This window comes from Drosophila subpulchrella, chromosome 2L (genome assembly GCF_014743375.2).
Source record: "Drosophila subpulchrella strain 33 F10 #4 breed RU33 chromosome 2L, RU_Dsub_v1.1 Primary Assembly, whole genome shotgun sequence".
Lineage (NCBI taxonomy): Eukaryota > Metazoa > Arthropoda > Insecta > Diptera > Drosophilidae > Drosophila > Drosophila subpulchrella.
This window is the reverse complement of record NC_050610.1, coordinates 2,618,950-2,733,259: the sequence shown is the minus strand read 5'-3', so window position 1 is coordinate 2,733,259 and position 114,310 is coordinate 2,618,950. Positions and strand designations below refer to the sequence as shown.

Genomic DNA, 114,310 nt, shown 5'->3' with positions numbered 1-114,310 from the left:
CCGGACGTGCGGTAACCACCAATAGGAGCTCAACAGCTACATCCTGCGTCCTGCGTCCTAACTCCCAGGTCCTTAGTGCTTGGTCCAAACCGGACTCGGCATAATCTCGCACGTAATTTGTATGTATGCGACAGAAATGTCCGTTGCACCTGTCGCCCATCCCCCACACCTCCCCCTCGATCCTGCCCCCTCCCATTTTCCATTTTCCGGGTCTGTCTGCCCCAAGCAAAACTATTGTCTGGCCAAGTTGTTGACAGGCACGTTGACGTCATTGTTTCGTAATTTGTATCCTTAGCTGGCGCATTAGAGCTTACTTTATGTGCCCTGTAACCCTCGGAGAAGTTGCCAAGAATTGAGAGATTTTGGCCCCAATTTTTGTTTCTTTTGTTTGCGTCTGGTTTACGACTGGCTGCGTTTAAGCAGCGATAATTGATTAAGATGCCCTCTACACACTGCGTATGAGTTATATTTGCTGCAGGTGCCTGACTATTACTTTTGATGAGGGGATCATTCGCATATTAATGCTTAAATTAAAAATGTGTCACATCATATTTAATAGATTTCCCTGACAAATGGCAAAATGCCTGAATTTGTCTGCCATTTACATACATGCTCAAAGTTGCTCAAAAGCTAAGCGGCTTATGCCAGCCAGGGAGCATAAAAAGCGGGCTCAGTCAGGCAGACAGTCTGGCCGAGGGCTAAGTGCCGGGGAAACAGGACCAGGACATAGGAGCCAGGATCCCGAGCCCCGAGCCCAAGCCCTGGACCACTTTCATCACATTCGTATCGATGGGAGACGCTAAAAAAATGCATCTCGTGTTCATTTGTGGCGGAAATAACTTTTTGAAGCTGTGGAGCCGCATTTTACCTGGCTGCCAACTCTTTTGCCCTTGCTCGGCTTACACTGAAAAAAAGAGCATTTGGCCGGCGAAAAAAGTGAGTGCTCTGAGTGGCAGAGAAGTAAAGTCCATTACTATTAAAAAAGTTTTTTTTAGAGCGACCATGGAAACTTTGTTTGTGGGGCCTAAGCACAAAGATGACATCAAAGTTGGGTGAGCTTAATGTAATGGCAAGTGCGGGGGGCTGGGGCACAAGTGGGGGGAGGGGGACTGAAAGTTGCCTCACATGTTTAGCCGCTGTCGAAAGTTAACTCCGGGCCGCTTCCTTGGACGGCCTTTGGCAACTTTGTTGCACAATCGAGTACAAAATTCACTCGACTGGATTAAAAGATTACCGGGGAGATTATGAATCCTGTGGGCGGGGAAAAAAGCCGAGGTGGAAAAGCCGAACCCTTCAGTTTTAGAGGACGGGTAGCGGCAAGTTTTCCTTTGAAGGGAAAATCTCCAATGTTGCCGGAAAATCTCCACCCTTCTGCCAGTTGCAGATACCCAATTCAATTTCAATTTCACCCTTAACCCTCGCCTTCCGAAAACTCCGCGAATTTCCGACCCTAATTTAACGCGTTGACAATTTTTAATTTTTATTTAAAAACTTTTACCTGGCCAACCCTCAATTCAAATCAAATTTTTTCAGCTTCTCACCTCGCCAAAGTCTGTCCGAAAAAAGTTGTTTTGCTCATTAGAAATTCCAAAAGGTTTTCCCTCTTCCAGCCACCGCAACAAGCAGCAAACTTTGTGCATTAATTTCATTGCTCGGACAGAGACTCACGCTGGGAAAACCTCGGATGACAAACCCTCCAAAGAGTTTTCCAAGGAAAAAAGTTTTCGATTAAGTTGTGCGCCTTACATTTTTTGCCAAATTTCTTTGTAAGCTGTCAGAGATTTTCAGCTTGTAAACTGTGTGTCCAGCTCTTTTTTTGCCGACCAAATGAAGTGCGCAGATTGTTTACTTAGGTCACAGGGCATAAAAGGATTACCAGGGGACGGTTGAGGGTTAAAGGGTTGCGTTGCTAATGCTATAAAAAAGTGTCTGCAGATGAAAAAGCCTATCTTTGAAAGATGGCTGAACAATATAAATTAAATAGGATGCTTGCTTAAAATAGTTAACAAATTATTTTAAGAATTAGTTGATGACTTTTTTTTATTTCAATGTGCTTTAGGCTAGCAAAGGCTTAAAATTTTATTATTATTTATATATATATATTAATTGAGAAACTGTCCGCAAAAAAAAATTCTTACGACACAAAGTCCAATTACAATTTTGAAATTTATTCTCTTATTTCTTACCATATTAGTTAAATCCCTTCCAAGAAAGAGCAATAAATTGTTTGTTGCTTAAATACTTACAATACTTGCATATAAGTGCTAGTCCTTGAAATGAATGCTGAGAAGCTAATCCTAACTTTTATAAGAATGTTATTCCTTAAGTACTACGAGTATACATCAAAAATGTGTATTCAAAAGCAGACCGCCCTAATGTAGATTAGCTTAGGTAGATACTTTATACTTAGGAATGATGTTGGCTTATTTATATTTTATACATTACATGAAGTGCTGCTTAGTTATTTATTAAGTCTTAACACACATGCTTATGTGTGTTAAACCCTACACAATATTTATCAATATTTAATGTATTTAAATTATATTTGTACCTAAATTAAACTTTGTGTTTGGTCATGTGTTAAGTATATTAATTTCTTACGTGAAACTTAAACCCAAAGCTGTGGTATTCCTTTGAGATTGCAGCTAAGGTCATATTGAGTGGCCTTGCATGACTGAGTGACCTCTGTCCAGGGCCTCTATTTCTGATTGAACCCCTGCGTAATCTCCCCTCCTGTTTCTGCTGTCATTTCATGGCCATTGACATGGCCGGCTCCCATCCTTGACCCCCGACTCTGACCATTTGCGACGGCTCTTGGCCAGAAGCGCTTGTGACAGCCACTCGAACGGGAAGTGCGGGAAAAAAACGCTCTGGACAGTCGGCTTAGGGTCCACTCCTTTGGCCCCAATCCTCCACTCCACCGACAACTCTCCGAGGACTCGTCCATCCCAGGATTAGCCAGGCAAAGTAAATTTCAAAGCCGGCATAAGTTGAGTTTTGTCACGCGCCATCCGAAAAAATTCCCAAAACAGAATGGAATCGAATCGAATGGCAAGCGAAAGCAATGAAATGGAAACCGTGTATGCGAAAGGCGTATTATGTTTTCAATAAAGGTATGTGTATGTGCCTGGCACTACAACCACTTTCTCCGGTCCCCTGCCTCTCCTGTCATGCAAATCTCCAGCCTGGAAATTTTAACACTTGAGCGACTCTGATCCGTCGTCCCAAGAAAAGCTCCTGGAGCAAACATGAAATATGCCACAATTTTTTGCTGCCGGCCACAGGAATGTTTGTTAATGCCCCGCCTCAACCCTCGCCCGCCCAACTTTCACCGAAATAGAGAAAGAAACTGCCGGGCCCCAAGGCAAATAAATAACGCAACCCGCTTTCGCAACATTTCAGCAAATAATCGCATAAAGCATTTCGGACTGCCCAGCTGCTGGATCGCATATAATGTGTGGTCGTAAGGGGTATTTTTGGATATGCGGGCGGGGATGGAGGACTCCGCCATTGTTTGCTAAGCGATTTGGTTTCGGGTCGCTTTTGTTGCCGGCATTAACTGCGGTTTCCCGCCCAAAGTGGCGAAGGACCCAGCCCTCCTTTGAAGTGAACGGACACAGGCTTATGTTTTGTAGAGAGCGAGTCTGCATAAAAAGCATCGCTTCAGTCCATAGAATTGATGGAAAATGTTTACACTAATGAATTAAGTAAGGGCTGTTGGCCAAGATATTGAGTGTATACTATCATTTCGTTTAATTTTTGTTTTTGTACTGATATAAATTAAAAGGAACATACAAAAACTGAATAGCGAATAGAAGTTGTCCACATTACCTTGTTAAATGTATAAGGATAATATCAGATACCCGTTACTCAGCTAAGTGGAGTGCGTGAGAGATGGAGATATGCAAGCAGCAAAGCGACTGTTCTCAAGACTGCACACCAAGCCACTGCGCCACCTAGCGTCAATTCCTTTATTCGCTTATAACTTTTCAAGAGATGGTCCAATTTAAACAAGCTTGTAGATGGATATTTATCTTCAAAACAAAACACTTACAAAATCGTCAATAATATAGACTCTAGACTAGGACTGCGCAAGAACCTTTAGAATCTTCATGCGTAATCCCTAGCCTATATAGTTTATACAGCCGGACGGATAAAAGGACTTTGCTAGTTTAACTCGGATAGTGATCCTGATCAAGAATATATATATTTTATAGGGTCGGATACGATTCCTTAATACTTTCCTACGAATCTAATATACCCTCTGCTCTACGATAGCCGCACTATTTCTTCAAATGTACTAAGACTTTGAAGAGGATATCTCATACTCTTGTACAAAATGTAAATGTTTCTAGTCTCTTATTATAAACTTGGTTTTGCGTTTTCTGCAGCCTCCATTCAGTTTATAATCGATTAGGCAAACTGAGCGCACAGGAGCTTTTCCCGGCTGGCCTCAAGGGGCTTTCCCCGCCCCAACTCATTTTCACTCGTGTAAGTGTGGAGGAACTCAACACGTAAAAGTCCAATTAATTCCGCTTAGCTAAATAAATCGTTTCAACGCAAAACACAAACTGATCATAAAACTTAATAACCAAAGGCACTCGAAGACAAATACTGGCACGCACACATGAGCTCTGGGATAATTGGCCATGTATGCGTTGTGTAAACAGTTTTTTGGGCTATTTGCTTATCGGCTGAATTGCAAGTTGGTGCGGAAAACTTTTTGTGCTGATTAATAAGAAAGTCTTTTGTAGCGGACGGGGGTTATGAGGCTTGTAGCCAGAGAAATTGAGACATTAGCCAGCTGGGCACGCGATTCCGATTCCGATTCGCATCTTTGGGCACATCGCAAACGCATAAATCCAATTGAAAGTGCTTAGCTTTGATTTTCGCTCTCGAGCCCACTGCCGGACCCACTCCCCTGTGCATACATAGTATATATCTGATATGGACTGGACTGGCTTACCCCAGCTAGCCGAGGGATATATGGTATGGGAGCTCGGATCGGTGCGTACGTGTTAGTTTTTATGCACGGCTTTTTCAACACTTGGACACTTGAGTGTCGAACGCTACGTGCCGCAATTCCCATCGACAGAGTTATCAGGACATGTCCATATATTGATAAATGCTCAAAGTGAAACATACACAGGAAGAAGAAAATGGTTCAAGATGTTATTCGAAATATTTCAAAGCCCCATTAAAATAGGCAGTCAGGGATTGTCTTGGAAAAAAATTTAATTTAACCACATGTTCATCATCAAAAGTAAATTGCATGATTTTTTATAATAAGTTCTTTAAAACTCGAATGCGTGCTCTATATTTTTGAATAAACTATCTAACAACAAAATATAAAAGTAGAATTTTTTAAAAATTATTTTTAATTACTATTAGTATTTAGATTAACGAATAATTATTTCGTAATTATATATAAATTTAAAAACTTTAAGATATCATCATCGTTTTTCCATATTCTATAAAAATAAATAGCTTACTGGTCTTAAGCAGCTTTTCTCGCATTGTAAGACTCTAACTAACCCCTGCCCAAAACCCCCTCCCCCTTCGAATAGAACAAATATTTAGCCGTATGCCTGCCGGCGGTGGAAATTAAGTCACGTCGCGGCAATCGCGCACAGCAGTTGAAAGTTTTTCCAAGCCGCCGACAGAGAGAGCGAGCGGGATGGACGATAATCGGAGTGAGCGGGACGGGTAGCTCGGAGCTTGGAGCTTGAATGAGGGTTATTTGGCTGCGCGGAAAATGGTTTTGGCAATCTTGAAAGCGAAGCGAATATTGAAATGCCATTTTCAATGCAAATGCAGAATGGCAAAATTAATGATGTTCATTTCCTGCAGCCAGGAAAGAGCCCCTCCCCATCGCCCTCCCCGCCCCTGCAAAACCCTTCAACCGACGGCTTACAGGAGAATTATGATTGTGAAACAATAGACTTTTCGCCATGGTCTGGAGGCCGAATCGTTGGCTGCAGGCGGTGTGCAACAAGATTTTCGCATTAAGCTGAAACATTGAAACGCCCTCCCCCCACTCCCGCCACCAGACCCCCTTTCCCGCCGCCCATGGAAGGCCATTACCATTTTCGGTTAGCTGCAGTTTTGCGTTGCAGCTGACGGCGTCGTTTTTGTTTCTTTTGTTCCCCTATGCTTGGCAATTTTGTATGCACTTTTTACCACCACCCGGGAAAACCCAACCACCCAAAGCCACCCACTCGACCCCCTCAACCCCCTCAATCCCCTCATCCAGTCACCAGTTCTTTCCGCTGTTGTTTACATTGTCACAGTTGCCGCTTTTCTTCGCATTCGAAGTTTGGTCTGCTCTGAGCCGAGTTGCTGGCCGGGCTTAATGTTTTTGCATTTTATTCGCATCCCCCCTTTGCACCACCCCCTCCCTGTATTTGCCTTTTCAATTCCCCAGCAGTAAAAGACATTCGCCGCATTTGCTTAATTGCCTGAGAAGGAACCCTTGGAAGGCCCTAAATGGAGCTCTTATCAGGCGAAGCGATTGCAACATTGTTAAAGAAGTTTCGCATGATTTTCTAAAAATTAGATAAGGTAAGTATTATAAAACTAAAGTCAATATGAACCAAAAGCAAATCTATCTAACATTGAATCAGATGGTACCCTTAAAAATTTAGAACGGGAAGGAATTTTTCTTTGTAAAATTGCAAGAAACCATAGCCACATACCTGGCTCTATGCTTTTCGAATATCATTGAGCACTTTTTACTAAAAATTCCAAAACTGAGTCAGTAAATAAGGTCGCAAGTCTGTTGCGAGTTATCGCAACTCATAAAATAAGAATTATGCTGTGACCTCCATAACTAACTCTGTTGCAACCTTGCCTATCCCACTTAAAACTTTACTGCCTGTCAGCTGAACATAACTCATGATATTTGGTAGCACCAATGAGCTTTATAAAGCCTGCAATCCGCAGTTGAGCCAAGCAGTTGTCTAAAAGAAGCCATGGAAATCGTAGTCCTAGCAGCGATTCTTCTCATGTCTCAGGGGATCCAAAGCCAGGAGAACGTCTCCTGGGATCAACTAAGAAAGCTTAACGATGTCGTCACGTCCCGTTTAAAGGAAAGTCTTCAAAAAGCTAGGCTTGCAGAGTGTTCTTCGACTCTCATGATGCTTCAGCAAGCAGTCGAGCTACCGATATCCCAACTGGCCAATAAAATTGAGGCATTTAATATCTTCAATCGATCTGGCTCTCCAGCGAGTCTAAATGGTACTCTATCCAAGGAAGAACCTGGCCTTCGACAGGGAAACAAAGGCAAGGACAAGAACTTCGAAAAGAGAGTCTTGAAGCTGCTCCGGAAGCTCGGTATCTACGATAACTTTACTACGCGCGTTTTTAATGCGATTTTTAGCGATGAAAAGCAGCTAAAAAAACTCAAAAAGAAGCTCGACGAATTGGGAAAGCAGGATAAAGCCGCAGACCAAGACGACTTATGGAGTTTTGTTCACGAACTTTTTTGAACCTGAACTTTATTGAACTTATAATATTTCAGATATAAATAAATTTAAGGCTTTTAATGTATTGTGCACATTTTAATAAATACAAATTAATTACTTTTGAATGTGGCTAAGGGTCGCCTTAAATTTTAAATTGGTTCAAAGGCAACACAATTGTTAATATTATTTATATCCAATGCCATCATACAGTTTAATTTAAGGGATAACAGGGGGTTTATTATAGCTTAATCATTCTCGAATATAGTCATCGTAGTCGACATAGCCATAGCCATTTTCCTCTTGCTTACCTCCGTAGTCCTTGGATTTATTATTCTGAAAAATATAAATTGCAGTAACCCTTAACTGAATACGAGCTACTTACAATAACGTCGTCGACTTTTTTCTTTAGATGGGCATGCAGGACTGTAAAAATCTTATTAATTTTTTTGAAAACCACCACCACGATATTTTGACCCTTCTCCCAAATCTTGTGACGAAGCTGAGCCAACCACAACTCGTAGGTAGGATGATGGCCCACTGAGTTTACCATCTCGTTTAGCCTTGATATGGGGTGGCTGAGGGCATCAATGCCAAGGTCAGCCCACAATTTAATGTGTGATTTCCATTTCACAGATGCAATTTTGTCGTACACCTTCTTCCGGAGAGCCTCGACTATTTGATCATCGGGGATTTCCCTATCCCTCACTGTGATAGCCATTCTATTATCTCGGTCAGTGTGAGGTTTGCGCAATACGCCCATGACGATAGCTATCAAAAACAGAATCACTTTTTTTTTACCGAAAAACAACTTTGTGAACTCACTGTAACCAAACAATGCCACAAGCATCAAGGCAAACAACTTCATCTTGCTTGAAGGACTTTTAAATGCAACTGATTTTTGGTGTCGGTCTAGTATCTAGAATTTCTTAGTATACCTAATTAATTTGACAAGGTATAATCACTGAATAATCTTGTTAGTGATACATAGCAAGGTGGAACTTTACTAAGTGACGCAGTTTCAGTCAGAATAAAATACGTAAAACACATCATACTATTTCGTATGTCCATCGCTGCAAAAAAGTATTTTTCCTGAAGGTGTAATCTCAGTCTGCTCTAAAATTATGCAATTAAATAGTGAACCATTTCGGACGCAAACTTTGCCTGAGCTTCGTCGCTCAAACTCCCACTTCTTTTTCCACTATATTTTTTTCCAGAAAACTCACTCAACACTCACTTAGCAGCATGAATAAAATTAAACTCACGGCGCAAGTTTTATTTTTGGCAGCAACAAAAAAACAGGCAAAAAATAGAAGAAACGAAAAAAGGCGAAACACACGAAACTTATAGCAAGTTTGGAATATTTCAAATACTGAATGAATTTTGCACATATTTCAAACCTGATTCTTTTTTCCCTGCTCCCTGCTGCACGTTGGAAAAGTTTGCGTGGCGAGGCAAGTTTTCCCCGTTTAGTTGTTGTTGGTGTTGATGTTTCACTTCTCAATTCTACTTTTAATTTCTGGCAAAGAGCAGCGGCTGCAAGGAAAAGAACGAAGTATAAAATACTTTGATGGCAAAGTTGCTTATGGCGCTACTTTTTAAGAGAGCGGCCGAGGGGAGTGTGTGTCAAAATTAATTAATTTCATGATTTATGCACGAAAACTTCCCAGGGCAGAAAACACTGCACTGCGGGTTAAGTGGTGCTAATGCTGCCCCATTGACCACTGGCACTCTACCAACAAAAAAGACCCACACCCAATAAAAAACTTAAAACTAAACCGAAATAGAGCAACTCCTTGCTAAAACTAAACAGGTCACGTCGCCGACCACCGAAATATTCCCCCAGCCAGCGAACCTCTCCACAACTTTGCCACCTCCTTCGGTCAAAAGTTCGAGTCCCCAAAAAACTGGACTAGCCAGCAGTTGTTACCAGCACTTCGAGAAAAAATGATGAACAGATATAAACGTTTTTCCGTTACTTGAAGTTCTGTATTGATAAGCTGATAAGTAAAGTATATTTATATATATTTATTTTTTAATTTTCTTCCATTTGATAATAAAAAATGTTTTTAAATAAAAAAAATACCCCTATTAACAGTTGAGTTGACTCAATTCTGGCCCTAATAAATTAGTAGTTTTACGGTCTTAAGTAATTTCTCCAAGTGTGCAGCTTATGCCCTTGCACTTCTGGCTCCTATTGTAGGTGTGAACATTTATTTCAACACCATTCTTCTGATTAGAGCTCCTTCGGCCGCCTCACTCCCTCTTCTATCTTGATTGGCAAAGTTGAGTTTTGGGTTTTCATTTCCATTTGGCCTTCCCAGCCGCCCGCAACCCGCGCCCCCTGCCTTGCTGTGGAAATCCTTTCGGCTGCTTATCGTTTTTGCATTCATTTGTTTTCAATTGTAATTAATCTTGGCCAGAAAAGTTTCTTCTGACATTTTGTGGCTCCCAGGGCGCTCCTTGACTTCGGCCCTAGTTTGCCTGGCTTTTGTATTGTCCTGACAAACTTGTCCGTGTTGTTCTTGCTTTTTTGGGCTGGGTGGCGATGGCAACAACGTGTTACTGTCACAATTAAAATAAACTTTCTTTACTAATTGAAAAGTGTCAAGTATAATTTCTTTAAAGCGTCCCAAAAAATGAAATTTCCGGTAGGGAATGGCTTCACTTTTTATCTTAGTAATTTGAGGTGTGGGACAAACTTACTAATGATAATTGTTATTTCCTTTTGTGTTCGGATTGCTTGAAAAAATTATTACAAATAATATAAAACGACCAGCTTTAAGAAGTAACATGGCAATATAAATTGATTTAAATAGCCACAAGATACCATTCAGAACTAATATTATTTAGAAAATATGTTTATATTAAGTATGCATTTTCAATTGAGCAAATAAGTTAAAAGTTGGCCCTTAGTCACCAAAAACCAGCAAGCCACATGATTTAAATAAATTTTTCGACAAGGACATGCACTAGAAAGTTTAATATTTTATAGACCCACCTCTAGGCTGCTTAATCAAGCATTATCAAATACATTAGTTCTGGATTTTACGCAATCTTTGCTCGCGGCACATGAGCGATTTTCATAATCCTTGGACTAGAAGTAGGGCAGGGGAGCTTGAAAGTATTTTGCATTGCATTAATTGAAATTTTTGCCACATCAAAGGGCATGAAAAAGCCGCAAAAACAGGGAAGCCCGAACCACCCATCCCAAAGCCAAAGATACTTTCCCGCAAAGCTGCAACCGCACGAGAACTAATTACACTAAAGTGTCAAGCGAGAGAGAGTGAGCCGAACTGCAGGAAAAGTGTGCAAAGTAAAGCAAAGTTTGCTGTCGAAGCCAGTCAGCCATAAGTAATGCCGAACTTTGATATAATAATTTATAAGAATATTTGCAAATTCCAATAGCGGCAGGCAAATACTTTCGCCCGAGATGCCCGAAAGTATGCAATGGCAAATGCACTCGCAGCTGCTCGACACTGGGCGGCAAAAGTATGCAGCCATGGCGATAACACAGATCCACTGGGGGTGGGCTCAAGAAGGAATACGAAACTTTACCCGGCGAGCAAACTTAATCCTAGGCCCCAGAGCCCAAAGTCAGACAAACAAACAAATGCCGTGGGCCGGGAGTCGAAGTTGGGGGAGCTCTGGATCCCGAATCTTAAGCTGCCATTCATCAGTTCAGCTTCGACTGGCCAAGTATTTAAGCCATTTGCTCTAATGAATGCGGTCGCGCATTTTTAAACGCCCGCAGAACTATCCAAGGGGTAAATGGTGGTCGTATTGGTGGTGGCTCACAAAGTTTGCCAAACGAAAGTTTCCACTTATTCGAAACACGTGCAAAATTATGCTTGCTGTTTTCGGATTTGCGTACCCTGTATAGCATTTTGGTTGAGTCTCTTAGAAAATACTTCCTTCAAATATAAGTTTAAATTATTTAAGAAGTGATTTTGGAACAGTGGAAGAAGTAACAGACTGCATTAACAATGTGGCTTAAATTAATTGTATAGACCTCGCTAATACTAGTATGTAGCTAAAAGTCAAAACAATATTTTGAATTTAATAGCTACCTTACATATATTTGTAAGATATAAACGAGGTATTTTCGTTGTCGTAACTTTTCCGTATTGGTTGCTTAAGTTGTTGGTTTCCCCGCTAATAATTATTTGACCAGAAATGCAGAGAAGGGCCAAATGCTTCCAGAAAACTTAAGTGTCTTGAAGATGGCCAACTGCTATTTTTCCCTTTCCTTGTTTTCCGCAATTTTCAGGCTCTTATTTTCTCTGTGCTCTATTTCCTTAATTTCAACTGAATGTTAAAACGCAATAACAAGCGGATTATGGAACTTGCAACCATTGACATTGAAAGCCAAGCGAGGCCTTGAATAATTCGCGATATTCATTTAATTTTAGCCTTTTTCGGACCCCTTACAATGCCACTGGCTGCGCGATAAAATAAGATCTTTTGTTCTGATTTATGGGAATGGGAAGAAGGAATGAACTTGACAATGTTGTGAGATGAATGATCGATGAATGGCATGAGGGAATTCTCCCAGGGATGTATGGGAAACTTTTCACGTGGGAGGAAAATCACACGGCAACACATTGAAACCCGTTGTTATTTACTATCAGGGGTGGATATAAGGGGAACTTCTTGGAGGGGAACCTCTTTGATGTATTTATTAAATTTGATAGATTTACATTGAAATAGATTTATTATGGGGGAAGAAATATCAATATCCTAATGCTAAAAATAGAGTATTATATTAAGCTATGCTTATACTGCAAGCTTATGAATTGCTTGTGAGCTTTTAGTATATATTTTTTTTTTAAATGGTTCAAAACATTGAATTATAATATTTTAAATAACATTTTTCTCAACTTGCTCTTAAACGCCAACATAATTTACTTTGGCACTTGACACAGTTTTAAAAACGTAAAAAAGCTAAGAAAAATTTTTAAGATTTTTATGGAAGTTACAGCATTTTCTTCGATATACAAGTATTGGCAGCGATCATCTGTGGTCGTTTAATTTATAGAGTGCAACCCAAATGGGTCATATCCACACCCATTAATCCCCCGAGCAATATTCAAATTGTTCGAGCAGCGCAGCCAAATTAGATTGCCACCCACTTGAGTGTCTACTTATAGAGCCTGTCAAACTAACGGCCAAACTAATCCGCCTGACAACATGTCACGGGAAAATAAAAATAATAGAGGAAAATCACCTATATGGCGGGGAAACACCGATCTGGCATTGTTGGACCATCGGAAGAAATTAGGAAGAGTCGTAAATAAAAGAAAAACAGATGCTCCATTCCATGGTTGCGTTTGGTTCTGCTCGGACAGCTCGTAAAAGCTGCAAATCGATCGGAGATTGCTGGGGCTGCGATCCGAAGAGATGCGACTTTTTACTCTGTTTTTTCGATGACGCCCACGACTTTCTCCTCTCTCTCTGTCCGGTGGACATTGGCTGACAGTTTTCCGCGGAATCTTGAGAAATTAAACAGAGCAGCAAGTGCAGTGAGAGAGGAGCGACAAATTAATTTGTGTTTTGATTTAAATTATGGTCAACAGGACCGGTCCCCGAACGCCGCCGACTGCCCCCGGAAAATTCAATTAAATTCTAAATAAATACAACATGCATAATTTTTATTTCGCGAAATATTATTTATACCTTTAATTTATATTCCGGAATAAATAACGACGGGTCCGCTGGGCGGCTCCATGGACTGTCAAGTCGATCGGCGTGGATCGCCCGGCAGTGCCATCTTGAACGTTCCGCCAGCCCCACGCGAGAAAATCGCGCGCATCGTCGTCGCCGGTTCGTCGCCGCCCACTCGCATTTTCACTTTTACACGCCCGAAAAGAAAAACTCACGGCTATAAAGTGCAATATATATAAAATAATATTTTTGTGGCCCAGTGCAGTTTTTTGGAAATCATGTCACTTGCAGTGCCAGCTCAGATGTGCACGAAATTCTAGCCATAAAGTGTAAAGAAGTGATCTCAAAAGTTCATAATATTTTAAAAATAATGTAGTTCTAGCCTTAAATATTTTATTGCATTGAAAATAAAACAAGGAAATATTAATTTTCATATATTATAAATTTATAAAATTAAAAAACAAAGCTTCAAGGTAAAATAAAATTCTTATCTAGAAATGCTGTTCTTAAATAATACAAAAGTAAAGAAAGAATGTGAAACTGCGTTTTAAAAATGAATTTACTTCTTGTTAGTATATAAAAAATAGCTAAATCAAACGAAAGGTGTACTCGAATCGTTTCTATGAGTATTGAAAAAAAAATCTCAAATAAAAGCTCACATAAAAAATCAAGAAAATTATAAGGTCGTGCGCCAAAATCTATAAATCTAATAAAAAATCGAAACAAAAAGAAATTTAAATAGTATTAAAGTAAAAAACTAAAACTGTTAAAGTGCGTTTCAAATGTCATACAAACCAGTGAGTTCTTAATGTGTTGCTAATTTGCCTCGCTTATTGGTTGTTGATTGTATCTGCAGCGTGTTTCGTGTGCGTATCTGTATCTTTATCTGTGAATTGTGCTTCAGCGAGTGCGTTCGTTCTGCGGCATCCAAGAGAGATTTGACCTCGCACTTCACCCATCAAGTGAATTCATTTGTCGTTCAACTCACGCGATCAACGATCTCCTCCGCGTCATCGGTCGTGTGTCTCCTGGCATCTTGGATCTTCGCAAACACAATCACCCGGCCAATTTGTCACACAAAAGAAATCGTTCTAGTCTACGGAAGTTCCCCCACATAACTAGAGCCAATTGCCATTGAAGTAAGTAGTTTAGTACAGAGAAAGCTTGAAGAAATTCCAGCTGATTTTTTGGGAATAGCTCTCTAGATACTCTGCCGGTCGCATTCAATATTTATTACCCCCCGAACGCCCAACATGTGGGCCGCATTGCAACAAAAATAGCCGGCATTGAAATGAGTTCGGCAAAAACACACAAAAAATCGGAAAATAGATCGCGGAAAATAGGAAAAACACAGAAAGCAAAGAGAGCTATCCAAAAATAAGCGATAGAAAATTATTAATTGGTTTTTGGACAAACTCTCGGGCTGTGTTGTGTTCGACAGCTCCGTTCCATTAATATCGCTATATATAGGCCAGTGGTCCATAAATCTTGCGCATCAAGTGCAAATAAAATGAAATGGATCTAAGTTATGGTTCACAATTCGCTTGTTTATAGTTCGATGGCGGTGACAATTTTTATTTGTTTAGAGGTGGGCTTGTCAGAATTTATGCCGATCCCAAAATCAGCTGATGTCCATCACGGTATCCAATTAGCAGACCCAAACACACTCACACAATCCACCAGCAGATGACCCTAAAAACTAAAGCAATTTGTCAGGGTTTCGGGATTGGTTGGGGTTTGGTTGGGACTACCCATTTGCCGGATTCGTATACGGTTTTGTCATTACGGTCAATAATTACCGCAAGCATGTCAACCGAAATTATTGCCCAGATAGATTTTCCAACCCCGTTTGCCACACTCCGGTTTAAGTGTCCGGCCATGTGTTGCAGTCAAACCGCAAGGACTCTCCTCCAGGACCTGCCTTTCCCTGGGCTGCCCGCTCTGCCGGAAATAATTACTCAGCTTGCTTTTCTTTCGAGTGGGCGAGGGCCATGTGGGGGGGGGGGAGGGGGGATTTCCCCACATTTAATTTATATTATTTGTGCTTCCTTTTGTCTGCCTTGGCCGACGTCCCTGGCCTCCACCTGCGTTCACCTGGCTTTATTAGTAGTCCACTGTCTGTCGGTCGGCCGGTCGGTTGGCCCGTCGGTCTGCCGACCCCCCCACAGCCGGCCCAGGACTACGACCATGTCCTGGCTTCTGCCGTTGTCGTTACTCAACCACTAAACTGTGTTTTGGCTTTTGTTGCATTTTCAACCGCATTCCTGTGGTTTCTTCAACTTCGATTTTCCAGTTGAGTTTCTAATAATATTATTGGAATTGAAGGGTTCTCGCAGCGAATACTTGGGGTGAATGGTGGCTGCCAGAGGGAGGTGTTGCGTTTAATATTTCGACTCCGCAAATGTTTTTCTGTTACCGAAACGCTCCGGTGTAAATTATTAAATAACATTTTCCGTTTAACCAGCGAGCTGGCCCGCAGACAGACCAAAGTCTGTCCGAGGACGCCGCCGAATCGTGGCTATAACCATTGGTCAAATTCGATTCAATATTGATCGCTATTCGGGGCCGCCGAAACAGAAGGGGCGGTCATTGAGGGCACAAAAAATCGAATTGCAAGAAAGAAAAGGGTTACTAGTTGCCATACATGCACACTCCGAGAAAATAAATAATAATAATTTAACATTTATAATTCCTTTTGATTTACACAGATTGGCTTTATATACGACCTTTTTTGTTATAGAGAAGTTTGGACCACAAATTAGGGATTTCGTTTTCTGTCGAAAAGAAAACCATATTGTGGGATATTTTAATGTGTTTTATTAGAACAACAATCTTTATTGGTATTTTTTCTGAATTATTCCTTAGTGCCTAAATAAATCTTTTCATTTAAACCTTTCAACCCTTTTAAGGATCATTATATCTATTCGCTTTCTAGTTTATTCTCCCTGTGTAAAAGGGGGCAACGAATGGGGCAGAAGTAACTATCCATATACGGAAACACAAGCATATATCTTGGATTTCAATGGCTGACTTTTTATGGCGGCCATTTACTTGCACCCACTGTACCTGTGGGTGGCTAGAAGCAGACGTGACCCACTGTGTCTGTCGCAGCCCGTGAGTTGTGGGTAGATTTGGAGCGGCTGTGGGGGAGGGGAGCACCTGGCATCGGAGGAAGTGCGGAGTAATTGCTCGAGATAAGAATCTCAGATTAGATAAATCGGTAAGCAGTTAGGTACAGACGCTAGCTCCCGATAAGCAGCAGATTGGTATCAGAACATTTTGGTATACTGCGTTAATTTATATTTGGCCAAAAGTCGCTGTGGTGGGGGTTATATATAGCCTGAATGCAGTGTGTATATCTTTTTTATATAACTACTCTAATGGGTGGCTTTTAATGGTTTTCTGTCCTAACACGGGCTGTGGTGCTCGTTTTATGTAATGATTCACTAATCTGGTTAAATAGTATTTCACATTGTTGGTAAATTCTTAAAAAATACGGCACGCAATTCTTGTCGGCTGATAGTTAGCTGAAGTTTGTGAATGAATGTCTAGAAATTACATCTATAAAATTACCTTAATTATACGAAGGGTATTGATTAATATTAATTGAATGTGCTTTTATCAGAATATCCACATAAATGGGCAGCACATGATTGGTCAGCCCAGTAATAGAGCCAAGTTATAACTCAAGCCATGAATATGTAATTGAATTTTCGATTTTTCCGTTTTCGATTCCGGTCGAGGCAGGTCGAAACGAATTGTCCACCTCCCAAACCCCATAATTATATCCTTGGGGAGGGGGCAGAAAGGGATAGCAACAGAGAGTGATCGAAAGAGATAGATATAGAAAAGGCCGTATGTAAAGTGACACACATTTACCACTAAATAGTCGCTTATTATAATTTGATGGCACAATGACAAACAAACCCACAAAACCCAGGTTCCTTCGCCGACACGTATCGGTTATTTACCGGTTCTACATAGGATATATATGGTATATAGAGGACCGGGACCGGCGAGAGAGTCCATGTTATGGCCACGGCTGAGAACGGCTGTCCGGTCGCACGACCCCACAAGTCACCCACTCGAAACTCATCGATACTTTGGCTTTGGCTTTGGCTACGTGGCAAGCTCATTGGTTCTCCCACGCCGGTAGCACTGGTATTTCGTATTTCGTATTTGTGTAATGGCCCTGCAGACAGACACTCCGACTGATGGACGGACCGACCCGGACCGAGGGATATATCCGTATATATAAATTCAGAGCGGCCACTCGCATGAGTTTAGTTTATATTTATGAGCATTATAGTGCGGATATATGGAGCGCGAAGTCGAGAGTTGGAAAGTAATTGCAGTGACGGCATAGACTCCTTTATGACATTTCCAGGGACTGCGATTCGGACTCGGTTTCGGTTTCGTCATGAGTTTTGGATAGGGAGTTTCTCCGAATGTATACTGCACCAGGGCCGCTCTGACGGATGACACTTCCCCTTTTCCAGTCGATGCACTCCGTGGACTTGATAAGATAGTCAATTAAAGAGCTCGACAACCTGTGCTATACGACAGCGATAGGAAACCCAAACAAAGCCCAAAACATTTCGACTCGACGGTAGCGGGAGAACTCCTCTCCGGCCGGAGCAAATGTTTGGCCAGAGAAAACTCTGGAGCGTGAGAGCTGGCAAAGTGAAATTTACCTGACGGCAATTAAGCGATAAGCCCTTATCAGACAGCAGATAACGCTTTTCCGAGCGGGAGGCGGTACGTTTTGTGGCCGAGAGTTATGAAATCGGAACTGGAATTTTGGCTCCGTTAGTTGGTCTCCATTGGCGTCTACGTGCGGTCGTCTCCTTCGTCGATTTCGATCAGTGCAGCTCGCGAGTGCTTTTCGAGTGATTTACTTGATTGACTTACCCGATATCTGTAGATAAACGCACTTGATATCTGCCCTAGATAAGGGTCTGGTGGCATAAGGTGTGTGAAAAACCGAAATAGAACCGTAATGCAGTTCTATCTGCAGGATAACTGACAAATATTGGACCTTAAATGTGAGTATGGTTTTCCTCATACAAGTTAGATAAATCAGAAGCAGGTCGATTACATTTTTTTATTGTTTGAGGCTTTTTTACCAATAATTAATTATTAAGTAAATGCCCACTGGAATAATTCTTATACAAACATAAACTGCTTCACATTGTATTGGCTAAGCTTTTAATCTCAAAAGTGCCACACAGCTCCACTCTACATGTTTTAACCACCTATCTTCACCTGTCTCTCCGCAAATTTCTCGGGATTAGTCATACTTCTGCTGAAACTAAGACACTATCTGCAGTTTGTCTGCAACTATAGATAAAGACCTGTTCATCCCCGGATCCCAGCAACTCCAGTTACTTGGATATGCGTATGAATGTGTACCATATTGTCCCCAAAAAGCAGGGAAAAAAGCAAAACCACAATAAAGCAAACGTAAAAAACTCGAGATAAGATAAGGAAACTCGCTCAACAAGTGAATGGGGAACAGAGCGAGCGGGTCGGAATGTGAATCGGACATATGGGGATTTGCGAACGAGGCATGTGTTGCTACTCCCACTACGAGATATATAGTGCATGTTTCGACTATAGCTACAGTTCACAATGCAGCCCTGGACATGTGACATCTTTACGAAATGTCAACTGTCAGAATGGAAAGACGCTGACAGGGAAAACACCGAGAATCGGGGTCACAGTGGCCCTGGGACCAAGAACACGACCAAGACTCCGTTGCCCACATTTGCATACAATGGGCAAAGTTTGATTATCTCTCGGTTCCGGTGGGTTGGTGGGTGCTTTGGCTGGCTGCTGCCTGGTGCGTTTCCCCAGCTCAAAGGCAGCTGGGCAAAATATTGTCACTAAAGTTAATTAAAAAACAGCCAGGGGCCCAACTTGTATTCACATACAGCCCCACACACGGGCGGATTGGAATCTGGTTTAATAAAAATGCCAAAGGGTGCCAGGGGTTGAGGTTGAGGCACTGGGGGTTGAGCCCTGCCTTTGGGGGTAGCTCTCTGTCAACGCTGCGTGGGCAAACAAAGGCAAATAAATAGAAAAGAGATACTCAATAATCAATAGATAAATAAAATTACAAGGTGACAGCAGCAGCGATGAGGATGGCACAGCTGGCTGCCGTCCCCCTCCGACCTCCGCCCATATCTATATCCCTGGGCTCTATGTGCGTTAAAGCTGCAGGAGCCGATGTGGCAGTACGAAAAGCAACAGCGGCCATAACTGCTCATAATGCAGCAGCCAGGGGTAATCAGGTGGAGGGTTAGCTCGAAAGGTAGATGCTCTATTGTTATTTGTAATAAGTAAAAATGATTAAAATTGTGAAAAATAGTTTATTTTAATTTAACTGGTTCTGAGGCCACTGGCTGTAGAAATATGTAGATTGCTGCTGACTTAGAGTATTTCAAATTAAATTATCAATGTGTATTATAACACATTATTTTATTTTGGTTGTTGTTATTGGCATGAAATGATATTTAACCAAAGATAAAACTCTAAAGGAACTTATGATGATCACTGTTAATTTACAAAGGTTTTTGAGGATATACAAAATCTACTGGGCTCTTAAAAACGTTTGATAATATAGCCAAAATATCCCTGAAATACCTCGCATACCCTCACTCTAACGACGTTGGCGTCGAGGTTGTTGTCGTCGACATCGTTTGATGGCGCTGGGATAAGCGCGTGGCAAGTGGCAAGGATCCGCAGGAGCCAGGAGGTGGGCGGTAGGGGGCGTGGCAGGGGCAGTGGCAGGAGCAGGGGCAGGAGCACGCCGCTGGCGAACCGATGACTGCCTTCCCAACACGCTTGCCTCAGCTCGGGGGGGAATTCAGGGGATGCAACAAGCGCCTCATGGCACGAAAACGATGCGGATGCGGATGATGACGACGACAGTTGCCACAGCCCGGCCAAGAGGAGCGGACGGAGCCAAAAAATAAAACAGAGCACTGGAGCGCGCTGCGAAAACAAATAAGCGGAGAACGTTAAGGAAAAGCGCGAAAATATGCAAGCGTCGAAATTTATTAAAAAATAATAGAAAAACCGGCGAATTTCGTGGCGATTATCTGGAAAACGGGAGAATTTTTGGCCAAAGTGAGGGTGGATTCAAAGTGTGTGCCTTAAGTGAACCTTAAATTTAGACAAATGGATCTTGCAACATGAACCGACGCACGTAAATATTTTAAGCACAGTTATCAAAGTACTCGAATCAATTTAAAAGGCGAAACAAGAAGATGCAAAGTCTTAAAGTGACCTTTACATCAATAAAGAATATGTTCTACAACTAATTTAATTTATTAGGTACTTAAAACGTTCTAACATTACAAAGAACTCAAACAACTTTTTCCAGAAACTAGCTAATAGATGTACAAATTGTATATAATATGTATTAAGAAAATATTTTAAAAGTTTAAAGTGCCTACAAATTCAGCCTTTAATGCGGCTGTTCAGGACGAAAGCAATAAGGCTAGCAGTAATCGCCTTGCGCGTGCACCATGTGTATATGCTCTTCCCCGAACCACCCACCATTCAGTCCACATATACCTACATCTATCTATATCTACTGAAATCGGTGTATGTGCAGGCGCGTTAATTAAGGCGCCCATGCCTGTGGCCAGTCAAGTGCGACAACAAATAATTTGATTTCAATTTAACTAATTAGCTGGAGCCTTCAACATTATGCGGCCAACTGAGCTCTCGCTCTTCACTATGTGAGCACTCGAAATGCTTATCTGTTTAGCGGCAGATGCCAACATCTACACGGAGAAAAAATGTGTGCTTAAATATGAAATGGATCTATCTTCTTTCGAATTTCTGAGTAAAATCCAATTTTTCATTCCTTAAAGGTGTTAAGCTTGGAGCTCAGAAATTAAAAGCTTACTGATCTTCAAAGATCTTCATATATCTTTAAGAGTCGTTATTTCTTATTGAAATTCTTCACACTGAAATCAGAATAAACTTTGTTTAATTAAGTGACTTTAGTTTTAGTGAACACAATCTATGTATATTGATTGCCTTACATCTTAACTTTATTATTCCCAGTGCACTTGCATAAGTGTGTATCTATATGCCGAGTGTATGTAGTGATGTACTCCGTGTGCGAGTCAAAGCGGACCCTTGAATGCAGACAGTCGAGTGGCCCAAGTACTGCGGTCAGTCTGTCAGTCAATATGCTTCCATTCAAATGCGCTTAGCTATGCAGTTAGGCTCCATGGGCGGTGGGATTAGCTAAAGTGGGCGTGGTTCGGCGGCGAAGGGGAGGATCTGGCAGCCATTTTGACTGCGGTTAAACCTATAGGATACTTAAAACATTAATAAATATTTGCGTACATTTTAATTAAATATATTTAGGTATGCTTATTATTAAACTAGATGATACCATGGTACTTCGTTTATTTTCTTTTGCGGCTTATATCTTTTTCACTTATTTTTTAACTACTTACCGCTCTCAATAGTACAACATAAAACCCCTAATACATGTATTTTAATCAGCAAACACTTTGTTCTCCATTTAATTACAGCTGCAACTCAAGCTCAACCCTTTTTAAAAGCTACAAAACAGAGTAAAACGCAGAGGCTAATTGTAAAGCGAAAAAACTGTGATAAAGAAAGGATAAACAAAGGGGTACAAAACTAAACACAGAAAGAGGACCCTCCTGCCAGCAGCAAAATAATATACAATTTTAATAAAACTAAAACCCGAAGCAAATTAAAAAGCAAGCGACGCCAAATGCGGCACTAAAAGTAATTAGCGACAGGAGCTGCAGGAGTTGGCAATAAAAACAAAGCAAAGGTGTAATAAATGATGTTGCAATCCTTGAGTCTGCACGCGGATAAACTGAGCGGCAATCCTCCAGCAACAGCAACAGCAACAGCAACAGCAACAGCAACAGCGGCAGCAGCAACATCAGAGGCAACTTGCGACTCGACAGCAACTGCAGCAACAACAATGCTTACAACGGCACCTGTTGCCCATGTTGCTAATGGCAGCAACAGCAATTCGAGTGGCGAGTGCAGCAGCAACAGCCATAGTCTTTACAGCAATAACAATTTAAATACCGGCAACAATAGCCAGCAGCAGCAGCAACAGCAACATCAGCAGGTACTGCCGGTCAAGTACGACTATTTAGAGAATCTAACGAGCTCGGGAGCAACTTCAGGTGCCATCGCAGCGACAACAACTTTTACGGGGGCTGCAAAAAGTTTCCATCCCTATTTGCGGCCCACCGGCAACAACAGCAATATCGCAGCATTATCTACAACAACGGCACCGGCAGCAACAGCGGCAAAAATGTCGACAACATTGTTTGAAACACTCTTGCACAACCAAATAAATTCCAGCCCAACGGCACTGCCGGCAGCAACGGCAATCGCAGCAACAGCAATCGCAGCAATATCTGCAGCAGCAGCAGCAGCAACACCAGGCACCGCAGCAACCACAGCAGCAGCGGCAGCACCGTCAACCCAGCTGAATTCCAGCATTAATTCCAGAACTTCATTAGGCGACCAGGGCGGTGCGATTGTTGTTGCCCCCGCCCCACCCGTTGTTGCCCCACCGCCCAGCAGCGGCCCAAATCGGTGAGTGCTTTCCCCGTGTTCGAATCCGAATTCTTGCCCCCGGTTTTTTTGCATCATTGCTGGCTAATGACTGCTAATTACACTCAAATGATTTGCCGCTGCAGCCGGTAATTTTCCACGGAAAATCGAGGAAATGCAGATAGCTGCTTCCATTTTCAGTGCGCTCTACGAAGTATGCAATGGTTTATTTGCAAATACAGCAGAAATCTCGTATATTAAATTTATTGAAAAGGGACTTTGACAGAGTTGAATGTGTCACACACCTGCAAGAACATATCTTAAATAAATGTACCTAAGGTTCGCTTAGAATAAAAGCATACCAATCTAAGCAAAAGCCAAGTTTCAAGGGTTGAATAATACATGATGAAGAGGTTTTCCTAACCTCCCCTTTATTAACTATATCAATCTTGACCCATCATAACAGTTTTAAAACTTATTTAAAGTATTGAAAAATAAGAACATATTTACTGTATTTAATAACATTCAATTTTCTTTTAACGTTTTCCCCGGAAAAGAGCCTGACTCGCTTCGTCCCCACATCTTCGCTGCTTATCACTTTGCATATTACCTTGCCGTTATGGAACATTTCAATTTCCTATAGCTTCCCAGGACGTCACCTGCCACCCCCAGACAACTTTGGCTATCACATTTCAAATGGTTATTTCTCGGACGTGCGCCACATTTTCTATTTGAGAGCTTCCTTCGCCCGGAAATTATAAAAAATTCCCACCGAATGTTGAATCCGTTGGCGGCCCACTTCCCAGCCTTATTTAATTAAAATAAGTGACAATGTGCATTGGCCAGTGGGCTGGGTGGGCGGTATATTGGGTGGATTAAGGGGGTGGAAGGTCGTGGATGCCATCAAGTAGCTAATGATAATTGCCATTGCATTAATGTTATTAATTGGCAAGAGCCATCAAGGCGACAATTTTCACATAGCCCAAGTCATCAGCGGTAATGGCGAATGATTATTGACAGGACATTGTAATTATAATATCATAGCATCTTCGTAATGATCACATTAAGAAATCGTTGGAAACTGGACTCTTCTGCGCAGAACTCAACTACCATCCATCCGGCTTTCTCTGCTGTCGTGCTGGGCCATTAAATAATAAAGCAGGAATTATTAAATTTATGTTGGGTCATTTTTATACGGCCTGTGTCCAACGCAGGGGGCTGCTGCCTTATCCATCCCCAACTTCTTGTAAATATGTATTTTCTGCTTCCTCTATCTCTGAGCTGTTTGTTTTTGTTGTGACAGGCGCGGCATAACAAACTGCCATCATAAATTAAGTGCCACGTCATGGCCATATCGCCGCAGTGCACAGTGGTTGACAATAGAGTTATAAAGGTGACGAGAGTAAAGTCTGGTTAAAGGAACTTTATAAGTATCAATAAGGGGCTTCTTTTTAGCGATTATAGAGCTTTAAAACCCTTTTTATATAGATTGTAATCAGAGTTTGGTTTTACAAAGTTTTGTTAAACCTCGGAAGTCATAATCAATTTTATGTTGCTCTAATTATTTTAAGCAAAAATCGTTAGTATTAGATTCCAAATTTAAGACCAATATATTTGTTCTTAAATAAATTAAGTAGAATTATATAGATTTATTTCAGGGACCAAAATTACTAATTGTTTGTGAGCTTTATTTAATAGCACACATCTTACCCCAATTCGCCTGAGGTGTACAAAACAGCCAAATTGAAAATGTGTTAGCAAATAAGCCAAATTGAAAGTTTAAGTACAACAAAATCTCAGTTGGCTATAAAATAAAAATTGCGAGCAATCGAAGGTGTCATAAAGTATGCAATCATTTGTTTTTTACAACGAATTTACTCAGAAACAAGACTATCCTTTCTTTATTATAAGAGTTGATTCAAAACCCTAGTGTATGGCACCCCCACTGCTTATTTCGGTCCCTGATCTATTAACATGTAAATTTTAAATTAGTTTCAAAACACACCATTTCTAATTTAAGGTAGTAAAGTTAAAATATATGTCTGACTCACTGTTCGGAGACATTTTATGCCCCTCGACGAGGCTTCAAGCTGTTGATTCGCGCATTGAGCTGCGATACCAACATCGTCATCAGCATCATCATCAAGCTCATTGGCGGCGGAGCTGGAAAACACCTGCTGTCCTGGCCCAAATCCCCATTTCCCCGGGCCCACCTCCCCTCTCCCTTTTCACTTTCCGACGCGCTTCAGCTCCCACCGCAGGCGATTTTCTCATTAAGCCTGGTCGCATTTAAATGAAACTGAATTATTAATGCAGAGGAGCAGCCCCGAGAGACCTGGGAGGAGAACTTCGCAGAGAATCCGGGAGAATGGGCAGAAAGATAGTTACTGGGAGCTGGCACTCGGGGAGCGCTCACCTGACTCCCCAATGGATTCGCGCCCGGCTGAAATAATTGCCTACCCGACTCCAGGGGCAACACACCTGTCGCTGCTCATTTTTTATTTTATTTGGTTTTGTGTTTAGATTTTATTTTTCAAATTTATGCTAACGCACTCGAGAAATTGGCTGATACGTAAATGCCTCCCGTTTGGAGATTTATGCTGCAGGCACAAGAATCGCGATGGATTACCTTGGCGCCCCTGCTTTTCTAGGCCTTCCCAGGTTCCGGATTCGAAGCCCCCATCTTGGCTTATTCACCTGCAGGCAGGCCTGAATTTATCACCTTGACATAGACAATTTGGCTCGTCCTCGTTTCGGCTCTAATAGATTAATTTCGTTTTGTCATTCGATGGCCCGCGGCAGCCGTACCGCTTTTCAGGGGCTTTTCACTGAGTGTCGTGGGGTTTTCATCTGGGGGATGGAGGCAGTTCATAACTGGCTGAGGGAGGAAGGGTAGATGGATGGCGGCTGCAAGCGCTGGAATTACTTACGCAGGAAATTGGAAAATGAAGAAATTTAAAAGTAAATTGGAAGTAATTTCCTAAATGGCATCGTTTCAGATGACTCCGTGCGATAGCTTGAGTTAATAATGTACCGAAACAGGGGAGAAGTTTGTCTCTGCCAAGATACATGGCGACTTCAATTGTCAGCCTGAAAGTATGCAATGCTGAAATTGTTTTCCATTAAATATTTGGATTTTAAATGAGCATGGTCGAAAATGAACTCATTGAAACTTTGTTTAAGCTTTGTTATTCATAAAAGACCCTACAAATATGACTCAAAAGAATTTAAAGATTCTTTAAAGAACCATAGGTAATAATTTATAATACCCACGTAATACTTATCTTTGTATTCGTTTAAAAAAACTCTCTTAGGCTTTATACAAATAAACAAACAAACAGTCTTAAAGATTTTTTAAGGAACCATAGGTATTTATTTAATTTGACCACTGTATTTGTTTTTTAAAAACCCTTTGGAGATTGTTACCAGCACACAAAAAAAAAGTATTAAGGATTTTTTAAAGAACCATAGTTACTTATTTACCTCATTGACCTCATAAACGTTTTTTCTTTATCTGTCATATATCTCTGTATTTTTTTTTAAGAGCCCTTTAGGCATTTTACAACCAAAAATCTTGTTGTTTTTGCCCATTGGGATTTTATTTATTACATATAACATTTATGCTTAGTTTTAAATTTAATTGTTATAATCCTATTTATGACAGTTTTTCCATTATTTAAGTTTGAAATGCGTTTTCACAATACTTATACCAGTTTCAGAATATTGAAATAAATGAAATCAAATAATAGAACAAACACTTTACTAGAACATCAAATACATATTTTGTGCAGTTTGACTTTGTAAAATAAGGGAGCAATCTCAACCACACCCGGAATATCCATCTAAGTACCCCACTGTCTGTCCGCTACCCAACTAACTGGCTTAGCCAATTAAGTGCTGAAATTTATTGGCCCAACTGCTTGACAACTTCTGCTTACGGCGAATCGGCTCCGTAACCGAGACCCCCGAGCAAATTGACAGCCAACCAAAAGTCAATTTCGTACACCATCAAGAGCACCCAATAAACCCCCATTAGGAGAGCAACAACATCGGCTGGGAAAAGGGAAAACTTTTTCGGCAGCACACAAAAACCAGCTGAAAGTGACCTCAAAGTGGAGCGTTCAATGCGTTGCCAGTCACTCAAAGACCGACCTCCCGAAATGATCCCCTGGAAAACCCAAACCCCCTTCCTCAAATCCAGAGTCGGAGACTGGTCAGCCACAAAACAAAAGTAACTGCGTTTACAACTTTTTAGATTAGATTAGTTTGCTAATAACAATTAGTATTTGTATTTTATGCTGTTAGCCAACTTGGTATCGCATCAGACAGGGATGGCGATTACAAATGGTCCTGCTTGTTGTTATCCCCCTCCCCTTTTTATGGTCATTAGCAAATGGAGTTAGCAACCGGAGGGACGGCAAAACAATATGTTGTCCATGAAAGTTCAATGAAAAAGTTGGGAACTTCCATTTGAGATTTGCAATCGCTTTATTTGCGAGTGATGGAAATACATTTTTTAATTGAGAAATAGAAGCAGTTAGCATCTTCCTTTAGGCTCAATGCTAAATTAATTGATTTGAAAAGTTTTTGTTTACGGATTAGAGTTATTTATTCCACACAGGACAGAAAAATAACAATGTCAAGTATTGTAACAAATATTTATAAGATTACATGTTGTTACACTTCAGAAATGTAGCTATTTCCTAAAGCCAAATTCTCAATAAAATATTGTTCAAAATTGTGGGCCTACGCCGGCCTTTAAATGGGAAAGTCGCTGGATGTGGTGGTCTTTGGGTCGGCAAACATCGAATACATAACGTAAGTCTCCCCCAAGACAGTAAAATCAGTGGTTAGCCGCATAAACCCCTCAGATATGTCGCGGAATTGCCGAAACCCGGAGAGCTGGTCGCCGGAACCTATATGGAGACCTGTTTCGGCGGCAAGGGGGCCAATCAGTGTGTGGCGGCTGCCAAACTGGGCGGCTCCACCGCCCTGGTGGCCAAACTGGGCAAGGACGAGTCCGGCGACGACTACCTGAGCCACTTGCAGCAGCACGAGGTGGATGTGCAGCACGTCGAGCAGGTGAAGAACAATACCACGGGCATGAGCGAGATCGCGGTGTCCGACGAGGGGGAGCAGTACAAGATCAACGTGGCGGGGGCCAATGCCCTTCTCACCGGGAAGGATGTGAACCGCGCCAAGAAGACCTTCCAGGCGGCCAAGGTGCTCCTCTGCCAACTGGAAGCGGACATGAATGCCACCATGTGCGCGCTACGGCAGTTCAAGGGGGTTTCCATACTGCACATGTCGCCCATGAAAAAGGACATTCCCGGCGCCATGATCGTTTTGCCCAGTATTTTAGTGGTCAACCAGGAGGCGGCAGCTCGTCTAACCGAGGTGGAGGAGGTCAAAACTCTCGAACAGGCCCGAGAAGCAGCCGACAATCTCATAGAGCAGGGAGCCAAGAACGTGATCATCACCATGGGCGACCAGGGAGCGGTCTTCATGTCCAGGAAGAACAGGGATACGTGCACTCATGTGCCCGCCTCCGATGTGCCACACCTGGCCGATTCCTCGGGGGCGGGAGATGCCTTTCTGGGCAGCTTGGCCTATCACATTGCTCGGTTTCCCAAGCTGACCACAGAGCATCACATCAGTGCGGCCAACTCCTGCGCCGCTTATTCCTTGGGTCGCCGAGGCACCCAGCCCAGTTTTCCGGGCAGGGAAAGCGCCAAAAATGATCTGTGCTATATGACGCCCACTTTCAATGTCATCCCTCCTCCCAATCCGGAAACTGATAAAGAACCAGAGGAAGATGCCACTGCCGCAGCTCCAGTACCTCCGGTACCTCCACCTGAAGAGGCCCCGGAACCCGTGGCTGAAGAAGCACCACCACCACCACCTCCTCCGCCACCCGAGGAACCCGTCGCAGAAGCAGCCCCACCACCACCACCTCCTCCACCTCCCGAGGAACCTGTTGCAGAAGCAGCACCACCACCTCCTCCACCTGAAGAACCTCCAAAAGCTGTGGAGACCGCCGAAGAGCCTTCAAAAGCAGAGGAGACTTCTAAGGAACCCGCCAAGCCCGTGGAGACAGCTAATGAGCCACCTGCGAATAAAACATGAACAATATTTCTAATCTCAAGAAATGTCCTTTAAAAATATTAAATCATTTTTTAGGGAGCCAAAGCGATTGTTTTGTTTATTTGATAAATCGAGGTTTATTTTTTACCTTAAACTTTACTTGGTTTTTACCCAAGCTTGAAGATGTGAGCTGAACACACACAATATTTACATACTTATAGGCTTGTGGCATAAGTTAAAGCTTAATCGTTAAGCTATGAGTACCTTGAAAATCATGATGAAAATAGATACCAATAATCATTATGTACAGTCCCTGGTATATTATTATGTAAGTTATGTTATTTCACTTTTACATTGTAAATACGTAAAAATAAGAATGGGTTTGAATTTAAAACAAAGAATGATAGATGGAATTCGATCAGTATTTCAAATGTCTAGGGTTTAGTTTGAATAGGTGTTCTAAATTTGTAACAACTTAGTTCTTCATTTTGCATAAACTCGTAAACTTATTTGATTGTTCCTAAACAGACGCACTAAATTTTTCAAGATTTAAAAAGTACAATAACCTCGAATATTTTTTCTTCTTTGCAGCAACCAAAGTCCGATGGGTGTTGGCTGCGTCAAAATGGAACTTATGGAATCAAACAGTCCGGACTTGATCAAGGATCAGCCGGATGCGGACAACATCAAGATGTTCGTGGGCCAAATACCAAAGACCTGGGACGAGACCAGGCTCCGGCAAATGTTCGAGCAGTTCGGACCCGTGCACACACTGAATGTGCTTCGGGACAAGGTCACATCGATTAGCAGAGGTGAGTCCCTCAAGATGGAAGCCCTAGCTCCGGGGCATACAAATGGGCGCATTATTTGGGGAGGGATCAATGAAATTTTACAATGTCCATCAATTTTGGGTCCCCGGGCTATGCCGATAAACATCAAGTAATATGATTATGCTGATGGCGAACCCATCAACATTATAACCTGCCCCCAGCACAGGTGTTGAGGGCAGGAATGCGGTGTTGGCCAAAGTTTCAGCCGGGGTAATTGGCCATAATTGTGCGTGTATAAACGGGAAAAACTTCCGCACACTCACAAACTGGCAGGATGCAGGACATGAGCATGTTGCTCTGGTTAATTTTTGGCTGTATTAGAATAATATGCGCATTTGCTTGCAAACTTTCCTCGAAAGCGAAAGGTAAATTCCATTATGCATATTTATGGTCTAGAGGGGTTGATCCTGGCCAAAAGTGTGCATATGGGTGGATTAATCCTCAGAGCAAGGTGTTCGAGCACGGCTAACTCGATGATATCCACCGAGGGAGCCGTGTGGCTTATGTGGCTGCCAGGCGGAGGAGGATTATAATTTAATCTTCGTAATGGAGCAGTGGATAGTTTAGATGGGTCAGAAGAGCCGGGTTGTGTACTAACTTTCAGGAAGTTCCGTAAGTAATCCGATAAAAGTATAAAGAAGACTTTTGTAGCCGAACAAATATTTAGGGAAGGTTTAACGTTTAATGAACAATAGAATTATAGGTGACTACAGTTATTTATATATCGGAAATAAATATACGTTTAAAAGAAGAAGTAAAAATATTCGAAGGAAGAGGGAAAGTATGTAGAAATATTTAGGCTTTTGGTAAAAGCAACACGGATTGAACCCGACCACCTGCAAAGAAAATTAGTAGTAGTTATAATGGATAATACTCCTAAAAAAAACTTTTTTTAAATAGAATAGTATTTTTATTTTCCCTTGACCATGTCCATGACCATTTTTGTCCATGTCCCATTCGCTCCGCATGGCTTGCATGAAGCGCTCGTCTCGTGTCCAAAATTCTGCATGTCGATATAGGTCTGTATCTATCTAGCTTTAAGTCCCGATCAACCAGTCCCTGATGCATGATAAAATAGCTAAAACTATAGTTATCGAAATAAGAGCTTAACTTTGTAATGGTCCCCAGTAAATAATATCTAATGCATCCGATAAATTTATATATATATTCCAGTATATATATAATGTTCGTTCTGTACCATATGTTCTGTGCTACTGTCTATCGACTCGTTTGATTTGTATTCGATTTGTATTGTTTCATTTTCGTTTGCAGGGTGCTGTTTTGTCACCTACTATACAAGAAAGGCCGCCCTGCGCGCCCAGGATGCGTTGCACAATATCAAGACCTTGGATGGGGTAAGTACCTCCCGACACAGTACACCCTACACCCTACAACACCCACTCACACACAAACCAATAAATACACCCCCTATACCATCTATGTAGCTTTGAGTTCTGCCCGTTTTCCTGTTCTCTGTGTCCATGTATGTGTGCATTTCTTTTCGTATTTGCGTATGTATGTGTGCGCGTGTGTGTGCCTCTTCTTCGTAGCTCACATACACATACGTATACCCAGTACAGTCACTGTTTGTGCGCCCTTTTGAATAATACAGCTTGAGAAAGTCAACCGCTTGCTACCCGATCGATCGATGACATACTTTCAGCGCATGGTTTTTGGAGGAGCGGAGGAATCGGAATTGGGGGGATTCAGAAACATTGGAGGACTATTGGTGTATGGCCAACACAAAATGTAATCATCAGTCAATTAGTGGATTCAATTATTGAGGACAATCTCATTGTTAACGTATTAAATGAAGCGTTCCACGCACAGGCAAACACACTAAGATTGCAGGGCGGATTGGATCACCAGGGGCATATATGGGGTGGGGGGAAGTCACGGAGTGGATGTGAACCTGCACAGTGGTTCAACAATCAGTATAAAGTATTCCTTCTCGGTATTAGCAAAGTATCAGCGATTTCCAAGAAAAACTTTTATTTAAATAAAAAATCTATGAAAGGCTGCTTTTCACATAATTAAGCTTCGCAAATATGCAGTAAAAATGATAAAAGTTGTAGTCTTGATGATATAAGATATAAGATATATTTTAAATCAGACAAAAACAGTGATAGAAGTGAGCTTTTTAATAACTAATTTTAAAATTTTTTTTAAACCAAATTAAATCATAAGGTTTTGTAATTTAATTTAAATGTAATTTTAGGTGTCTAAAAGTTTGCAACAACATATTTTATGCTCATAACACAATGAATTCATTCAGATAGACTACTACCCCTTTGTCACTGCATACTTTTAGACACCTAAAATGATATTTAAAAGTGATTTTGAAATAAAATCTAAGATATAACAATTTAAGCGACGATTATTTTGAAAAATGTTCATATAATTCGAAACCACAGTTGGCACTCGCTCCATCATTTACATATTCAAATCGTTAATGGAAAATCCATATAGGAACGTTCGGCTAGCACTAAAACAAAGACCCCAACTCACACACTCAGGCCCTGAATTTAGGAGGGGGCGAGAAGGACCTGGCCAAATGGCGCCACGTGTGTAATTGTCAAAATAATGACCACATGTGTGTGTGTGTAAGGTGGATCTTTGTTTGTATAAGTAAGTGCCTGGCTGTCCAGCTATGCGTGCATGTGTGGGTATGTGCCCGAGTGGGTGTGAGTGTGTCTGATCCTTTAATGCATTTGGCAGGCTGCCCTCAACGGAAAGGACATCGATGTGGACATGGACGTGGACGTGGAGGTCCTCGTCAGCTCCGAAGCTACTTAATTTACCTGAAATAATCGATAGGTAAACAGACGTTAAAATGTCCACATTTCCACACACACAAGCACAGGGGAAAGCTCAGCTTGTCATCGGCCACAATAAATATTTTGCTTTGAACTGCCCACTTTTCTCTGCCCTTTCTCCTCTTTCTTCTATATATATGTGAAAGTGTTAAGTGTCCTGGCCAGGGGTTGTCCTTTTTCTCGCTCTTCCATTTTTTACTGACACGTGTGAAAAGATACAGTTGGATGTCGGGCCAAGAAAAAGCGGAGACAGTATTTTACGGTGTTTTATTGAGAGCCTGAAAGTATGCTAATTATTTTTTATTTCCCAATTTTGGTACACTTACTTATAAAGGATAAATTTTAAATATGTGCAGGTTTGATTAGCCGTTTTAATTTAATTTAAAAAGCTATCTTATTGGAAACTCAATGATACCATTAATTTTAAATGTTTTTTTGTCGGGACTATTGTAATCCTTCACAATAAAAACAATTTATTATTATAAACCCAAGCTGTTTTGCAGTGTTCCAACCCTTTATTTGTGTAATCTGTTCTCGTTTTTTTACAAAAGCCAAAAAACTAGCCACAATGTTTTGACAGCTAATTGACAATCAGAGTAGGACTAAAAAGTAACTTGCTGCAAATCGCATTATAGCCTCTACGCTATTAAATTGAAAAGGGTTTTCCAGGCAGGAACTGGCCAACACAAACAGACACATACATCCACACTAGCTCGATTCTGCGAGACGGACAGTTAAATGAAATGCCAGAAAAGAGCAATTCAGATTGAGGCAGACGGCCATTTTACTCATTCAACTGTCAATTTTGAATAATAGAGCAGCAGAATGGCGCAACAATAAGAGTGGAAAGGGTTTCTGAGGGGGCAGTCGGTGGCTGGACGAGGACCAAGGACCAAGTACCAAGTACCAGAGGCGGTGACATTTTCTCGTAATTTGTGCAGAAACCTTCTGGCTTCCCCCATCCGTTCGGTTCGGTTTTATTTGGTTGGAAACGAGATGTGGGGAGGCCTCAACCCGTAAGCATTTCATTTCAATTTGCTGAACATCATTCAGTCATTCAGTCACTTTGTCCGGACTTGGCCCCACACGCCCCACCGCTCCCCCTTTCGTACTGCCAATGGGAAAAGTTTCCTGCAATTGAAGCTCCGTTTTCTAATATCGTTGTAAGTATTATTATTATCATTTCCGCTGCTCGAACCGTTTGAATGAAAAGTTAATTGAAATCAAAGTAATGGCCACTGCCTGACAGGACCCGGTATCAAGGACCCGGGACCTTATCAGTTCGCACGACGAATGTAAAATAAATGGGAAATTTGTTAAAAGCATCTCGCATTAAATTGCATTTCTCAAGTGCTAATGGCCACGTTAATGAAATGGGCTCTCTGGTTCCTTTTTGTTTCGCCCACTCCTTTTATCCGGCTTCCTTTTCCGAGCTATTTCATTAGCGCTTTTCATTTGCATTGGGCCAAAATCAAATCAAATGAGATCGAACAACACTTCAATAAACTAATGAAATCATTGTTGATCTAACAAGAGTTCGGGTCAGTTTTTGGTTTAGTCCATTGATGGTAGAGTGAATACAGCGAAAGTTGAAACTTCTCTACAAAATGGTTTCAAGCTGAATGCAAACAACAATTTCAATGATAGCTGAGAATAGGGATATAAGTAACAGGAAACCATTTAAGTCTCTTATTTTTGGTTTATTTAAAATTTCTGAGAAATATTGCTTTTACAGACATATAGGAAATGGTTTCGCCTTGAATCAAACCTTTAAAGTTGAAAAGCACTCGGTAGAGAAAGTGACGTGCATTCCATTCACATATCCCAAAAATATTACCCATTTTTTTAACGATTTCCCATTTTTTCTCTTTCTTTGACAGATGCACCATCCCATTCAGATGAAGCCGGCGGATAGTGAGAACAGAAATGGTAAGTCCCTCTTTAGACGTCCCTTCGGGGTATATTTGTCCCTCCTCCGTCCCTTGTCCCTCTCTACGTTCAGTTGATTGCTAGTTCCCGCTTTTTTTATCAGTGTATATCAGCCTTTTGGGCTTAATCACAAGCAAGGATAAGGGGATGTAGTGTCTGTATTTGATTACACAAAACAACACATGGAAAAGAATTCGAACAGAGAATACGGCAATGGAAATGAATAATGCTCAAACTGACAGGACGGGTCGGAAAAAAGGCGGAGGAAGAAGGCTAACTGGCTACAATCGTGTATTAGTTGGATTGTGTGAGACCAATAAATCGATTAGGATATGTGCTGAAAAGAAAAGGGAAAAAGCATGGAAGTCATTCGTTGAAAAAATTCCAGCAAAAAGTTGATGCCCAAACCCGGGAGCGATGAAATATTACTCTTAGGAAAAAGGTAGCTAAGGCGTGGCACTCTTTCAGAAAATTCGTAAAGCTTTGCGGCATTTATTTTTTTTAAGGTTCTGAAACTCTTTTAAACTTCCTTTAAAAACTAATATTAAGCTGAAAATGTATATTAAAAAGCCAATTATATGAATGTTCTCTCAAGAAGGGGATCAAAATTTAAATTCAAAGGAATTACTTTTCTTTGAAAGTTCTATTTTTCTTTTAAATTTCATATAAGTTCGCTTCTACATCTTTCAGTCCGCAATTCAAATCGGAAAATCTTTATGTCGTCTTTGGCCTATCGCACAAATTGGACGGCGATTGGCCCTTGTGTCCTCCTTGTGTCTCCTTCTGGCACTCCGCTTATGCGCTGCATTTCCGCTTCCGTTTTAGAACGAGTGTGTGTGTGTGAGGGCAGCAGTGCGTGCTTGTGTAGTAGGAAATATACTGACATGGCCCACTGTACGACATATGATGTAATATATTCATACGACACCCACTGTACTATAGAATAAGCGGGAAACCTAGTTTAAGTTAACTGTAAACGTTATATTGTCATCCCTTTCTACCGAGTACTGCAGCATAAGAGATCGCAGATAAGTATACCTGTCTCGCTCACTCAGATGAGCGAGAATAAGGAAGAGGGAGAATCGTTGCGGCACTCGGTGTTATGCGTTCAAGGAAAGCGGTTGTGAAATTATAAAATAAAGAAGTTAAACCGAAACTATCGCCGGAGTACATTTATTTGCCTATTACAATATCAGAAGTGGTTCTTACTCAAAATGCCTGACATCGATCTAAACCAATTCACGGTAGTTCAGTTAAAAAACTGGTTAAATGTGCTCGGGCTGCAAACCTCGGGCTCGAAAGCAGAGTTGATGGCGCGTCTGCAGGCCCTATCATCAGAGGCACGGGGTGATCCACCAATTGGAGCTCCATTTAACAGCCAGCAGCCGCCAGAAACCGAAGTAGAGGGAGCCGCATCATTGCCGCTGCAACAACATTTGGAAGGCGCACAGGAAGCTTTGTTCGACTCTGGTACGATGACGTCACAGGCAGTGGACGGTATACGCACGGAGAACGTTTCTCTGGTAGATATCGAAAGGGTGAAGCTGCAGAAAATTCTCGACGAAATCGACGCAAAAAAGGCCATATTGCAACAGCTTCAAGCGGAGATCGCTGACGTCACCAGGGACAAGCCAAATCATGCTCAGCAAGTCCATGACGTCATCGAAAGCAACATCGAAACTTCTGGAAACCTTAACAGTTTCGCTTGCATCGACGCTGTTAACGCTAACAGCGCCAGGGTTAACAGCGCCAGGGATAGCTTCGATATCGATAATTTTAGTGTTGGAAAGCACGCCACAGACAGTGCTGATCAATGCCAGCTTACAAATGTAAACAAATTGTTAGAATCTCCAGCAACAGCACTCGCACTGGCAAAGGACGTAACAATGGACTACGACGGCAACTCGTGTGCCCGTAACTGGGTCACACAACTGCAAAACATTGCGCAGGTGTACAATTTGGACTCGTTCGTGGTGCGTATGCTCCTCATTGCCAAACTAAAAGGAAAGGCCCAAATTTGGCTGCACGCAAACGCAACACGCATTTTGGAGCCAACCGACCGCCTTTGTGAGCAGCTGATCCTAGCATTTGCATCTAAGATGTCAAAGGGGGAGCTAAGGAACGCGTTCCAAAGTCGACAGTGGCGTTCAGGAGAAAGGTTCGCTTCTTATTTCGAGGAGAAAATTATGCTGGCCAACGATATAAACATCGACAAGGAGGAGCTCATCGAAAACATCATCGAAGGAATTCCGGCACCAGGGCTACGCGACCAAGCTCGCATACAATGTTTCGCCGAACCTGGGCAGATTTTGGAAGCTTTCTCAGGAATCCGTTTACCTGAACGAAAGCAGGAAGTCAATTCTTCGCAGCGCTCTTCCGGAAAGGTTGCAGACACAAAGGACTTCCGTTGCGCCAATTGCAACTCAAAAGGCCACTACGCCAAGGACTGCCAGAAACCGAAACGAGAGCCCGGATCGTGCTACGCATGTGGCAAATTTGGACACTTTGTGGGTCAGTGCCCTGAGCGCAAGAGCGCAAATACAAACAAATACGTAAGATACATACAAATATTTTTTTACAACAGTCCTAAAACCCCATTAATTGCAGCATGCCTCATAGACACTGGCAGCCCAATATCATTCGCCAAAACAGGTGTTATATCCTCTAAAATTAAGATGGAGTTCGTTTCTGAAGACTACTTTGGGCTGAATAAAAGCCAACTGAAAATCTATGGAAGAATACTTTGTTACATAATTAAAGAACGATTAAAATGTCATTTTTACCTGTATATTGTGCCCAATGAGTCTATGAGTCATGAGGTTGTTCTTGGGCGGAATTTTATGGATGCTTGCAATTTAGAATTAGATTTAAGCACCTTAAAAATGATCACGATTGAGCCTGCGAATGCCGATTGCAATGGAAATATATGCAATGCTTGGGAATTTAAACTAACACATAATTTAGATGTTAGCAAGAAACCGGAAAGTGCTATCGAAATTCTGAAGGATACAATTAGTGATACAGTTAGAGAAACAGTTAGTGATACAGTTAGAGAAACAGTTAATGATACAGTTAGTGATACAGTTAGAGAAACAGTTAGTGATACAGTTAGAGAAACAGTTAGTGATACAGTTAGTGATACAGTTAGAGATACAGTTAGTGATACAGTTAGCGAAACAGTTAGTGATAAAGTTAGCAAACCAATTAGTGATAAGGCTAGAGAAACAGTAAAGGATTCAGTTAGTGATAGAATTAGAGAAACAATTAGTAATACATTTAGTAATTCGATTAATGATTTTTTAAGCAAAGCAGTGCATGATACAGTTATACAAGAAATTGGTGATACAGGTACTGAAAAAGTTAGTTTTAAAGACTTTGAAACAATAAATGTTTCGATCGGGGATACAGACAACCCTATAATTAGTAAGGCAACCTGTCCGGCTGCCATCGACGAAGTTAGTAAGGGCGATGTAGTCAATAACAAAAATGAAAGCAATATGTCTATAACGATTCGGGAAATGCTAAGCATAAACTATATGGATGACGAAGACACTGATTACATATGCGGTACAATTGATAATCAAGATCTTTTACCTCAATTAAAAGAGATAATTGAACACAATTACATTAGGGTAGAAAAACCAAAGGAACCGGTTATTAAAAGTGAGATAAAACTTAATTTAGAAAACTCGAAACCGTTTAGTTGTGCTCCGCGGCGGCTTGCCTATGCGGAAAAAGAAAAACTGCAAAAACTATTGGACGATTATTTAGAAAACGGGATCATTCAACCAAGCCAGTCTGAATATGCTTCTCCTATAGTTTTAGTGAAGAAAAAAACCGGAGACATACGACTTTGCATAGATTTTAGAAAACTTAACAAGGTTTTAATCAAAGACAATTACCCTATACCGCTTATCGATGACCTGTTAGACAAGTTAGCTAATAAAAAAGTATTTTCAAAACTTGATCTAAAAAACGGTTACTTTCACGTTTTTGTCAATAAAGAATCAATTAAGTATACTTCTTTTGTAACACCGTTAGGCCAATTTGAATTTCTTAGAATGCCAATGGGTCTGAAAACGGCTTCAGCAGTTTTTCAAAGGTTTATAAATAAAATCTTCGATGACCTTATTAGAAAGAATCAAGTAATCGTGTACATGGACGACATTATGATCGCCAGCAAAGATGTTAATGAACATTTTCAGATTTTAAAGGAGGTGTTTCTCAGACTTGCTAAGAATAAGTTGGAACTACGTATGGATAAATGTGAGTTCCTACAACAGAGTATTAAATATTTGGGTTTCATTATAAACGGCCAGGGCATCAAAGCTGATGATAAAGGAATAGAGGCAATCCAAAATTTTCCGATACCAGACAAAACGCAACATGTTCAAAGTTTTTTGGGCTTATGTTCTTATTTCCGTAGATTCATTAAAGATTTTTCGACTCTAGCCAAACCTTTATATGATCTCTTGAGAAAAGACGAGAAATTCCATTTTGGAGAAAAGGAAATGAGCTGCTTTATGATGCTTAAAAATAAGTTAGTTGAAGCACCAGTGTTAGCCTTATACAACCACAAAGACGAGGTAGAGCTACATTGCGATGCCAGCTCTCTTGGTTTCGGAGCCGTACTACTCCAAAAGAAAGAAGATGGAAAATTGCACCCCATCTTTTATTTTTCCAAACGCACAAGCATTGCTGAATCGAAATACCATAGTTTTGAGCTTGAAACCATGGCCATTATTCACGCATTGCGTAGATTTAGGATATATTTATTTGGTAGACATTTCAAGATTATTACTGACTGTAACTCGCTAACGTTAACACTTAATAAAGTCGAACTGAATCCGCGTATAGCTAGATGGGCATTAGAGCTACAAAATTATGACTACGATCTAATACATAGGGAAGGAAACAGAATGCAACACGTTGACGCCCTTAGCAGATGTACAAACATTTTAATAGTGGAAACAAATTCATTTGAAGACAATCTGGTTATTTGCCAAGCCAAGGACCCAAAAGTTCAGAAGATAAAGAAACAGTTAGAGGAACATGAGCACAAATTATTCGAAATGAGAAACGGAATAGTCTATAGAAAGAGCAACGATGACAGATTGTTATTTTACGTACCTATTGATATGGAAGAGCATATACTCTTCAAATACCACAATGAAATCGGTCATATAGGGAGAGACAAAATGTTAGATATTATTGCAAAGAGTTATTGGTTTCCAAACGCCAAGGAGAAGTGTGTAAGCCATATAAACAATTGCCTAAAATGTGTAGCATTTTCCCCCAATACAGGTAAAGAAGGATTTTTACATTCAATTCCAAAAGGTAGTAAGCCCTTTGAACTTATCCACATTGACCATTATGGTCCAGTCGATTCGGGAAGATCAAAGAAACATATATTTGTCGTCGTTGACGGTTTTACTAAGTTTGTACGTTTATATACCACAAAGACAACAAATACCCGAGAAGTTATCATAGCCCTTAAGGATTATTTTAGAGCATACAGCAAGCCCAAATGTATTATTTCGGATAGAGGAAGCTGTTTCACTTCCAAAGAGTTTGACGACTTTATGTTAGAATTTGATATTAAGCACATGAAAATAGCTACAGGATCACCTCAAGCAAATGGCCAGGTAGAAAGAATAAACAGAAGTCTAGGACCAATGATAGCCAAACTGGTTGAGCCAGAGAAAGGTATATACTGGGACTTAGTAATAGATAAAGTAGAACATGTGCTAAATAACACCCAACATCGCAGTATTAAACAAAGTCCAAGCAAAATGTTATTCGGTTTAGAGCAAAGAGGAAAAGTAGTAGACGAATTAAAAGAAAAGCTTGAAGAATTAGAGAATGCACCAGAAGACAGAGACCTGGAAAACGTTAGAATCAAAGCAGAAAAATGTCAGGGAAAAGCACAAGCATACAATAAACTGCAATATGATAAGAAAGCTAGAAAACCGTCACAGTATAAAAAAGGAGATTATGTAATGGTCAAGAATTTCGATAGCACAACTGGCGTCTCTAGAAAGTTAATTCCAAAGAATAAGGGCCCGTATGTAATTGCAAAAGTACTAAGAAATGACAGATTTTTGTTAAAAGATGTTGAAGGATTCCAGGTATCACGCAACCCTTACCAAGGTGTATGGAGCATTAATAATATTAAACACTGGGTAGGTTCCAAAAAGAAATAGAAAAAAAAAACCATTGTAAAATATGTTATATATAATAATCATTACTTATAAGAAAAATTTATAAGAATTGCAACACATTTTGTAAATGAATAAATAAACTTTAATTAATGTTCACAGTGATCAGGGGATCATACAGTCAGGATGGCCGAGTTGTAGTAGGAAATATACTGACATGGCCCACTGTACGACATATGATGTAATATATTCATACGACACCCACTGTACTATAGAATAAGCGGGAAACCTAGTTTAAGTTAACTGTAAACGTTATATTGTCATCCCTTTCTACCGAGTACTGCAGCATAAGAGATCGCAGATAAGTATACCTGTCTCGCTCACTCAGATGAGCGAGAATAAGGAAGAGGGAGAATCGTTGCGGCACTCGGTGTTATGCGTTCAAGGAAAGCGGTTGTGAAATTATAAAATAAAGAAGTTAAACCGAAACTATCGCCGGAGTACATTTATTTGCCTATTACACTTGTGACTTCGGAATTTCTTGTTGTTTTCGGCATTGCTCGAGTGCAACGGAAATGTTTAGGGCACCGCTCGCATTCACCTCGATGTCCATCGATTGTTGTTTCCCTTTGAGTTTTCCTATTTTCCCCCTTGCATAATTGCCTTCCTTCGCTTTCGATAGCGTACAAGTGGCTCAAGGGCCAACTACCTCGCAGAGAGCACTTTTCTGCCCCATCCACCATATATCCAACTGATCCGAAAGCCATTTGGGCGTATTCTTGCCGCTGCTTTTGTTTCTCCTCGATTGCGTCAAGTGTGTACGCGTGACAAAAATAAATCACAAAATTAAAAATACGTAACACGGAAATTTTATGCTAAATTAACGAAAAATTGGCACTCATCTGAGCGAGAATCTCTCTCAGTTTCTCTTGGTTTTGACTTAGCTCTCGGTTTCGCCGTTTAATAAACGAAATGTTAACAAAAAGCGTCACTAAAATTAAGATTAACGGTCAAGTGTGCGAATGCAACAAAAAATTGGCCAACATTTAATTTGGCGGGCAGTGTTCGGTACACCAAAAATGTTCAAAATGCACTCAAAATCTATTTTGCCTTAGATTGACAGGAAGTTAGTTGTGAATGAGAACATAGAAGGCTTCTGATCTAATAAGTTAAAGATAAATACTCTTTGTAAGTTAAAGACGGTTTAAGCACTTACAAAAATGGAATATATCGTTTAAACTTAATTTAATAAAATATCTTTAAAGCCCTAAAACAAGATACATATTTAACATTAACCTCAAATAAATAAATTAAAAGTAATTTTCTAGAATATATCCAAAAGCTATTTAATTTGTCAAAGCCAAATATAAGCCAGTAGTGCAAGACATATTACCTGCTTTCCATAGTGTATTAGCCAAAAACAAATGCCAAACATTTTCAAATGCCACACAAATTTTGGGAAATGCAACAAGTGCAAGATTCGCCTAGTACACACAAGTATTCCCTCTCTCTCACTCTCTTTCTCCCTATCTCTTTCACTCCGTATATCCCTCACTCTCTCTAGAACCGTGCGTGTTGTGCGAAATGTTTTGGCGACACTTGACAAAATGCCAGAAATTCTAAATACTTTTAGCTGCCGTTTGTCGTCGTCTGTGTAGCTGTCCGCCTTTTTAGCCTGCCCTTTTGGCTTGGCTTAGTTGCCGAGTTGTTCAGGATGCCTTATTTTGTTGCTGGTGCTGCCGGCATCTTCTGGCCATCGATTGTCCCCCTCCCTTTTAGACTTTTTGGCCAACTAGCCACATGCAAAATCATCCCAAACTAATGAGATGCAAGTAGATACTCTCAGGCACCATTTTATTTATGAACACACTTTTATTGCTATGCCTCTTGGCTTTCGAATTAATGGGCTCAATAATTTGCGAATTGTCAGACGTCGACAACAAAGAATCAATTTTCATTTTACCACTAGAATGGGATGTCGAGAAAATACAGATATTGAGACAATTCAATAAAGTACTACAAAGGTCAAAATTTTCTAGTTATAATTAATTCATAACTCAATACATATATTAATAATAATAAATTATATTTTAGGGCGAATATTTTTTTTTGTGTCAGCCCCATAATTAAAACTAAAATAAGACTTAAGACCGATATAAAAAAAACGTAATTAATCTTTTCTGACACTTTAGGATTCGTAAGATTCTTCAGCGAGTAAATTAATGTTTCTGTGGCGGTATCTTCAGATCTGAGAATGCATTTTCATGTTTGCAGTTTCAGCCCACAGATGTGTGTGACCCGATATCCGCGAGATACTCAGAAACTCAACTGCCGGTCGCATTAGCACACTTTTCGATTCAATTATTAAGCGTTCTGCGGGCCTGGCTGCGAAAACAAAGCGCTTTTCTATGTTCACTGAGTTTTCTGGCCCCGAACAGCTCTTCAATTGATTTTCGAGCTCCCCGCCTGACGTGATCGCTCGTTTAGCCAGATACAAAGATACAGATACATCTGCAAGATACACAGATATACGGCCAGTAATTTTGTAGCTCTGATGTTAATTGCCCGCGTCTCGAAACCTTTTAGGTCGTCGCGATCTTGTCAAGTGAGCACACAACTTTGACTTGGCATTAAATGTGTTAGAAGAGGCGGTTGCTGTTGCTTTTGCTGGTAAATCTCGGGATGGGTTTGCACATGAGGCGTGAAAGGGGGCGGGGCTGGGGGAAAGCGGGTGGTGCCAACTCGTTTGGGAAGACGTGTGAAAGAGGTTTCAGCAAAATGTGCAATGATTTATGTAATGTCATTTTAGCTAAAGCTGCTGTAAATCGTTAAACTTATATGCGGTATTTATGAATTGACAATGTATTGTTCACTTGACAACTATTCAAAGCCAAATGAGCTAAAGAGAAATACTACACCCAGAAAAAAAATGTAAGGACCAAGCCCTCCCGTGATCAAAAAGTGCGTAAGCTCAATTGTGAGTAATTCATAAGAGCTCTTTAAAAAATGCAACTAAAATTTTAGGTTTGATTTTCAGACGTAAAAAAAATGTGTTGAACATAATCTAAGAACAAAAAATGTGTTCATTACTTGATGTCGTCGCTGAACTGCACCAAATAAGAACTCCCACATGTTTCCCAATTTTTTGTATTATAGCTTACTATTCTCCACATTATTTCTGGGTTGCAACATACGGTTTAACAGATGGCATACTAGGCGCACTTGTTTTTATGACCGACTATCAACACTTCAGAACAGAGATCGTTCAAAACTATAAAGTTTTTAAAACGTTCAAATTGCAGAAAATTATCAAAGCTATAACCATTGTGGTTTAAATCTTGTTTTTTACGTTATATTTTTATGTGTGTTTTCAAATGGCGCACTTCATATAAAAATACAATTTTTTAAAAAGTTGTATCTATCTAAAGACTTTGAGCTGTTGATAAATACAAATTGAAAATTCTGAAATTATTTATATAAATTTTGTTCAGGTATTTTATATGTACATAATTGATTATATTTTTAAATATAATAACTTACAAATTATTAAAAAAAACTTTGAAAATGTAATTGCTAACACACTTAAACTTTGTATCACCATTTGAACAGAAATAGGTTAATAAAACATATAATGATCATATCCATTTAAAAAATTCTTGGAAACGAAGCGATTAATATCTATTTTCAACCTATGTATATTGATTATACCACTTTATAATATGGTGCTTATCCCGATGTATCCCATGATACGCAGTTAGTTAACTTAGAAAAACCGCGTATCCGCTCCACGACACGAGTAGGAAAACCGCTGAGTCAACCCGGCGTTGATCCGAAAGAGAGGGCAATACGTCAGGAGAGAGAGACGGGGAGAGAGAGCGGGAGCCAGAGCCAGAGCGGGAGAGCGCTACTCATATGTACTGAAAACTGTCAACTGACGATGACTCCCCAGCAAACATAAATAAACAAACAGCCAAAGGCAACGAGCGTGGCTAATTGGCTTTCATGTGAGCGAGCCACAAGTGTCCGCAACAGCTGTTTAGAGAGAGAGCTACGGAGGTGGATAGAGAGAGACGGAGAGAGAGCCGGCAAGAGCGGCGTTGCCAGCGGCAAAAGTATCTGTATCTCAAAGTGCAGCGCAATTAATCGCGGGGCAAAGTGAAGTGCCCGCGGGCTTTTCAGTCGATCGGTGATCGTCGATCGGGAACCATTATTCGTTATTCGCCAGTCGATAGTCGCGCTCAGCTATCCGAAAGATACGTGCCGTAGTTTGTCATTCATTCGCGGCACGATCTCCCTATCTTCGTATCTTCACCGCACTTTGTGGTTGGTCAACTGTAAATGAAATTCTTTAAATTAAATCTACGCCAGCCGCAAGACTTAATTGAAAAACGAAACGCTCGTCCAGTGTATCTTGAAGATATTGATAAACTATTGGCACAGCCAATTGATTGAATCGTTCCCCGTATGACTCGATATACGTTTATACGTGTGGATTGTACTTAATCATCGTTGATTTGGTTATTAAGAAAACGATTTAGAAATTGACAACTGTGCGGTGCGCTAACAAATTGTTAATTTACTCAAAACGAGCAACTATAAAGTGTTATAAAGAATATTAAATAATTAAACATGTGGAAAGAATTTCATAGAATTTTTGTATTGTTTTAAGGAAAACAAATCTCTATTTCTATATTATAGTAGAATGCTTTTAAAGCTTACATTTTTTTTAACACGGTTCCTAAATGGCTAGTCTATAGATGTCTTAAAAAGATCTTTAGTAATTATTGAAATTATGAAACATTTCATGAAAAAATTAAAAAAAGGGAAATCAGATCGTTCCATTTGTGTATATAGACAGACATTTTCACTTAACACAGCATTTTTAGGGGCTGTTAAAAAGCGAATTTAAATCCAAAATAAACACAAGTTTCTAAAAAAAAGTATTATAAGCATTGAAAGAATGTTTGCAAATGTCTTCAAAATGTCACATTCCTTTTGTATTTCCTTGGTCCAATTAGATAATTTCCATTTACCCATAATTCAAAATTTAGCCACATTAAGTTAATAGCCTTGCTAAATCTACCGAAAATATCGGGCAAGCATACCTCGGACATATTTCAATTTCGATTTCTTGGGGGTGCCCGAAATAAATGCCATTAAAACATTAATTTCCTATGCCAGAACGGCACAAGCGGTCGCAGCTCATTCGATTGGATTTGTCATCCCGTTTGGCAATTGCCAAAAAGTAAACACGGCAGAAATGACAACAGAAAAACGATGAAATCGAAAACGAAAACAATATGCAAAGCACTTCCCAAACGAATAATTAAGCGAAAAGGAGCAAAAAGCCAGCTAAATAAATTATAATCTCGGCTGCAGTTTGAGTCATTCTGCGCCGGCTTCTCCCAGATTCTCTTCATAGTTTCTCAACTTCTCTCTGGCGAACCGGCTGCGGTCTTAACCAGTTTTATTTTCATTTCAATTTCATTATTATTATTTTTGCGCAAAGAAATTAGCCTTTCCTCCATGCTTCTGTTTATATAAGCCAAGTCAGCTGTTTGGTGTTTTGTTTGCAGTTTGTTTTGCTTAGGCCATCTCGTATCTGTATCTCTACAAGGGGGCTATAGATTCTAGGCGCAGATTGCGTGCCGTTTGCGATCGAGTGGTATGCGAAGAATGCCTGCCACTCAAATTGGAGAAATTTCGCTGGTTGCGTGTTGAAAGTGCGTTGCATTCTGTGTTGCAATTGCAGTTGCATTTGCAGCTGCAGTTTGTCATGTGTGGCACAAGACATTTCTTACGCTTGACGAGCGGTAATTGAAATATGTGAATAATTGCTAGATTTGTGAGCCAAAATGGCAAACCGCATGAAGAAAGATGCATGGGAAAGCCGGGAAAGATGACAAATGGCCGGGGAAATCTCTCCACATGGAGTTGGTTTATACATACTGGGGATACTTAGGCAATGGAGCTTAAAGATTGATATAGCGCTGGTTTATTTCGGGGAATCGTTCGGAGAAGCGCTCGTTAGTATGCAATTTTCATGGGAGCAAAACCTGTTAGCTATTTTAAATCATTTTGATTTTATTTTCATACGCTAGATATTTATTAAGCCATTAAGTCATCTCTAACACGGCAAAATAAATACTTCACAAATTAATAACACTAATTCGAATGCTTTTAAATCACTTTCCAAGGTCGATACTAGATAATTCAGTTGATATTCAAGATACATTTGGATAAGGATTTTTAAACGAGTAAGTTATAGGTAAAAGTAATTACAGAAGTTTCTACTTAAATAAATGAACCGTATCTCTTAAATTGAACCTAGACTGAAGCTCAAGATTAATTCTTAATTCCTCTGTTGTAATGCTTGCATTCATTCATTATTGCTAAGTTCCTCGTCCAAACATTTATCATATTTCTTAAGCAATCCATATTGCACAAATCTCTCTGCAGCATGAATTGCAATACCTTGGCAATTGTCATTGTTTGAGTTAGAATTATGCATATTTTCATGGACCTTTGTGGCGGCGAGCACAATGGACCGTCTAGTTCTTCTCGGACCTCCAATTAGGTGTAGACAATGATGGGAAAAAGTGCTGTCAAGAACGACATTGTGCAGTGTTCAAAGTGCTTGGAGACAACAATTAATTGAAGAAATCACGCACGCCCATGGGGCCGAAGGGGCTATAAATTCTATGGAAATAGGGTCTGGGGAGGGGGCGGGGCCCCCAGAACAAAGCAGAGGCGCAAAGTGAATGACAACCAATTCCATGATGACTTCTGATGGACAAATACGGCTAACGGGCTCTATGACCCAAAAGAATGGAGGAACACTGTGACATGTTTTGCATACTAACAGATACCAATTTTATTATGTATGCCCTGCAGTTGTTGCCGTCTTTATGGGATTCTTTCACTCCAATTGTGGACGTCAGGGCAGGGTCCTTCTCGTTTTTGCCCTCCCTTCAATCAGGGAATTTTAATTATTATTTTCAATTATCGAAAATGGCCTGTGCGTCTGTTCTTTTCAAGTGTTTTTGCATTGTATCTCTGCAGCACTAGCTGTATCTGTATTCGTATCCATATCTCTGTCTGTAATTAGGGGGCGTATTGTTTTATAATTCCACCGCCCCTACGCCCCATATTCCAGCACTTGTTTGCGGCATATGGTTTGCCTTTGTTTTCCGTTTGATATTAATTAAATTTTGAATTTCATTCAGAGATAAGAACGAAAAGGCACTCTGGTCTGGTAGTTCCTAAAGCTGCATTCGCCCAAAAAATTGCCCTTCAGCAGTCAGCTGACAAAATTGTTTAAAATTGTCTGCTGAATTATGATCTAGCTACCAAATATTTTAGCTCTGAGCTGTTAACTGGTAAACAAACAACTACGGTGAATAAGACGATCTGTAGCTGACTGCTGAAATGCGAAACGAAAATAAACATAATGGGTAAGACGGCACCCCAAAGTTGGGGCCTCTCTCAAGTAGAAGTTCCGATTCAGGAATATGAGTAATTATGGAAATATATAAGCAATATGTCTGAAACGTGTAACAGATGCAATGGCGGATTTTATAGGAAAATGGGAAACTGGGAAACGCTTCATGAAAATTAAATATTAGAAGGGTGTATCTGTATGTACGTGTCAAAAATGTATCACAAAAGTATTTACCTTAAATATTGCGTTTGTTTAGTAAAACAATTAAAGTAAATAGTTAAACAATACAATAAAAATGTTATTGCCTGAAACCAATATACATTTATTAAAAGATATTGCTTTTTTATGACTCCAGTTATATTTATTAAATACATTTTAGATTTCTTTCCAACAGGAGTATTGATATTTTTCTTATTGAGTAAACTTAACTGCCAGCAATTCGAGCATTTATTGCCACGTTCTGCCGATTCCCTCAAAGTGTACTTTAAAACTCATTTAATCTATAGAATTTTCGCGTTTTCCCAAGCACATTTCCCCCAGCACGCTTTTCTTATTGCCAGTTTGACACAAGCCCGAAAGGCAATGGCATTAACGATAATATTTTTTGTATTCGAACTGTTTGCCGCTGTTGCTGTTGCTTTTGCTTTGACGTCGCCATGCGGCTCATCGTGAACTGAGTACACAATGGCTAAAGTACATACCAGATACAACTACAACTACAAAAATCAAGTAAAATAAACCGCAGAACGAAGCGCAAAAACGGCAGCGAAAAAATAAGCGTCGCCAGCAGTTTGTCACTCAATCGCCCAGACATCAGTCGCGTTTTCGGATCGACTGCGAAAAAAACCCAGCGCCGAAAAATAAATAGCAGAAGCAAATCGCTTAAATTCTCGACGAGTATCTAACAGATACTCTCAAATCGGAGACGTGTCGCCGTAATCGGAGAGAAAAAGAGCGATTTGTGAGCCAAACAGAAATTACAATTGCCGCGCACGCGCGTGTCAAAGTTTAAGTTCAAGACGTGCGATCAATTCCAGGTATCTTTCGGATCGAGATACGCTACGATCTACAATTTGCAGTCTGTCAGTGAAAATCGTTAGGAATACGCAAATTAAGCGCAGTTTTGAGTGTGTAAATAAGACTTTGAAATGCACATAGCATTTGCATAATTAGTGGACGATAAGAACTTTGCTTGGCTCAGTCGAAAGTACAGTGAGCACTGCTTAGGGGTTATGACATTTATGAAGTGGGTTAAGTCTGGCTAAGTCCAGAAACAGAATATAATATCTTGCTGTTTCAGACTTTGCAATTCATTAAAATTTAATATTAATAAGTTTTTCCATAACTAAAGCCATTGTAGCCATTAACCACTATCAATATATATCGTGAACTTGTTGCCTAACTCTATTTACCTGTGAAAAGCAGCCTCAGTAATCGAAAATAATTGAATTCACACTGAATACAGAACAACTGATGGGCTTTTGCACAAAATTGGATGGAGAGATGGGTGGTGGTGGGGGTAAGACCGAGTAAGCTGGCAAATTTAACAGACAAAAAAGCGATTTCCGATCCAATTGGCGTTCCGGTCGAGTGATTCGAGTGTGTGAGCTTGGAGCTGGGTGTGTCGGGCCATAAATAGCCTCGGATGAAGGCTGTCGATGAGCTCTGCCCCTTGAGCACCCTTCGTCACCTTGCCGCGACACACTCTCACCTACAAGGTCAACCTTTAGACCCGAACTCATCATCCATCTAGCCGATTAAAATATATTAACTCCATAACAAACAGAAAGCCGAAAAACGCTTACAAAACCTCAAGTACAAAATTCCACTAATTGTAATCCGATGTTCCTTCACGTAACACTTTTTGAAACGAAAATGAATCATTGGACTCGGAAAAACTGTCCCTCAGAAAATAATCACTGAAAGCGAAGTCAACAAACGGAAATTGTCACTTGTCAAATTTTCTTTCGGCTTTCATTTTTGAGGAGCCTCACACGAGGCAAACGCCACAGAAAAGAAAACCTGAGTGCAGGCCGTATTAAATACAACATGTCAACGGCTCGTCAAGACCTCAAGAAGTCAAATAGGTTTTTCGGGAATCTTGAAAATATTTTAAAATTTGCACAACAAAATTGGGAATGCAGAGTTTAAACAAGAGAGAAATGTCAATTTCAATATTACAAAAATTTGTCACAAATTGTCTTATATATAAAGAGTTGCTTTAAAAAATAATTGATAACATAACTACATTATTATTACATAATAAATACATTTTCTTGACGATTTCATTTGGTTACATATTTCAATTTAGAAAAGGAGACTGCATTCAGATATTCTATTTGATTGATTTGACTAAAATTCTCTCAATGATTGTTATGAGTTGAAAATTCTCAAATATTAAAAGCCTTTTATAGAAATTACATAATTGTGCTGAAATATTTGCTTCCGCCTTGTATGTGTCTTACTCCGAACCTCAAACTCACTTTTGATATTCCCCTAAACCGAAACCTCCACATTAGATTTGATCATGCTTCGAATGGCCCGCTTATAATGGAAAAGCGTAACTTTCCGCTCTGAATATTTTCATTTAGCTGCAATAATAACAACAACCACAAAGGAAACAACAGCCAACAACAAGCCACATGAGGTGCTGTGGCAGAAGCAAAGTTCAGAGTGTAAATGCGAAGTTTATGTGATAATTGCGAGCGAGTTTGTTGCCAAGTAAATTGCACCTCGAAGCGCATGGGACAGCCAGATAATAACACAAAGTTTACGCAAAAGTGGGTTAGAAAATTTTAAAATTCAAAACTCCAAGCCGTCTAATCAGCTCACTTGGAATAAAATTACTCCACAATTTAAAATCGTCTGGTGCGCAGCGAAGCGTTAACAAAATGATTACGAAAATGTCACAGAGGAACACATGTATATATAGTAATAGCCATTCGGGCCACGAATCAATTGGTTTCGCATATGTCGCAACCATCAACAGAAAACTGTTCCACTTTGGGCCACCTGCAAAATGGAAACTCTCGTCAATATTTGCACTTTCTTCTGAGTTACATTCCAAGAAGAGAGAAGATGCCGAGCGGCGGGGAAACTTGTCTATTTACGCATATTTATGTCTATATGCTGGCCATGTACAAACAAGAAGCCATCAGCTTCGACATCAGCCGCAGCATCATCTTCTTTAGGCAGTCTGTCAATAGACAGAAACGTCAATTTCAGTTGGGTCAGAAGAAATTGAAAATAGACAGTCGAGGCAGGTGGCGAGGGGCAATGTGGGGCGGGGAAAACTACAAATTAGAAAATAGGAGCACTCCCAGGAATTATTCATATTTCACAGAACTGTGAAGCCGCAAAATCAAATCAAACCAATGTTCAACAAATTGGAATTCGTTTTGAACCAATTTCAACATTTTTTTTACTCATGTGTTTAAACTATTTTTCTTCTATTAGCAATTTTTTATTTAACTTTTGTGAAACGAACAAAAAATTTGTATTGTAAAAACAATAATCGTAACTAGTTTGAAAGTCAATTAATAATAATTACCTTTTAGTTTGAGTATTATAAGATAATCTAGGACAACCAAAGCATTTGCTTTTATACACAGGAGCTATAATAATGTTCGAAAGCCAAGTTATTGAAAATAAATAACAAAACATGGTACAAGTGGTAAAATGTGACTAAGTTTCTAAAAATTTCTTTTCCTAACCTGACATTTGAATGTTAATTGTTGAGCAGAATAACTAAATTCAACCAATATTTGATCTATTCGATACCTTCTGGGGGAACTTGCCAAGGAAAGAAACCGAAACTTCAGTGTCAAACAAATGTCGTTGTCGTATCTGGATAAATAAGCTTGAAATTTCACAATCATATTGTTCGTATATGTTTAGGTGTCGAACAGTTGTCGGTTTGTTTAGTTTTTCAGCTTGAAACTCCCCACATGAGTCTGCAGTTACCTATTTACCCTGAGTTTCCTTCTCATTTATTGTATCAACACAGACATCCGTCTCTTTAAACTCTGCTCGGGCTGATTAGAGCTTCACACAGGTGCTATATATACAGATAGGTAGAAAGCCCAGCAGATGGGAGTGGCTTAGTGCTAAGTTGCGACAATTGTGCATATTTTGACACAGAGAGAAATTCCTGAAAAACGTTCATACGCAAGGCAAATAATAGTTTTACGCTTTTAAGAGCTTTCCACAGTTTAATTACATTTTAAAAAGTTGATTTTATGGAACAAAGTAAATATTAAAAGATGCCATAATGCTTTTACACAAAATGATACCACTCAGAGAGTCATATGAACGGCTATAAAAATTGTTTAAGCGAAAGCTGGATGGATTAAAATTTTTTGTTTATTTACTTTGGATTTTTCAATGATTTTAATATCGATGGTGAGGCTCCTTAACGGACATTAAATGCAAAATCAAACAACTGCGCTGTGTGATCGCCATAATAATCGTAACAATAAAAACAAATATGGTCCATCTGTATGGCCAACCCGTACGGGCGGGTCATGTCCGTCCCATTAGCGCTCGGTGCGTTGATGGGGGATGTGCAACAAATTGAAAGTAAATAACACAGAACGACAATAAAAAATACTGCGTTATTGCGAAAGGCAAACTGCACTCGCCGGACAATATGGCAAATTAATTAGTTATACAAAAATGGTAGACCATAAAACGTTGTGCTAAAAAAGAGTGAAACGCGTGTGTGTGTGTTGCAAATAAAATTCAAATTATGCACAAGTGAATAATTGTGGCATTTTAATGGCAGCCCTTGCTAATACAGCTACAAATAAAATATTGCTTTTCGTTTTTAATTTAGCCCAGGAGGCCCATAAAAAAGCAAAGCAAAGTTTCAGCTAGACAAAAATATTTGAACCCTTCGACCTTTTTTTTCGTGTGTGTGGTGGCGCCATCTAGCGGCCAATAAATAACATGAAAAACCCAAATATCATGGAATGCAGCAATTCCTTAAACAACAATGGCGGCAATATCAACGGAAACGGAAGTGGAAATGGAAATGGCGGAGCTAGCGAGCAGCGCCCCCTATCGGCCAAACTCCATGCAGCATCTCCACCGCCCGTTGGCAGCAACAACAACAATAACATGATCGTCCGCTACAACAGCAAACTGAGCTCGGGCAGCTCCTCCGCGGACTCATCGCCGCCACATCATCAGCAGCACTCTCCACCACCGCTGCACCACCCCAGCCACCCAAGCCACCCACTCCACCCATCAGCCATGTCCACAAACATGGCCACAAATGGCCATCAGTTGTATCCGGCGATAACGGCAACGTATTGGCTACCGCCACCGAATCCGGCGCCATATTTAGTTCCAGGTAATTAGTGTTACTTGCACGGACCCCCGTTCAGCTAAGCCCGCGTACAGTGGGGCCTCCATAAGGTGGATCCTTTAAAAATCGTACACTTTTTTAGGGCAAACATTAATTTAATTGCTTAATCAGAAATGGTGCCCATTAGGCAAACATTACGCTTGAGCAGTTTAAATTTGCCATTTACACAATAATTTAAGAGGTAATTATATTTAACCAAAATTTTGGATGAAATATTAGAAAACAATAGGAAGCGCATTTTTTAAAATTTAATTATTTTTCCAGAAAATACTATTGGTGCTTAATATTGAAAAATATTGCCTTTTCTCAGAAATCAGGAATTAAAATTATACTATGCTTAAATAATCTTTTGGGTTCAAAGGATTAATTTTTGTTGTGGAGTTAGAATTCTCATATGTTTGGTAGAATTACCCAACTTATACAACTGCAATTTGTAATTAAAACAAAGCGATTTTTAATCAGATGAACAGAATAGATAATTGTCGATGATATTTTTGTCGTACGTATGTGACAGCTTATTTAACAAGTCAATTGACTAAGATAAATAATGTATAAAGCTTGCAAAGGTTATATTTACGGAACAACTCCATTAGTTTTTGCAACTTTTTGTAAGCAAATGATAAGTTGCGAATCTCCCCTCATCAAATTGCTCTTAGTGACCGTTTACTGTGGCATCTATTGTCTAAAACTCATTGCATTTCTGCTCTTTGGCAGCGGAAGCGCGTCGCCTGCAAAAACGTTGCAAATTATATTTTCGTGTTTATTGTGAAGCTCGCGAGGATTACAAAGCCAAGCGGGTGGGCGGACTGCCCGCCAGGGGGCGCCAGCAGAGCAATTTTCCGGAGAAAACAGGGGCGGCGGAAAAGGGGCGAGTGTTTCATGTTTCGATGCAAGTTTCGTGTTTTTTTCCTGCTCTTTTGTTGGATTGTCGTGTATTTTATTTCCTTTTCGCGCCAAGTGGCTAAATGTTAAACCAATGTGTGTGTGGTGGTGGAGGGGGTTTAGGGGATATATGTATGTGGAGCTTGCATTTCGCTCCCTTTGTGTGCGTGCCTCTGTGTGAATGTGTTTGTGTAATTTCATTTGCAAACGCCACTTGCTGGGCGGCTAATTAAATTTTAGCTTTGTCAAGGGACTTTTGAACTCCCTTACAAGAGCGGATAAAAAAACGGTGGGAGGGGCGGGAAAAATCCTGGGTGGATGCTACCATTGAATTCTCGGTTTGCCAGCGTTTTTTTCGCGCTTGGTTCGTGCAAAGAAATAAATAATATAAAGTGATAACATTAACTACACTTTTTATATCGAGCTCAAAAGAGTTCTTAATTTTCAAACGAACAAAAAAACAACGCATTAAAATTATATAATTCCTTTTGAAAATATTAAATATTTTCTGGAAAAATATAATCAGAACAGAAAAGGTTTTTTAAAAAATATTAAGTTTGTCAGTTAGGAACTATCAATTGGTATTAAAAATAAAATCTTAAAATAATTGAAAGACGTATTTTTATACCCGTTACTCGTAGAGTAAAAGGGTATACTAGATTCGTCAGAAAGTATGTAACAGGCAAAAGGAAGCGTTTCCGACCCCATAAAGTATACACACCTGATCATATTAATAGGTACACACCGGAATTTTTTAATTATAAATGGTTTTTTGGTACTTTTAGTGTTGACAACTTTTTAATTTTTGGTTTTTTGTTGTTGTCAATGTCTGGCCACACTGTGACAAAGAGTTGAAAGAGGGGCTGCCCCGTATATCAAAGCTTTTCTATTAATTGCGAGTCCACCACACATTTCGCCTGATCATAATAATAGGTACAGTCTCCGTTTCTCACAAGTATCGAGTGATTTATTTTGTAATCAGTGATATTTTGGTAACTAAAGGTAAATTAAGTATAGCTTTTGTCAATACCGAGAATTAAAAATGTATTTTTTTTTAGAAAAAATGGGTCGAAATTCTCATTGTACTAAAGAAGAAGCTCGATTGGTTCTTAGTCTAAAAAAAGAAGGCAAATCTTTACGAGCCATCGCCAAATTAATGAACAGGTCTCATAATTTTGTTAAAAATGCATTAAAAAGAAAACCAAGACAGGAAACCCGTGGAAGGCCACTAAAAACAACAAAAACCCTTGACCACTACATAGAAACTTTGAGCAAAAAGGACCCGTTTAAGTCATCGAAGGCTATTGCAGCCGAAATTGGGAATTCAGTTAGTGCTCCAACTATCCGAAGACGACTACAAGATGCCAACCTACCAGGAAGAATTGCCAGAAAAGTCCCACTTATGCGCAAAAAAAATATCACCATGAGGCAAACTTTTGCAAGGGACCACAAAGACTGGGTAGGATGCACCGGGGAGAAAAAATGGAGAAACATATTATGGAGCGATGAAACCAAGATAAATTTGTTTGGAAATGACTGTGAAAGGAATGTTCGACGCCCTAACGGAAAGGAATTCCATCCACGGTTTACAAAAAAAACTGTCAAACATGGAGGTGGCAATATAATGGTATGGGGTTGCTTCTCCTGGTACGGCGTAGGTCCAATTTATCAGACTACGAACAAAATGAATGCTGAGGAGTACAAATCCATATTGGAAACAGTTATGGTACCGTATGCTGAGGAAAATATGCCATTACGTTGGGTATTTCAGCAAGATAATGATCCAAAGCACACATCAAGGCTATTATCAAAATTTTTCGAGGACCAAAAAGTTGAAACTATATATGACTGGTTGGATAACTTTGGAAATAGTTTTTTAACTACAATCCATGGATTGGATCCACTCTACTCTTTATACCCGTTACTCGTAGAGTAAAAGGGTATACTAGACTCGTCGGAAAGTATGTAACAGGCAGAAGGAAGCGTTTCCGACCCCATAAAGTATATATATTCTTGATCAGGATCACTAGCCGAGTCGATCTAGCCATTTCCGTCTGTCCGTCTGTCCGTCCGGATGAACGCTGAGATCTCGGAAACTATGAGAGCTAGGCTATTGAGATTTGGCGTGCAGATTCCTGAGCTTCTTACGCAGCGCAAGTTTGTTTCAGTAGAGTGCCACGCCCACTCCAACGCCCACAAACCGCCCAATACTGTGGCTCCTACAGTTTTAATGCTAGATAAAAAATGTTAACTGAAATGTATTAGTCTTGTCAATACCTATCGATTGACCCAAAAAAAGTTTGCCACGCCCACTTTAACGCCCACAAACCACCCACAAACTTCAAAAAATCGTAAGTATGAACGTGGATATCTCGGAAACTATCAAGGATAGATAATCGGGATCTCAGATTTAGATTCCGTAGCTTTGTACGCAGCGCAATTTTGTCACGGGAATACGCCACGCCCACTATAACGCCCACAAGCTGCCCAAATCTGTGGCGCCCACAATTGTTGTGCTAGATGAAAAATTTTAACTGAAATGTATTGATCTCGACAATACCTATCGATTGATCCAAAAACAAATTTGCCACGCCCACTCTAACGCCCAGAGCGCTTAAATCTGTCTACCGCCGGTAGGTGGCGTATTTAAATCTCACTTTGCTGCTTGCATATCTCCATTTCCCTTTGGTCCCTTAAGCTGAGTAACGGGTATCTGATAGTCGAGGTACTCGACTATAGCGTTCTTCCTTGTCGAGACTATTCTTTCCACGTGTTTTTTCACTTTTCTGTTTTCATCTTTTTTCTTCTCGACATCTCCAGCAATTCAAGTTCGTTTATATATTGCATAACTCGACAACAATTTCGTGACTAGTTGATTAGCACAACATTGCTAAAAATGTAATCAACTAGCAACTGAAGCTTTAATCATTTTGAAGTGGTCTACGGCCTATGTTTCTGGCTTCTGCTACAGCGTTGTATATAATTTAGAATATTTTGCAAGGTCTGACAAGGAAAGTGACTTTGCCGTCTGATTCTGCGCTCCTCCTCTTCCTCTTGCCACTGGTTTCCTGTCTGGTGGCTGAGATGTGACAGTTTCTTGGGTTGCCTCGGGTCACACGACTTTTGGGCTCTTTGGGGTTCTCGGCTCTGTCGCTGGCATGCAAAAGCTACGTGACATGTGGATAGTTGCTGTTGCAGTTGTTGTTACCACAGCGAAACGTGTTACATTTATGTTAACGCATTTGCACACGTTAAAATAGTAGGAGAGGGGGAGAGAGTGTAGGGCGAAAATACATTTATAATGCCTTGCCACAAATTCTGAAACCAGCAACCTTATGTAACACTCACACACATCCATCCAGCTGTTTCACTTCACTTTTGACTGACAGCCATTTTGACGTACACCCCCTTTTCTGGGTACCGCCCCCAAAGTCACTTGATCTCGCCATAAAATTATTATTTTCCGTTCGACGCTGGCCTGCATCGAATTGCTTTCCAAATACATGCACTTTATTTATTTATAGTTTTTTTCCAACGTTTGTTCTTTATTTTTCCTTCGTGTCTGCTTATTTATCAACGCTTTGACTTTGACTGCTTTTGGTCACAGTCAAAGTCGGACGCAAAGTCGAAGTCAACAATTCATTTCGCATGTATCGCATAAATATGCAAGTCATGCGCCGAGTTAGACGGCAGACAATTGATGGATTAACATTGGCATCGTGGGGTTTTTCTGGAGTTTGGAGTTACTAGGACGAAGAAGCAGAACTTCTGTTGGCGATTCCCCAAACGCTGAGGTAAAGTCTGGTTTCTTCTAGCTTCCAAAAGCTGTCAGAGAGATTAATGCAAATATGGGATATATGATGAGAACGAGGAAAGGGAATACAGAATATGAGCAGTTGGTTGTGCAGTGGTTGAATATTCAGGGATTATCCGTATGCCTTTGGCATATAAATGTTACTGAAATGGGTCAGGTGGAATAGTATTATCCAAAGTAAATAAGATGGTCATGAGAAATGGGAACATACATAAGCTATTATAATCTTTATTAAAAGCAATGAGAGCTAACAATTAATTAAAAATATGTCGATTTTTGTACCTTCGTAACTAAAACTATTTCTTAATAATAACCGATGTGTGTTTGTTCAGTGAACATTGTTAAAGTTTAAAAGAAGACTTTAAGAATATTTTATCAACTAAACATGTTCTAACATGTTTATCTACGTTTAATATTTTTAAGAGCTGTATTGGTTTGGTTTTTGAAATAATAAAATCATAAGGAGCTAATAATATATTCTCTTTGAACATTTTTGCCCTGTAACTCCCTTCCTTCTTCGAACAACTCAATTGGTATGCAGCTAATTTCCGGCGAACTCTTAGCCATTTGACAACTGGGCCGGCGAGGCCCAGTTCCGCCCCTTAAGCCCTTGGTAACCCCAGCTCCATTCGGGGAAATCAAACGTCGAGTGCCGGGAGACAAGTGACCAAAAAGTTGAACAACGAGCGAGTTCAACGAACACCGCAGAATGAGCAGCAGCCACAATTTTGCATAGACAATACACGAAAGCAACAAATGCTGAATGCGTTACAGTTCAATAGCGATAGACAGGGGTGGGACGGAGGGGGTTCTAAGGGGTCTAAGGGGTTCGAGGGGTTCAATGGGTCGCTTGATCGACTGAATGTCCCATAAGAACGAAATGAAATTCTGTCGCGACAAATACACAACAATGCGGAATACGTAATCAATTGATTCGGATGTGGCAAGGGGGCAACTCAAACAGATACATACGTATCTGGGTTTCGTATCTGTGAGTCGTATCTGCATATATTTACATGTGCACCGAAACAAAGCGAGCTCGAAACAATCGAGAAGTGCCGATAAGCAAACTAGCTGGCAAATTCGCACTTATTGCCTATTTATCTGAGCAATCGGGCTTGGAAGCATCTTAATGTATATATTTACACACACATTTATGTGTATGCATCTCGAGGTAGGTTATCCATCGCCTGCAGCTTGGAAGTCCATCCGCCTGCAGCTTACGCATATGGAGGATGAATTCCGCTTCAGGAATTTTAAGCTAATTAGGTCTGGAAGCCTAGAATGTGGCAGGAATGCTTTATAAGCCCGAGTCGGGAGCAATTGGATATATGTGCAGAGGGCGCTGAACACGCCTTGGAGAGGATGGTGAAGACACCATTTGCATTAGTGGTCAAGGAGCTTCGCAAAAGCCTTCGCTTGAATTTTTTGTAACGTGTTATGCAGTTGATAATTGTACATCTATATATATACTTCCAAATTTTATGGTATACCTCCAAAAATTGGTTTACCTAAAACATTTTATGAATTCTAACCGCATTTCAATGCAGGTAAATGCACTTTTCTATATCATTATCAGAAGTGTATACTTATAATTGACGACACTATTGCTTATAAACACTCCCCCACTCAAAATTTCCCTCAAGGTAATCACCTAAAGCAATCCCATTGCTCCACCAAAGATCCCAGGCTGATTACTATGCAAAGCACATTTTGAGGCAAGTGAAAAAAATATAAAAAACAAAAAGCAGCCCAAGGAACGCGGGACAAGTTGAGGTATTTTACGAGTGTCGGGTAGAAGATTTGAGCAAGTTGCTGGAAAGATGCTGACTGACTGACTGGCAATCAAAATTACCTTTGACGTGACATCTCACAGCCGCAAATATGCAGAAACACCTGGAGTTGGGGAGTGGAGAGAATCTACGAGATTAAATGTGCAGCAAGGCATGAGCTATAAAATGACATAAGATACGACGTCAAAATGTATCTTATGAATGTCTGAACGCCCCTCCCGCGAAAACAAAATCGTTTATTGTCTCCGGAGCACGTGCGTCATAGAACCAGTTTGCCAGAGACCGAAACAGACCTGCCAAATAATGAGATAGCGAAAAACGTAATTTAATTTTGAATTCGAAATTTAAATTAATCATGGAGATGCAGCCAGGGTGGCTCAAGCTGTCAGTTATTTTGATATTTCGTCTTTGACCTGACCGAATTGCAGTGCCAAACGATGCCTTTCTGCGTTTAGCCGATGTTTTAGTTCTTGATTATGTTGTCAATTAGTAAGCCGAATCAAGATGTGGTGCTTTTAGAGGGAAAATCCAACGCCAAGTGCACATTTTGCTGATTGATATTGGTCAAGTGGTTTTTCATTAAGTCATTTCCATGTTCCACTTGAGACTGCAACTTCTTTGTAGTTCCATTTCAGCAATCTCCAAGTGGTGGCTCTTGCCAAGAACTTAAGAAAAATGTTGATACATAAAAAAATAATATAGAAGCAATAGGAAAAATTAGGAAAAATATGTTTATGGACTGGGTAGAACCCCCCTTTCGCCATTGCACTTTCAGCTTTGTTCTGCTCTCAACGCTTGATCCTCCGCTCCCCTTTCTCTATTTGCCCCAGGCATTTCTCATCTTCAGGGCAAGTTGCCAGTGAAGCACTTGAGAACATCATCAGGGGACAGGGAAAGTTCGGGCGGGGGGAAATGGGATGGAAAACATTAGAATAGGAATAGCCGCTGGCAGCGGTAATTGAATGAAGAGCACAAAGGCAGCCAGAAGCGGTCATCGAATGGCTACAAAAATAAGAAAACAAAACAGCTACGAAAAATATTTGTAAAAAGGTCCCAAGTCTGGATAATGGGGCTCTGAAATACCCTAACCTCTGAGGAAATTAACAACTGTACTGCAAACTAGCGCAGATAAAAAAACCAATTTTATGAATAGTACTTTTTAAAAGTAGTTATACCTTTAGGAAAATTAAATAAAAATATCTTTGTCCTTTTCAATTTTAGAGAAAAATATTTAAATATTGTAAACATTTTGAGCTTTGAGAAAAATTATAAATACTTATGGTTTTTTTTTAACCAACCGTTAAAGGTGGTATTTTGTCTTAGATAACTGAATCTTGAAAAACGGAATTTTTCAGTAATTTCAAAAATGTTCGTAAAAAAGGAATACCCCTTTAAAAGAGGAAAAAGAGCACGAAATATTGCTCGCATAACACACAAATGAACCCTTCAAGCGAATGGTAAAAATGAGCAACTCCCCCCGACTGCCTTCCAAATCTCCTTTTGGCTGCTGGCAGTTTGCCTATTGCAACATCCCCCCTCTCCCCGCCCTGCTCCTGCCACATCATCTTCGGGGTACTTCCCCTTTTTTGCTGCTGCTGCAGCGGAAATTGTGGCGCTCGCGGGCCGGAAGTGTTGCCAACGTAATCGAAACGTGCCCGGGCTCCCAGCTCCTGTCAACGGAGTGGATCGTGGTCAGCGGGATGGGAGGCAGAAGGCGGGGAGTCCTCAGGGATTGGGACTCGTACCAGGCCAGGATGATTATAATGATTTCGTTCATTTGTCGCTGCGGTTGGCACAGCGAATGGCATTAGCTTTTATGACGGTTAATTGTATTTTGCGGCCAGGAAAAGTAGTGTGGCTAAGTTGAGGGAAATACTATTGGCACTCGCTAAAGTGTTTACGATTAAGTACTTCAGTTCCCATTGGAATCTTAGAAACCTAAATATTTTTTTATTTTGGCAATTAAATTTTTTAATTTGTAAGTACTTATTTCTAATTTAAATTGCACAAAATAAGTTACTTAATATTTGACATTACCAACAGTATCTTTCACCATTAAAAGCATTGAAATAGCTATGAACCCTTATATTTTTTTCTAATTTAAATCGCATAAAATAAGTTATTTAATAGTTTACATTACCAAGAGCTTCCTTCACCTTAAAAACCTCTGAGATAGTTATGAACCCCCAAAACATATTAATGTAAAATAGCTAGCGATCTTCTTACCAACTCGTTGCACATGCATTTGGGGTCTTCCCTTCTTGCTATAAATTAATTACATGCACATAATTATTCCTTGCAAAACGTCACCGGGTGGCAAAACGTTGGCTCACGAAAGAAAAAAGCTTAGTTGAAAATTCCATTTTAATTTCCGTTTCCGCATCAACATTTTCCGCTTGTCAATTATTGCAAAATTATGCAAATATGGTGCGCAGAGCGCCAAAAGGGCGAGCGGGAAAGAAATGTCGAAAATTTGTGCGCATTAAATGCGTCGCCCACAGAGGTTTTCCCGACCTTTCCACCCGTCTGGGATCCTTCCTCTAGTCCTCTTGGAACCGCCAGGGAGCTTAATTGAATTAAAACATAAAAATTTCTGCACCGCAATAAGTTTGTCTGCCCCTTTGGGCCGGGCCATAAACTCTGCCGGCGGGGAATATGAACAATTGGGGCGGACAGCCCCATATATGTAATTCCCATTTTAGTGCATTTTGATGGCCAGAAATGAGCATCATAATTTCAGCAGTTTACAACATTTTTTCTCGATTGGCGGGCTTTAAATTAATTATGAAGCCCGTCCAAAAGTATGCAATGTGAATTGGCGCGCCTTCCACGGCACACATGAATTTTCTGCAATAAATATTTATGCAGCTGAGACTGCGAGTTGGAAACGCCCAAACTACTTAACAACACAAACAGATACAAATATGTGAAAAGTTGGCTTCAACTCGTGCAGCACTTCAAAATTGCTGCTGCGCCATGGCCGATGTTGCTGCTGCTGCTGTTGCTGGTGGGTTGTTGCTGCTGTTGCTGTTGCTGTTGCTGCTGCTGTTGCACATGTGTGCATGCCATTTTCATTTATCAGCCTCGTGTGCGCTCAGCGCTTAATCTGTACAGTACACACACAGTAACAACAACAGCAGGAACTACAACTCATGCCACTTACAGTAGGAAAAATAACAATTCTTTTAAAATCCTGCAAACAATTCGTAATGCTGCTTTTACACAAAATGTTATTTTAAAGTTAAATATAAAATCAAACTGGATGGTAGATTTTGTCATTTATTTTCTATCCGTAAGTAATAATTATATTGTATTGTAATAATCTTATCTGAACTTAAGTATACTTTTCTATACTTTTAAAATTACGAACTAAACACATCCTCAAATTAAATAGGCTTTCTGCTATGAACCACTAGATTTCTGCCTAGTGTAACGCGTTAAGAGTTGGTTTCCCATTGTTGTATGCACAGTGTTGTTGGAGTGTTTATGTTATAATTGAAAACGTTAACTGTTTTTAGAGATGGCGGATCGGGAGCGAAACATCCTACTTCCCGAGTCCTTCACTTATCCCCTCCGTGTTCCTGCTCACGGCTGTTCTTGTCTTATGCAAAATTTTAATTGAAACCTGATAGACGAGGAGCTGAGACGAAGCCTAAGTAGCTTAAAATGTGATTAGATGCTGTCTGGGACAAGCTCTATTATAATGTGCCTTGATTAATTCAAGATTCAATTCAAGTTCTAGGATTAAACATACTCAGGTGCAGCAAACCAAGTGTATTTCCTTTGGCTAAACTATTAGAAGTAAAACCCATTAAATAGCCCAGGGATATTAAAGGTACAACATCTCCGACAGACCGAAACCATAAGCCAAATGAATAATAAAACAAATAATATTTCAGAATACCCAGCTTTAAAGTCATTTAATGGTCGTGGTGGTGGGTAAAGTCATAGCCATTAGCTAACTTGTTCACATCTGTTTTTACATATGTATTACTTTACAGCTCCTCCTTAGCCCCTGGCCAAAATGCTCTGAATAATGCTCCATTCCTCGAATTCGAATACCACATCTCGTATTTCCGAGTGTGATTTGAATGTGTGTTTCGTATAAATCTGGCTGGCGTGTTTAACATTTATCCTTTCGGCTCTGCCCCACTCCGCCTGTCCTCGTTTTAATGTTCTTCACATTAGTAGCAAATTCAGCTCCATCCATACTGCGATATATGCAAATCTCGGATGACAACCCTCGGGTGGAATTCTACCCACTTTCAGTGGGTTCGGTAAAAGTTTTATGCGCTTCATTCGTTTGCACGGATGCCGTTGTTCTGGTTAATGCGTTTGACTTTTGTTTGGGGTTTACTCTACATAAATAAGTGTGACTTTGGGGAGATCAGCTAGGAATTAAGCCATTTTTATTGTAAGAAAAAGCACATACTTATTTCGGTACCCCCTCATTTGACTGCTGAAATGTATTAATCCAATTTAAGCCAATGGGTTTCATACTAATGATTATTAATTCATTTGGTCTTCAGTGCTTATACAGACATTAAATTCTTTATAATCATCAAACTGTTATTTATTTAGTGCTATTATTCTCCAAATTTAATGAAAGAGCATCTAGATGCTTTAACACCACAGCTTTGTTAACCATTATCTTAGCACGCTTAAGTGCGTATCATGACTACATATTCGCATTCCCAGAAAGTATGCCAGGACTTTGGAATCGAGCGGCTTAGCTTGTAAACATTTGCACAAGTCGCTTAATTTGTTTATGCCAAACAAACAGAACTGGGGAAATAATTAAGAGCTGTCGAAGGATTTTTCCAAGAGCGAGCAATTTAATTGCGATGCAAATTGAATGCAATCTAATGCATGGCTGACTCCACAGAAAAACTCTAATAAGATAAAAGATACGAAATTCGTGTGTGGAAGAAGTAAATTATGCACATGACAAACTTTGCCCGGGGCCGACAAATTTTTGGGGCCAGAACCCGACTTGACACAAAAGTTGATGTCTCAAGTGTGAAGTGAAATATATGAGGACCCAGTAGATATGGGGGCGCCCCCTGCCCCACACATAAGTGCAGTTTCCGCTTTTGACTGTGCATATAAATCTTAAGACAGTTAACGACATCATATGGCAGAGTTGGCTCCCAAGGATGAACTTACAATGCATATGCCACAGGCGGAAGTCCCCCTCATCCTGAAAAATCCCCCAGGGGGTGCAACTTTGCTGCATAATTGTGAGGCGGAAGGCACGAAGAAGGACGGCCAAAACGAAACGAAACGAAAATGTTCGCCCAGCCAGTTGAGGAAACCAATTTGTGGTAATTGTCGTGAAATTGCAATTTCTGCAACTGTAATGGCCCACAGGAATGACAGGGAGATGCACCGAAAGTGTGGGCCAAAAGGAAAAAGGAGGCAGGCCGTGACTTCACTTGAGCGGGATTCCTGCCATTTGGCGACACTTCCAGGACCTGGTTGCTTGGCCGCCGCCGAAAAAGGTGAAAATGATAAACCGCCTAAAGCCGAATTAATGCGGAGATTGCACCGGCAGTGGCAGATCCAATGGAAATGAGCCATAACTTGGCAGAAATGAGGAGATTCCCTATTAAAATTCCACAGAAATCATCATGGCTTGAACATCATTTGCACTGGTGTCTAAAAGTATGCAACAAAGTATGTTGAGTTCGCCCTTCCGATAGATGCCTTCATAAGGACTACGTTGACTTTTCACCTTTTCAGTGCTTTAAAAACCCCATTAGTTTCTTTGGCACCCTTTGATATATTTCTTTTAACAGTATAAAAAGCCAAATTTAAAACTCCCTTCCATTGCCAAGCAATTTAACGCACATCAGTTGCGAGAATAAAAGCAAATTCTTGAGGGCCTTATTTTTCGCTGCCCTGGACTTTCCCCAGCACGCTTTTATCAGCGCTGAAAAAATCACGTGCGCATAAAACTTTCCAATCAGCGATGCCAAATACAAAAGAGGTCCTTAACAAGCTCTCTCTGCTCGAGAGGGGAAAAGAGGACTCAGGTGCCTGCAATAAGTTTTAACCTCCTTTTGTCATAGCCCTTCTCCTTCGTGCCACTCGTATCTTCGCTGGCAAAGTTTCAACTTAAAATGGCAAATCCATACAATAAATATATAAAATGTTACTTCTTGTGTCACACCTGAACTAACCTCAAATAAATTTTGCACATGTGCCGGACAGAGACCAAAAGTGGGCGGGGGTGCATGCATGGGCATGGCAAACAAAACCTGGCGAAGAACTACTATAACTTCGTATGTATTTAGCACACAGGAATGCCTCGCACCCTGTTTCGAAAAAACTTTTATCCCCACCCACAGATAAGACCCATTTCCCCCGCGCTCTTGGGCAGGTTGAGTGCGTTCTGAGTGCCTTGGCCGGGGGTCTCCGTGGATCACCATCCCCTCCTGGTGCCAACTCCAGGCGAAAGCAACAATTTCCAATCACTTCTCTTGCAGCGACACAATTTTCTATATTTATACTTTACGACACCCCTGCCCGAAGGGGGGATTCCAAGTGGGTTGTGCAAGAACTCGCTTCGCCCTCAAATAAAATATGATTACCCAGAAACCCTCGAAATAACCTGCCATTTAAAGGTTGTCAGACAAATTTGTGACTGCTTTCAACGTTCCTTTTAATTTCGAGGAAATAAAAGACCTAATTTTTAAACTAAATTGCTATTAATTAATGCGAAGAAGTTAGAGATACCACTTTTAATTAAGAACTCATAATGCTAGGATAAGTTGCCATATTCGATTAAACTTCAATTAAAACTTACACCACATTTTTAATCAAAGATTGTAACAAACCGCCATTTACTAAGGCAACCGCAAAAGAATATATTTAAAAAATTAATTCCAAATGTTTTAGAAATTAGCATTGTCTGGAACATTTAACTCGGCAAACTGCAATTTCAAGCAACCTTCTTTCTGAGTTACGGTATCAAAAAGTGGTTTGAACGCATGCTTAGTTTGTTTTTAAGAGAATGCCTGAATCCCCTAGTCCCGAGTTCTTATATGTATAGTATGTGTTGTCTCTGGGAAACTTTAAGCCAAGATAGGGCAGTTGGTGGAATGCGGAGTGTGTGCTCGAAAGTGTTGCAGAATGAAAAGTTCCTCTTTCTTTGCAGTTCGCCAGTTCTTGTTGCATTGATTCGATTTGTTGCGATTGCGTTTTTAGTCTTTTGCATGTGCGCTCCCAAAAACTTCAAAGCACACCCCCTCTTCACATGGGGACCGAGATAAAGCATAACAATTGCCATGCACAAAAACTTTTCCCTTACAAATGTTCTCGTTTCGATGAGGGGAGACATCTCAAATCTGCAGGAAGACCAAAGGCGAGGGCGATTTATTGGAGCAGTTTAAAGTTGTTTTGCCTTACAGGTCCCAGCTGCTTACAAAGTTGTTCTCTGATTAATTGCAAGTCCCTCGTACCGAGGCCCCCAAAAGAAATAGCCCAAAATATCACTCATACGCCGTGTGGCTTACGATTTGGGTTAAATGCCCGCTGACCGATCGTTAAATGGAGCCAACACGCACACTCATTAACAAATTTAAGCGTCAGCTAAGAGTGCATAAAAGAAAATCCATCAAACATGTGTTCTCCGGCTGTAGGTTAAAGAAAAGTCAGTGCTGTCAGACTTATAGCAACTCACGAAATTAAATCTCATGAAATCAATCAACTCTCATGAAATTAAATCTATGGGATATTATAATAAGTCCTGTCAAAAAGTGGCCGAACCCGCCAATAAATTAAATTTACGACGAAATTTCTTCCTTACATTTTTTAGTTCAACTCATACTTTTTCAACAACTTATTTGTCTTTGAAATTTGGCTTGAAAAGAGCTGTGCTTCCATTCATATGTCACCTTGGCTACCCATAAGCTTTAAAGCCGTTAAGCCACACAGACATGGTATCGTTTCGCGTTTTTTAATGCTATTTTTATGGTGACCATTTCGTTTGCAACTCTCGTCAGTCAGCCAGTCAGTCCTTTAGTCAATCAGTCAGCAGCCTCAGTTGGGGCAACATTTTTACAGCCCTGAATGAAGTACCGTGCAGGCCATAATAATAGTTCCCGCTGCATTGGCAACTCATTAAGTTGGGGCCTTTAAGCCAAATGTTTGCAGTTGTACGACCTCTTGACCCGCTCCCGTCCAACCACAATGGTTATTTACGTTTATTTTACCACACTACTTCAGCCCGTATTTATTTTATGTTTATTTCTGTAAGCATTCGCTGAAAACATTCTTTCATTTTGCATTTTCCGCTGATGTATTTGCAGAGCGTAAACTTTTCGTTGGCATGCTGAACAAAAAGTACACGGAGGCCGATGTGAGGCAGCTTTTCACGGGCCACGGAACCATCGAGGAGTGCACGGTGCTCCGGGATCAGGCCGGCCAGAGCAAGGGCTGCGCCTTCGTCACATTCGCCACCAAGCAGAACGCCATTGGAGCCATCAAGGTGAGTTTAAAACTTTGTTGGGCCTTAGAAACTAAATACAGTTTATTATACATGGTCCTGACGACTAGTACTTTTGAAATCACTTAAAAATCTGCCTAGAAGTATGCCATAAAGAATAAAACTGCGTTGTGTGGCATTTATCGTTCGGAATTTCGGTTTCATCATACATATTTGCATACTTTTACACACCTAAGTAAGTGATTTTTAAATCTCCCTACCTTTATCTGCCAGATTCAGCCGATTCAAACAAAGTATTTTTCATTTTATACGTTGTAAAAATTAAAAAACATGTACATTGTACATTTTACATACATTATATGACAAACTATCCGTCCATCAAATTTTTAGAATAATCCTTTGCTAACCAAGGGATAGTCGGACTTAAAGGGACTTATAAAGTTCCCTAAAAAAGCAGTTGAAAAATTAACTTACATATATCATTTTTTAAATTTTTTGATTCCACCCAAAGCCGATTAAGTCGTCAAAAAAAGATCATCGTGTGGCAAAACGATCACCTTAAAGTCAGCCATCCGCTTTAAGCGCATTATTGTCTCTTGGTCCTGTGGCGAGTGTGGGAAAAACTGTCGCAATGATTAATTGCAGCGGCGGCAAGAGTCGCGCATACAAAACACGTTTCGCCCAGGCACACACACCAAGGCAGAGTCAGCCACACATGCACGCATGCACACACACATAGACCACCTTCATTCCACAATGGCGGCGGCAACAACAAAAACCGCATGCAACTGCAAACAGGAAGCTGGAACGCAAGCAAGACGCCGCCTCTGGCAGCGGAAGAAGTCAACGGTAATCCTGGCAACCAAGTAACCCCATCCTCCGCCCGCCACGCCCACTTTTGAGCAAACACACACACCCACACTCGCACACTAACAGAGACTAATGCAAGTTTTGTGCCGGAAACAGGCAAAATTACAAACTTCCGACAGCCAAACACAAACACATGCAAGGAGTGGGCAGAAGAGAGAGGGAGAGGACGGGAGAGCAGGGCAGTCCGAGCATGCTGTCTCTCTTCTGTGTATATTGCACATAATTTGTCGCCTTTTGCAAGATGAATGTTGTTGTGGGCGGGCGGCCATTATAAAGCCATACATGCATACTACAGCACACAGAAACACAGATACAGAGCACACTCACAAACAACAAGAAAGAACGGTGCGAACAGGCTACAGAGATCCTTGAGTTAGTTTACTTAGCCCTAATTAAACTTTATAGGCTGGGATACCGCTCAAAAACTAAACTAAATCATTTTCCTAATGGTTTCAATATACTAATTCAATTCAATAAATTTTACGACTATGTTTCGGTTATCAATCTTAAAGGAACCAAGTCTACATAGAACTTGCCCTTAATTTATATTGGTTTAATATAAAATTCCAATGACTTGAAACTATAACATATTGACTTCAACATGAAAACTGTATGCATATTTAGTTTTATTTTATATTAAGAGCTCAAGTTCTTTGAGTTAGTTTACTTTGCCTTAACTACACCGGCTGGAATACATGTGCAACACTAAACTATATAATTTTCCTAATTATTGCAATATTTAAATTCAATTAAATCAATTTTACTACTAGGTTTTCGGCTATACATCTAAAAGTAACCAAATCTCCATAGAATAACCCCTTGGCTTGTATATGTGTGTTATAAATTTATTTTTTTAATATTATGTTCATTATAAAAGTGCCACTTTTATATTAGGAATAAATTTAATTTTTGAAAATGGTACTCCAGAGTTTTACACTAAATCAAACTAATTCCTTAAAAAAGTATAATCGTTACACTAGGCCCTTCACATATTACCTCAAAACGAGTGCTTACTGTACCATTATCTGTGTGTGCCAGCGATTTTAATGCATTTGAAGTCAAATTACGGGATGCTAGGCACGCACGAGCCAGCAATGAGCTGGGGCCACGAGGTCCAGGGATCCCAGAGATATTAAACTGGAAATGGTATGGTATGGGACCAAATGATTTGGATCGAGGCAGTGAAGCAAGGGTTGCAAAGTCATGGCAGTCTATTGACGCCTGAAAGTATGCAGCGCCATCAAATGCAATCCGAAAGCGGTGCAAGTCGCCCATCGAAAAACGAGACCCCAAGCCAAAGACGCTCGAGCTGAAGCTGCTGGCAAAGTGCATTTAATATTAATGTGCCATGTTTATAGCCCAGCAATTTGTTCTCGGCTTCTGCTCCCCCATTAAGTCTCTTTTTCTTTACACTGGAGCCCGAATGAGGGCAAAAAATGAGGGGAGGAGTGGCGGGTGGGTGGCCAAATGATGATAGCATTTTTCAACGCATGCAGATTTTATTTTTCGCATTCGTCTCGCTAATTTGTCAAGTGGTTGGCGCTGCGTCCAGGCCAAGTTGGGAATGTGGTCGAGTCCCCAGTGCTCACTGTTGCCCAACGGGTCATTTAACCCGTTTTTTGCTGCCCCGCGGGAAGTGAGATGTCGGGCCGAGCTGTGAAAAATGACTGAGGATTAGTAGGTGACTTGGGAATGCTGCAAGTAAAAGAGTAAAAACTCAAGAGCTCTTAACTGTCAAGAAGGGGTGTCGGGAAAAATATAAAAAGATATTGATTGCATAATGCGAAATAAACTATAAAGCAATGTATTTCTACCAATTAAGCATATAATTATAATAATTAGAAATATTTACAAAATCAGAATGAGTGAGATCGAAACAAAAATATGAAGCTCCCATGAAAACATCCCTAAAGTGTCCTTAACTGAGGCTTTCCCTTTGCACAGCCACAAAAACTTCTATACAGACACCATCCACAAATTCGCGGCATTTAGAGGTCGAAAACAGTTTTGATAAGTTTTATGGCAACGGGAAGGCGGCTTACAGCATCAGAATAATGACGCGCACTTAAGCCGCCTCCGCATGTCCACCCGACCAACAAACCACCGAACCACCCACTTTAACCCACGTTAACCGACCATCCCCAGATAGTTCCCCCGCACAGCTATTTGTCCGCTTAGGCGACTTAATTTACACCTTTCTGCTAAGCCCGAAAACAAACAAAAACGGGGTCGAGAATCGAGGAGGCTGGCAACTCTGGGCGCGTCACGAAAACCAGGCCAAACATTTAGCAAAGGCATTTAGGCTGCGGTCCGTTGAGGGGCTCACGGGCATCAGAGGGGTTTGGCAAGCCACTTTACTTATTTTCCGGTTTATGTAGACTTTATCATTGAAACTCAGCCGGGGCTATGGCGACCCGGGCCGAAACTTCCGGTCAATTGTGGCGGCGGTGGCAACCCTGGCCTGCATCCTATCCTGCCCGCCTGTATCGTGGCAGCCACCAGAAGTGCTCTTTAATTACATTGACTATAATTCTTGCGGCTCTGGCGCGACTTTTATGGCCGGCGCATTGTTTTGCCCCTCCCCATCCCCGCCACTGCGGGCCCCCCTTTCCACCCATGGCGACACCCATGCTGCTCTTGGCTACAAAGTAATTAGGGAAATTTCCGAGTTTTTAAACAGGTCGCCATGGCTGCACAGTTGAAACACAGTTTTCCGCGGAGTGAGGCGACTGGGATGCAACGCATTTTTAGTTTTGAGTTTAAGAGAAGTATTTCAACTTTTCCTTGGAAATGGAAGTATCGAAGAGATGTATTTTGATTTAAAACTATAATGAAAAGCAATTAACTTAAACGTGAATTCCAAGTCAAGCAGTAAATCAAATGTCATAAGTGATAAAGTGAGTTCTAATTTAACATTGTAATATAAGGGCAAACCTAAGCATGAGTAATAAACTAAATATATTTAAAAAGCCATCAAAATTCTATAAGAAGAAACGCTATAAAGGAACCCATACAACGTAACTGCTGTTGTGCAATACCAACGCTGCGTATGAGTAATTAAAATAAATAGTCACTATTTTATTTAAACGATTCTGTGAAAACAACAAACTACTTTCTTCCCTTTCAATACAATATATTGTTGATTTAGTTTAATTTATAATGATTTAAATTTTCTCCACTTTTCAGTCCCTGCACCAAAGTCAGACCATGGAGGGTTGTTCGGCTCCGCTGGTCGTGAAGTTCGCAGACACGCAGAAGGAAAAAGACCAAAAGAAGATGCAGCAGATTCACGCCTTCTGCGGCATCAGCACGCCGAGCGGAGCGTCTGCAGGAGCGGCCACGCCCGCCATCACTGCGGCCACCGCGCTAATAGCCGCTCCGCCCTCGGCGGGACGCCCCAATCCGTCGATGGCGGCCGCCTTGGCCGCAGTGCCTCAGGTGCAGCAGGCTGGAACTGCTGCCTCGGCACAAACGGCCCTCGTTCCACTGGGCTCCTCCGCCCTCAGTGCGTCCTTGGCGCCCAATCTGCTGGCCAGCAACGCCCACCAGGGGGCGGCAGCAGCGGCCGCCTATTTGGGGGCGGACCCCGCGACGGCGGCCCATCTGCAGCTCTACCAACAATTTCACGGATACGGACTGAGTCCGGCGCACTATCTGCCAGGTGAGTGGGCTCCGCGGAATAAGTTCCAGCCTAGGTTTATCTGTCAGGCCTCGCCCCCTAGTCACCCTTCGATTTTCCCCCACCCAAGCCCCCTAAAAACCAAACCAATTTGATCAGTTTTAGTCACTCTTTGTTTACCCCAATTTTCCAATCGCGCACTCTATATGTGTTTTTCTTGCAACCCAACGGATACGTGTTTCAAAATATTTTAGTTTTACGTACATTTAACTTTCTTGTTGTTTTCTTTCATTTCGATTTTTGACCAAGTTCAATAGCAGTTACTCAATGTGTGTCTCTTAAGCATATATTAACTTAAATTAGATTTTCAGGCTGCCTAACAAAACTTGAATGAGCTGTTGATCATTATTAATTTTGGTTTTCTATGTGTGTGTAATGTATCGTAACATGGATTAGAAATGTAACTTAATATTTTGAATAGGGTTTTTTTAGGAAGAGATTAAATATGTTTGCCAAGCGCTAAGAAACTGTTTGTTTTCATCTAAAAAAGCTTTAATGTTAGTTCCTTTCATTGCCGTTGATGATAACTTAAGTGTTGCAAAGCGTAATCAGCCTAATAAAGCAACACGGACTTAAAATCGGATACAAATCACAAGATGAACGACATCTACAGTCCCTCAGCTTAACTCGCTCCAGCCATTTGTTGTGACAGTTTACAAAAAAGTCTAAAATCATTCCCCTTTTTCGTGTAACTTCATTTATAACCTGCAGATTTGTGCCAGGCAAAAATAAAAAAAAAAGGAAGGCTGGCAAAGGATAGCCCAGCGACAACTGTCAAATAATTAATTTCAATTTAAGCAACAAAATTTGCATAAATGCAGGCGAAGAGATGGATGGCAAAGTAAGCCGGAAAAGTTGGGGATAAGAAAGGAAGCGCGGCCCAGCTCTTCAGTCGCCTGATGAATAAAACAAAAACATTGTAATAGGATTAAAAGGTGGACAACGACAATGACGAGATGACACGATGATGGGGATGATGGCCCAGACGGGCTCCCAGATTTCTGGCCGACACTCACACAGTCGAAGGGGCGACATGGTAAACGTGTTGCATATGCAACGCCGCTTCATTAGAATGACCGACGTGCCACGCCCACCCGCCCCTGGCCAGTCTCGACGGGAACGTGGACATTTTGCGCATAACAAATCAAGCTCGAGAGCTTGAACAAACAGCAAAAGCCAGTGGCGAGGGGAAAAAACGAAATAAAAGGGGAATCAGAATCACAGACAACCAAATGTTGAGCGGCGCGTGATGTAATCGCACAAAGCGCAAAAAATCTGCCACTGAAATTGTGATTTCGAGGTAGATGAGATTCTCTAACAAAAACAGGACTGGGTTGTCATGTACAGAGTAGGTTTTTACTTCCGAAAAAACGATTAAAACAAATTTATCTCTATCGCCCATTAAACGATTCAAAACAAATTCTATTAACTAAATAAAATGTTTAACTCTCTATTTAAACATTAACAAGTCCAGTTTTTACTTCTTTAAGTCATTTTTTTAACCCATAGTGGTTCCAAAAAATTTAATGATCACATCTTGTAGCTAGCTAGGCCAGTCAAAGTCCATCATAAGGCTGACACATCCGACCAAGAAACAGGATATGCGGAAGGGCATCGGTCTGGGGAAAAGTGACGACCACCGACTGACGGCAGTAACTGTAAACGGACAGTGAGGGCCACTGTTGGGCAGTTAGGGGAACTTAGAGCGACGACGTATGCCACTTGAATAACAAATGACGTTTTTAAATGCCAGATCCAGGAGGTAGACGTTGACCGAGGGGTCAGAAGGACTCAACGACTCCGAACTGTGATGGCCAGCAAATGTATGGTACGTGTCCTCTGCGCTCCTTCGTTTCCTTTATTTTTTCTACGTTTAAGTGCGGAATGAAACCGTTAAGTGGATGCGGCAGACCTGTAAACGTTAGCTGATTTGACCAATTTTGGAATGCCAGAAAGCACAGAAAAGCATTTTTTAATTGTGGCTTTCTAAGGATATACAAGGGAGTTAATACTGAAGCTAAAGTTTTGAAAAGGAATAAATACAAAATGCAGAAACTATAAACATAAGTTATAATTTTCAACTAGAGATATATACTTACTTGAGAGTAAAAGCCAAGCGAAATCAGCAAAGGAACATTCAAAACGAAGCGTCTTTGTCTATCGTTTTCCCTGCTTTTCTTCGGCCATTTTCCGACTTGAAATTTTTATAAGTCTTGCCAAAGGCCCCAAGGGCAAACGGCACCATCAAAGGTGGCCGAAAAGAAGGCCCCACATACATAGGGTGTATGGCTGCCCCAATAGCCGGAGGCCTGGCAAGTAAACAAATGCAATTCCAATGTGGCAACAGCAACGAACCTGAAGTTGTCCGCAGGTGAGAACACTTAAAGTTTTATTATGCCCACAAAGGGGGCTCCGGAGGATGGCCAAACTATACAAAAGCACACATAGAATATAAAACCATCTACAGGCAGCTCATTCAAAGCGAGGAAGCAATTTGAAAAATATTCCTTAAATATGCTAGACAATGCCCGGCTCCTTATGTGAATGTCTGAGCTCATACCTCTCCCTCGCACACATACCACACCTGCCTGCTCTCTCTCTTTCTCTTTCTGTCTCTGTGTGTGTTTTTAGGATTCTTGTTTTGTGTAGAACAGCTTTCAATCTTTGCCAGCGCCGCCAAGTATGCAATATAAAAGAATAACCTCAGCCGGAAATGGGAAACGGAGAACTTTTCATTTCCTTTTTCCTTCCCCCAGCGTTCTTAGATTTTTAATTACATTACGCAATTAATTTCCATGATTTGATATAGCTTATGTCTAACTGCATTCGATTGATCTGATTTTATGTCTTTGCATTTGTATGTTTAATTTTGTCAACTTTTTATTTATACCTACGTATTTTTTGCATCCCCGTTTTCTTATTTTGAGTTTTTATTTTGTTTACATCTTAAGTTTTTAAGTTTTGATTTTTCTTTTTATTTTGTTGCAACTTTTAACTCCATTTTAAACTTTTTAACCATTATTATTTAATAGATTGATTTTATTTCATTATTTTAAAAAAAGTCATATATTTTGAAATTTTATATTTTTTAGTTTTCATAATTTGATACCTAAATTTTTTTTTTTACCGATTAGGGCTGTTTTTATTTTTAGTTAAATTTATTTTACTTCATTTTATGTATCCCATTTTCATTTTGTTTATGTTTTTTCCCTCCCCTTTTGTTTATTTTCATGTTTCGTTGTTTTTCAAATTTTTATTTGTTTTGATTTGTATGTATTTAAATGAAATTTTCCAAATCGAAACATAAACCAAAAAATTAAATCGAAATTAATTTTTTATAATTTTTTTGTATATGTAAATAATCCAATTGGGTGTGTGTTTTCTTCTATGTTTTTTATATATAAATATTCGTTGAACATTATTTGGTATGTCTATGATTGACTCTGTGGTCATGTACAAAAAACAAAACAATCAATCAACTCAATCAACCAACTCAACCAAAACCTTAAACCATAAACCAACCAACTCAAACTGTACAAAACAAAACAAAAAAAAATAACTATGGAAAATCAGGACTAAATTTCCACCACCCACCGGAAAACAGTGCCCACCACAGCCAGCACAGTCCCACCGTCGGCGCCGCATCAGCAGCATCTCTATCGGCTGCAGCAGCATCAGCAGCATCTCACCCACTTGGCGGCGCACCACCCGCACCCGCACCACCCACCGGCGGGCTCCATTCCGCCGGGCATGCTGCTGGCGCTGGACTGCTCGCCGCTCCATCCCTGTCTATGCAGAATCTGGTAACCCTACTAGCCACGCCCTCCGCCCACCACCAGCTGACCCTCCACCACAGCAGCAGCGGCCACAGCAGCAGCTCCGCCAGCAGCCTCCACAACCACCAGCGACTGGCCTACTCCGCCGCCCCACCACCCCCGGCGACCACCTACAACATGTCGCAGCTGATCGGTCACACGGCCACGCCCACCCAGCAAGGGGGCGGCGGCCAGACGCTGACCTTGAATGCGCTGTGTAAGTAGATCATGAAAAGTATCTCTTCTCAGTGAAGAAATATGATTTAACTCAGAAGCTTACATTTCTAATGTCAAGAAAATATTTAAAATTTTTGAACTCAATCGACTTTAACTTTTCATAAATATATTTACCTTTTTGAACCAGTAACAACAAATTAAAATATAAATTTAAGCAAATGCATTGTCAACTTTGTTTACTACTTTGTTTTAATAATTACCGCCCATTGGAATAATTGTTTTTAATTGTTTTTATTAAATTTCTAATGTTAAAATTATAGGCTAAAAAAAGAATAGATAGGAGCATTATTCCCAGTTCCAGGGATTAAAATGAGTGTGAATATATATCAATATGTATGTCTGTTTGGGTATTTGGGTGAGGGTAGTTGTGTTCCACTTTTGTATATGTATTTTGTACTTCTGTTTGTGTTCCTTTGTTTCGTTCTGTATTGTAATCAAAGCTGAGTTTTACCTCTGGCACTTAATAACACTAACTCTTAACAATATAATCCTAACTAACGTAACACCTTTGCCAACAGCATGAGCCTACTACATCGCCCTGCCAAGCCCTATCCCATTTAATCTACAGTACTAATGCTAAACAAAACTCTTCAATAGGTTGTTATGGAGAAGGTAATCTTTAAATTTTAGTTGAGGTATGGGTATTCCGAAGCCATATAAGTGAAATATTCAACATACTTTATTATAATATACAATATAGGTTTTTTATTTCAAATCACTTAAAATATATCGGTAAAATATATATATTTCCTATTATTGAACGCTTCAACTTTCCAGCAGTTGATTAAAATTTGCTGCTGGCATAACCGAGTTGCATCTCTGTGTGAACATTTCTAATTTCACATAGTCGTTTTACTTTTTGATGTTTTATTTTCACATCCTGCCCATCTCTGTCAATAAAAAATACACTTTTTTGAACAAACAAACCGAAGTTAAATTGATAAAAACAGGAAAATGGTAGCGAACGGGGAAAAAGAATCAAATTCGTGTTACTGACAACAATAAATAAATGGCATTCCATACAATACGTTCTTGATTGCATTGGAAGAAAAAAGAAATTTTAATAAAACAACATGAAAGCGGAAAATATGGTAAAAATATGAAGGGGAAAATTTTGAAGCGTCAAGAAGATATTGGATGGAATAGGAGTTAGCCTAAAAGTACTTCGAGCTCGGTCTTTGTATATTAAATAACACATTCAAAGGATTTTTTTAGATGTGGCGACTGTGAAGCTTATTCGAAATTCGATATAAGAAAATATCAGAGCAATGGGATTTTATTCAATATTGTTACGAGAGAGAAAGGGAATGTTTAGGTCCTGTTTGGTCCGGATAGAACTTTATCGGAATTTGTAGCCCCAATCCTAGTGTTTAAATTAGCAAATGCATAATTTCTCCACATAACATTGAAAGTTCTTAAAATATTCAAGTAAAACCAAATAAATCATCAAAAGCTGGGAAATTTGCAAACATTTTTGCATATCCCCGATTACAATTAGCTTTTCAATTAGTAACTTTTATGGATTCCGCGAGCATTAAAATTAAATTTGTTCTAAAACTTACACATGCAAAATGGCAAACACTAAATTTTGGCAATATACTTTTCGGGGCATACAAAAAATGCCCGCACAAATGCAATAAAAGAAAATTAAAAACTAAAAGAAAGTAATAAATTTATAGTAGATTATGCAAAAAGAACAACAATTTTGGGCAATTCACAAAGCGAACTGCAGGGGCGCCAGGAAAATGTTGGGTTCAGGGCTGGCAGGCTCAATTAAAAAACTGGCGCCACGCGGGGAAACCCGAACAACAAAGGCTAACAAATTTTTTCGTGATATACAAACAAAAGGGAAAAAATCAAAATAAAATGTAATAATGAAAGGACGAGAGCCACAAAAAAGTCATAAAAGGGAGCATAAAATGGATGAGCACAAAGTGTGAAGAGGAAGACTAAAAATAATCATAAATAAAGGGGCGAAATCTCATATGCGTTAACTCAACTTGGTTTCGTTTATTGTTCAGATATGGGGCTCGAGTTTGTTTGAATATAAGTATGTTTCTCTGCGTGTATCTCTGTGTCCCACTGTGTGTATGTGTGTACTTGTCCTTGTCCCTTCTTGTGAGTGTTAGTTCTTGGTAATTGTTCAATGGAAAATACAAATTTAAGATAGAGTGTATTAATACTTTACATTTTTTTAATTTGGTTAAAATGTATCTTTAGTCAATAATTTTAAATAACACCTCCAAAATTTTAGGGCCTCAAAATGCTGCTGACCCCTATTCATCCTCCCTGAGTGGACTGACAAATGGAGCCGCCTACGGAGCCGCATCCCAACCCCTGACTGCCAGCGCCCTTCAAGCGGCCGCTGCGGGTGTGGCTGGCAAACAGATTGAGGGTAAGTCTAAATTAATTTTAAAAAATATTTCCTAGTCTATTTATATTTTTAAACTAAATAATAATTAATTTAAAAAACACATACCTTATATTTAGGATAATTATAAGTCAAACAAATCTTTGAACAGTCTATGAAACTCTTCAAGACTTATATTATTTCAAAACACAAAAGCCTAGAGTCAGTATTTTTATTGATATTTTTTTCGACTTCATAGTTATAACTATTATTATATAGAATATTCTATAGAATATTTTAAATCTGTTTATTTAATAAAGCATTGAAATTGTACTGCCTTATATTTTTTTGTCTTTGTATATTCCTAAAATAAATAATAATAAAAATTAAAGATAGCATACCTTGCATTAACGATGACTATAAGTCAAACAACAAATCTTTTAACAATTTACGAAACTTTCCAAGACTTGTTATATTACAAAATAATACAATTCAAAAGTCAGTATTTTTCTTGGTTTCGACTGATATAGTTAGGATATTTAAAATCTGTTTTGAAGCATTAAATGTTTACTGTCTATGTCTAAGGTAAATATTGCCCAACATTATTAACGACCACGTTATAACTTACTTAAAACCTATTTTTTATATTTTGTGTTTCTATTTTCAAATGATGTATAAAACAAAATATTTATTTATATTTTCGACCTTTAAATATTAATATTTAATATAAATAAAATATGGTTCCCATTAAATATTTTGTCATTTCCCTATTTAGGTCCAGATGGCAGCAATCTGTTCATTTATCACCTACCTCAGGAGTTCATTGACACAGATCTCGCGTCGACATTTCTCCCCTTTGGCAACGTCCTTTCGGCCAAGGTGTTCATCGATAAGCAGACCAATCTGTCGAAGTGCTTCGGCTTTGTGTCCTACGACAACCCACATTCGGCCAACGCGGCCATCCAGGCGATGCATGGCTTTCAGATCGGCACCAAGCGGCTGAAGGTCCAACTGAAACGTTCCAAGGATGCGGCGAAGCCGTACTAGGCAGCTAAACGGGCTGGTATGGCCTAAATGGGCGTGGCCAAGGCACCCGGCAAACAACAATTCACAATCAATGGATGAAACTAGTTTAATCAATTGTGCCTTTTAAGCAACGTTCTGAAACCAAAGGACCAATTACAAAAATGTATCTGATAAGTGAACACAAAACTAAAGATAAATAGAAAGCTTACAAATAAAGTTCTCGAGTGCACAAAAAACTAACCGCAAAAATCAACCCTACCAAAGAAGTAGCTTAAAAGTTGCATCCTTCTTGTAATCACATTTGCTGAAAACCATCAACCATTTTCATGAAATCTATCTAACTATTCAACGTGGTCGGCAAACACATCCTACAAACAAAATACAACCAAAACAGAATACAGAAATTGTAAGCTGCGCTGCAGCGCCAAAGTATTTTTCAAAGCCAAATAGTTAAGCAAATATAAAGAAAAACAAAAACCAATACAGAAGAGGAAATCTAATTTTTGCACTATCAAACGATACAACTTAGAAAATTATATCTAGGTACAAGTTAAGGAAATAAGTATATAAATACAATACAGTAGGGCAGAAACAAACGAAAAACATTCGAAATTCCGTTCGTAGGGAGAAACATTCAAAGGGAAAGCTAAGAATAAAATAACTAATACATAACAAAACTGTTGAAATCCCAGGTGAAAAACAATGAACTTATTTATCTAGCTAAAAGAAAATAAAGCTGATTAAATATCAGAAATTGTTTCAATTTTGGTTTGGCTTCTTACTTCAAATCGAGTATCTATTCATTAATTTAAACTATGTGCATAAGAAGCAAGCATAAAGCAAATTAAAATGTTGTCCAATTTGTACTTAAATTGCACTTGCTGTTAGAGGGCAATACTAAATTAAATAAAAGTCAGACAAATTAAAATATAAACCATTTAGCCAGTAATTTAATTAATGTTTTATCGAAAGGCTTAAACAAATGAAGCAAATCAAGTGGTTTCAAAGATTTACAAAAAATATATTAAACATTTAAACAATTAAATCGTGTTGTTTTCGTAATTCTGGGAAGGGTTATAGATGGAAGTAATATTGAAATCGATATCAACACGATTCCCTTAACGTTCAATAATAAGAACTCTATTAAATTAAGTATCACCAAGTGAAATAATTACAAAGCGGTTTTAAGTAAAACGGTAGGTACAATTTTTTTTAAACTTAAATATTTTAATTACTTTTTTGGTAACAATTCACTTTATTTAAAACTTTTGCTAAGAAAAATTAGTTGTTATATTATTTTTACAGACTAGTATTCCTGCCTAGAAAACGTTTGAAATTTTAAAGTTGTAAACATATTTTAAGTTTAAAATGTGGCCTCAGGAAAAAGTATCAAAAGAGTATAAATTGTAAAGGAATGACTTCCATTTGAAGGCCTGCAGGACGTTTGGAAGGGAATTGGTATCTGGCTTAAAATGCAGCATTCGGCTAAGCCTCTGAAATCGCCTTAAAGAAAGTCACTATGCATCCCGCAGCTCGTTCCGTCCTCCCAGGAACCCGAGATGTGTTCGTTGAGAGGGATCTTATCACATTTGTGCTATTGTACATGCATTCTTTATGCGCCAACTGACAACTCAACTGGCGCTGATAGCTGCGGACCAGGAGGCAGGCCAGGATGTGGGAGTGCCAGTGGGGCGGGAATCCAACAACGACTGCCATAAATCAAAAGCATCCTGCGCTGGCTGGGAGTCCTTGCACTCCATTCCTTCCCCTGCTGCAATTCAAATGTTGGCGTTAACGCATGAAATATGCATATGCTTGGAATCGCCGAATGTGCAGCTGTTGTCTGGATCTTCTTTTTTCACCGTGCTACCTGGAACAGAACTGCCAGCTAAGATTAAATAAAACTAGCTATAACTACTTTTAAAATAAAATGAAAGATTGAACGTACAAATAGTTTGTATAAATATATATATTCTTAATAAAAATGCGCACTAAGCTTTCAATCAAAGCTATATTATTTTATTTTTAGTGCATTTTGGACTTAAGTCGCCGAACCGAAGTAATACAAAATTTACAAAAACTATTAAATATTAGCTAAATCATTAATTTATGCATTATTTTTCTAATTTATAACAATAAATATTTTTTTAAAGAGAGTATTAAACTGTCCACTACTAAAAGCATCCAGGTTCGGCTAGGAAAATTAGAGCTAGCTATCCTGTACCTGAACTTTGGTCCAAGTAAGCATTCTTTAAACTTCAAGATACGTGCCTGTCGTTGGGGTCAGCTCACAACATTATTCAGTCTGCGCTAGAACGTGAAACTTGAAACATTAATTTTTTTCAACGTTAAAAACTTGCAAGCAAATACAAACTAACATTGAAAATGGCCCAGCAGGGCCAGGGAGGAAGGCCCGGGGGAGGACCGCCAGGACCTCCTCCGCCCCGCCCACCGAAAACGCCGCCGAGTACATCGCCGCGTGGAACGCCAGTGGTTGTCACTCCGGGCGATGTGACTCCTGCTCGAGGACCTCCGCCCCCACCGGCGACAAAACGCGTCTCTATAGGTATGGGAACGGAAAAGCCGGCTTCCAGCAGAGCTGCCCGTACGGCCCCAGCAGATTCGTCATTATCACCCTCGACAACTCCCGGGCAACCGACAAGAGACTCCGCCCCATCGTCATCGCCTAGGACAAGTGTTCGCGATCCTGGCCCATCGTCATCCCCTGAAAAACCGGTAAAGGAAACTCCCCGCACAAGTCTTCAGGGTTCCGGTGCGGCGACATCGGCCAAGACAACTCGCGATGCAGGTCCATCCTCATCTCCTCGGGTAAGTTTCCAAGATTCTGGTGCAGCGACCCTTCGTCGAGGTAGTACTCAGGATCCCGGAACAAGACGGTCTAGCGTTGATGCTGCTACTCGGATAACTTTTCAGGAATCTGCCAAAGCCGGACCATCGGCAGCTGCCAAAGCTGGACCATCGGCAGCTGCCAAAGCTGGACCATCAGCAGCTGCCATGGCTGGAACATCGGCAGCGGCCAAGGCTGCCAAGCCAGCAGGCACCGAACCCGAGCCAGCAAAACCTTCTCTGAGGGATAGACTGAACATATTTAAGAGGAAGAAGAACAACGAGAGCCCGGAAACGTCGTCGCCAGCAACCCGTGATCACAGGTCTCCTTCAATATCGGGCCCCTCGGGACTACAGAACAGGGCCAAAACGAACCGCATCCTCTACACCACCGATGAAGAGGTGCGCGAAGCCCTCATCGAATTTTCCGTCTTCATCATTTTTCTGATCCTAACATCACTAGGTAAGTTCAGCCGATAATCCCAAAAGTTTTAGGAATTACTTTCGCATTAATTTTAACCATATGTAGATACGTACAATCTCTATCAACTCAGCAAATTTTTTATCCACATCTTAAGGGAGACTTATTTAGGCTCTTTCTGTCCACTTTTGAACTCTAATTTAATACCGATTGCATCCACAGTCGTTTTGTCTGTCCGTCACTCATATATGTTCTACTTCAACGACACGATGAAGAAACTCTTTACGACACGAGAATTGGTTGTGGCACCTTCGGTCACCGTTTGTTTTGAAAAGCTGATAACAGTGCCGGATTGGTGGGACTACCTGATATATAACTTTCTGATAACACTGCACGGCGATATGACATTTTTGGACGGCCAACCAACGGTTAACGGTTCGCAAAAGGAGCCACCAACGAAACCACCGGACGAGGAATCGCCAGAGGAGTTCCCAGAAGAATCGCCAGAGGAGTTGCCAGAGGAATCGCCTGAGGTCGGAAGGTTGCAAGAGGGCTTCCAATATCGAGGGAGTCCGAACGAAGATTGGGAGGCGCGCAGCAGAGTTATACGGCAGGCCGAACCAGAACAGAGCGTTGAGGACGGCAGTGAAGATGTCGACAGCCAAGCAGAACATTTGGATGAAGGACCCGCATTCAGCAATACGACTTCACATCATTTGGAGGTAAGTTAAACAATGGATTTTGGGTTACATATAAGGAATAAGCTGGCATTCAGGACTTAAGAGAGGGAAAAGGTTTGGTAATACTCTAATAGCTTTGTAGATTTTCGGGCTTGAACCATGTGATTACAGAACACTCATTTTCCAGGGACGCGTCTTCCTATACGAGAACTTACTCTTGGGCCCGCCTCGTCTTCGGCAGATTCGTGTGCGGAAGGAGAGCTGTTACGTGAACGACGCCTTTATCCGGTACTTCAACACCTGCTATGCGGCTTATTCCTCCGGAGCGGAGGAGCGCAAGGCGATGTACAAGGGCTCGCCGTACCGGACCATGAACGACCTTGATTCTACGCCCATCTGGACAGTACTTGCTTTTTACCGCACCGGCGGATACACGGTGAACTTGGACTACGACAAAGACAGAAACCTGAAGACCATCAGCGATCTAAAGGACATTCACTGGCTCGACAGAGGCTCGCGACTTTGTCTGGTTGAGTTTAATTTGTTTAACGAAAACACGGACATTTTTCAGAGTGTCAAGTGGGTTGAGAGTTTTACTCTATCCGACCATATACTTTATAGTAATTTATCCTTAGGTTGATAGCGGAAATTCCACCCACTGGTGGTGTTATACCCCAGGCCCACTTGCAAACGGTAAAGATGTATTCTTTCTTCACGGATCGCAGCATGGTTATGACTGTTATATATATCTTCTGGTATATTATGATCATTTACTACACTATTTATGAAATCACTGAAATGCGCAAGTCAGGAGTCAAAATTTACTTCTTTTCCATGTTAAACATTCTTGATTGTGTTATATTGCTGGTAAGGGCTTACGCGATTCGCATTTATTTATAATATTAGATTTTAGTAACCTTTGTAAAAATTTCATAATTGCTTAACGGAAATATTTTGTTTATACTTAACATTTTTCAGGGTTGTTATCTTGCTTTAGTGTACAATATCTGGCACACTTTTAAAGTAATATCCGTCACATCCAAAGCCCAAGTCGAATTGACCTATCAAAGTCTGGATGTTCTTTGCTTCTGGAATATAATTTATGTGGATATGATGGCCATCTTGGCCTTTCTCGTGTGGATTAAAATATTTAAGTTCATCAGTTTTAACAAGACACTCGTTCAGTTTACAACAACACTGAAAAGGGTTTGTTATTTAAGAAAAAGGAATAGATAATTTTTAAATTTTAATCTTTAACCTTAGTGCTCCAAAGACTTGGCCGGCTTCAGTTTAATGTTTGGCATCGTATTTCTGGCCTATGCCCAGTTGGGTCTTCTTTTGTTTGGCACTAAGCACCCGGACTTCCGAAATTTCATAACCTCCATTTTGACCATGATAAGGATGATTCTGGGAGATTTTCAGTACAATCTCATTGAGCAAGCAAATCGAGTTCTGGGTCCCATTTATTTCCTCACCTACATCCTGCTGGTGTTTTTCATTTTGTTGGTAATTTTTTTGGGATGTGTTCTTGAATGTTTTTTTAAACGTTTTAATGCTTTTGTTATTTAGAATATGTTCCTGGCCATTATTATGGAGACCTACAATACGGTGAAAGGTGAAATCACCCAGGGACGCAGTCACTTGGGCTCCTACATCTATAGGAAACTGGCGGGAATGCTGTACTGGATCACCCACTGCGGGCGAAAGAGGCGACCACAACCCCAGAGAACCGACGAAGACGATAAGGAGGCGGAACAGGATGCTAACGCCGCCCAGGAAGAGCCCCAGGAGATGAGAAAGAACATGACACCTGCAGAGTAATTCAGATTTCATTCTTATACTATTTCAAAACTTTTCTAATAACCTTGTTTTAGACAACGATACTTTCAGGATATTCCACCAGGAGAAAACCATGATATGGTTCGGTAAGATTTCGGAATTTATGTATCAAGAGCCTTGTTAACTATTTTCCCTTTTAGCCTGAATAATCGCGTCGGTCTGTTGGAGGAAATTCTCGAGAGATTGATCACCAATATGGATGATATTCTAAAACGCGTGGAGAAAGAGCGTCATACGAAGAAGAAATAGGGAACCTATATTTCAAATAACTTATTCATTCACATTCACATTAATTCAATTTTTTTGAGTTCTTATTCTGTTGGAATTTTCATAACTCCAGTTCATAACATTAAATCTATTAGACAAGCATTAAAACTGAGCTGGAATTTCTAACATTTTATAATGGAGCACACACATTACCTGGCAAACAATCAAATACCCGAAAATTAATTAACTTCAACTCGGCCAACACGAAACTAAAGCAAACCGACAAAACCACAAGAACCGAGCGCTAATCTCTGCCAAATCCGTGCCTGCTTTGTACCCTTAACCCTCTATTCCCCACATTCCTCCCACTACACACCCCCATCCATTTCTACATTTGGCAACAAAGGCATAAGGAAATTAAAAATACAAGCGGATGAAGCAACTGTAAAACAAGGAAAAACGCTATAGTCGAGTACCTCGACTATCAGATACCCGTTACTCAGCTAAAGGGACCAAAGGGAAATGGAGATATGCAAGCAGAAAAGCGAGATTTAAATGAGCCACCTACCGGCAGAAGACAGATTTAAGCAATGTGGGCGTTAGGGTAGGCGTGGCAAATTTTTTTTTTTGGATCAATCGATAGGTATTGACGAGACCAATACATTTCAGTTAAAATTTTTTATCTAGCATAAAAATTGTGGGCGCCACAGGCTTAGGCGGTTTGTGGGCGTTAGAGTGGGCGTGGCATATTCGCATAACAAACTTGCGCTGCGTACAAGGCTACGGAATCTAAATATGAAATCCCAATACTCTATCTTTGATAGTTTCCGAGATATCCGCGTTCATATTTACGATTTTTTGAAGTTTGTGGGCGGTTTGTGGGCGTTAAAGTGGGCGTGGCAAACTTTTTTTTGGGTCAATCGATAGGTATTGATGAGAACAATACATTTCAGTTTAAATTTTTACTCTAGCATCAAAACTGTAGAAGCCACAGTTTTGGGCGGTTTGTGGGCGTTAGAGTGGGCGTGGCACTCTACTGAAACAAACTTGCGCTGCGTAAGAAGCTCAGGAATCTTTTCGCCAAATCTCAATAGCCTAGCTCTCATAGTTTCCAAGATCTCAGCGTTCATCCGGACAGACAGACAGACGGACAGACGGACAGACGGACATGGCTAGATCGACTCGGCTAGTGATCCTGATCAAGAATATATATACTTTATGGGGTCGTAAACGCTTCCTTCTGCCTGTTACATACTTTCCGACGAATCTAGTATACCCTTTTACTCTACGAGTAACGGGTATAAAAAAGGAACGGGGCACGTGTTTAACTATGTAGTTGGTTATAAACAGGGTTCGTAACTGTTATAAGTTTTATTTTTAAAATCACTTTATAATAGTTATGTCACGATTTTTATTTAAAACTCATGAAATAATTGTTATTCTCTCAGTTTTATATTAAACTTGACAAATAAAACTTATTCTCCGAGTTTTATTTTCCGCTTGAAAAATAACAGTTATTCTTTGAGTTTTATATAAAAATCAAATAATACAACTTATTCTCTGAGTTTTATTATTTCGATCAAAAATAAAACTCAATATCATATTGTGGCGGTTCCGTAGTTCATAGAAATGTAATTCAAAATTTAGAAATAGCCAACCGCGCATTTAGTATTTTAAATTTTTAATCACATTTCTACGAACCACGGAACCGCCACAATATGATTTTGAGTTTTATGTTTGATTTAAATAATAAAACTCAGAGAATAAGTTTTATTATTTGATTTTTATATAAAACTCAAAGAATAACTGTTATTTTTCAAGCGAAAAGTAAAACTCAAAAAATAAGTTTTATTTGTCAAGTTTTATATAAAACTCACAATATAACGATTATTTCATGAGTTTTAAATAAAACTCTGAAAAATAAAAATCATTGCGGTTATGTAAAATACAATGTTTAATAACGTCAGTGGTGTAGTTGGATTTTTTTCAGGATTTTCCCTTGTTAGTGATTTTTTTGTTTGAAAAAACAAAAATAACAGTTATTTTCGAACCCTGGTTATAAACGAACAATATAAATACCCTTTAATACAAGTGCGAGCGATCCAACTATTTATATATAGATGTCTAATAGTAATATGAACTACAAAGTCAATTGATATTAATTAATAAAATCATTGTTGCATATATCCTGGTAGATTATATTTTTGGTTGTTTTTTTTTCAGTCCTACATTAGAAAAAGGTCCTTAGAATGGAATTAAGTTGGTTGCATAGCAATTATAAAGTGTTTCATATGGCAGAACAGTGATTAAAAGCAAGTGTAAACAAATATGAAAATATTAAACGCTTTTCTGGCACTTAAAACTAATGAAGGGTTGTTTGACTTTTCTGATTTCCCACAAAAACCAAACCACCATAATATAGACAAATTGAATTTTCGGAATCAACCAAAGCTTGGCTTAAGTGATTTAAAACAACGAAGAAGGCAGAGATATTCCATTTTGTTTACAGCTCAAATTTAATAAACGAGCATACGATACAGGCACATAAAGCTCAATTTATACAGGCAGCCACATTTATATGCCTCGCATTGTTTCGCTTTTGTAAATACAAATTGAAAAGTTGCAATCATTGCACCGGGCAAAGCAAATACACAAAGGCTGTCCATAAAAATGGGGAAGAGAAAATAAACCATTCAACAGACAGGTGAGGAGAAGCACTTGAATGGACCAAAAACCCCTCCCATCCAGACCAGAAGAATCACGGATTGAGAGCACAGGAGCCATAATTACTGATATGCTTTTTACTCACACCCCGATGAGCTCAAAAACAGTTTAAATCCTTTATTCGCAAAATGGCCCTGATGATGATGGGGATGGCAACTCGGAATTTTATGTTCAAATATGTCGGCCACTTATGTATTCAACGTGTTTGAAAGTCCATCAGTAAGGAAATTTTATAGTAAATCATTAAAATATTTACTAACAGATTTATTATAAAATTAAAAACAGTAAAATGAGTTTACTTTTTAAGTTTTCACTGTAGTGAAACAATAAACAGACTAAACATAAATCCTGAAACACGTGATTTACAAACAATCGCAATGTTGGTAAAAAATGACACTCAAAAGACAATTGCAAACAGACTTAGTTCTGTATTTTGTATTTTAAGTGTATGAACTTTTTTTCTGAGACGTTTGAATCATTTTTGCGTCCTATACTCTGATTTACTTTCACATATAACTTGTTTAGTTAAGATTTAGTACAAAGCAAAGTTTATCCCATGAAATTAATTTAAAAGTTACTTTCCATATTCGCTTTTCTGCTGGTAGAATATAATTCATCAATTAATAAGCTCTTATGGCCCATGGTTTTGTTTGACAAAAGAATAACAGGCAATTAAGTTAACCATAAGTTGACCACAATTAATTACCCTGATGCAAAGTATGGAAAAAATAATTAACTAGTAGTTTTTTTAAATACAGAGAACTAATGAGGCATATAATGCCTATCAAGCATTTTATGCCCATATTCAATTTAAATCTGTTGAATCTCTATAAATAAGCCTGAAAATATGCTGCATTTTTGTTAAGGCTTTAAAAGCTCTCGGTGGTTAATCAATTCATTTATTCAGAGTAAATCAAGGCGCCATCAAGATGGACAATATTGGTCGACCAGAGTTGTTTGGAATATTATTTATATTAAGCGTGTTCGTTCGCGCTTTTTAAGCCGGAATGAAGCGGCTTATTGATAATTACCCATTTTTATTTCAAGTAAATATTACTATCAAAAATCCATTATAAACTAAAAATATATTTAAAAATATATTTTACTATTTTATTGATAGTCGAAATAATTTTACTTATTGTTATTAGAATACTTAAATTTTTCATTTGATGTATTTTAGCAATAAATAATTTTCGATGCACTTAATACTCTTTTCTGTCGAAATAAATACGATAAATTAGGGTTAAAGAGAATGCCGATTTCTTTGGATCTCTCAGAGATGTCCTCGATGAATTCTTACATACTAAGGACTTAAGATTAAAGACAATGCCAAGACTAGAGGGAAAAACATAGTCCTCATTTCGAAGGCTCTCCCAGGGAAAGCTTTTCAAACATGGGCATAGTTCTTATTACAGATGGGTCCACAATAAATTCAGCGTCGGGATTATGCGGAAAATTAGGATCTGCTGCAGCAATGTCGTTGACAGCTATATCGTTGGAAAGGTCAACAGGCACAAAGTTCTCCTCGATATCGATTTCGTTATTCAGATCGTTGTCGAATTCGTGATCTTGACCCTCATCCTGATCCTGATCCTGGTCAAATTCAGCCCACTCATCGTTGAAAGTTTCGCTCATTACGACAGGGGTTGTAGCTTCGCCATCTTCGTCATCAGAGGATTCCAATTCTTCACGCTCCCTCTTCTCCTTCTTCTCCAAATACTCTTTGTCCTCGTGATCCTGCTCCAAATCTTCTTCATGTTTAATCTCTTGTTGCACGGATGCCATCATTTCTTTCAGCTGATCCATCGTCTTTTTTTGTTCTTCCGAGAGAGTCTCCGCTATATCCTCGCTGATACCAGAAGCTTCGAATTCTGAGTCTGCGGGTGAGCTGGTGTCAAGTCTTGTTGTATAACTTGTGGTTGTTGGTGTAGTGGACTGTGCATCGATTTTGTGAGTTTAGTGGTGTAAATGTGCAAAATGTGGGCATGTGTGCGAAAAAAATTAAATAAAAGATCGAAATTAATGTTTGATTGTTTATAAGGGCCAATCTTTTGTGTTAAATATTGGTTAACGTTAGACATGCCGCTTTTGGAGTGCATTAAAATTTATTTTATTATTTAAAGACAATCGGAATTCATTTTAATTCTCTTTATATTTAGTGAAAAATATGGAAACAAATTTACAATTCGAAAAAGCTGATATATCTTCATGCAATGTGTCCTAGCAATTTATAACTTTCAGTTAAGTGGTTTTTATAAAAATTATTTCATTTTTGAATCCCTTGTAGTATGTATCAGTCCGTCTGGATACCAACGTTTTTCTATAAAGAACCGTTTGAAATATTCTCTTCATAACATAAATGTTGTTAGAAGTAGAAATTTTCACTATTTATTTGAACAATTTTATTACTGCTTTCAAAAATGAATGTCCACTGTTATATTTTTAATGTCATTTAAAACTCACAATTATCACACCAGTTTCTTAGTTGCCTTCCAATCTTTAACTGAGCTGCTGGCAAGTCGAGCTTAAACTTTTATAAGAATCTCTATGGTCAACAAGCTTGAGGGAAAGGGAGAGGCAGACTGACAGAAGCTTACCCTACATCGAGAGTTGGAGAGGGACAAAAGATTTCTCTTATCAGACTGTATTCTCTCTTTTTTAGATATTTTTCTCTCAATAATGTATTCATTCCTTATTTTTGGTTGTTATTCATTGCTCAACATGTGATTCACCTTCCTTTGATGATAAATTAGCAGTCAGATCAATCCCTCTCACCCACTCTTGTCTTGTGACGTCATACACAATTCTTCCGCTTTAGATCTGTTCAATTTTGCTACTAGCTTTTTCTTAGAAATGTATATTAATAATACCTGCAACTTTTAACACATTTGTTTATTTTTGTTCTGAGGGATCACTAAAATATTTCGTATTTCGGAAGAGTTAACAGATATGTAGATGACTTAAAGTACGAAAAAACGAAGGCAGTGGCATTGTAACTTTTATGCAGATTAACTGCGACTTAGTCACCTCTGTTTCTTGTTAATTTCTCGGGAATTCAAATTGATTGAAAGAATTATTTCTGTGGCTTGTTGCAATAAAAAAGATATGGTGATTTACAAACCGTTTGAATTTTTAAAGCAATCAAATGGAACTGGTTCTCACAGAAATATTTTTCTAAATTCTTGTCAACATTTTAGATGTACTTTTTTTAACAAAAAAAAATATAAACAATAAAATAAACAGAAATGGCTAGACTGTTTTGACGGTTGATGTTGATGATTTCTATTCTATTTAATTATATTGTTGTACTCCTATGATGAAAACTTAAGCGCCTTCAATTTACATATTCTTTAAGACGGCATCAGGACTTACATTCCTTATATTTGAAAAACGTAACTGCTGAAAAGTTATCACAGCCTCGTAAATACACAACTGTAAATTATGTGCACTTCAATTTTCCAATACTAAATATATAAAAACCCTCAGTCGTTTCTGTGTTTGTGATTATGGCACATGCTTTTTGCAAAAGCTTCAATCGCCAAATTGTTTAACAGGCTTCAACAATTTTTCAATATTTCAATGCAGCTGGAAAGGAGTTATTGCCATTCCCCGGCCCCCCCTCACAAACTCCCTTCCGTGTGTATTAATATTTATAACCATGAATATTAAATTCAAATAAACGCATGAGAAGCCAGGCCTCCCACTCCACCTACACCCTACACAAACCACAACTTTCAATATCCGCGCGAGATGAAAAATAAAGTTGAACACACAAAAAATTAAAATGAAAATATAAAAACAAATCGAATGCAATTCGCAACTTGTGCGAATAGTTTTTATTTTTCATTCCTCTTGCTTCCGTTGCGGGCACGAAAATGTCACCGCTGGCATTATTTAAATTTAAAATTGCGTATTTAAACGTTGACATGTCACTTACAACTTTAAAGTTGTTAATAATTGCGCTTTACGCCGCATTGCAATTTTTTTACGGTCATTTATTAATTTCTCGCTGATTTATGCCGGCTCGCAGAAGGCAACAAAAAATTTATCCAACCGGCACTCGTCGATTTCGCCACAATAAATTCTCATAAATGCAGCCCTCTCCGCCCACCTGCCACGCCCACCGCGAAATGGTGGGCCACCGCCCAAGACAAGGATTTATGCGAGCGGAGCGCATGACTTTTAATAAAAATTAATTTTTATTATGGCCTAAAAGTAATTAATGGACTTGCAGCAAAAGCGTCAAGAAAAATGGTCGCATATGATGCATGCACCGCCAAAGAAACGGTAACGTGTGTGACCAATTGCCGAGGGGTGGGAATTGTTGTGGGTGGCGAAAATGTACATATTTTACAAAGCCCTTTATGGAATGGGCACACGAGGAGTGCCGAAAATGTTTAATTACTTAAAGTCGAAAATCGACCATGGCTTAAAGTAAAAGTGTAAATCAGTAGTCTTTTTTAAACCCCTAAAAGGAAATTAGATTTGAGCAACTAAAGAGCATCCAAAAATTACTAGCTCAAAACCTTTTTGATTAAAAATCAAGCCCGTCAGTGATTCAGTGAACATCAAAATATCCCATCTTTTCCATTTTAATGATTAATCTATTTTAAAAATAAAAAAAAGCCATAAGCTGTACAAAAATCACAGCTAAATCCCCTACTTATCGTGCATTAACTTTGATATGACTCAACTCATAATTCTATCTGTCAGTTACACGATCCAGGTAAATTTTTCCCTCTCATCACATTACAATTTTTTCTTATCTGCACATTTGCATAATATTTTGTTACATCCCTTTTTACGAGCTGTGGCCACAAACTATAATTTGTTTGCATTATTAATTTAGACGCAATGCTGTCGAAAAAAAGGATGCAACTACTCACAAATCCAATGAACCAATATGCATATTATATGAGTGCAGAAATTAAATAGGAAGAAAAAACCGTCTAATTGTACAATTAAACATTTTGTCGGGTTAATAAAATATTTACGATTGCGGTTTGAACAGATTATTGGCCTGACAAATTAGCAAAACTTAATTATAGAGCGAACGGAACTAAAAAATTGATTAAAATAAAAATAAACAGCATAGAAACTAGCAAACGAAAGCTTTAAATAAACAGGAGTAAATAAAAACGAAAAGCACACCACAACCAAACCAAATCACCAATAAGGTTTTATTCCAGTTGCATTATACGATGTTATAAATTTTAGTAAACTAAAGTAAACGCAGGCAATTTATATAGTATTTACAATAGGTATTGCTTAGTTTTATGGAAAACTTTATTTAAAAAAGAATAGAAATATGTATATAGATATATTACAAGTTTATAGAAAGATCTCAATATACAATTCGCTTTTTTATTGGTTAGTAGAGCGCTTGCGAAGCATTTCCAGGTTAAATGTTCTTCAAAGAAGTGTGTTTCTTTGTCGTAAATAAGTTTATACCTTGGGCTCATCAATGTCGCGCACCTCGTTGTCCTGCGGCTGCTTCTCCAGGGGCTCGCGGCGATCGTCCTCGTCCTCCTCGTCGTCGAACTCCCCGACCTTGGTGGAAGGGGCAGAGGTGCTGGGAGACACCGCCGGCTTGAAGTCGCCCCCACTGGTGTGCACCCCCTGGGCCACCTCCTCGCCACTTTCCAGAGGACGCACGTTCACCAAACGAACCTTGAAAACGCTGTTGCTGTCCCCGTAAACCGTCTCGTTGATCTCGACCTTGTGACCATCGACGATCTAAAAAATGGTTATAATTTACCTTTAAATTATTTAAATATATTATATAATTACAATGTTGACACTAGTCAATATACTCAGTTAGTAAAATAATTAATATTGTAAAACTACTGAATTTTAATACACCCCTTTTGGGTCTAAATCTTTACGTTTTCAAATCCGCTTTACTTTTTTGGCTGTCCCTTAACCACTTACCTTAACAGTTGAAGTGGTATTGGCATTCTTGGGATCCAGTGGAATCAGGGGTCGCAGTCCAAACGAAAAGCCAGAACCGCTGTCATCGCTGGAATCATCAGAGTCGCCTTTCAGGGTAGCTCCATCCTCACCGGACTCGCTGCCAACCACGGGCCAAAGACGGGTGCGCAGACGACGGAACAGATCTGTGGAAAGTATTTATCTTATAAATAATTATAGTATTACTTAAAAAAAATTGTTTTCCGACTATCCATTAAGATAGATTAAAGAACTGGCCTTTTTTAATACAACATTTTTAAGTCAGTTTAAATTCTTAAATTATACGTAGGGTTGAGAACCAATGTAACGCACTCTCGTACATAAATTAAAACCAGAAAATATAAAAAGGCGCTCAAAGGATTTGATGGGAAAACAGCAGGTGTCCTTGGTCTAGACTAGTCCATGGTATTGCTTTCCTTGAGAAGGGAAAGACATTCCGTTGTCGTCTCTGTCTCATGCTAATGTATTTTTCAGTTTGAAAATCCCTAATCCGTAAACGCACTAAAAAGCGTTTTCTGTGTCGCCGGCGTCTCTGTCATTTTCTTGTCTGCACTTTTGTAATCCTCAACCCCTGACTGCAGCCCCTTCTATTTCGCCTATACGTCTATCTTCGCCTTAGTTCTTTGGCCTTTCCTAGTCGATTTTTTTGCATTCTCTTCAACCTTGTCATAAATTCTTGACCGCATTGTTTGCACGACTTTGTTTTGGCCCGGTTGCTGATTGCCATTTGTCGACAAATTCATTTGCTGGCTGCATTTTAATGCGTTTAAATAGCTAGGCAAAATATGTATGCAGGTCGGAAAAAGTTTTCCACAGCGTTTACGGTTGAAAAATGTTTAAAAATCTTGGAGCTCTATATATAAAAAAAAACTTATGTAATGCATTTTAAGGAGTATTTATTGTTTGGTTTAATCCGTGCATCTCTATATGAACCCACAGCGGGTATATCGAAAATAGTTCGCTGACAAGAAACTTCGCAGGCCACCGCATCGTACAACTTTCTATTTGTCTATATGCCATTTTCTACGCTTCGTTATCGTTGACCCCATACATTCTACGAGTACAAACCCCCAACCTAAAAATAAGAAAACAAAGAATATAACAACTTTTATGCATATACAATGCCCTGGGCTTTGGCAAGTTTTTATCCTACCCCTCGAACTCGAACGTATTAGGATAAGATTTATGAAGTTTCAGCTTCATCGTCGTCATCTGCGACGTCTTACGGTCTTAGTTAAGCAGAAATTGGCAAGAAGAGGCGCAAAACTTTTCACTTTTAATGGTCAACAGACTGGTTTGACCTACTCCACGCCACTCTCTTCGGCCCACCATAAATATAGAAATAAATGCAAGGGAATAAATAAACTTTGTCTGGCAACAAGAACTTGACATAATATTTTGATAAATTGTTTTTCATTTCACTTCCATGGAACCGGGGTGGGCAGAAAAAGAGATGGAAAAGTTTAAAAGTCCCCGAAGGACAGTTGGCTAATTGACCTGACCCAGGGGATGTGCTTTTAAGCCATGGCATTGCACCAAATAATAAAATATAAATTCGAAAACTTTAATGCTCTATATGCTGATTGTAAAACCCTGGAGATATGGAAGTGTAAAGGATCTAAACATTTTGTTTTGACTCCTAATAAGGACCGGCATTTTTAAAGCATTTCATTAAATAAATCTTAGCTATATAAAAACTACTTTTAAATATTTATATATGTTGTTTCGCTGCAAACACTGCCTGAATACCGCATTACTCCGCTGGTGTACTCTAATATTGAGTATACGTAATATGTCAACCGTTCGATCATCGTTAAGCAGAATAATAATGACGCATTAAATGCATTCGAGACATGTAATTGCGTTGCATGCAGTTTTTGAGGCCACATTAAAAATTGTTTAATTAAAATATCATTATAAATGCTCAAGCCGATTAAGCAGCGCATCACGCATACGCCGCATGTGACGCGCGGCACTCACCATCGAAGGAGTCGAAGAAGCCCAGATTGAAGCTCGAAGGATTCGGCTGGAGGAAGGGATATCCGGAACCCGTATCGATGACGCCGCGGAAGTTATGGAAATCCGACTCGGGCTGAGGGCGCGATGGCACTTTAATCACCTCCGCATCGTCCTGCGGGTCGTTGCGAGCTGAAAGAAAGAAGAAAAGGTTGTTTCAGTGGGAATTAAGCGCTGTTAGTCATCATTAAGAGCCAAATTGGCTGGCGAAAATGGGATTGAATTAGCCAAATCAGCGGGAAACGACCCCTTTTTCCTGCCTCATTAACGCTGATTACGCAATCTTTGCTCTGCATAATTTTTCCTTCTCTCTTTTGGTCGCAGGATTATGATAATGCAAGACCTCTTTTCCCTTGACCTCTGCCTGACTTCTGACATTTGATAAATTCCAAGGCGAGCTTAAGGGAGCGCAAAACTTTGATTTAAAAACCAATTCTCGCTACTTCACAAACTGGGACAAGGTTTATCTGAGAGCCCCTAAATAACGAGTCCTTCGGCGGGATTCAGCATAGAGGGAGTGCAGTCAGGTTGCAGGCGTAGATAAATTCGGCCCTCCTCCTTCCCCGCCGCCGCTCAATCTTTTTGTCCCTCAATCCTTAGTCCTGGCATGTTGCACTTCATAAATCTCAGCAGCTGACACTGACAGCGACAACAGGCAAAACAACGCAACACAACCATCATACAACAAGTGGCCAGAGGGGCACAGATCGGGGAGGAGAAAGAAAGGCGACCGGGGGTTACCCAGTATTACGATGGCCTTGCATAATACAAGATCATGGCAATATAGTCTTAATAAAATAATTAACTGTAATAATTTTACGTAATGTACATAAAAAAATCAGATTGAACAGCAGCCTAAAAAGTTTAGTACAGCTTATGAAACACATCGGCATAGAATTTTACTTTCTTAAACCGTGAAGCGATCTTTTATCTCCTTAGCGGCCGTGTTCTCAATGTCATGTTATGGTTCCAGTAAGTTTTCTGTCAAAGAATGTTAACATTAACTTTAATGGTTCGGAAAACCAATTTCGTTTGATCAATGTTTATTTAGCAAACGACAAATCTGTTATCATACGATTCAGAGGGAAGTTTGATGTGACAGACCTGACAAAGAGTATTCCATTTTACACAAAACAAAAAAGTTTCATTAAATATTAGCCAAGTGATATCGAGATATTACAATTATCCAACGGCAAAAGTTAATCTCAATGGTAGATTATTATAGAGAAGATGGCTAGGAAGCTCTGCACTACACTTGAGCTTGAATCCGTAAATTACCTTGGCGACACAACCTTCTTCTTGAAACCAGTATACCCTTTGCTGTCGGACCTTTTCAACGCAACTAACAACGTTAAAAATAAGTCAAGCCGGGTTGACTCCTCTCCTCGACTCACCTCTTCTCCGGGCAACTCAGTTCGCCTCCAGTCGGAATGAAATGTGAAATATGAAAAGCTTTATGTGCTGCGTAAAATTGCTTACGCAAAAGGCGAATGTATGTGACCCCAGGGGTCATGGGGACCACGAGATACGATATGATGTCTGATTCAGGGTGCACAAAACAAATGCACTTTTGCGGGTCCCTTTTTACGTTCGCTTTTTAAGCCGATTTATGAGAAATGTACACGACGCCCGCAATATGTTTGGGTTTTTGTGAAAAAATGTCACTGCCACCCCTGCCACTGAGGCACCCCTTAAGTCCCGCAGAGCTCAAACATAAAGTGGATCAATTGAAGAAACAAAAACAAAGACCGAATGTGGGCCAGAGGCGCCCGGTGACAAGGGGTAGATTGGCAGACGTGAATGTCATTTACAAGTGCAAATATTTACCTTTGGTGGGCCATATGAAAGTGGGCTACCTGCCTGCAAATATGCACCATGGATATATTTATTCGTATACACAAATGTACAGCCAACGTATCCAAACTTATTGAATACGAGCTTAAGGTATTGTTTAAAAAACATCCGAAATATTAAAATAAACATTTTTAAAACATGTAACAGGTTGCCTAACTGTTTTACGATTACTAAATCTTTGGAGTTATTAATTAAGAATTTATATAATTGATTCATGCTTTAAGCACATTGTAACTAAATAGTAGTCCCTTTGTGTTGAATTAAAGGTTTATTATAACTTGATTAAATATCTTAAATACATATTTATACTAAATGTCCCAATTAACCATTTTTTGACATACCATTTCTTTTCATTTTGCCGTGTAGGTAAGAACAAATATTCAGTATACAAACTTTAATATTTCGAAGTTGTCACATTTCTTACTTTAAATGAAATAACTGGTATCAACTCTTAAATGTTGGACTTTTTTAAAGACTATTAGCATAATGAAAAATACGAAAGATAACCCCATCGTTCACTCCACCAACCCAACCACTCATTCATTTTTTAAGGCTATTAATCATGCGAAACGTGGAGAGCACAGGAAATATGAAAACATCTAACATGGCAGTTTCATTAATTTTCCAATAATTAAGCCCAGACAGGGGACTACGGCTTTTCTCCCGACTTTTCGCATTACAGCCGCTCTGCCTCTGCTGAATTATGGAATTAATAAAGCCAGTTGGCAGATTTTTGGGAAGCCAAAAGGGACTGCGAAAATTTCTGCAATGCGCTGCGCTTTTGTTCTAAACACAACGAACATTTTTGTTGCTAATTATGTAAGGTTAACAAGCGACTGGGCGTGCCACTCATATATATTTTTTTTTTGGGGCTTTCCACTTTTGTTGCTTTCCTGGGAGGCCAAAATAAAATCCCTGGCAATCGCTTGGCCTGCGTTTTATGGCGCTAATTGGCCAAGGGGCAGCAGTGGGAGTGCCTGGCTGGCTGCGTCAATTAATTAACATAATTGTACAATTTTGCATAATTTAGTGAGCAGCAATGATGGTTTTGTGCACCGGACTTCTTTGCCTTGGCTCTGGGAATATCCCGGGCTCTGTGGTGGAAGTTGGTTTCTTTAGAAGGTGTTTCGCTGCCAGAAATAATATCTGAGATTGGTGAAGTTCAATTTCAATTGTGTATGGAATCTTAAAGAAATTAAAACATAAGATATTTATAAGCCTAGCTGCTTCTCTAAGGGCTAAAACCAAAGATTTTTGACAGGGAATTTCAAGTAACCAACCATAATTTTATCTGTACCGTTTGTCCAAACTACGGTTTTCCCGAAAAATGTGTTCGTTGAACTTGTAATTAAACGCACACAAAGGAAAAATATTTCTGAGCATTCAATAGCAAAGACAATTTCCAAAATTATTTAATTGATTTAATAACATTTTACCTTTCTGCCTGGCCGAGAATTGGAGTGAAATATGATATACACATCTATGTGAGTTGGAATAGGAATAAATGCGGAAAGATAATTGCCAACTGCCATGACTATTTCTTCGTTGGCTTTGGAAAATTGCCGGAAAATATCAAATGCTCTTCGCATTTCCCCACTCGGAGCGCCCAAAATGGTAATTAAACTGCTGGCCAAATGCATTGGGTTGGCCGGGATTCCATTGCGTTTCGGTATCCAGGGGATGAGGCTGTACTGGCCATCAAATTTATATTGCGGCTGTCCGGGGCAACATAGATGAGTGGCCCCAATATGGTTTTGGCCAACATACAAAATTGCAATTCGCTTTTTGGCCATCATCGATGCATGCGTTTTCAATTACTTGACGTTCAAATTGTTGATGAAATATGTGTAATACTCGCTCGTTTATTGCCGAGACAAGTTTACCACTTTTTCACTATTCATTTTCCATTTTCCGGTCTCCCCATTCAAAATTGCAAATTTAATTCTCAAAAAATTGATTTGCCGCTACTGTGGTAAAACTTTTCTAATTATTATAGAAATGGTGGCGAACAAAATATGAAAAAATGATGTTGAAAATAAATACAACTTTTCAACTTTCACTGCAGGGCATTCTCATTAAGGTTTGCCTCCTTGATCAGCCTCTCGACCATCTATCAATTATTTTACCATTTTGGCGCTCACAAATCAATTAAACTTTTCCAGCGAATTTTTGCCTCGACTTTGTTGCTCGTTTTGCAGTTGCATGCAATTAATGAATTTTTAATAGCCGCACTTCGGTTAATGTAAAAAGTTTTTCCCCTAATGCCTCAGGGGAAGACGAAAGGAAGGGGCTTAGGCCACTTGTAGTAATTATGATTTTAGTTGCAAAAAGTTAGTTTACTATGTAAATCTTCGGAGAATCTCCTTTTTATGCCAGCCTTCGAGCCATTACTAAAAGCGAAAAGGTAAAAGAAAGAGGCTTAAAGTGTGTTAAGCCTTTGCCCAAGTAAAGTAATAGCACAATTAATGAAGTATATTCGTTTTTTCTCACTTCTTTTTAATCTTTTTGACTCAGTTCTGTTCCAACACATTCCCAGCTCCAAGTGCTTTCGCTTTTAAATTCATATATCCAACCCTAATCCATTAGCCTAATACCCTCACAAATTAGATTCGAACCACCCAGATCTGGAGGCACTGCATCTGCAAGGATGGACCATCATCGCCATTGGAACGCAGCAGAGCCAAACCCAATCCCAAACCAAAACCTAGCCCAGAGAAAGGCATTTCAATCACATACAAACATTTGTGCTCCCTCCAGCCGGAGTGTGTGGAAGGGACGTCGGGATTCCGCCTCCTGGCAAACTCGATTGTATGCAATTTGGGTTAAAATGATTTCAAATCAGTTGAAAACCACTGGCCAGAGACAGTCGACAGTCGAAGGAGGCCTGTCGAAGCCAAGGCAACGGTAGTGGCCCAAAGGGGCGGCACATGTGGCCGGAGTGGGCGTGGTGGTCCGGGCCCAAGTGCAGACTTGTGTCACGTTCAAGAACTCTAAACAGGGGAAAATTAGTTTGATGCCCCACACAGACGCATATCTACGACACTTGAGGGTCCGAAGAGAGGGTTCATGGGGCAAATGTCAACAGCAGTCGAGGCGAAAGTGAAATCAAAGCCAGCTCTTGAGCTGGCCACCCACTGTCCACCGCCCAACGCACACCTCCCACCGCCACCCACCGCCACCCACCGACAGCCCCAATCGAGAGAAAGTGCAGACTGAAGCTTAGTTGCTGTCATTCTCCAAGTGAAATGCCATTCAATTGACCTGCGTGATTGTGTGTGCTGCTGTTTTGCTACCAAGCATGTATAGCACACTAAAAAAATATTTTCATTAAGGAATCATCATACAAATATAATCAACATTATTACAAGATATAAAATATCATTTTACAAGTCTAAACGAATAAAAATAACATTTTATTACTTACTATTCCCATAGAAATCTGTACGTTATAATACATTATCAAAAGGTAATATCAAATTTCCTTTAAAAAATGTATTGTAAAATGTATATTTGAGCCTAATTTGTATTATTAATTTAGGATTTAAAGTATATCTATTATCTTATTAAGTTTTCAGATTCCCAGTTTCCCAAGTAATCCTCATTATTTTTTCTCACTTTAATAGTTCCTAAATTTGTTCCAGTGCGAATCGCACGCACATGTTATCATCTCCTTCCAATCACAGTTCTGTTCGGCAAAAAAGTTTAACAAATGATGGACGTGCAGAACCCCTTCGCAAAGTGCACATATCGCTCCGGCTCGAGCTTTGGAAAAACGAAAACGAAATTAGTTTAACGTCTGAACCCCTAGCTAACCGACCCAAGTCCCCACCCCGGTAAACCCCTTTTTAGGGGCGGCTGTCTGTCTGCTGCTATCAATTCTAATTACAAATGTCAACAATGATTTTTCGGCCATCCCCTTGATGGGCGAGATGTGCGATGACGTTAGCTTTGAGAATGGGGGCCTGACACCCAATCCCGACTAAACCGAAGGGGGTGTACGGGGGGAGGGGCCAATGGGTGCCTTGATTAATGTGACGCGTTGCAACAACAGCTGGGGCCACACAGGGGTCTCGTTTCACGGCTGTCTCCGTTCTATTGCCCACTCTTTGGGGTCGAGTACACTTAAATATCACTTTTAAGAATTACAAAAATTCATTAACAAAAAAACTTTAACTAATAAATACATAAAATATAAAAATGTTATAGCATATTTAGATAATTGTTTATAGTTATGGATAGATTAGCGATCCCAACTAAGTAGTTAGATCTTTGAAATTGCATTGGAAAAATTATAAAAAAATATATAAAATATAACCCGTTAATTTCATAATTAAATTTTAATTCCTCAGGCTTATAGCTTTTATAAACTTTTTAATGAAATATGAAACTTAAAGAATTAAGTTTCTGCAAAAACTTTTTAATTTTCGCATTTCGTACAGTCCGCTTAAAATAGATTAAGTGATTTGTTGGTACTTAACAGAAGTGCCACAATCATCTTTTAAAGAAAATTGAGCTAAATCTTTTTTTCCAGTGCATGATGCAAAGTGTGGCGGATGCGCTGCCTATTAGAGGATGCGGTGGAGTTCTAGTTATCTGCATGGTTATTTCCCTCTGTCTACAATTGATTGGCAGTCGCGCTGAGTGGCGACTCCATATGAGGCTGTGATAAGTTGGGGAACGGCCTGAAGAATGGGTTGTGACAGATTCGAGTTATATGGCCGAGTGGAGGCTTCAGTGGGCTTGCTGGCCAATGCAGGAATGGCTGGACTGGGATGTTAATGACTTGAGCGGAGATAACAAATTCGATTTAGTGGAAAGCTCAATGTGGAATTACGAAACAAAGTGTCGAGATTACATTTAAGAATTTAAGGCTAGATAGTCGAACTAGAAAGTATAGTAACTTAAGTTTAACTTCTGACTCAATTTTCACTAAATCGAAGTCTCTATATATAAGTCGAATTAGTTTTATTGGGAATATTACTATAAATACTCATAAAACATACATTATAGACGTATGATATAACACAAATTTTATTTGGTGCCAGATTGTGGTTCGGGTTAGTTTATATGGAATATATATATTAATAAATGTAATTTAATATTGCAACACCAAAGTATCCCATATTTAAAAAGCATTATAAAATTCTTCAATATTTCTTCCCCTGCCGTCATTGGCGCACAATAACACTTCATTAACCAAACAAACAAATAACTTCATGAATGAATCTTTCAACAACCCCATTTCTTGTGCTCCATAATAAGGTTGCAATAAAATCAAGATTTGCATGACAAACCAACTTTACGTGCCCACAGATGGCAATAAGGAAGTCGGGAAAGAACCGCTACCAAAACAAAGCGAAATAAATATAAAATCAAATTTAATTCAATTAATTTTGGGTCGCTAGGTCAGGCTGTAACGCCCCTGCCCCAGTTCCTTGCCCACCTCCAACTTATCCTACAAGTCAAGTCAGGTGCTGCGTTCATTTTTCATTTCTCTCTCCACTTCATTTGCATTTTGGCAAAACAAAAACAAAACGCGAGCTGAGCCTAAACCAAACAGAAGGAAAAAACTTTGGTTGTGACTATGAAGGGAGGCACTGAGAGAAAAATGTATATTTAGCTAGGCATTTTAAAAATGAATTACTTTGGGGAGCAGTAAGCAATGTGTTCAAAATTATTCTATGTTACATGTGGAATATACATATTCAAAGATATTAAACATTTACTTTTGGTTAAAATATTTGAATATGTTTTTCTTAAATATTCTTAATATCTTTCACCAGTGGCGAATCAAGAATTTCGTTGTGCCGGGGATATACAAAAATTGTTGAGTATAAATCAAACAATTTGGAATACATACATATGACATATACTTTTTAACCCGGGCGGGGTCTATTCCTTATATCTACAGTGGTCGGCATAAGTATTTTGACAAAATAAAAGTTAAGTATACTCATAACTTGAATTTACTTCTTGTAAACTATAGGCATCAATGGAAAGGTAATTTCAATGCCGTTTGAATGATACAATACATTTCTTTACCCATTCAGTACTTATTGAAAAGGACGAATTTGTGTAAATCAACTTTGAAATTTAAAAAAAAAACTTTTTTCCTCGTCTTGAAAACTTAAATTTTTTGATGCAAAAAGTTTCTTCAAACAAAAATAATAGTAACTGCAAAAAGAATTTTTCAAAAATCATTTTTCTTATATTTTTTATGAATTTTTGAAAATGCTTAAAAACAGGCATTTGAGCCATATTTTTGTCTTTTTCATACAAATTTTTTCCGACATTGTCACCTTCAAAAAATCATAAAAAATATAAGCAAAATGATATTTGAAAAATTCTTTTTGCAGTTACTATTATTTTTGTTTGAAGAAACTTTTTGCATCAAAAAATTTAAGTTTTCAAGACGAGGAAAAAAGTTTTTTTTTTAAATTTCAAAGTTGATTTACACAAATTCGTCCTTTTCAATAAGTACTGAATGGGTAAAGAAATGTATTGTATCATTCAAACGGCATTGAAATTACCTTTCCATTGATGCCTATAGTTTACAAGAAGTAAATTCAAGTTATGAGTATACTTAACTTTTATTTTGTCAAAATACATATGCCGACCAGTGTATATATATTTCACTGATTAATTAATTTGATAGTATTATTTTCTAAGTGCTCCTTATATAAATAATCTATACATTTTAAGTACAATTTAAGAAGTGGAGGTTATTTAAAAAAAACGTATAAGATACGATTTAAGAAACAAGACTATCAGGTTCTTTCTTTCCGTGTAGTCTTTCTCTCTCGCTCTGTCCCTCAGAAACTCTATCCCCGTTGCCAAATGTGACAATCGTGTCACGTACTCAATGTTCTGGAAGATTGAACGTTACGTTTGTCGCGTTTAAAATGAGTTTTTTCATCTGAATTTGATTTTGATTGTTTGGTCCCGGACACGAAGCGCTCCGCCCCTTTCCCACACCCCCGGAAATTGTTGTTGTCATATCGTCGCCACATGCAACAAATTATTCTGCAAAGCAGCAAAAATGAAATGGCCAAAGAGTAAAATTGTTTAATTTTAGGCTTTCCCCGGCCATTGTCTGCCTCAGCCTTCATTACTTCTGTTGGATCAAGAATCATTTTTGCCGCCGTGTACGTGCAGAAAATTTGTAAAGAATGAAAAAGCGTTCGGATTTGATTTCTGGGCTTGATTTGTAAATGGTTTTGTCTTGGTGGCGGGGGAACGGGGAGGGTAGTGTGGCAGGTGCTGCAATTGTTAATGATTTGTGTGTCTGAGTCTGGCCTGAATGAGTATGAGCCTCGTTCTGGAAGCTTTCACTTTAAATTCGGCTTCAAAGTGCAATCGATGGAGCAGAACACTGGTCAACCAAATAAATGAAATCCATTTCTATTTTGAACACAAACGAAATTTACAATAACAACATAGAATTGGATAGAACAAAGTAAGTAATGTGGAAAGAATGTTTAAATTAATTTAGAAATAAATAGATATAGAAATGTATTTGTATAAAGAATTACCTACATTTCCAGAAGGCTAATCAATTAAATCTTGATTTTCTAAAATACTTTTGAAGTATTTAAATAATTCAATAGTTGACGTCCTCAAGTATTCCTAAAAGATGTCAATGACTTAAGCAGCTTAGTGTTACGGGTTCTGAGAATTCGAAGGAGGATTCCAATTAAGATTTGATATGCTCAAATAAATCCCAAAACCTCTCCACACGCGCCGCAATTTTGGCAACCATCCAGATGATTCCTCGGTTTCTTGGGCTTTGCCAGATATGCAAAATTTCATAAATGGCACAGCCAGCTGGGCTTGTGGGTGAGGCCCTGAACATGATTTACGATTACTAAACTACTTAATGTTAATCAATTGTGCAACAGACTCATGACGATGATGGGCACAATTTGTTGGACAGATAATTGCAGCAGACACTTTGTGCAGTCATTGCAAATGTTGCATGGTGACAATGCAGCATGCAAATGCAAATCAATTCAAAAGGAAAGCCGGGATAAGGAGGAAATGGGCGGCGTAATGGGAGTTGAATTTCGCATATTTTTGGTCGGCTGCAAAAACCGCAAATTGCTATTAACGAAAATCTAATCATAACCGGAAATTAATTTGACAGGAATCTCATTAAATTTACAGCCATACCAGAAGGACATATGGCAGCAGCTGCTGACGGGTTCGGGATTCCGATCCCGTTCCCAATTTCAACCCACAGCCCCACTTCCAGCCCCTCTCAATCCTAATTCGCCATCCGCAAATCCCCTTTTGCCAAATCGTTTAAAGCTGCATTGCGTTGACATTGCAACTGCCAGCTGAGTATTTGAGTAATGTACGGGATTTCATTATAATATACAATTATTTCTGTGCGTTCTGATGCTCACACGATGGCTTAGGTCGTGAACTGTCAGATTTTAGTTGTTTTTTTTTAAATTTTTTAATAAAAATAAAAAGAACAAGATTTTTAGAAAGACGGTAATCAGGCCTATTGGGATTTAATACAGAAATTTTTATTTGCAGATCATTTTTATTGGATTTCTAATACGATGATTTTTGTAATATTTGGACAAGAGTAAAAAGTGTTTTAATTTAGTATTAGATACAAAAAATCACTATAGTAGCTTTTAAATAAAAGTCTCAAGTAACTTTTATTTTGCATCCAGTTTCAAAAATCATATAAATAAAAAAATGTACAAGGAAATACCTGTATTGCATATAATTGATACCAAATAATTAAGACATATAGTTTTTTATATACACTAAAAAAATAAATTTCACAGCTTCGCAGAATATTTAGTACTTTTACACTCAAGTGAGTGATTATTGGAATTGAGGCTCTATTGGGGAACACTGAATCGGAATCAAACTGAAACTGAATCAAAATTCCTCAATTTGATAATGATAAACCCCGGTTAATTACTGAGACACCATTCCGCATAACCATCTTCGTGCGATTGTTCCCTGTTAATTCCCCCAGTTTGTGCTGACTATGAGCAACTGCCTCTGCCGTCGACTGCCTTCTGTAATTTATTTCTGATTTTGGGTTTGCGCCATGCGTGGCTGAGCATTAGAGGCGCTTGCACATTTTGCCAGCACATAAATTAACATAAAGAGGCGGCGAACTGAGAGGTGAGGGGTCGGGGGTCGTGTGTCGGAGGGCGGGGCAGAGTGGGGTTCCCCCAGGGAGGCCTTGCAGCGATTACGTGACATTGAACCAGAGCCAAAGTGGCTGATTCTGATGGGCGGACTGCGTTGCAGTAGTTCTCAATCACAGACGACGAGAGTTTGAGTCACCACCTAATTGGACAGGGGCGGCGGGCAGGGGGCAACTTAATCCCTTCGTGACATCTGACAATTGCAATTCAGCCGGAGATCCATTGAGAGTCCAGAGTCTAGAGAGTCCGCTGGTCTATTGTCTCACGGGGTATTGTTGGCATTTCATTGTTGATTAGGCAAATACTATGCAACAAAAAAGCGCTTAGCTAAGCTTTTTGTTTATTTTTACAGCTGCCGATGACTCATGGATCGTTAGGTGAGGTTTCATTAAAAGCATCTAGATATTCCACAGATGCGAACAAACGGCGAAAATTAAAATAAAAGTAGTGTGGCGTGGCAATAACTTGTCAACAATTTTATAACAAAACATAATTTTGACCAATGTTTGCTTATTTCTAGTTTGCATTACACTTTTAGTAAAATGTTTTTCCTAACTCATCCAGTCTTATCTAGCGATATAATTAGGAATACTACGTATTTTTTTCTAACCATTTATTAAGTAAGAATGTAAGCAGAATTAAAATTAATTAATTCTTTTGATTAATTCGTCTTCAAGCAAATAAATTCTGAATTTTTTCTGAACTTATTTTCACAATTTTTAAAATTTATTTGTAGATCTTTTTTTAATACCGGTAACACTTAAATTTTTATTGCAGCCGGCATAAAAACTTGTTAATCATCTGGCTGGCAATTACTAAAAGCCAGAAAAACCCACACATTTTTAAGGATCCAATTAAATTCTATTTGCCTCTATTATAACTCAAAGTCACGTTACAACGAAAAAGTTTTTGGCTTCGTTGAAAGTGATTCATCATTTGACTAGCAGAAGAAACAGTTGTCACATTAAGAAATTAAGCACTCAAAATTCTAGTTCAATGTCATGTAATATTTGTGCCATCTAATAAAATGCATCGGTTCAAAATGCAATGTTTAGCACTAACATTTAATGAAAAACTTTGAAAACAAATTTATTTTGTCGAAAATAAGAAATAATAAAAACAGTTAACTAAAAAGAAACTATTAAAAGTGACACAAAGTGGCAAGCTGTTGATTTCATTTTCTGCGAATTAGTGTAAAAAAGTGACAAGACAAAATTTTTTCCATTTAATAAACCAATTAAAGTTTACAGTTCAAATTCCAAAAAAACAATTTCATTTAACTTGAAAGTAGCTTTTGCCCGTCGGTCTTGTTGTTTTCATTTAATTTACAATTCATTTGTGCAGAGCTCAATTTATTTGCGTTCTTTTCATTAAGTCACCGCAAAGCCCAAATTTCCAAAACAACAAGACAAAGTCAAGTAAAGTCAATTTAAATGAAAATACTCAATTTTAAGCATTTTATTTAGTTAGCAAAAGTGTTTTTTACTTAAACGACTTATTCATTTAATTGACTTTGGTTTCGAAGCTTTAATTAAATAAGTTTTGTCTGATGAGGGTAGAATATAAGCTTCAATTTGCGGATATTTTGTGATCAGAGTTTAGCTTCTTTTCAATTATATTGTGACCACAACACCAAAACAAAGCAAAAACAGCTGCAATCTTCTTTAGTTCAGAAAAATAAATAATAAGAAAAGAGTTACTGGTTGATTAGGTCCTTGAATTAAACCTCATTAATTGCTGCTTTTTCTGTTTTGTCAACAATTTTCCATAATCAGCTTAGCCCCCAATAAATGAACTCTGAATATTTCCACTTCATAACAATTGCCACTGATTTAGGCCAGACACAAAATGCTAATTATCTGACCATTATTCATCATACAATTTACCAAAATATTTGTAAAGGTCCAAAAATTAACTTCAATTTGCATAAATAAATATCTGTCTAAATTAAACAAATTGCCTGGTCATTCAGCAACAAATGCCAACAATGAAAAATAAAAATAATAATATACCAATAATTTTCATAATTGTTTTGAGTTTTATTACTCCACGCATAGATCCACGTACGAGCACGAGCAGCAATAAAAATACAAAAAAAGTGATTTATGTGAACATGCAATTGCAATTTGTTCTGGGGCAGAGAAAGACATTCCCTGGAAAAAGGCCTTAAAAGCGAATTATGGCCATAATTAACCCAATTCTTTTGGCCATGGGACACTGACATGGTACGTTCTCATAAAAACAAAATTAAGAAAAATAAGAAAAGAAAACAAGCACTGAAAAATGCTCAAGCATTTCACTTGCAATCAGGCCGAGAAATGGTGTGGGGTAAAAAGGCAGAACTTGAGTGCATAATATTGAGATCGTTCAACCGATTTTGAGTTGGGTGAAAGCTGCAAATACCCAATAAAGACAAGAGTAAAAACAGTATCTAGATTTGTTTTTAAACTTGAGAAAATAGTACGTCTTACAAAGTATATGTAAATTATATATGGGAGCTAATAAATAAAAACTTAACTGATTGCCCTTAGCACTTAAATCAGGTTTTTCCACATCTCCAGTAATTTAATTTGCTATTATAGTTGAACTTAATTTTATTCCAAGCCTATTGACTCAAACAATGGAAAATTTAATTTAAATAACTTTGGTATTCATTGAATACTATTCATTTAACTAATAATCTGGTTATGAATTGATCACTGGAACAGAAAAAATTATTGTTTTCCATACTGCTGAAAAATTGGAACGGTATAAATAAATATATGCGCATTGAATTCAAAATGTGTTTTTATACTTATATCCAACACAAAATATAAAATATTCAAAACCAAACATTTCAATTGCCTGATCTAATAATTAAATAAAACAAAATGTTTTAATTTAATTTCCTTTTTTCGCCTTGTTTTTAAATAATATTACCTACAACCGATTAAAACGTAGAGTTCCATTAATATATGAATAATAAATCTGCACTTAACTAATAATTGCAAAAAGCTGTCTTCATGTTTTCCCATCAATTTACCAAACAGTTCACTGTAATTTGAAGCACTCATTGGAGAGATGAATCTCAAGCAACCTTTAGCCAAAAAATGGGAATTTACGAGTGTTGCATAACATTTTCATATTCCTTGCAGATGATTTGGACTGCACCGAATTTGACAACTTCAAGTGGCTGTGGCAGCTGCCAACCCGCTGCCACGCCCACTCCCACCAGCCGCCCACCATCTGCAATTCGCTGGCAGCTTCACCAGCAATTTAAGCATTCAAGTGGCAGCCAAAGGCAGCGAACAGCAAACGCTGATGATGACAATAAGGACGCCGAATCTCTGAATCTCTGAATCTCTGATGCTGCGCCGCGCATCCGAGAGCCCCTGATATTTTATTTTGCCATTTGTAGTTACTTGTGTATCTGTAAGATGCATTCGGCTGATTGTCAAGTGCCTCGCTTTGTTATCAAGACGCTTCCATCATTATCCGGGAAGCAAACCGACTTTAAGCTTCAAGATTCCGTTAAATCCAATTTAATATATATAACGGCGTAATTTACCGAACAAGTCAATACGTTTAATATAGATCTTTAAAATAATAATGTTAAGTAACAAAAAAAAATGTTTTATTTATTTATTTCCTGATTTATATTAGTTTAACCATAAAAAAATGTATTTGCGTCTTGAATTTAAATATTTATAGTAAACATTGTTCTTTAAGAATCTATAAATTTTTTTGAGATTCTACCAGAATAATCCAGATCACCAAGAACTTAAGGTATTCATAGAAGCAGGCTCTTGTAATCCCCATTTCTTATCAATTTTTTTTGTTAATCATGTCAAAAGGTTGTCTCTGTTTTCTTCTGCATGCATATTTTATTATTACTGAGGGCAGATGGGAATATGCGGAAGGAAAGCTAAGTATTTGTAATCTTTGATGTGATCAATAAAGTTACTTTTATTAATCAAAAAGTATGTAAGTACGTTACAAAATCCAATTTTAGTATCGGAAGAAATTGTTAATGTTTTTACTTGAAAGTGATTCTTTAAATGACCATTTATTGATTTGTTTTCTGCCAACTCCATTTCACAACAGGTTCATTTAAGGCTTTTACTCACCCGGTAATGTAAAGACTCCGCTAAGGGCCAGCACGGTCACCAGTACTCCAAGCAGCAGCTTCATTTTTATTTAGTTGGTTCCTGTTTTTCACACACTTATAGGTAATTTCTAGAACTGTCTGTGTTTATTTAGGGTTCAAAGTTTCTAAAGCGTTGATGTAGGCCGGCAACCAGATTCGATTGCGTTCTGTGTGGAAAGACAAACAATCGTCAAATGCGCTTAAATGATTTGAGGAAGCGGCAAATAAACGGCAGGCGAGTGAGTGGGAAACCGAGTGAGTGAGTTGCCGACCACTCTCTCACTCTCCCTCTCACTCAATTAGTCGCTGTGTTTATAAATATACATGTATTCTAAATGGTCAGCCAAGTGTTGTGGGAAGAACGGCTTACTGTGCCGGTCGACGGGGGCCAATATGCGGGGACGCCACTGTGCTGAATGCAGCGTATGAGTAATATTATGCACCCTGGTATTAAACTCGTTTAGTTTTATACATTTATAACTGATTGATCTGCGTTTTCCTAGGATACATATATATAATAAATATTTACCTTATAATACTATTTTCTAACTATTAAATGTTACAACCTCTTAAATATATAATATTTATAAAAACCTTCATCGATTTATAAGACCCGACTCTCTTCGATTGTAAGGGTATTTAGACACTCTGTGCCAACCTCTGCGAGCCGTAAATTTAGTTGGGTTTTTAATTTACTTAATCAGTTTTTGTCTATGCTTCGTTAACCGCACGCGGGCTTCTCCATCCACTATATTTTTATTTTAGTCTCCAATCGTGTCCCTGTCACAGTTACTGAATGTTTTTCTATTCTACGTTTTATTCGCAATTCGTATTTTGAATTCCACTTCGATTGCATTGACTGGAATTATGTCAATTTGACGAATGCTTAAATCACCTGTTCAACGAGCTTAGTTAGAGTTCATGGCTATCGTTTCTGTAAACAAAAAGCTCATTTGATTGTTTCCCAATAGCGAGGCTATCGAGAATTTTCTTCCAAAGAAATGAAAACGGAGCTAAAGATTAAACAGAGGGGCGATTCTCCGTAATTAAGTGTTTATGATTAAGTGCTTCTTGTTAATTCTCCAGATAAAGCAGTCACGCCTTGATTGAGACGAGTACAATCACGACTTAGCAAACGCTAATGCCAAAGATCGACATTTAGTTGGTAATCGTTATGGCAGATTCGATTGTGAATGATCTTTTTTGACATTTATTACGTGCCAAATCATACTATAGACACTCACTAATCATCAGTAGGTTCATGTCAATAGGGTATAAAATACATATAGCTTCAAAACCAGTATACACATTTGGCCACTACATATTGATGAAAATATTCTATCAGAAACAATTAAAATAAAAATGTTAACTATCAGTACTATCATGTATAAAATAAATATAGCTTAAAACCCAGTATATCAATTTTGGAAACTACATTTTGATGAAAATATTCCATCAGAAACAATTTTAAAAAAGATCTTTCAAGGTTTCAAAAATTAGAAACTAAAAACTTTTTATGGTATTTTCAATGCCTGATAATTTTGGAAATCATTTGTTTATGCCGGGCGTAGCACATTAAAGTTAGCACAAGTACATAAGTATTTCGCAACCAACTTGGTGAACAAATTGGGGGTGCAAATTGTTGCGCAGACAGCCTAAACAAGCTTCAAATTGTTTGTTTGTAAACATTTTTGTCAGCGTCGAAGCGGAAATCGCTCACACACACAATTATTTTCACATTCACATGCCGACACCCGCGAATTTGCATAAACTTTATTGTTGTTACCGGTGTCATACAGTTATTTCTGTAGGTCGCTTGAATCACTCGGTTCGAAAAATCGGAGGAGAACGCGCGATCTTCAGCGTGCGTTGGCTTTAATGAAATATTTCGGACTAAACGGTTGCGTACGCTTTTGGCTTTATTTATACCAGCGCACGTTTATACCAGCTGGCACAGAAAAGAGAGATTGAGAAGAGAGAGACTGAGAAATGCGAGAAAGAAAAGGGTTTCTCGAGTGATCCAAGAATGATCGAATTTAATTATAATAGTACTTATTTGAAAATATGTTAAAATATAGAGATTTCGACACTTTTTAACAAGATAAAAATTAATTATTGCATATTGATCTTTTTTTGGAAGCAATCGCAACATAAATACATATAAAGGGAGGAGAAATACAGAGGAGCAACATTAAATGAAAAAGAACTCTGT

The 114,310-nt window shown here is 39.2% G+C and overlaps 7 protein-coding genes across 22 annotated transcripts; 4 read left to right on the top strand and 3 right to left on the bottom strand.

Annotated features, from left to right (window-relative positions):
* The first annotated feature begins 6,971 nt into the window (after window positions 1-6,971).
* LOC119547722 lies at window positions 6,972-7,530 on the top strand. The gene has a single exon (XM_037854700.1). The coding sequence runs from the start codon at window positions 6,972-6,974 to the stop codon at window positions 7,485-7,487; it is 516 nt and encodes a 171-aa protein (XP_037710628.1). The 3' UTR covers window positions 7,488-7,530.
* Window positions 7,531-7,538: 8 nt separating this feature from the next.
* Window positions 7,539-8,358, bottom strand: LOC119547723. The gene is made up of 3 exons (XM_037854701.1): window positions 8,286-8,358; window positions 7,846-8,231; window positions 7,539-7,796 (listed from the first exon to the last, which is right to left on the bottom strand). Exons 1-3 carry the CDS (start codon window positions 8,326-8,328, stop codon window positions 7,713-7,715), a joined length of 513 nt encoding a protein of 170 aa, XP_037710629.1. The 5' UTR covers window positions 8,329-8,358; the 3' UTR covers window positions 7,539-7,712.
* A 4,836-nt stretch (window positions 8,359-13,194) lies between these two features.
* LOC119548650 lies at window positions 13,195-13,305 on the bottom strand. Its single transcript, XM_037856065.1, has one exon. It carries the CDS (start codon window positions 13,303-13,305, stop codon window positions 13,195-13,197), a length of 111 nt encoding a protein of 36 aa, XP_037711993.1.
* A 703-nt stretch (window positions 13,306-14,008) lies between these two features.
* Window positions 14,009-81,283, top strand: LOC119548647 (CUGBP Elav-like family member 1-B). Of its 12 annotated transcripts, none has more exons than XM_037856051.1 (10): window positions 14,009-14,263; window positions 21,683-22,739; window positions 29,373-29,593; window positions 30,884-30,966; window positions 34,308-34,356; window positions 68,125-68,303; window positions 72,318-72,792; window positions 76,384-76,842; window positions 79,117-79,257; window positions 79,988-81,283. In XM_037856051.1, the coding sequence occupies exons 2-10, from the start codon at window positions 21,964-21,966 to the stop codon at window positions 80,257-80,259; spliced, it is 2,655 nt and encodes an 884-aa protein (XP_037711979.1). In that variant the 5' UTR covers window positions 14,009-14,263; window positions 21,683-21,963; the 3' UTR covers window positions 80,260-81,283. The 12 variants fall into 12 exon arrangements, with proteins under 12 accessions (XP_037711979.1, XP_037711990.1, XP_037711983.1 ...); XM_037856050.1 differs by lacking the exon at window positions 14,009-14,263 and adding an exon at window positions 17,922-18,169; XM_037856053.1 differs by lacking the exon at window positions 14,009-14,263 and adding an exon at window positions 20,351-20,462.
* LOC119548649 (ribokinase) lies at window positions 27,343-28,849 on the top strand. Its single transcript, XM_037856064.1, has 2 exons — window positions 27,343-27,515; window positions 27,569-28,849. Exons 1-2 carry the CDS (start codon window positions 27,460-27,462, stop codon window positions 28,821-28,823), a joined length of 1,311 nt encoding a protein of 436 aa, XP_037711992.1. The 5' UTR covers window positions 27,343-27,459; the 3' UTR covers window positions 28,824-28,849.
* A 1,248-nt stretch (window positions 81,284-82,531) lies between the features above and the next one.
* Window positions 82,532-86,590, top strand: LOC119546742 (polycystic kidney disease 2-like 2 protein). Of its 2 annotated transcripts, XM_037853241.1 has the most exons (10): window positions 82,532-83,067; window positions 83,173-83,548; window positions 83,729-84,228; window positions 84,374-84,765; window positions 84,822-85,053; window positions 85,165-85,392; window positions 85,450-85,692; window positions 85,756-86,003; window positions 86,061-86,111; window positions 86,166-86,274. In XM_037853241.1, exons 1-10 carry the CDS (start codon window positions 82,624-82,626, stop codon window positions 86,272-86,274), a joined length of 2,823 nt encoding a protein of 940 aa, XP_037709169.1. In that variant the 5' UTR covers window positions 82,532-82,623. The 2 variants fall into 2 exon arrangements, with proteins under 2 accessions (XP_037709169.1, XP_037709168.1); XM_037853240.1 differs by having other exon boundaries at window positions 82,532-83,548; window positions 86,166-86,590.
* A 3,462-nt stretch (window positions 86,591-90,052) lies between these two features.
* Window positions 90,053-113,973, bottom strand: LOC119546402 (protein bfr2). Of its 4 annotated transcripts, none has more exons than XM_037852660.1 (5): window positions 112,079-112,300; window positions 96,907-97,074; window positions 94,888-95,072; window positions 94,408-94,692; window positions 90,110-90,891 (listed from the first exon to the last, which is right to left on the bottom strand). In XM_037852660.1, the coding sequence occupies exons 1-5, from the start codon at window positions 112,140-112,142 to the stop codon at window positions 90,313-90,315; spliced, it is 1,281 nt and encodes a 426-aa protein (XP_037708588.1). In that variant the 5' UTR covers window positions 112,143-112,300; the 3' UTR covers window positions 90,110-90,312. The 4 variants fall into 4 exon arrangements, with proteins under 4 accessions (XP_037708587.1, XP_037708586.1, XP_037708588.1 ...); XM_037852657.1 differs by lacking the exon at window positions 90,110-90,891 and adding an exon at window positions 113,896-113,973 and having other exon boundaries at window positions 94,225-94,692; window positions 112,079-112,265; XM_037852659.1 differs by lacking the exons at window positions 94,408-94,692; window positions 94,888-95,072; window positions 96,907-97,074; window positions 112,079-112,300 and adding an exon at window positions 91,420-91,436 and having other exon boundaries at window positions 90,053-90,833.
* Window positions 113,974-114,310: the final 337 nt, after the last annotated feature.

Bases quoted from the DNA above. Each gene is read 5' to 3' on its own strand.
- LOC119547722 (XM_037854700.1), top strand. From the start codon at position 6,972: ATGGAAATCGTAGTCCTAGCAGCGATTCTTCTCATGTCTCAGGGGATC.
- LOC119547723 (XM_037854701.1), bottom strand. From the start codon at position 8,328: ATGAAGTTGTTTGCCTTGATGCTTGTGGCATTGTTTGGTTACA. The intron at 8,232-8,285 runs GTGAGTTCACAA...TGTTTTTGATAG, and splicing joins TGTGGCATTGTTTGGTTACA to CTATCGTCATGGGCGTATTG. The intron at 7,797-7,845 runs GTAAGTAGCTCG...TATATTTTTCAG, and splicing joins AAAAAGTCGACGACGTTATT to AATAATAAATCCAAGGACTA.
- LOC119548650 (XM_037856065.1), bottom strand. From the start codon at position 13,305: ATGCGAGTGGGCGGCGACGAACCGGCGACGACGATGCGCGCGATTTTC.
- LOC119548647 (XM_037856051.1), top strand. From the start codon at position 21,964: ATGATGTTGCAATCCTTGAGTCTGCACGCGGATAAACTGAGCGGCAAT. The intron at 22,740-29,372 runs GTGAGTGCTTTC...TCTTCTTTGCAG, and splicing joins CCCAGCAGCGGCCCAAATCG to CAACCAAAGTCCGATGGGTG. The intron at 72,793-76,383 runs GTGAGTGGGCTC...ATGGAAAATCAG, and splicing joins TCCGGCGCACTATCTGCCAG to GACTAAATTTCCACCACCCA.
- LOC119548649 (XM_037856064.1), top strand. From the start codon at position 27,460: ATGGGAAAGTCGCTGGATGTGGTGGTCTTTGGGTCGGCAAACATCGAA. The intron at 27,516-27,568 runs GTAAGTCTCCCC...TAAACCCCTCAG, and splicing joins GCAAACATCGAATACATAAC to ATATGTCGCGGAATTGCCGA.
- LOC119546742 (XM_037853240.1), top strand. From the start codon at position 82,624: ATGGCCCAGCAGGGCCAGGGAGGAAGGCCCGGGGGAGGACCGCCAGGA. The intron at 84,229-84,373 runs GTAAGTTAAACA...CTCATTTTCCAG, and splicing joins CGACTTCACATCATTTGGAG to GGACGCGTCTTCCTATACGA. The intron at 85,393-85,449 runs GTTTGTTATTTA...CTTTAACCTTAG, and splicing joins TTACAACAACACTGAAAAGG to TGCTCCAAAGACTTGGCCGG.
- LOC119546402 (XM_037852660.1), bottom strand. From the start codon at position 112,142: ATGAAGCTGCTGCTTGGAGTACTGGTGACCGTGCTGGCCCTTAGCGGA. The intron at 95,073-96,906 runs GTGAGTGCCGCG...TACTTTCCACAG, and splicing joins CTTCTTCGACTCCTTCGATG to ATCTGTTCCGTCGTCTGCGC. The intron at 94,693-94,887 runs GTAAGTGGTTAA...ACCATTTTTTAG, and splicing joins ATACCACTTCAACTGTTAAG to ATCGTCGATGGTCACAAGGT.